The sequence below is a fragment of the Podarcis cretensis genome, assembly GCF_951804945.1.
Source record: "Podarcis cretensis genome assembly, chromosome: 18".
Lineage (NCBI taxonomy): Eukaryota > Metazoa > Chordata > Lepidosauria > Squamata > Lacertidae > Podarcis > Podarcis cretensis.
Genome location: NC_137188.1, coordinates 9727254 through 9868823, shown reverse-complemented (window position 1 = coordinate 9868823; position 141570 = coordinate 9727254). Strand labels below are relative to the sequence as shown.

Below are 141570 nucleotides of genomic sequence, written 5' to 3'. Positions count from 1 at the left end.
CGGCAATCGGATTGCAGATGCCAACTTGGAAGGCTTTTGTTTCTGCTTGGGGGGGGGACACCTCCCACCTAACTTTTCAAACTACTTGCCTTGCATCTCACCCTCAGCTGTAAGGCACACACCTGAGTACAGTGGTACCTTGGGTTAACTACTTAATTTGTTCCGGAGGTCCGTTCTTAACCTGAAACTGTTCTTAACCTGAAGCACCATCTTAGCTAATGGGGCCTCCTGCTGCTGCTGTTCCGCCGAAGCACAATTTCTGTTCTCATCCTGAAGCAAAGTTCTTAACCTGAAGCACTATTTCTGGGTTAGCAGAGTCTGTAACCTGAAATGTATGTAACCCGAGGTACCACTGTACTGCCTTCTGTTATTTTGCTGGGGGTTCAACTGCCTTCTTTGCCTCTGGGCCAGGAAGAAAAGCAACATGTGTCAACACCTGGCTGCTGAACAGATGTGCATCAGGCCTGGGGGGCAAGACAAGTGTTTTTAACAGACCCGAAGGTGGTCTGAGAGCTTTCGTGGTGCATATCTTTTATGCGGTCAAACACGTTTTTGAAAAACTTGGGGGGAAATCTGAAAAATTTGATTGCCCAGTGATGGAAGTGTTTCCCCAACCACCCATGAGAGAAGCGCCATTGCCTCCACACACTCATTCTGTCACCTAGCATTCACAAGTTTCTTCCTTTCCATATTAATTGCATGTATATGCCACCTTTATCTTCCAAGGATATTATTAGAAGAAATCGCCAACGATTTCTGAGGTATCCTGACATGAGACTTGTCGGCTACACGTTTTGCCCTTTAATGTGAATTCCCCAAGACAGTGGAATGCTCCCAAATTCAACGGTTGTGAGCGATTTTGTATCGCCTCTAGGTTTTAGACCTTCAAATCTGTTGGGGAAAGGGCTGCTTGTGTCGAATTTAGCCATTGTTGCTTCTCTTTTGGTTCACTCCTACAGAGCCACATAGAAAACTAATCCACCATCCTGCTGGAGCGGCAAAGTACGATGAGCTCTCCAAACCCAAGATCTACACGTTTGACAAACGCGATCCACTCCAGGTTTCCAAGGCGGCTCTCCAATACGTTCCTTCTCCTCGCATTCTCGAAATTAGCCGCCCAGTGAGGATAAGAGGCAAAGTGGCTTGAGTTATGTAAATGCTACTGTTCCTCGATTTCAAATTAAAGGATCCCAGACCTCTCGGACCTGGAAAAGAAGCCATGATGTATTTCGTTTCTTATTTGGTTGTGGGACCTTTGGCCTGTTGCGTCTCTGGCCTGCAGGGAACAGGTTTCAACAAAGGATGAGCTGTCGTGGCTCTGAATTAATGCATCTTGTGACAGAAGAGCTGCCCCACTTGCCCTCCAATACCAGCTGTGAGATTTTATAGTAGCATATAATTTTGCCTCGTTTGCCCCAGGTTTCCATACTCCTCTTGTCATTTGGCACTTCTGTTGGTGTCTGGCCATGTCTGTTGGGACCAGGCAGTGGAATACAGGGCAAAGCCCTCCTCGCCTGCACATGTGTACACCTTGTGGTCAAGTTCATTGGGGAGCAAGAAGCAGTACAGCCCTTCTAGCCTCCACCACAGTTCCATCATTTAAGTACACTGCGCCTCTTGGGCTTGCTGATCGGAAGGTTGGCGGTTTGAATCCCCGTGACGGGGTGAGCTTCCGTTGCTCTGTCCCAGCTCCTGCCAACCTAGCAGTTCGAAAGCACACCAGTGCAAGTAGATAAATAGGTACTGCTGCGGAGGGAAGCTAAATGGCATTTCCATGCGCTCTGGTTTTCGTCACGGTGCCCTGTTATGCCAGAAGTGGTTTAGTCCTACTGCGAACATGACCCAGAAAGCTGTCTGTGGACAAACGCCAGCTCCCTCGGCCTGAAAGCGATGAGTGCCGCAACCCCATAGTTGCCCTTGACTGGATTTAACCGTCCAGGGTCCTTTACCTTTTCCTTACATAATAACACCGTCAGGTCAGATCCTGGCTTTGGTCTGTGCATCTCCCTAGATCTGCCTCCATGTCATAAGAACATGGGCAAGTATACGTAGGCAACTAAGAAAAATCTGAAGTCTGGCCCAGAACCTGTTTCAAAAGTGGCCACTGGACCTTGGAATCTAAATCCTCCATGGTGCATTACAAATCCTCCCTCTCTGATCGATTCTCGTCCTGCCCAAAGTGAATCCAGCAAACAGTTTCCACCCGATCAGATGTATTTTTGAGAATTTGGAAATCTGATTCACCCATTTCTCCTTCAGCCTCATTTCTCTAGGCTAAATGTATCTGGTTCTTTAAGGAACTCCCCTTGCTATGGTTTACTTCATACAGATGTTTTGTTGCTGTCCTCTCTCCTCTTGAGAGCCGTCTCTTACTTGAGTCACAGCCGTATGGATTCCACCGCTAAGCACCGTGCTCGAGCTGTTGAGAAGCGATACACATCTATGTTTACTTATTATTTATTCTGTTTGCTTTGGGTTGTATCCAACTAAGTTATGCATGGGGTAAACTCACTGAAAATAATGCAATCTTTTAGCAGGAGGTAATACTAACTTACAGTTCAAACCTCTAACAATTTCTCTTTTAGTAGTGGCCAGGCTCATTACAACCAAAGGCACTGGGTGAATTTGGAAGGTGTTTTTCTTTGGCAAACCAGTACGAGAAAATTATGGTCACAAAATAGCACTTGTGGGGGGTGGAAATTGAATTAACAAAGTAAAATCGGCAAAAAGTTTGAAGCTTAAAGACGCTTTTGCAACTGGTACAGCTTTGTTATGGGCATGGCTAAAAGTGAAGAAAGGGATACTCACACAGTATAAAGCTTTTTGGTTAATATAAACTGTATAAACTTCTCATTGTCTGGGATAGGAACTTTCTGTGGTTTGGGGATGTTATTCTGGATGTGTTGTCTAAAGTCCCATCTTCTGGGTCAGGGTGGTATACTTTATGTGTGTATGATGTTGATAGATGTTGTGATCTAATTTTTAAAAGAAATTAACGGACCTAAGTTAGTGATGCTTATTATTTGTAATGGGTCTACTCAGAATGGGGCCAACACATCCTATAACCTTGTGTCTCCAGCATCTGGTTTTTGATGGTTCACATTTGACGTACAAAAGCCGTTACTGGATTTTACGTGCGTGTATCTTTCCAAGGGGACGCGGGTGGCGCTGTGGTTAAACCACAGAACCTAGGACTTGCCGATCAGAAGGTCGGCGGTTCAAATCCCCACGACGGGGTGAGCTCCCGTCGCTCTGTCCCTGCTCCTGCCAACCTAGTAGTTCGAAAGCACGTCAAAGTGCAAGTAGATCAATAGGTACCAATGCAGCAGGAAGGTAAACACCGTTTCCGTGCGCTGCTCTGGTTCGCCAGAAGCAGCTTAGTCCTGCTGGCCACATGGCCCGGAAGCTGTACGCCGGCTCCCTCTGCCAATAAAGCGAGATGAGCGCCGCAACCCCAGAGTCGGCCACGACTGGACCTAATGGTCAGGGGTCCCTTTACCCTTTTATCTTTCCAAGCTGTCAATATGCTTCCTGAATGATGGGGCTCAATGCCAAACGCAAGGGTATCTTGCAGACAAGGTACAGATATGAAGTGCTTCTGAGCATGTGTAAAGTACCATCTTCTCACTCACAAAAACGACCGCATCGGTTTCCAAATGACTTGGATTAGACAGAAGAGGTCTGAACTCCCGTCTTTTGTTTTAATGAAATGAGAACTGCCTATCACTGCCTCGGACACCTCTCTTATTTCTATTTCCACATTACAGTGGTGCCCCACAAGACGAATGCCTCGCAAGACAGAAAACCCGCTAGACGAAACGGTTTTCCGTTTTGGAGGTGCTTCGCAAAACGAATTTCCTATGGGCTTGCTTCACAAGACGAAAATATCTTGCGAGTTCCTGCGGGGGTTTTTTCCTCCCCCCCCTTTTTTCTAATCCGCTAAGCCGATAAGCCGCTAAAAGCCGCTAATAGCGCTAATCCGCTAAGCCGTCAATGGGCTTGCTTCGCAAGACGAAAAAACCGCTAGACGAAGAGACTCGCAGAACGGATTCTTTTCGTCTTGCGAGGCACCACTGTATTTGGCTTCGCCTCTCACCTTTTACTTTCCCCTCATCTCTTAGAACTCTAGCACTTCATCATATTTTTTTTAATTTTTTTTTTAAATGATATTTATTAAGATTTTCCATAAAATCTTTTTCCCAATAACATCTTTTCAGGACTTCCCCTCCCCTCCCCCTCCTGTATTCCAATTCTTACAAATAAACAAAAAAGAATTTCAACAAGTTCTTATCCCAAATTTAAACTTATTATCATTGACTCAATTTTAAAAATATTTTCCCATCCCCTAAAATCGACCTGTTCCCTTCCGCGAATTCCCCCCTTTAATATACAATACAGATTACAATAGAAGAAAAATTAAAAAAAATAATTTTACGCCCTTTGGATTCCAAATTTCCCTCCCCCCTTTCCCGGTTGCGTTCCCAATGTTCCTCGACGTCTGATGTCTTCCTGGAGTTCCCACATCTCTCTAAACCATAGTCCTTTCCCAGTCATCTTTAGTTTCGAATGTTCAATCTTGGAAGGAGTCTGTCTCAAAAAAGGCCCATTTCTTCCATCCAGATTTTTATATCTAGGAGTGAAAGCTCCAATTTTATTCCTTTAAACCTGTCAAATCTGGATGTCCCAAATGTTCCCACTTCCAACTTTGTCCAGTTCTTAATATTTTTGTTGTTCTTGTTGATCTCACTCCTCCTTTTTTTTTTTTCCCCCTGCTCTCCTGCACAAATGTTCCAATTCCAAAAGCTTCTAATTCCTCTGCAGAGGCTTGTTATTCAAGAACAAAACATTACGTCAAGTCCTTTTCATTCTTCAATAGATAAATCTATTGTCTCCTTTAGTGCGTAGACCTCTGTAGACAAAATAGTGTTCCATTTCTGCAGTTTCCCAGGAGATAGAAAGTTCTGGTCAAATTCCACGCCAACAATACTTGTAATGTCCCTCGGCTCCTCTAGGTGGTTTGCAATAACTAAATTCCCTTCCAGATCACGTCCACCAGTCAAAATAACTTGTTATTCCTTGTTTGTAACAATTTGTATCCAATTTATAACAAATGTAACTGGCAAAGTCCTCGTAACAAAGATCTCTATTTTATTCTTCCGCTTTGACAGCTCTTTGACAGCTGTCAAAACCTCTATTTCTCTTCTCCCGGCGCTCTCACAAATTGCTCCCAGGGTTCCGGGGGGGGGGTTGCTTTTTAATCAATTCAATTCCACCTTTCTCCTCCAGCTCAGTCTTATGATTTTCCCTCGCGAAGTTAATAACTTTGTCAAAATAGGGTTGCACTCGATCTTAGTTGTCAAATCCTTTGCTTTAACTCTTCTACAACAGGGGGGGGGCTGACTTCCTTTTTGCGCCTCCCCCGCTCGCTCCGAATTTTTTTTAAAAAAATTATCCCCCTTTTTAGTCCAGGTTCCGATTACTCACGGGTTATTCTTTTAAGTCCAGATTTTCAATAGAAGAAGTCAGCGCTCTCCGTCGAATGGCATGCGGCTTCGCTCGGCAGGGGAAGCGAAGGACTCAAAGCACCACCCCCCCCCCGTCACCCGCTCCGCAGCCTTTAAAAAGGCTCCTTCGCGGGTCGGGGGGGCGCAAAAGGTGCCAGCCGAGTCACCATGTCCATGGGTTTCAGCGCCCATGGTTTTTGAGGGTCCCCGCGTCGCCGATGCGGTAGGACCCAGCCCCTGCCGAGCAGGCTCCCTCCGGAGCTCGGAGGGAGTCCGCCATTCGGTGATGGCGCCAACCCGGAAGTCCCTAGCTCTTCATCATAATGGTTCTATTCCAAGTTATCCATCCATTTCAAAAGGTCTACTCTGCATAGGACTAGTATTTGACAAAACCCGATGTTCCAGGACATAGTCTGAAGTCACCGGAGGAAATTTTGCTGGAGTCTAGCAAGTCCACACAAGAGACCGATTGCCTGCCCTCAGTTCTACGATGGAAGAATCTGCCATTCTTCTCTGGTAGGAACTTGATCTTCTTTCCATCTCTGGGCCAATCACATCCGCGCAGTCTTTTCTGCTCCCTTGGGATTTCGGCACCTGAGTTCTGTATCATGTAAAGAAGTATCTTTTATCTCTCGACCCCTTCAAAAAGCCACGCCTGTGGTCCAATCCAGTCTTTATTACGGTCCAGAGACCCAACAAATCGTTACAAAATTCACACAGCCCACCTCCAGGTTAAACAAGCATTTTGTTCCAAAGATAGGGATCATTGGTTCTTGCAACCACTGATAAAAACTTTGCCATTGAAAGAGCCAGCTGTGTTTAAAAGGCCGTCATGGCATCATGTGGCAGAGAGTCCCACAGGCGTATCAGTAAGAGCTGCACCTGTCGGCTTCTCTCAGTTTAAGTGGTTAATCAGCAAGAGTCCAAATTGGACGGATGAGTTGCCAGTTTGAAACCAGAAAGCTTAGTCCTGGTTGGGGGGATCTGTTCATTTTTTAGTCTGCTTTGGAGTGAGCAAGAGGCTGTCTCTGCCCTAGACATTTAAAGCAGCAACATTTCCCCTTCTGCCCCATCTCGCCTTTTACCTCTGCCTCCCCACTTTTCTCACATTCTCACTTTTCCCCTCCCACCCCAAGTTTTACCTCACTTCTCATATTTACCCCTTTCTCCCCATATTCACCCCTTCATTTCCATTTTCACCCTCCCTTGCATTTTCCCTCAGCTTCCCCACTTTCCCCCCTCTCCCCCCACGTTTTACCTCAGTTCTCCCCACATCCACCCCCTTCGCTTCCCCTTCCACCCTCCCTTGCATTTTACCTCCGTCTCCCCACTTTTCCCTCTCATCCCCACTTTCCCCCTCTCTCCCCCCCATTTTACCTCAGTCCTCCCCACATCCACCCCTTTGCTTCCCCTTTCACCCCACCTCACATTTCACCTCAGCCTCCCCACTTTTTCTCCACTCCCCGACATTTTACCTCAGTTCTCCCCATATTTACCTTCATTTCCCCTTCCACCCCACCTCGCATTTTCCCTCAGCTTCCCCACTTTCCCCCCCTCTCCCCCCACGTTTTACCTCACTTCTCCCCACATCCACCCCCTTCGCTTCCCCTTCCACCCCACCTCGCATTTCACCTCAGCTTCCCCACTTCCCCCCCTCTCTCCCCCCCATTTTACCTCAGCCCCCCACATCCAAGCCCCCTTGGCTTCCCCTTTCACCTCAGCCTCCCCACTTTCCCCTCACATCCCCACTTTCCCCCCTCTCTCCCCCACGTTTTACCTCAGTTCTCCCCATATTTACCCCTTTCCTTCCCCTTCCGCCCCACCTCGCATTTCCCCTCACATCCCCACTTTCCCCCCTCTCTCCCCCCCATTTTACCTCAGTCCTCCCCACATCCACCCCTTTGCTTCCCCTTTCACCCCACCTCGCATTTCACCTCAGCCTCCCCACTTTTTCTCCACTCCCCGACATTTTACCTCAGTTCTCCCCATATTTACCTTCATTTCCCCTTCCACCCCACCTCGCATTTTCCCTCATCTTCCCCACTTTCCCCCCCTCTCCCCCCACGTTTTACCTCACTTCTCCCCACATCCACCCCCTTCGCTTCCCCTTCCACCCCACCTCGCATTTCACCTCACATCCCCACTTTCCCCCTCTCTCCCCCCACGTTTTACCTCAGTTCTCCCCATATTTACCCCTTTGCTTTCCCTTCCACCCCACCTCGCATTTCCCCTCACATCCCCACTTTCCCCCTCTCCCCCCCACGTTTTACCTCAGTTCTCCCCATATTTACCCCTTTGCTTTCCCTTCCGCCCCACCTCGCATTTCCCCTCACATCCCCCTTTCCCCCCTCTCTCCCCCCCGTTTTACCTCACTTCTCCCCACATCCACCCCCTTCGCTTCCCCTTCCACCCCACCTCGCATTTTCCCTCAGCTTCCCCACTTCCCCCCCTCTCCCCCCCATTTTACCTCAGTTCTCCCCATATTTACTTTCATTTCCCCTTCCACCCCACCTCGCATTTTCCCTCAGCTTCCCCACTTCCCCCCTCTCCCCCCACGTTTTACCTCACTTCTCCCCACATCCACCCCCTTCGCTTCCCCTTCCACCCCACCTCGCATTTCACCTCAGCTTCCCCACTTTCCCCCCCTCTCCCCCCCATTTTACCTCCGTTCTCCCCATATTTACCCCTACATTTCCCTTTTCACCCCACCTCGCATTTCACCCACTTGTCTCTCATCCCCACTCCCCCCCCCATTTTACCTCAGTCCCCCCCACCCCCACCCCCTTAACTTCCCCTTTCCCCTCCCCCTTTCCCCTCACCTGCCTTCTCCCTCCCCTGCCTCGCACCTTCCCCCCTCCCCCCTCCCTCCCCCCCACCCCAGAATCTACCCCCCTCCTCCCCCCTCCCCTCTTGCCTCCTCCCCCCTCCCCCTTCCATCTCCTTCGCGTAGGAGCCAATCAGCGGGCGGCTCCACATCCGGGGCTCTTCCCCCCCCCCTCGGCCGTTCGCACTCTCGGCTATGGCGGAGGTGAGTGTGTGTTTGAGTGTCAAGCGCGGGGGGGGGGCGAGGGAAAAGTCGGGTCTCTCCTCCACCCCCCTCCCCACCCCGAAAAGGGAGAGGGGGGCGCCGAGGTGGGGGGTGGGGTGGGCATTGCATTTGTTTTTTTTGGGGGGGGGCTGCTTAAGGGAGAAGTGGTGGGGTGTGTGTGTGTGGTTTTTTTTTGGGGGGGGGGTCTTCTTCCAGGTAGGCAGGTGAAGCCCTGCCTCTTATTTTTTTTTGGGGGGGTTGACTTTTGAGGGGGGGTCAGCACAGGGTTTAATGGGGTGCAGGGGCGAGGATGGAGCACTTGTGACTTTTCTGGGGCTGGATTTGGCAGCTGGAGTTTTTTTTTGGGGGGGTGGTGGTGGGTCGGCTGGGGGTCCAACCCACACTTTTAGGGGCCCCAACCCACACTTTTAGGGGGCCCAGGAGTGTCGACGTGACAAGTTTGGGGCTCCCAGGGGGTCTTTCTGGGGCGCTGCAACGATTTGGGGGTGCAGCCCCCGGCTATGAGAAATCAGGAATGTTTTTTTTTGGGGGGGGGGTCTCAGTAAACACTTTGGGGTGCCGGAATGGGGGGCTTTTCTTGGGGGGGGCAACAAAAACTTCAGGGTTTTGCTAGTTGTGAAGCGGCTGGACTTTTTGGTGGGGGTTTGGTTTCGGGGTGCTGTTGGGCCGGGGGTACTTTTATGGGGGGCAGCGATGGCTTAGGGGGCAGCTGACGGCTATGGAGACAATTTGGGGTCTCTGGAGAAGCCTAGCAAAGATTTCGGGGTTCAGGCTAGTTGTGAAGCGGCTGGACTTTTTGGTGGGGGGTTCGGTTTTGGGGTGCTGTTGGGCCGGGGGTACTTTTATGGGGGGCAGCGATGGCTTAGGGGGCAGCTGATGGCTATGGAGACAATTTGGGGTCTCTGGAGAAGCCTAGCAAAGATTTCGGGGTTCAGGCTAGTTGTGAAGCGGCTGGACTTTTTGGTGGGGGGTTCAGTTTTGGGGTGCTGTTGCGCCGGGGGTACTTTTATGGGGGCAGCGATGGCTTAGGGGGCAGCTGACGGCTACGGAGACAATTCGGGTTTTGGGGAGAAGCCTAGCAAAGATTTAGGGGTTCAGAGAAGTGTGTTTTTATGAGTGGTGCCTGCGGAACTTTGCATTGGATTTTTTGGGGGGGTTTAAGTAGTGGCAGCTGGAATTTTGTGGGGTGCATGCAGCTTATACCTGCAAGGACTTGGGTTTGCAGAGGAGTTTTTTGGGGGGGCAGTCTGCTAGGCCACAGGGGAGGTTGCTGGTGGAGACGGTGCAATTTTGGGGGTTGCGTAGAGCAAGCTTTTGGGGTTGCACAGGAGAGCAATGAAAACAGCTGGGGCTCTGGAGGGAACATATTTGGGGTGTTTCGGCGCCAGCTGAGACTTCGAGGGTCGCACTGCAGCACTTGTGGGGTCAAGTTCTTGCGACTTGAGAGGAGTTTCAAGGGGTGTGGCTGGACCCGAGGTTCAGAGTTCGAATTGCCATGCTTTTTTTTTGGGGGGGGGAGGATGAGGAACTAATGGGAACGACCCTGATAAAAGCCATACAAAGGAGGGGTGCAATTAAGAGTCTATCTGGCAGTGGATTCTGGAAGAGGCATGATTGACTTTTTATAGAAAAGGGCAAATTTGGGAGTGTCGGTGGTAGAGAATATTTTGCTGCTTTGGGGGCTGGAGGGTGGTGCAATTGGGGGGGGCAGAAAGCGATTGGTGTGGGAAGTGGTAGAGGCATACCTGAGGCTAAGGAGGCAGCAGGCAACATCCCAAGAGTGATTTAAAAGGTAAAGGGACCCCTGACCATTAGGTCCAGACTCTGGGGTTGTGGCGCTCATCCCGCTTTATTGGCCGAGGGAGCCGGCGTACAGCTTCCGGGTCATGTGGCCAGCAGGACTAAGCTGCATCTGGCGAACCAGAGCAGCTCACGGAAACGCCGCAGTGGTACCTATTTATCTACTTGCACTTTTTGATGTGCTTTCGAACTGCTAGGTGGGCAGGAGCAGGGACCGAGCAACGGGAGCTCACCCCATCATTGCGGGGATTCGAACCACCGACCTTCTGATCGGCAAGCCCCAGGCTCTGTGGTTTAACCCACAGCGCCACCCGCGTCCCTCAAGAGTGATTTAAGGCCCGTTAAATGTGCATATATATCACATCCCACCCCAAAAAACACCCCAAAGTGACTTATCGAGCAAGGTGCAAGAGATGAAAATGAAACAAATGTTGTGATGGCTGGTGACACTTGGGGCCAGAACCCTAATGCAACTAGGTCTGCGAAGAATTAAGGGTGGTGTTAAACTGTAGGTGCTTTCGAAGGGTCTAGCCAAATTTGTTTGGGACCCCTTGCTGGAAGCTGCTACTGGTGGGTCATGTTTGTGGGGCCTGCCTTGAGGGTTGCAGGGGTTTGTGGGGAGTAAAGGTGGAGGCTGAGATCGTATGGGAATGACTGAGAAGCGACGATTAGAAAATGGTAGAGGAATTCCTTTTTGTTTTGTTTGGTAAGGGTCTCACCAGAAACAGAAAATTGGTGATAATGGAGGAAGTCAGATGGGCAGCATGTAAATATTATTATTATTGTTTCGTACAATCACGTTGGATTGTGAGTGTTTCACTTAAAAGTTGCCTTCGTTGGCTTCCACGCCCTATACATTTGCTCTCTGTGATAAGTTTTTTGGGGGTGTGCAGAACGCAGATGTAAACAAGGAGGTTGCGTCGGTTCTTGAAAATGGACTCTGCCCATGCTTCTGATTTGGTGCCGAATCACACCACTGGTGCCATGGTCTTCCCCTGGGAAACACGGACACACAAGTGTTTGGTCCTCTAAAGCAGGGGCAGCCAATACAATACCTTCCAGAAGTTGTGGGGACTACAGATCTCATCGTCCTCTGTTAGTGCAGCAGTGGACCAGGATGCTGGGAGCTGTAAAAGGTAAAGGGACCCCTGACCATTAGGTCCAGTCGTGGCCAACTCTGGGGTTGCGGCGCTCATCTCGCTTTACTGGCCGACGGAGCCGGCATACAGCTTCCAGGTCATGTGGCCAGCATGACTAAGCCGCTTCTGGCGAACCAGAGCAGCGCACGGAAACGCCGTTTCCGTGCGCTGCTCTGGTTCGCCAGAAGCGGCTTAGTCATGCTGGCCACATGACCCAGAAGTTGTCTGCGGACAAATGCCAGCTTCCTCGGCCTATAGAGCAAGATGAGTGCCGCAACCCCAGAGTCGGCCACAACTGGACCTAATGGTCAGGGGTCCCTTTACCTTTACTATTGGCCACTTGTGAACAAACGAAGATGCCCAGGTGCCAGGATGGCCGGAGGCCTGACGTCTCCACCACCTGGAGGTGCATGCCTGGGAGATCCTTGGATCTGGACCGTTTCCACACAATCGTATCCCACCCTGTAGAATTTCTATCCGTTATATTTCACCTGCACAATCAGAATGAATTTCGGGAGCAAAATGGAAAAATACAACTTTTGCCCAGCCCCACAAATGGCAACTAGGCGTCCCGTTTTGTAACCCTGGTTTAAGGGACGCGGGTGGCGCTGTGGGTTAAACCACAGAGCCTAGGACTTGCCGATCAGAAGGTTGGCGGTTCGAATCCCCGCGACGGGGTGAGCTCCCGTTGCTTTGTCCCTGCTCCTGCCAACCTAGCAGTTCGAAAGCACGTCAAAGTGCAAGTAGATAAATAGGTACCGCTCCGGCGGGAAGGTAAACAGCGTTTCCGTGCGCTGCTCTGGTTCGCCAGAAGCGGCATAGTCCTGCTGGCCACATGACCCGGAAGCTGTACGCCAGCTCCCTCGGCCAGTAAAGCGAGATGAGCGCCGCAACCCCAGAGTCGGCCACGACTGGACCTAATGGTCAGGGTTCCCTTTACCTTTAACTCAGGTTTAAGGAGCCATTTGGCGCCTAGCTTATATATGAGTTTCTAACACTGCTTTTAACCGTGAAGTTCGGCTCACTCGGGAAGGGAGCCTGAGCTCAGGGTATCTGACCCCAGACTCCTCTGAAATCTGCCACCACCGCTGACAAGCACTGAATGATCACCCAAGTTAAGAGATTGTCCCCAGAACCTTGTCTGAATCACGGTTCGTTATTTTTAATCACAATTTAAAATCGTAAGTTCCCCGGGTGGGTTACAGCCATTTAAACACAATATTAGTTTTGAAAGCGCAGTATTAAGAACTGCTCCAGCACCTCGGAAGTTACAGAAATCAGATGTGCCCTAAAAAAATGTGCATGCAAAGTGTCCAAAGTCAGGGTATTAATTATTAGTCGCTTTCCCTCCCCCATAAATTTACGAAGAAGGGGAGATGGGCTGTAACTGGTAGCATTTTGGTGGGATTTCCCCCCTCGCTGGTGATTCTGCAATGGAACCCCTGGAATCTCGACTTCTGTTGAAAAATGAAAGCAGGGATATATTAGTAACGGATCATTGGAAAATATCGCACGTTAGCTTGCAGATACTTAATGGGCTTAGGATTTTATTTATGTTAAGTGATGAATTACCGTATTTTTTGCTCTATAAGACTCACTTTTTCCCTCCTAAAAGGTAAGGGGAAATGTGTGTGCGTCTTATGGAGCGAATGCAGGCTGCGCAGCTATCCCAGAAGCCAGAACAGCAAGAGGGATTGCTGCTTTCGCTGCACAGGGATCCCTCTTGCTGTTCTGGCTTCTGAGATTCAGAATATTTTTTTCCTTGTTTTCCTCCTCCAAAAACTAGGTGCGTCTTGTGGTCTGGTGCATCTTATAGAGCAAAAAAATACAGTAATATGTTTAATTCCATAAGGTGAAGATCTAAGGATATTAATGTTGAAGTTAAATTTCATAAAAATTGGGATTTGGAAAACCATTAAAAGGACATGCAATGAAATTCAACCAAGGGGAAGCGAGGAAGTCACTTAACAAAGTTAATAACTGTAATTTTCAATAAGGCTATGATTTATGTTTGTCTGTTTTATGTGTTTGTTTATAATATTGTGAAAACTAATAAAAAAAATTTTTTTGGGGGGGGGGGAAAGGAAAATATCGCACGATGGAGGAAATTTTCTGCAAGGAAGAGTTTTTACAGGATTTCCCGTATTCAGGTTTGGTGCACGTCTAGTTTGGAGCCCCCACCAGCACTTTCCAAATAAAAAGGGGGGGGGGGTAACGTCAATAAATAAATAAAATAGCTGCAAAGAAACCCCAGCCCCTGCTCTGAGAAGAGGAGAGCCTCTCATGGAAACTCTCAGGTCGAAACTCTTCCCATTCTTGGCAATCCATTGGATTCTTTCCGCAAGCAGACAGGGTGTTCTCTGGTGAGAATACACCGCCGGCCACTAATGAGACACTAGGGACTGGCGCATTGCAGCACACATTGAGTGCCTGCCTTTAAGTTGGGAGGCAGCCTCCTTTGCAAAGTTTTCCTGGTAGGCAGGGAGCTTATATTCCCATGGTTGCCTTGTAAAATCCAGCGCTCCGTCTCTGCATAAGCTCTCTCTGCGCCCTGCGACATGCCCACTCTGGGCTGGGCAGCTTTCAATGCCCTTCTGCAGCAAGGTGACTGTTTCCTTTGTGCGCATCTTAAAACCGCTTGGGCCCGTTGACTACAGTGGTACCTCAGGTGACAGACGCTTCAGTTTACAGACTCCGCTAACCCAGAAATAGTACCTCGGGTTAAGAACTTTGCTTCAGGATAAGAACAGAAATTGTGCTCCGGCGGCAGCAGGAGGCCCCATTAGCTAAAGTGGTTAAGGTTAAGAACAGTTTCAGGTTAAGAACAGACCTCCGGAACGAATTAAGTACTTAACCCGAGGTACCACTGTATTGTGAAGGAACGGTGGAGGATTAAGACTGGGGCAGGGAAGGTGGCTGCCAACTGCTGCCAACCTAGCAGTTCGAAAGCACGTCAAAGTGCAAGTAGATCAATAGGTACCGCTCCGGCGGGAAGGTAAATGGCGTTTCCGTGCACTGCTCTGGTTCGTCAGAAGCGGCTTAGTCATGCTGGCCACATGAACCGGAAGCTGTCTGCGGACAAACGCCGGCTCCCACGGCCTATAGAGCGAGATGAGCGTGCAACCCCGGAGTTGGCCACGACTGGACCTAATGGTCAGGGGTCCCTTTACCTTTACTAGGGAAGATGGCAGAGAACTGGATGGTTGGAGGGAGGGGGGCAAAAGGAAGGAGAAAATGAGGAAGGGTTACAACCCCGACGGCTGTTTTCTTATGGCACGGCCGGACGCAGCGAGTGCCTAAGTGTCAGCCACTGGGAATTGAAAGTTGCCATTCCACCTTTGTGTGTTCTCCTGTTGCCTTCCTTACCACGAAAGGCTGGTTTTCTTTGGGCATGTGGTGTTAAAGGGGCTTTAATTTCATCCCGTCAATTCAATTTATTTATATACAGCTTTTTCTCCCAGTATGGGACCCCGGGCAGTTCATGGCATAAATTGAAACAGCTGAAAACACAGCAGTTGATAGGAGCATGACACACACACACACAAAGTTTGTGAGGAGGGAAAGCGGTCCATGAACTTAGAATAGTTCCCTACTCCTGGTTTCATAGAAAAAGCAGGGTCTTGAATTCTAGAAAGGCACCGATAAATACTAAACCTGTGTCCTGCTTTTCTTTTTTTAAGGCCTCAGTTGGGAGGCAGAGTCCACGGATTGTGTCCTACCCTGCGCGGAACTTATTTCCTGGGAGACCCAGCCTTCATACCACGGCAGGTACGGAGATCTTGAATCTACTTAGCGCCCCAGGTGCTGCAGGACTTCTGCCTTTCCCCCCTCCTCCGTCACTTGGCTTTCACCTCTGCGGGGAGGTGGGTCACTGAGCATCTGCCCTGTATTCATCCACCTTGTCCCTGGTTTCCATTGGCTCTGAACCAGGGTGAGGACCTTGTCGGGCTCCCAACTCCCTGTCTGTTCAGAAAAGGCTTTCCCCTTTCCTGAAATGGAGGAATGCAAGAGATGGAAGAATGTCTCTTATAATAATAATAATTTATTGTTTATACCCCGCCCATCTGGCTGGGTTTCCCCAGCCACTCTGGGCGGCTTCCAACAAAACATTAAACTACAATAACCTATTAAACATTAAAAGCTTCCCTAAACAGGGTTGCCTTCAGATGTCTTCTAAAAGTTTGGTAGTTGTTTTTCTCTTTGACATCTGATGGGAGGGCGTTCCACAGGGCGGGCGCCACCACCGAGAAGGCCCTCTGCCTGGTTCCCTGTAACTTGGCTTCTCGCAGCGAGGGAACCACCAGAAGGCCCTTGGCACTGGACCTCAGTGTCCAGGCAGAACGATGGAGGTGGAGACGCTCCTTCAGGTATATTGGACCGAGGCCGTTTAGGGCTTTCAAGGTCAGCACCAACACTTTGAATTGTGCTCGGAAACGTACTGGGAGCCAATGCAGGTCTTTCAGGACCGGTGTTATATGGTCTCGGCGGCCGCTCCCAGTCACCAGTCTAGCTGCCGCATTCTGGATTATAGTGGTGCCCCGCAAGACGAATGCCTCGCAAGACGGAAAACCCGCTAGACGAAAGGGTTTTCCGTTTTGGAGGTGCTTCGCAAAACGAATTTCCTATGGGCTTGCTTCGCAAGACGAAAATGACTTGCGAGTTCCTGCGGGTTTTTTTCCCTCCCCCCCCCTTTTTCTAAGCCGCTTAACAGCTGATCCGCTAAGCCGCTGATCCGCTAAGCCGCTAATGGGCTTGCTTCGCAAGACGAAAAAACCGCAAGATGAAGAGACTCGCGGAACGGATTCTTTTCGTCTTGCGAGGCACCACTGTAGTTGTAGTTTCCGGGTCACCTTCAAAGGTAGCCCGTTTACAATTCCTCCCGAGACAGGGGAAATTCCTCCTCTTAGATTAGGGACTGTGTTAGACATGCGCCAGGTGCGTTCTTCAGCTGACACGGGTCCAACTGAAAACACGTGGAGATCTCTGGTTGCCGGGTTAGCAACTGACGTCTCCGCCTGGCTGGCCCCTCCGGCGTTTTTTAGCAGATCACCAGAAGAACTTTTTTATTGCATTTATCTCCCCACCCTTTTCTCCAAGGAGTAGATGGCTCACTCCCCGCTCCTCAGTTAATCTGTACAACGACCCTGTGAGGTAGGTTAGGAGGCTGTGAACTGACTCCAGGGTCACCCAGTGAGCTCCATGATGGAGAGCGCATTTGAACCCAGATCTCCCAGGTACTAGTCTAACCACCATACTCTACAGGCTTCCTAGAGTCCTTCTACTAGGGGGCACTTCTATAAATTACCGCATTTTTCGCTCTATAGGATGCACCGGACCATAGGACACACCTTGTTTTAGAGGGGGAGAACAAGAAAAAAAAAATTCTCCCCCTCTCTGCTCAGTGCCCCTTCAGTGAAGCAGCAGGAGATACGGAGCCCCTTCCATTTCTCCTCCTGCTTGGCTGAAGGGGCACTGCGCAGCTCTCCCTCTCTGCTGAAGCCGGGAGAGTCTTGCTCTCCTGGCTTCAGCGAAAGGAAGCTGAAGCCTGTGGAGCACAGCGGGAACTCGTGGCGGCTATCCCTGAAGCCTGGAGAGCGAGAGGGGTCGGTGCGCACTGACCCCTCTCGCTCTCCAGGCTTCAGCGAAAGCAACGCGAAGCCTCCGGAGCGCGGAGGGAGCGCTCCCTCTGCGCTTTGGAGGTTTCGCGTTGCTATCGCTGAAGCCAAGGAGCCTGCATTCGCTCTATAGGACGCACACACATTTCCCCTTCATTTTTGGAGGGGGAAAAGTGCGTCGTATAGAGCGAAAAATACGGTAAGTAGGTAAACAAGTATGAGGAAAGCAAAATGTTGCTTAGAGAAGGATCTGAAATATCTTCCTTGAAGATTGAATTTGTTTTATTTTGGGTTTTATTTAAAGTTGTGTTGCAAGCTGCTTTAAGGATTCCCCCTCTCTAAATAAAAAGCCTTCATTTCATATAAATGAAATGAAGAAGAAGAGATTTCATTTTCGGGGGGAGACGCCTAGACATTCCATTGTGGCAAACATAAAAGTTCAAGGTGGCATTTGACAATTAGCTTATATTATCTGAGTTTCTAACACAGCCCTTTGGTAAGAGATGGATTGGTACCCTAGCGGTGGTGTTGGTATCAGAGCCTTTTCTGTGGTGGCTCCACGCCTTGCAGAATCACCTCCCCCAAGAAAGATGCCCAACATCAGACTGTTGTTTTGATCTATGTTTAGATTGACTCGACTAACTCCCTCCTTTTAAGATTTTTTTTCAACCTTTGCTATATTTTGCTGCATATTTCAACCATTGCTATACAGTCGTACCTTGGAAGTCGAACGGAATCCATTCCGGAAGTCCGCCCTACTTCTAAAACGTTCGGAAACCAAAGCACGGCGTGTGATTGGCTGCAGGAAGCTCCTACAGCCAATTTGAAGCCGCGCCGGACATTCGGCTTCCAAAAACCGGAACACTTACTTCTGGGTTTCGTTCGTTGGGGAGCCAATTTGTTCAGGAGCCAAGGCGTTTGAGATCCAAGGCACGACTGCATATGCACGGCTGCAAATTTGCTGCTGTATTTTGCTGCAAATTTTCCTTGCCATGGCGGCTACGCCGAAGGGCCGTTTTGCAAAAGCAACACCCGCTTTTTTAATCAATAAAACAGCCAGGCAGGAGATTTACCTCCCAGCCCTGGTGCTATGTCGCCGCTCGTGTGAGGAGCGTTCTTCGAAATGAAGCTGCTTAATTGTTCCAACCGTTGCTCCATGCAGTGGTGTCTATGGGCTCAGGTGACCACCGCTTCAACCTGGCTGAGATCCTTTCCCAGAACTACGGGGTGCGGGAAGAGACTGAGGAAGATCAGCGGCAGGAACACACACAGGGGAAAGCGAAGCCTTTGGAGGAGCTAGAGAAGACATTCAATGCCTCCCAGGTAAGGCGCTTTGTGGTTGTTTTTCTCCTCTCTCTTTTGAATAGATTGTATTAAAGTTTGGAAGAAGAAATACAGTAGTACCTCTGGTTGCGAACGGGATCCGTTCCGGAGCCCCGTTCGCAACCTGAGCACAACGCAACCCGCGTCTGCGCGGGTCACAATTCGCCGCTTCTGTGCATGCGCATTACGTCATTTTGAGCATCTGCGCATGCACAAGCGGCGAAACCCGGGAGTAACCCATTCCATTACTTCCGGGTCGCCGCGGGACGTATCCTGAAAGAACATAACCTGAACCGAACGTAACAAGAGGTATAATAATAATAATAATAATAATAATAATAATAATAATTTATTATTTGTACTCCGCCCATCTGGCTGGGTCTCCCCAGCCACTCTGGGCGGCTTCCATAAAAACCAAAAATACACTAAAATATCACAGATTAAAAACTTCCCTGAACAGGGCTGCCTTAAGATGTCTTCTGAATGTCAGGTAGTTATTTATTGCTTTGACATCTGATGGGAGGGCGTTCCACAGGGCTGGCGCAACGACCGAGAAGGCCCTCTGCCTGGTTCCCTGTAGCTTTGCTTCTCGCAATGAGGGAACCGCCAGAAGGCCCTCGGCACTGGACCTCAGCGTCCGGGCAGAACGATGGAGGTGGAGACGCTCCTTCAGGTATGACTGTACAAAGGTTATCGTCAAATATACCGTATTATTTGTTCTATAAGACTCACTTTTTCCTTCCTAAAAAGTAAGGGGGAATGTGTGTGCGTCTTATGGAGCGAATGCAGGCTGCGCAGCTATCCCAGAAGCCAGAACAGCAAGAGGGATCGCTGCTTTCACTGCACAGCGATCCCTCTTGCTGTTCTGGCTTCTGAGATTCAGAATATTTTTTTTCTTGTTTTCCTCCTCCAAAAACTAGGTGTGTCTTGTGGTCTGGTGCGTCTTATAGAGCAAAAAACACGGTATTTTTATCGAAAGGCTAATCTAAATAAAAACACAAGCCCAAAAAAAAAAAAAGAGTGATAGAGGTGGAATCTAGACGCGTACAAAAAACATGATGAAGATGCTTTTTAAAAAAAACGCTTAGAAAAATACAGTACAGTGGTGCCTCGCAAGACGAAACTAATCCATTCCGTGAGGCTCTTCGGAAAGCGGTTTTTTCGTCTTGCGAAGCAAGCCCATTGATGGCTTAGCGGATTAGCGCTATTAGCGGGTTTAGCGGCTTTTAGCGATCAGCTGGTAAGCAGCTTAGTGGCTTAGGAAAAGGGGGAAAAAACCCGCAGGAACTCGCAAGACATTTTCATCTTGCGAAGCAAGCCCATAGTGAAATTCGTTTTGCGAAGCGCCTCCAAAACGGAAAACCCTTTCGTCTAGCGGGTTTTCAGTCTTGCGAGGCATTCGTCTTGCGGGGCACCACTGTATATTGAATTTGCCATTAAGCTCGCAATTGCGTGTCCCATTTGTGTAATGCACGTAAAGCACGCTTAAAACATTCTCTTTGCAGCTGAGTCCAGAGAGGGATAGGAAAAAAAAGGATGAAGGAAAAGGGGGGGAAGAGAAAGAAAGAGGAAAGGTGGGGAGGGAAGCAGAAGAAAAATAACTTCCAATTCCGATCCACTTCCGGGGCAAGACTGGTGCTATGTGGTGTTATTCCAAAAAAGGTTATTTATGTATGCTACTACTGTGGCCCGTGTTTCGTTAGCCCAGAAACATAAAATGAGCGAGGTCCCGACTAAAGAAGAATGGCAACTTAAGTTGACGGAATATGCACAACTTGCAGACTTAACATGTAGACTAAGAGAACAAAAAGGACATACATTTAGAAAAAATTGGGAAATGTTTATTGAATATATGGGAAATAGCTGTGTACAGCTGGAAATGCCTGAAGCATTAAGATAAATTGAACAGTGTAGACAGGTTTTGATGGATGCAGTAATGGAATACAGAGTGGTGTAGTTTTACTAAATATGCAGGGATTTATGACATGTAAATGTGGGACGTGGGTGGTGCTGTGGGTTAAACCACAGAGCCTAGGGCTTGCCGATCAGAAGGTTGGCGGTTCGAATCCCCGCAATGACGGGGTGAGCTCCCGTTGCTCGGTCCCTGCTCCTGCCAACCTAGCAGTTTGAAAGCATGTCAAGTGCAAGTAGATAAATAGGTACCACTCTGGCGGGAAGATAAACGGCGTTTCTGTGCTCTGCTCTGGTTCGCCAGAAGCGGCTTAGTCATGCTGGCCACATGACCCGGAAGCTGGATGCCAGCTCCCTCGGCCAATAAAACGAGATGAGCGCCGCAACCCCAGAGTCGGCCACAACTGGACCTAATGGTCAGGGGTCCCTTTACCATTTCTGATATGTAAAATGAACCATGGAAAGAGAAGAAGGGGAGTCATTGATATCTTAAGGATGTAAATTTAAGAAAAAATTTGCAGTGGTACCTCGGGTTACATACGCTTCATGTTACATACGCTTCAGGTTACACACTCCGCTAACCCAGAAATAGTGCTTCAGGTTAAGAACTTTGCTTCAGGATAAGTACAGAAATCGGGCTCCGGCGGCAGCGGACGCCCCATTAACTAAAGTGGTGCTTCAGGTTAAGAACAGTTTCAGGTTAAGAACAGACCTCTGGAACGAATTAAGTACTTAACCCGAGGTACCACTGTATATGACACAGCTGGGTGGGTCCAGCGGCCTCACTGCTTCAAGGCAGCTTCCTATCTCCCTGTAGTTTACCATGACATGCTGGCTGGTTCAGCTGCCAAGTCTGCGCCCTTAGTGCTCTGCCCGGCCAGCGTAGCTCCGGGGGTGGGGTAGGGGGCACCTTCCCTTCCTGACGAAGTTCTCCTGCCGTTCAGAACTCTGAAATGCCGTTTGAGGAATTGCTTGCACTCTACGGCTACGAGGCCTCTGACCCCATCTCCGAGCAGGACAGCGAGAGCAACGATGCCTCGCCCAACCTTCCAGACATGACCCTGGATAAGGTAAGTCCCATTTTCCCTGCCAACCGCCTTTCCCTGCTCCTAGTCCTCATGAGGGTCACCTTTAAGGGGGAGAAGCACAGCGACAGAAACCGAGATATGATAATGGCACCTTAAACCTAGGTTGTGGGCGCAACAAGGTGCGCTTTTTAAATAACAAGAATTTGTTGTTGTTGTTGTTTAGTCGTGTCCGACTCTTTGTGACCCCCTGGACCAGAGAACACCAGGCCCTCCTGTCTTCCACTGCCCCCCGCAGATTGGTCAAACTCATGCTGGTAGCTTTGAGAACACTGTCCCACCATCTCGTCCTCTGCCATCCCCTTCTCCTTGTGCCCTCCATCTTTCCCAACATCAGGGTCTTTTCCAGGGAGTCTTCTCTTCTCATGAGGTGGCCAAAGTATTGGAGCCTCAGCTTCAGGATCTGTCCTTCCAGTGAGCACTCAGGGCTGATTTCCTTCAGAATGGAGAGGTTTGATCTTCTTGCAGTCCATGGGACTCTCAAGAGTCTCCTCCAGCACCAGAATTCAAAAGCATCCATTCTTTGGCGATCAGCCTTCTTCATGGTCCAGCTCTCACTTCCATACATCACTGCTGGGAAAACCATAGCTTTAACTATACGGACCTTTGTCAACAAGGATTGTCCTAATACATATACTTTCTTTGTTCTTTAGTCATTTAGTCGTGTCTGCCTCTTCGTGACCCCCTGGACCAAAGCACGCCAGGCACTCCTGTCTTCCACTGCCTCCCGCAGTTTGGTCAAACTCATATCCGTAGCTTCGAGAACACTGTTCCACCATCTCGTCCTCTGTCGTCCCCTTCTCCTTGTGCCCTCCATCTTTCCCAACATCAGGGTCTTTTCCAAGGAGTCTTCTGTTCTCATACGAAGCTGAAAATGAACGAACTGTAGCTAAAATATTGTGTTCGTTTTTTCACACGGTCTAGTGCTTCTCCTGCCGAACCCCCTAATATTCTTAAGAGGGTCTCTTCTCCGGTCTTCAGAGAGTAGCTGGAAGTGGGGAGGCAGAAAAAGGTCCTCCCTTCCTTCCACTCTGCAGTTTTAATCTAATATCTTAGGCCCAGAGTTCGGAAACGGATCGCACTAATGAAATTCCCTGTTGCATATTGCGCCTAGAACAATGGGAGTTTAGAACACTGGAGAAGCACAAGGACCGATAAGCCCTTTGAGGTGCCCCCTCCCCTTTATAGAAAGGGTGTGGGGTAACTCCCCAATGAGGAAAGTGTGTGGTGTTTTCGACTTTTTTAGCTTAGGAAAAAGGCAAGTTTAAGAGGTGGCACGGTATTTATTACAGTGGACCCTCGGGTTACAGTGGTGCCCCGCAAGACGAACGCCTCGCTAGACGAAAGGGTTTTCCGTTTTGGAGGCGCTTCGCAAGACGAATTTCCCTATGGGCTTGCTTCGCAAGACGAAAATGTCTTGTGAGTTCCTGCGGGGTTTTTTCCCTTTCCCCCCCCCTTTTCCTAAGCCCTAAGCCGCTTATCAGCTGATCCGCTAAAAGCCGCTAAACCGCTAATAGCGCTAATCCGCTAAGCTGTCAACGGGCTTGCTTTGCAAGACGAAAAAAACGCTATACGAAGAGCCTCACGGAACGGATTAATTTCGTCTTGTGAGGCACCACTGTATGTTACCTTTGGGTTACGTAACTTTTGGGTTGCGAACGCAGCAAGCCCGGTAGTGTATACTTCCAGGTTTCGCTGCATGCGCAGAAGCATGCTTCACACGCGCGCAGAAGTGGCGCCTCATGTTGCAGGCTTTTCGGGGTACATAAGGGACGCGGGTGGCGCTGTGGGTTAAACCACAGAGCCTAGGACTTGCCGATCAGAAGGTTGGCTGTTCGAATCCCCGCAATAACGGGGTGAGCTCCTGTTGCTCGGTCCCTGCTCCTGCCAGCCTAGCAGTTCGAAAGCACCTCAAAGTGCAAGTAGATAAATAGGTACCATTCCGGCGGGAAGGTAAACGGTGTTTCCGTGCGCTGCTCTGGTTCGCCAGAAGCGGCTTAGCCCTGCTGGCCACATGACCCGGAAGCTGGACGCCGGCTCCCTCGGCTAATAAAGCGAGATGAGCACCACAACCCCAGAGTCGGCCACGACTGGACCTAATGGTCAGGGGTCCCTTTACCTTTAAGGACCCCCGGAACGAATTAAGTTCGTATCCGGAGGTGTCCACTGTATCATTATCACCATCATCATTGTTATTTATTAAAGATCTGTACTCCCCTTCCTCTGAAGATCGCAGGGCAGTTTGCGATTTATAGAATCAAGGGGAGAAAAGTTTTTCTCGGGAAGCTGTGGACGTCCAGCGCAGCCGAGTGTTGGAAGGCAGATAAAAGAAAGCCCTTTTTCACACAGCACACTGTTAAACTATGGAACTCCCTGCCACAAGACGCAGTCAACTTGGATGGCTTTAAAAGAAGATTAGACAGATTCATGGAGGAGGAGAATCCAATGGCCGTGTTCTCTCTCTAAAAGTGGGAAGTTGTTGCGTAAGCCACCGAGTTGGGGAATTCTGATTTCTAAAGCCATTTAGGGGCTTGAAGGCGAATATTAAAGCAAGGCTTCCATCATATAATAATGGTGTGTTTGTGTGTGCGTTTAAGAAAAACCTGGGTTAAAGCTGACCGAAATTCCAGAGGTAGCATTCTTATCAATTTACGATGGGGTGGAAGGTTCACAGGCTCACAAATTTTCTTGACAGCTGCACAAATTATGATAGCTAGGAAGAGGAAGGGGCAAGCAGGATATAAAATGGAAAAATGGTATGAAGAGGTGTGGGTTATAGCTCTTAATGATAAATTAACATGTGCCATTGGGACGCGGGTGGTGCCGTGGGTTAAACCACAGAGCCTAGGACTTGCCGATCAGAAGGTCGGCGGTTCGAATCCCCGCAGTGACAGGGTGAGCTCCCGTTGCTCGGTCCCTGCTCCTGCCAACCTAGCAGTTCGAAAGCACGTCAAAGTGCAAGTAGATAAATAGGTACCGCTCTGACGGGAAGGTAAACGGCGTTTCCGTGCTCTGCTCTGGTTTGCCAGAAGCGGCTTAGTCATGCTGGCCACACGACCCGGAAGCTGTACGCCGGCTCCCTTGGCCAGTAAAGCGAGATGAGCGCCGCAACCCCAGAGTCGGCCACGACTGGACCTAATGGTCATGGGTCCCTTTACTTTAACATGTGCCATTAAGGTAAGGCAGGGAATACGCAGGAGAAATGATTTGGAGGAGATGTGGAAGGTGTATGTAGAATTTGTACTTTTAAAATGGAAAGGGGTCAAACCATCGGAAGAGAGGTTGGATAGTTACAATGGAATGGTCTTGGTGGTGGGGTGCACATTTTTATTCTTATTTTTTAATGAGTATTACTTTGTCAAAATAAAATAATTTAAAAACAACAACACCCTTCCTTCATTCCTTCTGGCCAGGAGCAGATAGCGAAGGACCTGCTTTCTGGGGAAGAGGAAGAGGAGACACAGTCTTCGGCCGACGACCTGACCCCTTCCGTCACCTCCCACGACGCCTCAGACCTTTTCCCCAACCAGATGGGATGTAAGTTTTCTCTGTGTAGATGCCTCGGGAAAAAGGGAGCAAAGGCATAGTCGTATTTAACACACACGCAAAGGAAAGGCCAGCGGGGATCCTTTCCCTGCTTTTGCTTCTCTCGACTGGATGCTGAGGTCCAGCTCCGAGGGCCTTCTGGCGGTTCCCTCATTACTTTTAAAAGATAATTGAAGGCGGCCCTGTTTAAGGAAGTTTTTAATGTTTGATGCTGTATTGTTTTTAATATTCAGTTGGAAGCCACGTAGAGTGGCTTGAGAAACCCAGCCAGATGGGCGGGGTACAAATAATAAATTATAATAATAATAAATAAATAAGGATAAAAACGTGCACCCCACAACCGAGACCGTTGCATTGTACAGTGGTGCCCCGCAAGACGAATGCCTCGCAAGACGGAAAACCCGCTAGACGAAAGAGTTTTCCGTTTTGGAGGTGCTTCGCAAAACGAATTTCCTATGGGCTTGCTTCGCAAGACGAAAATGTATTGCGAGTTCCTGCGGGGTTTTTTTCCCTTTCCCCCCCTTTTTCTAAGCCGCTAAGCCGCTTATCTGCTTATCTAAGCCACTAAAAGCCGCTAATAGCGCTAATCCGCTAAGCCATCAATGGGCTTGCTTCGCAAGACGAAAAAACCGCTAGACAAAGAGAATCGCGGAACGGATTCTTTTCGTCTTGCGAGGCACCACTGTAAATAAATTATTATTATTATTAATTTAATTGCTGGCTCTTTCCTAACAGGTTTTGTTTCTATTTCTTTGTATTTTACAACGACGCTTTGAAACTCTGGGGGAGCCACCTCAAATCCTAACTTGGGAGAAAGTCAGGATATAAACACAAGAAGTAATAGTAATAATAATAATAATAATAATAATAATAATAATAGGAAAAAGGCAGCATATAAACACATGAAATGACAGCAGCAGCAACAAGACTGGCAGCTAGCCATCAAGCTAAGTGGAAATGCCACATTCAGGGGCAGTCTGCACCCAAATTCCTTCCTTTATCCGTTTGTTATAGTTACCGTGTTTTTCGCTCTATAAGACTCACCAGACCACAAGACGCACCTAGTTTTTGGAGGAGGAAAACAAGAAAAAAAATATTCTGAATCTCAGAAGCCAGAACAGCACGAGGGATCTCTGCGCAGCGAAAACAGCAATCCCTCTTGCTGTTCTGGCTTCTGGGATAGCTGCGCAGCCTGCATTCGCTCCATAAGACGCACACACATTCCCCCTTACTTTTTAGGAGGGCGAAAGTGAGTCTTATAGAGCAAAAAATATGGTACAGTGGTGCCTCGCAAGACGAAAATAATCCGTTGCGCAGTCTCTTCGTCTAGCGGTTTTTTCGTCTTGCGAAGCATCCCTATTAGCGGCTCGGAAAAAGGGGGGGGGAGGGGAAAAACTCGCAAGACTCGCAAGCCCATAGGGAAATTCGTCTTGCGAAGCGCCTCGAAAAACGGAAAACCCTTTCGTCTAGCGGGTTTTTCGTCTTGCGAGGCATTCGTCTTGCGGGGCACCAATGTATATCCCACCTTTTTACCTCCCAAGGAATTCAAGGGGCCAGACGTGGTTCTCCCCCTCCTCACTTAATCCCCACAACAGCCCTGTGAGATAGGCTTATGCTGAGAGGCAGGGACCAGCCCATCATTGCTAACCCAGTGAGCTTCATGTGGCTGGGAGGGGATTTGAGCTCCTGTCTCTCCCAGGTACTCCTCTCTGTTTAATCTCCACGACGATTCTGCAAGGAGGACTGGGCTGAGAGCCCCCCTGGGTCCCCCAGTGAGCTTCATGTGTCCGAGTGCAGTGGATTTGAACCCTAGTCTCTCTCAGGCCGAGTTCACCTTGCCAGCTCTCTGCCTGCGGGCTTCTAGTAAACCCCTGTGGCAAAGAGGACAGTGGAATTGAAGGGCCTCTGGCCTGCTGCGGACACAGGGCCCCTCTCGCGCGCTCCTTACGCCTTCCAGTCATTGAGCTTGTCTCTTCACCTTCCTCCCTTTCCGGAAAAAAAGCAAACTTCCTGGCTGATGGAGGCAAAGGCCGCTGCTCCTCCCCGTGTGCCTCCTTCTCGGCCGAGGACTCGGAAGAAGACGCCATCCTTGCCAACGAATGCAAGAAGGTAGGCCTTCGCGTCTGGTGGTGGGTGCTCGCCGTCCCCCACCGGGACAGGTGGGAAACAGGGAGGGGGCCCTGGCTAAGAGGAATTCTAAGAGAAGCTTCTTTCACCTATTACAGTATTTGGCCAGTATTGAAACATTCAGGAGTGCTGTTAGCCAATTGCCCATTGTTGTTATTATTTAGTCGCTTAGTCGTGTCCGCCTCTTCGTGACCCCCTGGACCAGAGCACGCCAGGCACTCCTGTCTTCCACTGCCTCCCGCAGTTTGGTCAAACTCATGCTGGTAGCTTCGAGAACACTGTCCTACCATCTCGTCCTCTGTCATCCCCTTCTCCTTGTGCCCTCCATCTTTCCCAACATCAGGGTCTTTTCCAGGGAGTTTTCTCTTCTCATGAGGGGGCCAAAGTCCTGGAGCCTCGGCTTCAGGATCTGTCCTTCCAGTGAGCACTCAGGGCTGATTTCCTTCAGAATGGAGAGGTTTGATCTTCTTGCAGTCCATGGGACTCTCGAGAGTCTCCTCCAGCACCAGAATTCAAAAGCAGCAATTCTTCGGCGATCAGCCTTCTTGATGGTCCAGCTCTCACTTCCATACATCACTACTGGGAAAACCATAGCTTTAACTATATGGACCTTTGTTGGCAAGGTGATGTCTCTGCTTTTTAAGATGCTGTCTAGATTTGTCATTCTTTTCTCCCAAGAAAATGCCCATTAGGCTCTGTCTGCTTTGGGGGCAGACGTTTTCACAGCTCGGTTAGGTTTTGCAGATCTGCTGAATCTTCATTGATATGGGCAGCTGCCCCTTTTCCCATCTTCAACAGACTTTTCCACCAGGCAACTTGGAAGCTGAAAGGTTGATCACAGTAGGACCAGGTTTTTCAGGGCAGGTCTTTGATCCCTTGCTGGCTTACAATTGTACTTACAACACTTCCCGGAAACTTTGCCCATCTTGGTTTTCCCAAGGTTTGCGGTTGGACCTCACTCGCGGCATTCACCGTTTTCTTCCGTTCCTTCAGGAAGGGATAAATAAGCAGTCAGGAAAATGGTTGGGAGATCACCCCTGTTCCGGGCAAGGAACAGAAGAGTTGTCTCGCCTATTGTCCTCTATGTGGGGCTACATTTGAAGGTGACCCGGAAACTACAACTAATCCAGAATGCAGCAGTTAGACTGGTGACTGGGAGCAGCCGCCAAAACCATATAACACCGGTCCTGAAAGACCTACATTGGCTCCCAGGTCATTTCCGAACACAATTCAAAGTGTCAGTGCTGACCTTTAACGCCCTCAACGGCCTCGGCCCAGTATCCCTGAAGAGTGTCTCCACCCCCATCGTCCCGGACACTGAGGTCCAGCTCTGAGGGCCTTCTGGCGGTTCCCTCGCTGCGAGAAGTGAGGTTACAGGGAACCAGGCAGAGGGCCTTCTTCGTAGTGGCGCCATCCCATCAGATGTCAAGGAAAGAAACAACTACTGTATCTGACTTTTAGAAGACATCTGAAAGGCAGCCCTGTTTAGGGGAGTTTTTAATGTTTGATATTTTATCATGTTTTTAATATTCTGTTGGGAGACACCCAGGGTGGCTGGGGAAACCCAGCCAGATGGGCAGGGTATAAATAATAAAATGTTGTTGTTGTTGTTGTTGTTGTTGTTGTTGTTGTTATCTATATCTAGATAGATAGATATGGGACGTAGGTGGCACTATGGGTTAAACCACAGAGCCTAGGACTTGCCGATCGGAAGGTCAGCAGTTCGAATCCCTGTGACAGGGTGAGCTCCCGTTGCTCGGTCCCTGCTCCTACCAACCTAACAGTTCGAAAGCACGTCAAAGTGCAAGTAGATAAATAGGTACCGCTCCGGCGGGAAGGTAAACGGCGTTTCTGTGCGCTGCTCTGGTTCGCCAGAAGTGGCTTAGTCCTGCTGGCCACATGACCCGGAAGCTGTATGCTGGCTCCCTCGGCCAGTAAAGCAAGATGACCGCCGCAACCCCAGAGTCGGCCGTGACTGGACCTAATGGTCAGGGGTCCCTTTACCTTTACCTAGATAGATAGATAGATAGATAGATAGATAGATAGATAGATATGGAAGAGGTTCTCCCCTTCCAGCTTACCTCCCAGAAGCAGGAGAGGCGAGGAAAGATTAGCACACTACTGACAATTGAATGATCCTGCTGTTGTTATTTGTTATTATCTTGCTCACAGGAGATCATGGTGGGTCCTCAATACCAGGCAGCTGTTCCCCTCCTCCACCTGAACAGGCATGGCGAAAAAGGTAGGCAAACTTCATCCATTGGGCCCTGACATGCTCCGGACTTTATCTTCATCCCAGCCAGCATTGTGTGTGTGTGTGTGTGTTCCAAGCTCACCAGGGGAGAGTAGAATTTGGCTCCTTAGGAAATGCCAGCGTCCTCTTTCTAAGAGAAGGAACTTTTATATATATAAAAACATCCTTCGCATTTGATTCCTTGCCTGGTCGCCACTGGTGAGCAGGGACTCCGTGTGGGCGAGCGGGCTCGGTGGAGGAGGCATGCGCCTTTCCATTCCTTCTGTCGCCACAACCCACTTGGTTCTGGGGTCGCTTTGGAGGGGAGGGTGTCCGCCCCACAGTCTGTGTCACTCAGCCTCCAGTCGGTTTAGGTAAAGGTAAAGGGACCCCTGACCATTAGGTCCAGTTGCTCATCTTGCTTTATTGTACAGCTTCCGGATCATGTGGCCAGCAGGACTAAGCCGCTTCTGGCGAACCAGAGCAGCGCACGGAAACACTGTTTACCTTCCCGCCAGAGCAGTACCTATTTATCTACTTGCACTTTGGACGTGCTTTCGAACTGCTAGGTGGGGAGGAGCCGGGACCGAGCAACGGGAGCTCACCCCGTCATTGCGGGGGTTCGAACCGCCGACCTTCTGATCGGCAAGCCCTGGGCTCTGTGGTTTAACCCACAGCACCACCCACGCCCCACGCCTGCCGGATTAGTGGAAGGTAAAAGTATTTGCTCAGGGTTGTCGATCTCAGACCCGCCCTTCGATGTTTCCTCTCTCCCAGTCTACGAAAACGACGACCAGCTTCTTTGGGACCCAAACATCCTCCCCGAGAGGGAAGTGGAAGAGTTCCTTTACCGAGCCATAAAGAGAAGGTGGGACGAAGTCTCGAACGCCAGTCTTGCAGAGGGGGACACGGTCAAGGACAATGAGCAAGTGAGTTCAGTGTTCATTCCCAAACAGCGCGTGAGATGGCAGTGTGCCGTGAGATACAAATCCATCTTTAAAGCTCTTGTGAGCCCCAGCCCTTGCCGTCGCAGAAGAGTCTGCCTGCCGCCTCTCTGCCTGAGTCTACTCCGTTCTTTCCTCCGCTTAGGCCCCATCTGCACTCTATATTTTTAAAGCCGTTTCATGCCACTTTAAACAGTCACGTCTTTCCCCAAAGTATCCTGTAAAGCAGTGTTTCTCAAACTTGGGCCCCCAGCTGTCGTTGGACAATTAATTAACAACAGTAATGGTTTTATTATTTATAGCAATTAAAGGTAAAGGGACCCCTGACCATTAGCTCCAGTCGTGACCGACTCTGGGGTTGCGGCGCTCATCTCTCTTTATTGGCCGAGGGAGCCGGCGTACAGCTTCCGGGTCATGTGGCCAGCATGACTAAGCTGCTTCTGGAGAACCAGAGCAGCGCACAGAAACGCCGTTCACCTTCCCGCCAGAGCGGTACCTATTTATCTACTTGCACTTTGACGTGCTTTCAAACTGCTAGGTTGGCAGGAGCAGGGACCAAGCAATGGGAGCTCACCCCGTTGCATTCGAACCGCCGACCTTCTGATCGGCAAGTCTTAGGCTCTGTGGTTTAACCCACAGCGCCACCTGTGTCCCTTTTATAGCAATTACAGCAATACAAACACAAAACCATACCATAAAACCATTAACAAGTTAGCAACAGGTTATCTATTAACTGTTTGGAAGGATGTGATCTTAATCTCCTGCATAGGCCTGGTGGAACAGAAACGTTTTCGGCAAGCATTTTAAAAATTGTCACAGAAGGTTCCTTCTGGAACTCTAGTGGCAGGGTGTTCCACAGGACCGGGCTGAAGTTCCCCACTTCTCTTAGACATGCTTCTCTTTGCTCCATAGGCGCTGTACGAACTGGTGAAGTGCAACTTCAACGCCGAAGAGGCGCTACGGAGACTCCGGTTCAACGTGAAGGTCATTCGAGGTGAGAGATTCCGGGGGATAGGGAATAATCCCCCTCCCCAGCCCTGTTGACTTTTCCAAGTGAAACAGTATCAACACACACTCTCCAAGGAGCTTAGTGGAGGTGGGGGCGGGGAGAACTCCATAGCTGTCAACTTACAGATTTGAAAATAAGGGACCAGCAGCCTCGAAAATAAGGGATCAGCAGCCAAAATAAGGCATTTCCCAAGCACAGGTATGTTCAACTTCTGAGCCCCTCTGAGCCAAAGGCAGAAAGCCCAGCCAGCAGCCAAACGAAGCCTCAAGCGGTGGTTCCCACAGCGCAGCAACCCGGCAAAGGGGATGCAGCAAGGGAAACCACCGTCACCTCTCCGCTGGGAAGCGCTGAGCAAAGGCGAGTCCCCAGGCAAGGCGGCCGATTTGATTGGCACAAGGCATGTAAGCTCCATTCCCCAGTCGTTCTTAGACTCCTTATTGGGTGAGCAACGCAGCCAAGCAACACAGTTGGAGCCTCCCTCCTCCCTGGCCGGCAGCGAGGGAGGGGGGGAGGGAGAGGAGCTGCTTCCTTTGAAAGCCGGGAAATTTAAGGGACATCATCAATAAGGGACAACAGCAGGACACGGCGCTGGGATAAGGGACTTTCCCACCAAATAAGGGACAGTTGACAGCTATGGAGAACTCTTCAGTCACAAAGAGAAACATCTATTGGAGAAGTTCTGCAAACTTTCAGCAGGCGTCTCTCACAAATAATTCCCCCCGTTGCTTCCGCTACAGATGAGCTCTGTGCCTGGAGCGAAGAGGAATGCAGGAATTTCGAACACGGGTTCCGAGTCCACGGAAAGAACTTCCACCTTATCCAAGCAAATAAGGTAGTTGGCCGTCGTGTGTATGTCGCCCAGGACAGCAGGTCTCCCTTTAATCACATGTGAAGCCCGGGAAAAGAGGAATAACCCTTTTAAATGCCCATAGAGCTGGAGGAGGAGGTCTGGGAGACGGACACAGTTTGCAACTACTGCTTCTAGCTCGATGTGCTTTTCAAGGCTCGGAGCAATTGTACTGGGTCTCGCACCCAGAGCCCTTGGAAAATAAAGTGTGCATGTATGTGTGTACAGTCGTACCTCGGAAGTCTAACGGAATCTGTTCCGGAAGTCCATTCGACTTCCAAAGCGCTGTGGAAGACCCGTCGGACATTTGGGTTCCAAAAAACGTTCGCAAACCGGAACACTCATTCTGGGTTCAGTCGTTCGGGAGCCAAAACATCCATTCGGGATCCAAGGTATTACTTACTGTACAGTGGTACCTCGGGTTGAGTACTTAATTCGTTCCGGAGGTCCGTACTTAACCTGAAACTGTTCTTAACCTGAAGCACCACTTTAGCTAATGGGGCCTCCCGCTGCTGCCACGCCGCCGGAGCACGATTTCTGTTCTCATCCTGAAGCAAAGTTCTTAACCCGAGGTACTATTTCTGGGTTAGCAGAGTCTGTAACCTGAAGCGTATGTAACCCGAGGGACCACTGTATGAGCTTTCTCTATTTCTGTCTCTAGGAGAAGGGAGGGGGTGGGTGGGGTCTCAAGACCTCAGGTGGGCTGGAATGTCTTTTATTCTTTTGCAATTTTGCTTAATTAAGAAGACTGCATTCAGCTTCCAAGGTTCAGCTCAGCAGAAACTTGGGTCTCAAGTTTGGGCACCAAAATCGCAGGGGCTGGGATGCGCCTGATCTGGCAACCCTATGGGTGTCTTCTGTGACACCCACCCACCCCAAAGTCAGGTGGGCCCATGGGCCTAAAAATATTGGTAACCTGTGTGCTACAGAAATGTAAAGTGTTATTCTTTTGTGTTGGAGAGAACCCTTTGCACGCTGATTATTAATCTCTCAGGCCTCCTGCCCCTCCCCCCCCCTTGAAAAAAATGTTTTGTAAGCCTCGTGCTTCCTGGAGGATTCTGGGACGTGTGCTCTGTTCACACAAGCCATATTTGCCATATTTCAAAAAGTAAAAAAAAAAAAACCAGGACCCCCCAAAGTTGGTGAGGTTTTTTTTTTCCCCACCAAAAAAATCCGCGATTTCTCTTTTTTTTTAATGAATATTTATTAGCATTTTCAATAACAACACAAAAACAAAAGTAAACAAAAAATACAAAAATACAAATGTACAAAACTTAAAAACAATTAAAAACACATAAAATTTCAATTGCTTATTTTCTTTTAACTTGCTTCTCAGACCTCCTCACACCTCCCCTTCTTGTATTCCAATTCAAATTATTAGCTCAGCAAATCCTTTTGACTTATTTCTCAACTTTAACTTGATAATTTATTTTAACATGTTATTATTCTTTTTTTCTTTCATCCATTTCCTCAATTTATTTTTACAAACCTTTTACAAAATAATAATAATAATAATAAAATCCGCGATTTCTCAGTTTACTTGCCAAAGATCCAGGACAAACCGCCTCCTTCTGGGAATTGCCCCTGGACGTCACTTCCGCCTTCGAAATCCCGGACGTATGGCAATCCCTACACAAATGTCGCTCCTGAGAGGTGTTCCAGAAGCCGTGACTTGTCCTAACCTTTTCCCTCTCCTCCCTTTTCCCCGCAGGTCCGCACCCGGTCGGTAGGCGAATGTGTGGAGTACTATTACATGTGGAAGAAATCGGAGCGCTATGACTACTTTACGCAGCAGACGCGGTTTGGAAGGAAGAAGTATGTTCCCCATCCACCACCCGGGAGTATCGTGGGAGCTGGGTGGAGCGCTGGGGCCTGTGTCCACAACACCGGGTGAATCGCAGGCCCGGGGGCTTGAGTTGGAGCAGGGGAGCTGGCAGCGGCGTAGCGTGGGTTGTCAGCACCCGGGGCAAGGCAAGTAATTTGCACCCCTAACCCCTAACCTGCCGCCGCTGCCAGCTTCTTCTTGCTGCTGCCTGGGCTGGGGTATTTACGGTAAGGTAGCCACGGCGGCGGCAGGTGCGTGTCAGGTGATCTGAGGCGAGTTGCCGCTGCCGCTGCCGCCCAAACAACGCCGCTTGCCCGGAGGAGGAGGGCGGAGAGGCGAGGAAAATGCAACATGGCCCAGCAACTGCAGTAGCAGCAGCGGCGACGGGGCTGTGAGGAGGGGCTGCCTGGCTCACCCTCCGTGGCCCTCATGCGCGGGGACCGCGGCGAGCGCTGAGAGCCGCTGCCTGCTGGACGCCTTCAGCCCAGACGCGCGCACAGCTCGTCGGTTCCACGAGACATGGGGCTCTGCTACAGCCTGTGCCCGAGGCTCTTCAGCGACTCCGGAGGCAGCGAACGCGCCCCCCCAGATGTTGCACCCGGTGCGGCCGGCCCCCCCCTGCACCCCCCATGCTATGCCACTGGGAGCTGGAACAAAGAAACAGAGGGAGCTGAAGGCCAGGAAACAAGAGAGGGGAAGATGGGGGGAGAGGAACACTAGGAAGCAGAAGGAAGGGAAAGGAAGCAGGAGGGAGAGTGAGATTTGGAAGTGGGAGAGGAAAACTGGCAGGTGCCTAGATTTAATCTGGAAGCATTTAAGGTTTAGCAGGAGGAGCGACACACACACCCTGGACAACTGGGACGCAGGTGGTTCTGTGGTCTAAACCACTGAGCCTCTTGGGCTTTCCGATCAGAAGGTCGGCGGTTCGAATCCCCGTGACGGGGTGAGCTCCCATTGCTCTGTCCCAGCTCTCGCCAACCTAGCAGTTCGAAAACATACCAGTGCAAGTAGATAAAGAGGTACTGCTGCGGCGGGAAGGTAAACGGTGTTTCTGTGCGCTCTGAAGTTGATCCCGGTGAGGGTTTGCCAAGCATGCCTTCCTCTTAGCACGTTTCTCCCTTGCGTCCTGAGTTCGAGCATCTTCAAAGCCCATGACACCTTTGGTAAAGGCTGTTCTCCAGCTGGAGCACTCACAGTGCACTGTTTCCCAGTTGTCGGTGTTTATACCACGTTTTTAAAGATTTGCCTTGAGAGAGTCTTTCAACCTCTTTTGTTGACCACCAGCATTACGCTTTCCATTTTTAAGTTCGGGGTAGAGTAGTTGCTTTGGAAGACGATAATCAGGCATCCGCACAACATGACCAGTCCAACGAAGTTGATGTTGAAGAATCATCGCTTCGACATGGGTGATCTTTGCTTCTTCCTGTGCCACACATGCTACACGGTCGTGGGCTGCTCCCCACTCTGCAGGAGGGCACCCCCCGCCCAATATTACCTTTCTTAAAAAAAAAACAAAAAAGAGTGACTAGGATTTGCAGAACCTGATATAGAATGTAAAACATGCAGGCGCTATTCTCAGAGTGTGTTTGTTTGTTTGTTACCGCTTGTAATTCCAAATGTGTAGGCCTGAAAATAGGGACGCGGGTGGTGCTGTGGGTTAAACCACAGAGCCTAGGGCTTGCCAATCAGAAGGTTGGCAGTTCGAATCCCCGCAATGACGGGGTGAGCTCCCGTTGCTCGGTCCCTGCTCCTGCCAACCTAGCAGTTTGAAAGCGTGTCAAGGTGCAAGTAGATAAATAGGCACCGCTCCGACGGGAAGGTGAACAGCGTTTCCGTGCGCTGCTCTGGTTCGCCAGAAGCGGCTTAGTCCTGCTGGCCACATGACCTGCTGGCCACAAGCTGTACGCTGGCTCCCTCGGCCAGTAAAGCGAGATGAGCGCCACAACCCCAGAGTCGGCCACGACTGGACCTAATGGTCAGTGGTCCCTTTACCTTTACCTTTAGGCCTGAAAATGTGGGGCATGGATGCCCCTTGATAACCACTCCACCCCCACCCACCCCCCCATAATCGGTTAATGCAGAGAGGGACATCATAATCTACAAATGTGTTTTGTTTTGCTTGCCTCCAACCTGTAGGGATTATGTGGATAATTTTTTGGATGGTGGCGAAGTAGAAAGTGCCAGTCGTTCGCGAGGTTCCCCACCCATCCCATCATCCACTGGATGCCTTGACTCTCGTTTCAACCCAGATCACCTGGCAATCGAAAGCACAGGTAGGCTGGTCGGAATTCCCCTTGTTAGGCTTTCAAAACTCCCGAGTCCTGGAAAAGCACATTTATTTGTCATTTACTACAACTTACGCTGCTGCTTAATTTCATTAGTCTAAGCAGTGTACAGGGGTGCGGGTGGCGCTGTGAGTTAAACCACAGAGCCTAGGACTTGCCGATCAGAAGGTCGGTGGTTCAAATCCCTGCAACGGGGTGAGCTCCCGTTGCTCGGTCCCTGCTCCTGCCAACCTAGCAGTTCGAAAGCACATCAAAGTGCAAGTAGATAAATAGGTACCGCTCTGGCGGGAAGGTAAACGGCGTTTCCGTGCGCTGCTCTGGTTCGCCAGAAGCGGCTTAGTCCTGCTGGCCACATGACCCGGAAGCTGTACGCCGGCTCTCTTGGCCAATAAGGCGAGATGAGTGCCACAACCCCAGAGTTGGCCACGACTGGACCTAATGGTCAGGGTCCCGGAACGGAACCCGGTCACAAAACAAGGTACTACTGTTTCGTGAAATTGTAACGCTGTCATCACCCTATAGTGATGGACATGTTGGATTTTTCAGCTTTCAGATTCCAAAAATGAGGGGGGTGAAAATGTTCTAACATGACTGGGAATTCAAAAGATATTTTGGTTCAATTAGTATAAATCCGTTTTCTCCCGAAATTGCAACCTTGCTATGAGGGAGGGCATTCCCAAGCTGGGGCACCGCCACCAAAAAGGCCCTGTCTTGGTGACTCCCATTTTTAGAGTGTACAGTAGTTGAAATCAAGTACCGTATTTTTTGCTCTCTAAGACTCACTTTTTCCCTCCTAAAAAGTAAGGGGAAATGTGTGTGCGTCTTATGGGGCGAATGCAGGCTGCGCAGCTATCCCAGAAGCCAGAACAGCAAGAGGGATTGCTGCTTTCACTGCGCAGCGATCCCTCTTGTTCTGGCTTCTGAGATTCAGAATATATTTTTTCTTGTTTTCCTCCACCAAAAACTAGGTGCGTCTTGTGGTCTGGTGCATCTTATAGAGCGAAAAATAAGAGAAAAATACGGTACTTAACCCGAGGTACCACTGTGGCAACCTTGCTGGGGGGGCGGAGGGCATTCCCCAGCTGGGGCACCACCACCGAAAAGGCCCTGTCTTGGTGACTCCCGTTTTTAGAGTGTGCAGTAGTTGAAATCAAGTACCTGTGGTGTGTGAACCAGGCTTTTGCGTGTCTCCCCCCCTGCACAGAACCTTTGAGCATCGAGAGCGCAGCGTGCAGTTTGGGCAGCACGAGTGAGTCGGGCCACGGCTACGAGTACAGCACCCCTTCGGAAACAAACTGTTCCTTCGACCCCGCCGAGGAAGCCGCCACCGGCAGCCGTGCCCCCGCTTTCCTGCAGCACCCGCCGAACCCCCCTGAATCCGGCTTCTACCAGGTGGCCGCAGCCGGCAAACAGGAGCCACTGCGGTGCTCGGGGAACGCCCTTGCCGTGGACTTCGCCCTCCCCAGGAACGTCGCGGAGGGGCTGCCTTTAATTTCCGGCCACGTGGGACTGGACAGGGATCCAGAGACGTTGGTGGCCCCCGCTCAAGTGTCCTTATCGGTCCCAGATTTCAGCCTCCTCGGCATTGGAGATGTAAATAGCTTCCTGGCAGCTGCCTGCCCAGCTCCCAGGGGTCACTCGGAGTCCTTGTCTCAGTGACTGCAGCCTGCGTAGGGGTCCGCTGATGGACGAAAGCTGACTCTGGCAAGACTGGCTGGAATTGCCCTTTGGGGAGGGGGCACGGAGACGGGTCAGCCTATCGTCACCCTTCCCCCGCACACTCCCCCGGGGCCACGAGTGCCGGTCAAGAGCCGTCCGGTCCTCGCTTTTCCAAATCGCAGGGGGCGGAAGGGGCGCCCACTGCTCTTCCTGCCCCTGTGCTCGACGTCCCTCTGGCGAAACCAAACGCCTCCGTCGTACTCTCTCGCACAGCTTTGCAAACGAGAGAGAGAGAGAAAGCCGATGGAGGGGAACCTGTGACCCCCATGGGGCCGTTGTAGATGGGGGGCAAAGCCATGCAGGGGGCAGACAAAGTCTTCCTCCGCAACAACCCAGCCCTGGGCAAGCTGGATTTCCAGCATCGCCAGCCGAGAAAAAAACCCCGGCGCAATGCGGGAGGCCGCAGAGATAGAAAGGGTTGCCAGGAGCACTTTTAGAGAAGGATATGTATCAGTGGGGCGGAAAGCTTTCACGCACGGCGCGAGCGGACGTGGAACACAACTGGTCCCGAAGGTCCAGAGCAAGCTCATTTGGGCACTTTCCTTCAGTTGTGGCGGCACCTCTGTTTAGTTTCGTTTTCCGTAGCAGCAGGGGACGTTCCTTTTTGCCAAACCTTGCGGCCGCATCCTGGTTTGCCATAGGGTGGGTGGAATCGCCACCCTGCTCCCGCTTTCATCCCTACGCAAGCACACTGCCCCAGGCCTTTTTTTAAGGCACCCTCTTATCGGGACCAGCCTTCTGGGCAGAAGGAGAAACTTCATCTCCTCCAGCAGCAGCCTGCATTGCGAAGACGGTAATCCGCACGTCGCAGCCTTCCGAAGATGCATCAGCTTCTGGGTGACGGGTTGGGGAGGACGTGGAGGGGCAGAACGGAAGAAGGCTCCCTGGTCCTGTTGCCAAAACTGCACAGCTCTCAGGCGGGGTGTGGGGCGCGGGGCGGGGCGCTCCAGGGGTTGACGTTCGCCGTGGCAGTCCGGCTTCCCAAAGCCAGCAAGAATCTGCGCGTCTGCTTTTGCCGGAAGAGAGGCAGTCGGGTGACGGCAGGAGCACAGGGTTGGAGTGCCAAACTGAGACTCCGGGTAGGGAGGTATACGTGCGTTCTGTGCGTGAGAGAGAGCATGAAAAGCAGGTGTCCCGTCCTGTTCCCCCAACCTTGCCCAGTTCGGCCAGCTGGCAAAATACTACGAGGACGATGGGGGCGGACTCCGTGCCATTCAAACCTCCTTGTCTCCCTCTTCTTCCATTTTTCTCAACCTCAGCCATGGGGAAGCTTTTTTCCTGTTGCTGGTAATACGGTATATCCCTTTCCCCTCATCATTTTCATTTTGTGGTGCAGGGCGATGGTGGTTTGTGGCAGCATTCATACCCTTAACCTAATTTCGCCCTGAGCATCGGTCATCCACCCAGACATTCACTCTTTCTTGGTCATGCAACTAGGGGCTTTTCTTCCAAACTGCGGGAGCTGATAAGGTGGGGAGACAACCTCCTGAACCTCTCTCCTGTGTCTGTCTCCCTGCATAAATCTTGGTTCCCCACCCCACACACCACCCCGCATTTCCACGAAGGCAGTTTCCAGGTGGCAGCCATGGGTTGCAGGCTCTAATAATCGCTTCGTTGGCCTCGTGTGATGCTAGTGGCAGCAATCGTGGTTAGCGAAATAGCCTCCTGTTGCACGGTTCGTTCAAAAGTCGGGAGAGTCTTGCACAAGTGTCGTGCCGGCTCTGATCAGGGAGGCAGGCGGCAGATTAAGAGAGCTAGAGAGGGCTCATTTATTACTAAATGTGGGGCTCCTGGTCGCGGACCCAGCAAACGGGACACATTGTGTTGTTGCACCAGCTCAAGTGAGACTCAAATGTGCATCCTACTTTGAAAATTCACAGCACTTGGCGAAGACGCAGCTGCTGGAAAACTCCAATAAGTGAGTTGTGCAACGGGTATCTAATACCACCCTGCACTCGCAAGTCGTCCCGGGCCGCCGCTATTCCATCGGCTGCCCCGTGGCCGTCTTGACTACGAGGCGTCAATGAGGCGTCAACCAGTGGCTTGAACACCAGCCGTGCTGCTCTGGTTTGCAGTTTTCCTTTGGTGTAGCATTTTGCAGCTGAAGTAGGGCCACGCATTCCGTCGGGCCTTAAGTCTTCTGCTTCCTCTTCCCTCTCTGCCCACCTACCCCCACTTTTGCTTCCTTCAGTTCACGCCAGTCCAATCTGGACCTTCCCCCAGACAAGCCCATTCACAGCTCTCAGGGGTCCAGTTTTCTTCCTAGGAGTGCTCTGGATACAAGCCAGAGGTGCTGCTGCTGTAGGGTTGCATAATTTCCTTTGCACGGGTCGGGAATGAGCCTTCAACTCAAATCTCCCCCACTCAAATCTCTTGGCATTCCCCTATAGACCGTAGAGAAGACCTTAGGAAAACAGTCGCGTCTCCATCCCTGGGGTGAAAACGCAGTGGTACCTGGTCTGCTTCCTCAAGTCACCCAGGTGTGAGCTGGGCATCCTTTCCTCAGCCAGCTGCCTCTAAAAGTCCCAGAACTTACGGCTGTTCCATTGACTATACTGGTGGTCAGACGAAACGGGAACGGAGAGATCTCCGGTTCCTGGAACTTTTAAGAAAATGGGTTTGCGTGTGTCCACTGCGTTGCACCCAGGGATATGTTTCCCCACCCCATTTGCCCAAGCAGCCTCTGTAAAAAAGGGTGGAAGTGAAATTCGACCCACATAGATGCCCATGAAGCACCCTCACCTGTTCATAATATCCCTTTTTTATTATTTATTTAAGGGATCCTTTCTTGCAACATTTAGGAGACTTTCTCTCCACCGACTCTCTGCCATCTTGTTACCTATCTCCTATTTCATTTCTCTCCCTTCTCTCTCCCACCCCCCCTAATTTCATATTTTAATATGTCTAATTTATAAATGTATTCTTTCCCACCACCCCTCTCCCCGCAGAAAAATGTTTGTTTACAGGTTGTGGGGAAGCGGGATATATATAGATATATATAGATATATATATGCCGCAGAAACTTGTGTGTGTCTTGGGGTGACGGGGTGTTCCACGAAAGGGAGAGACAGACCAACAGCTTTTCTCTCCTCTTTCCCTTCCTTCCGCCTCTCAGGGAGGGGAAGGGATGTCGTGAACGAAGCGTGATTCCGATGATACACCACGCCCCGGGCGCGCCATTGACACGTTCTGGTGAGAAGCGCGAAGGGTCTCTCCACTGTGAAGTGAAAACTGCCTTGAATACCCTTCATTTATTTATTTAATTATAAAGCCTATGTTGGAGGAAACGACAACAGGGGAAAAAAAAACAGACGAAAGAGTCGAGTTTTTATTTACTTTTTTCTCCTCCCGCAGATAATGCCCGCAGCAGTTGCTTTCTGCTGAGAGCCAGTGTGGTGTAGTGGTTAGGAGCGGTGGACTCGTAATCTGGTGAACCAGGTTCGCTTCCCCGCTCCTCCACCTGCAGCTGCTGAGTGAGCTTGGGCCAGTCACACTTCTCTGAAGTCTCTCAGCCCCACTCACCTCAGAGTGTTTGTTGTGGGGGAGGAAGGGAAAGGAGAATGTGAGCCGCTTTGAGACTCCTTCGGGTAGTGATAAAGCGGGATATCAAATCCAAACTCCTCTTCTTCTTTCGCTCTGGAATTCTAACAGCAAAAAAGTAATAGTGCCACTGTATTCTGCTCTGGCCAGACCTCACCTGGAGTACTGTGTCCAGTTCTGGGCACCACAGTTCAAGAAGGACACGGACAAACTGGAACATGTCCAGAGGAGGGCAACCAAAATGGTCAAAGGCCTGGAAACGATGCCTTATAAGGAACAGCTAAGGGAGCTGGGCATGTTTAGCCTGGAGAAGAGGAGGTTAAGGGGTGATATGATAGCCGTGTTCAAATATATAAAAGGATGTCACATAGAGGAGGGAGAAAGGTTGTTTTCTGCTGCTCCAGAGAAGCGGACACGGAGCAATGGCTCCAAACTACAAGAAAGAAGATTCCACCTAAACATTAGGAAGAACTTCCTGACAGTAAGAGCTGTTTGACAGTGGAATTTGCTGCCAAGGAGTGTGGTGGAGTCTCCTTCTTTGGAGGTCTTTAAGCAGAGGCTTGACAACCATATGTCAGGAGTGCTCTGATGGTGTTTCCTGCTTGGCAGGGGGTTGGACTCGATGGCCCTTGTGGTCTCTTCCAACTCTATGATTCTATGAAAACCTCTGCGGTTTTGAGAGGTTCGGTCAGCTCCCTCGATTCAACGACGGCATCCAAAACGCAGGCGAGCTCCTGCTCCTCAATCCCAGGAACTGTCATGCAAAGTTTGGCCAGGAGATCGGAAGGGGCCATGGGGCAAAATTTGGTTAGGTTTGGTGCAGTCTTGAAACGCTCCCATCTGCTATCTTGATTCAAAATGGTATCTGGCTGTATCCAAACGTAGGGGGGGGGGAGCCTTTTGATCCTTCGGTATACCACCTTGGAACCTTGGGTTACGGTGTCTTAGTGGCTGAATGTGGCCCTCCAAAACTCTCTGGCCCTTGGTACTCTCCCCTGATGCCACTCCCCTTTTGCCAGGACACACCCCTTTCCACGGGCCACGCCCCTCGCCTGCCCTGCCCCTTCCTCAAGTGTTTTTTCGTGTCTTGCTGGAAATGTGACTCCAAAAACTGATCATTCTTCCTCCTCACCTTGGTGAAGGATGCGGAGGATGGTTTATTTGTAGAAGGTGGCCTTCTGTGCAAAGGTAAAATTTGCATCACTCTGCTCTCCATTGGCCCTCGGGAAGCTGCCCAGAATGTGAATCCGGCCCCCAACCCAGAAAAACTTCGCACCCACTACATGAGATGCTGCTCTGTCCGTAAACTTATTCATTACTCCAAAGAGTAAGGGGCAATGGTCACATCCCAACCTTGCCAATACAGTGGTACCTCGTGTTACATACGCTTCAGGTTACATACGCTTCAGGTTACAGACTCCGCTACCCCAGAAATAGTACCTCGGGTTAAGAACTTTGCTTCAGGATGAGAACAGAAATCGTGCTGCGGCGGCACGGCAACAGCAGGAGGCCCCATTAGCTAAAGTGGTGCTTCAGGTTAAGAACAGTTTCAGGTTAAGAACGGACCTCCGGAACGAATTAAGTACTTAACCCGAGGTGCCACTGTATCATAATTGTGAGTTCAGCAGAGTGCCATCCCTTTGCAGCTTAAAAAGGGAAGCTTGGATAAGCCTTTTGGTTTAAATAATCCAGGATGCTTTAAGGCAGACTGAATTCGCCTGGTATTTCCCCCCTTTTCTCCCTCTTTAAACAACAACAACTTCTTATTTATACCCTGCCCATCTGGCTGGGTTTCCCCAGCCACTCTGGGTGGCTCCCAACAGAACACTAAAAACACAATAAAAGATCAAACATTAAACACTTCCCTAAACAGGGCTGTTTTCAGATGCCTTCTAAAAGTCAGATAGTTGTTTATTTCCTTGATATCTTGAAGGGAGGGCATTCCACAGGGCGGGCGCCACCACCGAGAAGGCCCTCTGCCTGGTTCCCTGTAACCTCACTTCTCACAGGGAGGGAACCGCCAGAAGGCCCTCGGAGCTGGACCTCAGTGTCCGGGCTGAACGACGGGGGTGGAGACGCTCCTTCAGGTATACTGGGCTGAAGCTGTTTAGGGCTCTCAAGATCGGCACCAGCACTTTGAATTGTGCTCAGAAACGTACTGGGAGCCAAGGTCTTTCAGGACCGGTGTTATGTGGTCTCAGTGGCTGCTTCCAGTCCCCAGTCTGGCTGCTGCATTCTGGATTAGTTGTAGTTTCTGGGTCACCTTCAAAGGCAGCCCCACGTAAAGCGCATGGCAGTAGACCAAGCTGGAGATAACCAGAGCATGGACCATGTCACTACACAAACCGTCTCATGAAAGGTGAAAATAACAAGTTACTCACTCGGAGTACTTGTTGGAAGAGTAACACACAACAGGCAACTTTGTTCAGGCAGGCTTAAAATGGTAATTTGGTTACAAAGTTGTGCTTAAAGGTAAAGGGACCCCTGACCATTAGGTCCAATAGTGACCAACTCTGGGGTTGCGGCACTCATCTCGCTTTACTGGCCAAGGGAGCCGGCGTCCAGCTTCCGGGTCACGTGGCCAGCAGGACTAAGCCGCTTCTGGTGAACCAGAGCAGCGCACGGAAAAACTGTTTACCTTCCCGCCGGAGCGGTACCTATTTATCTACTTGCACTTTGACGTGTTTTCGAACTGTTAGGTTGGCAGGAGCAGGGACCGAGCAACGGGAGCTCACCCTGTTGTGGGGATTCAAACCGCCGACCTTCTGATCGGCAAGTCCTAGGCTCTGTGGTTTAACCCACAGCACCACCCGCGTCCCTTCCTGGCGGTCGTAGAGTTATGCAAATGCAAATAAGTTCTCATTTGCATCGAATTATGCTTTGCTGCTTCTCCAACCTCTCGAGGGGGACCTCGCGGGCATCCTTTTGGCACCCAATCTGAGCAGGCCTCTTTCTGGAGCCGTGAGGGGTTTCTCTAGAAGGGAAAATGGGGAGGGGAGCAGGGCATCATCATTTTCCGTGCGTATTTTGACACCGGCAAACCCCTCCAAGCTGTTCCTCTGTTGCATTATTTGAAGGCTGTCGTCACCGGGAACAGGGAGATCTCTGAGTCTGTCACACGTACGAGTCTTCCCCTCTCTCTCCCCCCACCCCTCAATTCCACTAGTTTCTGGGGGGGCTCCAATGCCCTCGGAAGCTCCTGAAGGAGAGCAGAAGACCGCAAGACCACCTGAAAATAAATAAGCCAAACCATGTGTCTACCAGTAACGAAACAGGAGAAATTTCCCACTGGTACGTATTTAATAATAATAATAATAAATTATTATTATTATTATTATTATTATTATTATTAATACCCTGCCCATCTGGCTGGGCTTCCCCAGCCACTCTGGGCAGCTTCCAAAAAAAATACTAAAATACTTGAATTAATCAAACATTAAAAGCTTCCCTAAACAGGGCTGCCTTCAGATGTCTTCTAAAAGTCTGGTAGTTGTTGTTCTCTTTGACATCTGGTGGGAGGGTGTTCCACAGGGAGGGTGCCACTACCGAGAAGGCCCTTTGCCTGGTTCCCTGTAACTTCGCTTCTCTCAGTGAGGGAATTGCCAGAAGGCCCTTGGTGCTGGACCTCAGTGTCCAGGTAGAACGGTGGGGGTGGAGATGCTCCTTCAGATATACTGGACTGAGGCCATTTAGGGCTTTAAAGGTCAGCACCAACACTTTGAATTGTGCTCGGAAACATACTGGGAGCCAATGCAGATCTCTCAGGACCGGTGTTATGTGATCTCGGTGGCTGCTCCCAGTCCCCAGTCTAGCTGCCGCGTTCTGGATTAGTTGTAGTTTCCGGGTCACCTTCAAAGGTAGCCCCACGTACAGTGCATTGCAGAAGGCCCCAAGACCACCTGGAAATAAATAAGCCAAACCAGGCATCTCCCAGTAACGAAACAGGAGAAATTTCCCACTGGTACGTATTTATTACAATTATATCCTGCCTTCCCTCTGAGGAGCTCAAAATGTGGTTCCCTCTTGTACAAACCCCTCTCACACATTTTCTGCTTCACCCAGAGACGTTTTGCCGGCCAGAGAGGGCTGGCCGGCAAAAAGAGGACGAGCCTCCTCTGTGCTGGCCCTAAATAGGGCAGACCCGGCCGGGATTCCCCTGTTCTCGCGGGGGCTGAAACCAGCCCCCGCTCATGTGGGGGTGGGCGTGAAGCCCGCAACCCCACCTCCTGGGCAGGCCGGAAGTGGCTTTCCCAAGCACCTCAGCCTAGACCATTTATGAAGCAGCAGAAAATCCCCCCTTGAAATTCTGGAAAAAATTCTACCAAACTGGCCAGCAGAGCGGTTCATAAATGACTCCGGTCAAAAAGGCCAACACGGAATGTTCACAAATATTCACAGGTGAGGGACGCTGAAGTTGCGCGAGACGTTCATGGGGGGCGGGGTTCAGAAACCCTCGCTGATTTGTTTCACCCAGAGACATTAGCTTCTTCCCACACACCTGTCACAGGTCAGCAATTACACGGTCAAAGACAGAATTGGCAAAAACATGATCGCCACAGACTAGCTTGCTTGCTTACTCCAAGGCCACCTCAGCTCCTGGCGCCCGCCACCCTCTGGCCAGCCCCAGAGGCGCCATTCGCACAGGGAGCTTGCAGCCGGGGCTGCTGCAACCAACAGCTATGCAAGCCTTTGGGAGACAGAGACGCCAGAGGGCATTAGAGGAAGGAAAGAGGGACAGAGGCCAGTGCATAGCTGTCAATCGTCCCTTATTTGGCAGGAAAGTCCCTTATCCCAGTGCCGTGTCCCGCTGCTGTCCCTTATTGACCCTTAAATTTCCCGGGTTTCAAAGGACGCAGCTCCTCTCCCTCCCTCCTTGCCGGCCAGGGAGGAGGGAGGCTCCAACTGTGTTGCTTGGCTGCGTTGCTCACTCAATAAGGAGTCTAAGGACGACTGGGGGGGTGGAGCTTGCATGCCTTGTGCCAATCAAATCGCCTTTGCTCAGTGCTTCCCAGCGGAGGGGTGACAGTGGTTTTCCTTGCTGCATCCCCTTTGCCGGGTTGCTGCGCTGTGGGAACCACCGCTTGAGGCATCGTTTGGCTGCTGGCTGGGCTTTCTGCCTTTGCCTCGGAGGGGCTCAGAAGTTGAACATACCTGTGTTTGGAAAACCCCTTATTTTGGCTGCTGATCCCTTATTTTCGAGGCTGCTGGTCCCTTATTTTCAAATCTGTAAGTTGACAGCTATGGGCCAGTGTTGCCTGCAGCAGCCCTGACCTTCCTTCAAGGCACCCTAGGTTGCCATGGCACACTGGTCAAAAACCACGGTCCGAAGGAAAAGTGGGACATTCCAGGGTCAAATCAGAAAGTGGGACGCCCCTGGAAGATAGGAACACTTGGAGGGTCTGTAAAGTTGGCACGAGTTTTACATTAATGGCACCTGGACCATCCTCTTGAATCTCCTACCCTAAGATGTGCAAGTGCTTGCTTAAACACTTTTTAAAGGTAAAGGGACCCCTGACCATTAGGTCCAGTTGTGACCGATTCTGGGGTTTTGGCGCTCATCTCGCTTTATTGGCCGAGGGAGCCGGCGTACAGCTTCCGGGTCATGTGGCCAGCAGGACTAAGCCGCTTCTGGCGAACCAGAGCAGTGCACGGAAACGCCGTTTACCTTCCCGCCGCAGCGGTACCTATTTATCTACTTGCACTTTGACGTGCTTTCGAACTGCTACGTTGGCAGGAGCAGGGACCGAGCAACGGGAGCTCACCTCATCGCGGGGATTTGAGCCACCGACCTTCTGATCGGCAAGTCCTAGGCTCTGTGGTTTAACCCACAGTGCCGCCCGCATCCCTAAACGCTTTTTAAAACCACTCAAATCTAAAGCTGCCTTCGTGCCTCTCAATGGAAGGTGTGTAGGGGGAATCTCTGCCGGTGCGGTGTCAGAAGGAGATGCTAAGGTTAAGTGCAGCGTAGGATTCCATTTTGAGTCTCTATAAGTCCATCCAGGTCTGCGTTGTCAGTGAATCATTTGCAGATATAATTAAGGCAACACGAACAAAAAAACATCTGCGCAGAAAGGGAAGAAAAACACCCCTCTCTCAGGTAAAGTTCTGGCTACTGTAAGTCAGCACTAAGTGGAAAATACAGTGGTACCTCAGGTTACAGACGCTTCAGGTTACAGGCACTTCAGGTTACAGACTCCGCTAACCCAGAAATAGTACCTCAGGTTAAGAACTTTGCTTCAGGATGAGAACAGAGTTTTTAAAGTTTTTAAATCCGAGGTACCACTGTATATCCTGCTTTCTTCGGTACCCTGAACAGATTCCTAAAAGGTCCCGCCTGAGCTGTACATTTCAAGCCATATCAAGCCACTTTAAGGTAAAATGTTAAAAAGGTAAAGGACCCCTGGACGGTTACGTCCAGTCAAAGGCGACTATGGGGTTGCGGCGCACATCTCGCTTTCAGGCCGAGGGAGCCAGTGTTTGTCCACAGACAGCTTTCTGGATCATGTGGCCGGCAGGACTAAACTGCTTCTGGCGCAACGGGACACAGTGACAGAAACCAGAGCACATGGAAATGCTGTTTACCTTCCCGCTGGAGCGGTACCTATTTATCTACTTGCACTTTGACGTGCTTTCGAACTTCTAGGTTGGCAGGAGCAGGGACCGAGCAACGGGAGCTCACCCCGTCGTGGGGATTCGAACTGCTGACCTTCTGATCAGCAAGTCCTAGGCTCTGTGGTTTAACCCACAGTGCCACCCGCGTCCCTTTATAGCATCAAAACACACTATTAAAAACAATTTAAAAGAACTTGCACCAGCTTGCAGACTTAACTTATAGAATAAGAGAACAATAAGAACATAACGTTTAGAGAACATTGGGAAACGTTTACTGAATACATGGGGGGAAACTGTGTACACTTGAAAACGTTGGCAGCGTTCAACAATGTGGATAAGTTTTGATGGATGTAATAATGGAATACTGGATGATTTAGTTTTTGTAAAATATGCAGGGATTTATGATATGTAAAATGAACTGTGGAAAGAGAAGAAGGGAAGTCAAGGATATTTTAAGGATGATGAGTAATGGAATGCAATTTATATCGCAAGCAAAGGTTGCATCTCCCCCGAATTAAATCAGCGGTGTGTATTTGTATAGAGAGGTGGGAAGATGGAGAGTCAGGCACGGTCTGCTTTGTGACAACCACTCACCAAATAACTTTGCACGCAAATGGCACTGTGGGTTAAACCACAGAGCCTAGGACTTGCCAATCAGAAGGTCAGCAGTTCGAATCCCCGTGATGGGGTGAGCTCCCGTTGCTCAGTCCCTGCTCCTGCCCACCTAGCAGTTCGAAAGCACGTCAAAGTGCAAGTAGATAAATAGATACCGCTCCAGCGGAAAGGTAAACGGCGTTTCCGTGCGCTGCTCTGGTTCGCCAGAAGCGGCTTAGTCCTGCTGGCCACATGACCTGGAAGCTGTATGCTGCCTCCCTCGGCCAATAAAGTGAGATGAACGCCGCAACCCCAGAGTCGGTCACAACTGGACCTAATGGTCAGAGGTCCCTTTACCTTTACTTATGATTCTATGCAGAGACATCGCCTTGCCAACAAAAGTCTGTATAGTTAAAGCTATGGTTTTCCCAGTAGTGATGTATGGAAGTGAGAGCTGGTCCATCAAGAAGGCTGATTGCCGAAGAATGGATGCTTTTGAATTCTGGTGCTGGAGGAGACTCTTGAGAGTCCCATGGACTGCAAGAAGATCAAACCTCTCCATTCTGAAGGAAATCAGCCCTGAGTGCTCACTGGAAGGACAGATCGTGAAACTGAGGCTCCAAGACTTTGGCCACCTTAGGAGAAGAGTAGACTCCCTGGAAAAGACCCTGATGTTGGGAAAGATGGAGGGCGCAAGGAGAAGGGGACGACGGAGGACGAGATGGTGGGACGGTGTTCTCGAAGCTACCAGGATGAGTTTGACCAAACTGCGGGAGGCAGTGGAAGACAGGAGGGCCTGGCGTGCTCTGGTCCAGGGGGTCACGAAGAGTCGGACACGACTAAACGACTAAACAACAAAAAATGATTCTATGATTTTACATAGTAAGGAAGAGAGGAACTTTGTGGGGGGGCTCCTCCCCCTCCTCCCCTCTGATTGGCCCGGAGCCGCAGACCACGCCCCTTCAGCATGCATCTTACAAAAGCACCTTTCCGAATGCGATCCATTCACCTGTCGCCTTCATCTCGGGATGCGATGCTGCGGGAGGGGGGCGAAAAGAAAACCACCGGCAAACCCTAAATGGGAGCAAAACCTTATTTTTCTTGCTCAGTCTGAGCGGGGGCTGGGTTTCGTTTAACCCGGGACCAGTTTTAGATGCTCAGAAAAGGTGTAACAGGTGCAGAATTTATTCCCACCGCCCCGGGGCCGCTGAATTTTTTGCGGAGAGGGTTTTTAGCGTCCTCCTTTGACCCGGGAACTAAGCGCGATCTGTTCTTTCGTTTCGTGGGGAAAGGCGATCTCTCCTGCGGCAGGGCTCGCGGCTCACAGGTAACAGCTCCCCACCCCCTGAAAAATCTCGTGATTTGGAAGAAAAAGAGGAGCCAACAGCCCAACGCAACAGGCTGGAAGTTGGAAGGTGTTGAAAGCGGGCGCAAGAGCGCACTGGCGGCTGTGCCAGAAAGCATACGAAACGGTGAGCTGTTCTGTGCGTAAAGTTGGTTTCTTAGCGATGCTTATCCGTCATTTTGCAAGGTGTGGCGATTATCTGGGGCGGGCGGCGGTTCTGAAACCTGATTTCCAGCGCAGTTGTTAAGAGGAAGTCCTCCACGCGGCGTGTGGTTAGCTTGCGGAACTCCCTGCCACAGGGCCACCACTTTGGATGGCATTAAAAGAGGATGGGGCCGATTCGTGGTGGATCAAATCTATGCTTCCAGGTGCCATAAGAAAGCTGCAGAGATAGCGCAGGATAGTGCGCACCCCGGAAATGATCTCTTTCAACTTCTGCCTTCTGGAAGAAGGTACAGGGTTATAAAGACTAGGACTAGCCGCCTGAGAAACATCATTTTGGTAGCCCAATTCTGCACACCTTCCAGTTTGTCAATATCATTCTTAAATTGGGGTGCCCAGAACTGGGCACAGTATTCCAGGCGTGGTCTGATTCAAAGTAGATTAAATCAGGACTGTGACTTTCCTTGGCTGGGACACTGTACTTCTGTGGATGCAGCCTAGAATAGCTTTAGCCTTTTTTACTGCTGCATAGGAGTATAGCATCTAGATCAAGGGAAGTAATAGTGCCACTGTATTCTGCTGTGGTCAGACCTCACCTGGAGCACTGTGTCCAGTTCTGGGCACCACAGTTCAAGAAGGACACGGACAAACTGGAACGTGTCCAGAGGAGGGCAACCAAAATGGTCAAAGGCCTGGAAACGATGCCTTATGAGGAACGGTTAAGGGAGCTGGGCATGTTTAGCCTGGAGAAGAGGAGGTTAAGGGGTGATATGATAGCCATGTTCAAATATATAAAAGGATGTCACATAGAGGAGGGAGAAAGGTTGTTTTCTGCTGCTCCAGAGAAGCGGACACGGAGCAATGGCTCCAAACTACAAGAAAGAAGATTCCACCTAAACATTAGGAAGAACTTCCTGACAGTAAGAGCTGTTTGACAGTGGAATTTGCTGCCAAGGAGTGTGGTGGAGTCTCCTTCTTTGGAGGTCTTTAAGCAGAGGCTTGACAACCATATGTCAGGAGTGCTCAGATGGTGTTTCCTGCTTGGCAGGGGGTTGGACTCGATGGCCCCTGTGGTCTCTTCCAACTCTATGATTCTATGATTCTATGATCACACTGTTGACTTGCGCCAAGCTTGCGGTCTTTTAAGAGCCCTCGATCCTTTTCAGTGGTCAGAGCCGGGATGGATCGAACCACCCAAAAGGAGGCCATGGCTGATTGGCTCCAATAATAAACCTTTCATAAATAAAGGTTGTTGGTGTATTCCACCACCGCGTTTGGTGGCGCTGTGGATTAAACCACAGAGCCTAGGACTTGCTGATCAGAAGGTCGGCAGTTCGAATCCCCGCAACGGCGTGAGGTCCCTGCTCCTGCCAACCTAGCAGTTGGAAAGCACATCAAAGTGCAAGTAGATAAATAGGTACCGCTCCGGCGGGAAGGTAAACGGTGTTTCCGTGCGCTGCTCTGGTTTGCCAGAAGCGGCTTAGTCCTGCTGGTCACATGACCCGGAAGCTGTACGCCGGCTCCCTCGGCCAATAAAGCAAGATGAGCGCCACAACCCCAGAGTCGGCCACGACTGGACCTAATGGTCAGGGGTCCCTTTAGCTTTACCTACTGCATTTGGTTAGCCCCAAAATGGGAAACGAGCGAGGTCCCAACCAAAGAAGAGTAGCAACTTAAGTTGACGGAATATGTGCAGCTTGCAGACTTAACATATGGAATAAGAGAACAAGAAGAAAATGTGTTTAGAGAAGATTGGAAAACGTTTAATGAATATATGGGAAATGACTGTGTACAGCTGAAAACGCTGTTAAGATAAATTCAATACAGTGGTACCTCAGGTTAAGTACTTTATTCGTTCCGGAGGTCTGTACGTAACCTGAAACTGTTCTTAACCTGAAGCACCACTTTAGCTAATGGGGCCGCCCGCTGCTGCTGCCGCGCCACCGGAGCACGATTTCTGTTCTCATCCTGAAGCAAAGTTCTTAACCCGAGGTACTATTTCTGGGTTAGTGGAGTCTGTAACCTGAAGCGTATGTAACCCGAGGTACCACTGTAGTGTAAATGAGCTTTGATGGATGTAATAATGGAATACTGAATGGTATGGTTTCTGTAAAATACGCAGGGATTTGTGATATGGAAAAATGAACAATGGAAAACAAAGAAGGGAAGTCATTGGTATCTAAAGGATGTAAAAATGAGTACAGTGGACGCTCGGGTTGCGAACGTGATTGTGGGATGCACATTCGCAAACCCGCAGCTTTGCACCTGCGCATGTGCAGGTTGCAATTTGGCGCTTCTGCGCATGTGCGACCACCGAAACCCGGAAGTAACCTGTTTCAGTACTTCCGGGTTTCGGCAGTCCGTAACCCGAAAAAACGCAACCTGAACCCGAGGTATGACTGTACTTTAAATTGTGAAACAGAAAAATTATTTGGAGACAATAATAAACCTCTCCCATGCTTCCACTTTCCCATTTCGAAGCAACTTTAGCCTGTGCCAACAGGCAACAACAACAAAAGTGCAGCTGAGACCCATAGGTCCCTACATCTCAGGGGGTTGGGGCTAAATGACCTTTGGGGGTCCCTTCCATCTCTCTATGATTCTACAAGATGTTCTTGTTAATCCCTCCATTGCCATCTCTCCAAAGCTGGTGGGACCTTCAGGATGCAGCTGATTCTGATTTTCCTCACCTCTGTCTCCTGCTCAGGTAAGAACAGAGATGCAGAAGCAGTTTTGTTTTGTCTGTTTTTAATTTAGAGCATTTATGAACCGGATGATTTTTAAAAAGGAAAACCGCTGAGAGCTGTGCAAGATGAAAACAACAAGGCAATGCCATGGAAACGAAAGCAGAACGTGAAGTTCTAGTCCAGGGGTCAGCAACCTTTTTCAGCACTGTCCCTCAGACCTGTGGGGGGGGGGGGGATGAGCAAATTGCTATGCCCCACAAATAACTCAGAGGTGCTATGCCCCACAAATAATCCAGAGACCCTCCCTGCCCACAGTCTGTCTGGCCAGAGTGGTGCATGCTCTGGTTATCTCCTGCTTGGACTACTGCAATGCGCTCTACGTGGGGCTATCTTTGAAGGTGACCCAGAAATGACAACTTAATCCAGAATGAGGCAGCTAGACTGGCGACTGGGAGTGGCCACTGGGACTATATAACACCGGTCCTGAAAGACCTCCATTGGCTCCCAGGATGTTTCCGAGCACCATTCAAAGTTTTGGTGCTGACCTTTAAAGCCCTAAACGGCCTCAGTCCAGTATACCTGAAGGAGCGTCTCCATCCCCATCGTTCTGCCCAGACACCTGGGTCCATCTCCTGAGGGCCTTCTGGCGGTTCCCTCGCTGCGAGAAGCCAAGTTACAGGGAACCAGGCAGAGGGCCTTCTCGGTGGTGGCGCCCTCCCTGTGGGACGTTCTCCCACCAGATGTCAAAGAGAAAAATAACTACCAAACTTTTAGAAGACATCTGAAGGCAGCCCTGTTTAGGGAAGCTTTTAATGTTTAATAGGTTTTTGTATTTTAGTGTTCTGTTGGAAGCCGCCCAGAGTGGCTGGGGAAACCCAACCAGATAGGTGGGGTATAAATAATAAATTATTATTATTATTATTTTAAATAAAAGGGCACATTCTACTCATGTAAAAACACCAGGCAGGCCCCACAAATAACCCAGAGATGCATTTTAAATAAAAGGACACATTCTACTCATGTAAAAACACCAGGCAGGCCCCACAAATAACCCAGAGATGCATTTTAAATAAAAGGACACATTCCACTCATGTAAAAACACGCTGATTCCCAGACCGTCCGTGGGCCGGATTGAGAAGGCGATTGGGCTGGATCCGGCCCCCGGGCCTTAGATTGCCTACCCATGCTTTAGTATAAACATGTTGGAAATTGGGATTCTGGGATGCAGGATAAAATAAGGTCTGTTTTTATGGGTCAAGGAAAGCTTGGGCAAAAGGACATGGCTTTGCAAGAGGTCTGAAGCAACAGAATCGTAGAATTGCCCCAGTTCAGCAGGACCCTGAGGGTCATCTAGTCCAATCCGCTGGAATGTAGGAATCTCAGCTGAAGCATCCATGACAGATGGCTATCCAACCTCTGTTTAAAAACCTGCAATGAAGGGAGTCTGTTCCACAGCCAAACAGCTCTTTGTTGAGCCAGTGTGGTGTAGTGGTTAAGAGCGGGAGTCTCGTAATCTGGGGAACCGGGTTCGAGTCTCCGCTCCTCCACATGCAGCTGCTGGGTGACCTTGTCACACTTCTTTGAAGTCTCTCAGCCCCACTCACCTCACAGAGTGTTTGTTGTGGGGGAGGAAGGGAAAGGAGAATGTTAGCCGCTTGGGACTCCTTAAAGGGAGTGAAAGGCGGGATATCAAATCCAAACTCTTCTTCTTCTTCTCTTACCCGTCACATAGTTTAGTCAGAAATTCCTTTCCTGTCATTCAGATCCGTTGGTTCAGGTGCTCTCCTCGGGAGCAGCAGCAGAAAGCAAGCTTGCTCCATCTTCCATGGAGACAATGCAACTGTATGCTTGCATCTTCATATAAAAGGTAAAGGACCCCTGGACGGTTAAGTCCAGTCAAAGGTGACTATGGGGTTGCGGCGCTCATCTCTCTTTCAGGCCGAGGGAGCCGGCGTTTGCCCGCAGACAGCTTTCCAGGTCATGTGGCCAGCAGGACTAAACCGCTTCTGGCACAACAGGACACTGTGATGGAAACCAGAGCGCACAGAATGCCATTCATCTTCCTGCCGAAGTGGTACCTATTTATCTACTTGCACTGGCATGCTTTGGAACTACTAATGGAACGGGAGCTCACTCCATCGCAGCAATTCGAACCACCAATCTTCTGATTGGCAAGCTCAAGAGGCTCAGTGGTTTAGACCACAGCGCCTGTTAGGATATTGATGTTCCATTCCACCTTAAAAGGAACAGACATGATTGCTTTATGTCACGTGCCTGTTTACTCTCCACCACAGCTTGCTGGGAACCTCCATTTGTGTATAGCCTTTGTTTATGCTTCCTGCTGCTTGGACGTGAAGGGGAGCAGACATGTTTGTCCTGATGCTGAGTCAAATGCCTGTAAAGGGACGCGGGTGGCGCTGTGGGTTAAACCCCAGAGCCTAGGGCTTGCCTCAGAAGGTCGGCGGTTCGAATCCCTGCAATGACGGGGTGAGCTCCCGTTGCTCAGTTCCAGCTCCTGCCAACCTAGCAGTTCAAAAGCACGTCAAAGTGCAAGTAGATAAATAGGTACCACTCCGGCGGGAAGGTAAATGGCGTTTCCGTGCACTGCTCTGGTTCGCCAGAAGCGGCTTAGTCATGCTGGCCACATGGCCCAGAAGCTGTACGGCGGCTCCCTCGGCCAATAAAGCAAGATGAGCGCCACAACCCCAGAGTCGGCCACGACTGGACCTAATGGTCAGGGGTGCCTTTACCTTTAAATATGCTTTACATAGCCTCTCTTTGCCCTTCCGTTCGCCCGGCTGCCGGCCGGTGGGCTGGAGCCAGCTGGGGGCCTGTCAATTGCCCCCCTGTCCTTGGACACATCCTAACAGCGCCACCCACATCCCCAACCTAGCAGTTAGAAAGCATGCCAGTGCAAGTAGATAAATAGGCACCTCTGAAGCGGGACATCATGCTGCAGTTTGTGTGGCTGCTGACAGGTGGCACTGTTTACCAGGCCAGAATGCAAATTAACATCATTTAAATAGAGGCTGAAAGTCAGCCTGTGGTTTAACAGCAATTATTTCAAGCCAATGTCCTCGCTCTTGTTTGGCACAGCCTTCGCCAACTGGCACCCTCCGGTCATTGTTGGACTATGATTCCCGTCAGTGCCAGCCCGGGAGTTGTAGTCTGACAACATTGCCAACAGGTTGGCAAAGGCTTTTGTTGTTTAGTCATTTAGTCGTGTCTGCCTCTTTGTGACCCCCTGGACCAGAGCACTCCAGTCTTCCACTGACTCCCGCAGCTTGGTCAGACTCATGCTGGTAGCTTCGAGAACACTGTCCCACCATCTCCTCCTCCGTCGTTCCCTTCTCCTTGTGCCCTCCATCTTTCCCAGCATCAGGGTCTTTTCCAGGGAGTCTTCTCTTCTCATGAGGTGGCCAAAGTATTGGAGCCTCAGCTTCAGGATCTGTCCTTCCAGTGAGCACTCAGGGCTGATTTCCTTTGGAATGGATCGGTTTGATCTTCTTGCAGCCCATGGGACTCTCAAGAGTCTCCTCCAGCACCAGAATTCAAAAGCATCCATTCTTCGGCCATCAGCCTTCTTTACGGTCCAGTTCTCACTTCCAAAAGTCTGCATTGCAAATCTTCCTGCTCATTTTGCAAGCGAAACCGCGGGAGGAGGGGAAATTGAGTTTTGCTTTGATTGAATTTTCCCTGGGTGATTACAACACCCCCCCATGTGCCATCCATCTCGCCTTTGCTTCCTTTGGGACCATGTTCCCCCCCCCAAAGCAGCCCCGATGGCTGAGAAAGCCAGTGTCCGTCCCCCCCAACTCAGATCCTGGAGGGTGAAAATTGCTTTCAGCCGGAAGGCTCTGTCCCGCACCACAGGGGAGGCGCAAACAGGTCTCCGAGAAAAGAGCCTTCACAGTAGTGGCATCACCTCAGACCTGTCTCCTCCCCCCCCCCCCCCTCCTCCCAGCCTTTGTTGACAGCTTTGGAAAGGTTATTTTTTGCTCGGGCCATGTAAAACGATACGCTTTTGCCCACTTAGTCGGGCGCAGATGTGGGGCTGCTGGGGAGGGCGGCCCCCACTGCCACCACTCTCCAGACCCCATCCCTGTCCAAGGCACGCTCCTTCCGTGTTGCGTACACCTCTGTTTTGCTTCCTGAAAGCCAGGGGAACATTGTGTCCATGGTTGCAAATTAATGGAGAGCAGCCAGCAATCTCTCCAGATCTTTGGGGAGAACGGCCTCCGTCAGACTCCATCTCCAGAGAGGAAAGGGGCTTTCTGAGTGATTTTCCGGGAGCAAGCAGGTGTGTGTGTGTGTGTGTAGAGATTAATCAGTGGCAAAATCTGCCACAATGGGGATGGAAAGGCCTGCAATTCAATACCTAGTAAACAGATTGGATCAAAACTTTTGCTTCGTCTGTACAACACTCCCCCTGGGCAGGTACGGGGGAGAATTTGGTTTGGGTTGCAGCTTTTAACATGAGCTGAGGAAAATCGGCCTTCCAGTTCTTGAACCGGAAACACAGCTCTCCTTTGAAATCCGCACTTCTCTGAAATATAATTATTAATGATAATTGTTGTTTAGTCGTCTCCGCCTCTTCGTGACCCCCTGGACCAGAGCACGCCAGGCCCTCCTGTCTTCCACTGCCTCCCACAGTTTGGTCAAACTCATGTTGGTAGCTTCGAGAACACTGTCCAGCCACCTCGTCCTCTGTCGTCCCCTTCTCCTTGTGCCCTCCATCTTTCCCAGCATCAGGGTCGTTTCCAGGGAGTCTTCTCTTCTCATGAGGTGGCCAAAGTCTTGGAGCCTCAGCTTGAGGATCTGTCCTTCCAGTGAGCACTCAGGGCTGATTTCCTTCCGAATGGAGAGGTTTGATCTTCTTGCAGTCCATGGGACTCTCAAGAGTCTCCTCTAGCACCAGAATTCAAAAGCATCCATTCTTGAGCGATCAGCCTTCTTTATGGTCCAGCTCTCACTTCCATACATCACTACTGGGGAAACCATAAAGGTAAAGGTAAAGGTACCCCTGCCCGTACGGGCCAGTCTTGACAGACTCTGGGGTTGTGCGCCCATCTCACTTAAGAGGCCAGGGGCCAGCGCTGTCCGGAGACACTTCCGGGTCATGTGGCCAGCGTGACATCGCTGCTCTGGCGAGCCAGAGCCGCACACAGAAACGCCGTTTACCTTCCCGCTGGTAAGCGGTCCCTATTTATCTACTTGCACCCGGAGGTGCTTTCGAACTGCTAGGTTGGCAGGCGCTGGGACCGAGCAGCGGGAGCGCACCCCGCCGCAGGGATTCGAACCGCCGACCTTTTGATCGGCAAGTCCTAGGCGCTGAGGCTTTAACCCACAGCGCCACCTGCGTCCCCTCTAGCACCAGAATTCAAAAGCATCCATTCTTTGGTGATCGGCCTTCTTTATGGTCCAGCTCTCACTTCCATACATCACTACTGGGGAAACCATAGCTTTAACTATACGGACCTTTGTTGGCAAGGTGATTTCTCTGCTTTTTGACACACTTGCTCCTTTAGAGGGAGTGCAGCCCCTGAGAATTGTTCATCGGGGATTGAAGAGTTGGAACACCTGCTGAATTTGGCAGAGCGTTCCAAAATACAGGACTGGTGGTGCTAAATGCTGTTTCTTGCTGCAGTCAAATGAGCTCCGCCAACTCAGGCAACCTCATCTAGAACAGTGGTTCCCAATTGGTGGTCTGCGGACCCCAAGGGGGTTTGTGGCACCATTCGCATAACTAAAACTACCATAGATATATCATGGTTTTCAAAAGTAGGGAGTCTGTGGCTTGGCTTTTGAAACACAGGGGGGGTCGTTGCACTGGATGTGGTCTTGCATATGCCCTTAGGGGACGCGGGTGGTGCTGTGGGTTAAACCACAGAGCCTAGGACTTGCCGATCAGAAGGTCGGCGGTTCGAATCCCCGCAATGACGGGGTGAGCTCCCGTTGCTCGGTCCCTGCTCCTGCCAACCTAGCAGTTCAAAAGCACAGCAAAGTACAAGTAGATAAATAGGTACCGCTCCGGAGGGAAGGTAAACGGCGTTTCCGTGCGCTGCTCTGGTTTGCCAGAAGTGGCTTAGTCCTGCTGACCACATGACCTGGAAGCTGGACGCCGGCTCCCTCGGCCAGTAAAGCGAGATGAGCAACCCCAGAGTCGGCCACGACTGGACCTAATGGTCAGGGGTCCCTTTACCTTTACCTATATGCCCTTAGCAGAATCAGAGCTCCCCGCACAAATACCCTTTAAAGTGCCCGCGAAGGGCCTCACTCGCAGATCCAGCTTTCGCCCTGGCGACGGCTCGTTCTCCAGACGCACACACTTTGTGGCATGAAATTGTTTGGCAGCAAGCAGATCAGGCTTCCAAGCCTGTTGCTCACGCTCTTACCTCTGGAAGCAGCGGCCTTTGACGCTCCAACTTCCATCGCCGGGTGCTCTTGAGTCTCTCCCCCCCAGCCCCAGCGCCCCCTTGCTAATCCTTCCATCTGTTCCCTATGCCGACACAAAGCACAGAATCACTTCCCACCCCTCTCCAGTTTATTATTAATCACCGTTTCCGGAAGAAAAACACTCCCAGGTTAATTTGCGGTCATTATCCCATTAATCTGGATGGCTAGCTAGGGAGCGAGGCCTTTGTGATGCCTAGGATCACAGAATTTGTCGAACCAAAGCCCAATCGCCTGCTTGTTTGCGGGTGGGGGAATTTATTTGCTTGTCCTGTGAAATATACTCAGAGTCGAGTGTGGATTTCATGCTCTTTATTCAGCTCATAGTAGCAAGGAATGGAAGTTCCCCCAGAATGTCTGCTTTATATACGTTATTTACGCAATGGGCCCCACGTGATTGGCTAATTCCGGGATTCACCTGTAGGCCAATCAGGTTGGGGATTCACTTCCACCTGGAGCTGGATTGGGTGGCTGCTGCGGACTAATCAGACTGCTGCATTCTGGACCCTATTGTTCTAGGACCAATCAGACTGCTGCCTTTTGGATTCTATTGTTCTAGGACCAATCAGACTGCTGCATTCTGGATCCTATTGTTCTAGGAGCAATCAGACTGCTGCATTCTGGATCCTATTGTTCTAGGACCAATCAGACTGCTGCATTCTGGATCCTATTGTTCTAGGACCAGTCAGACTGCTGCATTCTGGATCCTATTGTTCTAGGACCAATCAGACTGCTGCATTCTGGATCCTATTGTTCTAGGACCAATCAGATTGCTGCATTCTGGATCCTATTGTTCTAGGACCAATCAGACTGCTGCATTCTGGATCCTATTGTTCTAGGACCAATCAGACTGCTGCATTCTGAATCCTATTGTTCTAGGACCAATCAGACTGCTGCATTCTGGATCCTATTGTTCTAGGACCAATCAGACTGCTGCATTCTGGATCCTATTGTTTTAGGACCAATCAGATTGCTGCATTCTGGATCCTATTGTTCTAGGACCAATCAGACTGCTGCATTCTGAATCCTATTGTTCTAGGACCAGTCAGACTGCTGCATTTTGGATCCTATTCAACTCAGTACATAACATCCCGCAAAAGGAAACTGAGGCCCAAAGGAATGGCGTGCTCTGGATTATCCAAAGTACTCTCCCTTCTTTGAAACCCCAGCCACCCACCTGACAATTTAGTACTGAACTGTGCAGCAGAGAGCGTCCGGCATGGATTGGCTGAACTGCTGTGACTGCGTGGAGTATAATAATAATAATAATAATAATAATAATAATAATAATGGATAATTTATTTATACCCTGCCCATCTGACTGGGTTTCCCCAACCACTCTGGGCAGCTCCCAACAGAATATTAATAATAACAACAAAAAAGCGACAAAACATTAGACATTAAAAACTTCCCTAAAGAGGGCTGCCTTCAGGTGTCTTCTGAATGTCATAATAATAATAATAATAATAATAATAATAATAATAATAATAATTTGTACCCCGCCCATCTGGCTGAGTCTCCCCAGCCACTCTGGGCGGCTTCCATAGAAACCAAAAATACACTAAAATATCACATGTTAAAAACTTCCCTGAACAGGGCTGCCTTAAGATGTCTTCTGAATGTCAGGTAGTTGTTTATCGCTTTGACATCTGCTGGAAGGGCGTTCCACAGGGCGGGCGCCACTTCTGAGAAGGCCCTCTGCCTGGTCCCTTTAGCTTTGCTTCTCGCAATGAGGGAACCACCAGAAGGCCCTCGGAGCTGGACCTCAGCGTCCGGGCAGAATGATGGGGGTGGAGACGCTCCTTCAGGTATACTGGACCGAGTTGTTTCTTTCCTTGACATCTGATGGAAGGGCGTTCCATGGGGCGGGTGCCACCACCGAGAAGGCCCTCTGCCTGGTTCCGTGTAACCTCACTTCTCGCAGGGAGGGAGCCTCCAGAAGGCCCTCGGAGCTGGACCTCAGAACGATGGGGGTGGAGACGCTCCTTCAGGTATACTGGACCGAGGCCGTTTAGGGCTTTCAAGGTCAGCACCAACACTTTGAAATGAATGATTTGGATGCTACCAGGTGTGTGTGTGTGTGGGGGGGAAGTATAAGTTTCTATATTTCGTTTCTCTCCTTGTATTTCTCAGGACTGGCTCCAAGGACCCTGAAGCTTGAATACTGTGTCAGCTTCTGGGCTAAAAACATCACATGCTACTGGAACCCGTTGCTGGATATGGGTCCCGAAACTACATACAGGCTCCACGTCACAGAGTAAGTCCCTTGCCTGCCTCTGGGATTGCAGAGATATAGGACCACACAGTGTCGTACAATCAGCACGTTGGAATATTATTGTTATCATTGCTTGAGGTGGTTGACAATTTTGTCTACCTGGGTTCCACTGTAACCAGCAATCTCTCCTTCAATGCTTAGCTAGACAAGCAGGTGGCGTTGTGGTCTAAACCACTGAGCTCCTGGGCTTGCCGATCAGAAGGTCGGCGGTTCGAATCCCCGCAGTGACGGGGTGAGCTCCCATTGCTCTGTCCCAGCTCTTGCCAACCTGGCAGTTCGAAAGCACACCAGAGTGAGTAGATAAATAGGTACCACTGCAGCGGGAAGGTAAACAGCGTTTCCATGCGCTCTGGTTTCCGTTATGCGCCAAAAGCGGTTTAGTCCTGCTGGCCACATGACCCAGAAAGCTGTCTGAGGAGAAACGCCGGCTCCCTTGGCCTGAAAGAGAGATGAGCGCCGCAACCCCATAGTCGCCTTTGGCTGGACTTAACCGTCCAGGGGTCCTTGACCTTGACCTTGGCAAGGCAACTGCAGCAATGTTGGCATCCAATACCTTGGGAGACAATGGCGTGCACCTCTGAGCGTGAAGTCAAAACACTGCATGATCAGCCCCAAAGTGACCTCCCTGCAGTGCAAACCAGGGCAGTGTGTCTGGAGGCAGAACGTCCATGGCTCCACATGTGGTGGAACTGTCAAAAGATTAGACAATTTTGGGAAACGATTTACAATGAATTCATCAACATTTTCAAATGTTCCTTCCCTAAAAAAGCCGAAGCCTTCCTGCTAGGGATTATGGGTAATGAAATCCCAAAAAAGTTTAGGGACATCGTCATGTACGCTACAGTAGCCGCCAGAATTTTAATCAAAAGGTTGGAAGGGAGAAACCAAACCATCCAAAGCAGTCTGAAAATAAAATTAAGTGCGTATTTAAGGACTCGGAACAGAATGGGAAGATCGGAGGTGATGTTACCGTATTTTTTGCTCTATAAGACTCACTTTTTCCCTCCTAAAAAGTAAGGGGAAGTGTGTGTGCGTCTTATGGAGCAAATGCAGGCTGCGCAGCTATCCCAGAAGCCAGAACAGCAAGAGGGATTGCTGCTTTCACTGCGCAGAGATCCCTCTTGCTGTTCTGGCTTCTGCGATTCAGAATATATTTTTTCTTCCTTCCAGTAGCACCTTAAAGACCAACTAAGTTAGTTCTAGGTATGAGCTTTCGTGTGCATGCACACGAAAGCTCATACCTAGAACTAACTTAGTTGGTCTTTAAGGTGCTACTGGAAGGAATTTTTTTATTTTGTTTTGACTATGGCAGACCAACACGGCTACCTATCTGCAACATATTTTTTCTTGTTTTCCTCCTCCAAAAACTAGGTGCGTCTTGTGGTCTGGTGCGTCTTATGGAGTGAAAAATACGGTGAATTGAATTTCAGAATGGTGTACAAAACAAGTATCAACCAAAGAACAAACGAATGTTTATTTTTATTTTGATAAGAACTTTTATCGATCCTTTCTGTTGTACATTTTTCAAAACTAATAAAACAAAATGTTCTGGGGCCTCCAGCTCTCATCAGCTCCAACCAGTTTGGATAAGGGATGGTGTTCCTGTTTCTGTAGTCCAGCAAAATATCTGGCAAGCTACAGGATTCCCCATGCTGGGAGTTTTCTTACCCTAGGCTCTACCTACAGAGCAGCTTGGAGCCACCATTTTTTAATTTCCCACAATCCCCTGAAGCAACTCTGCAGATAGGGCATTCTGGGAAATTTCTAAAGGAGGGCTCCAAGGCTCACTGGTTCTCCACCCCTGCCCCTTGAACCCACAGCTGCTAAGAAGTCCTCCCACCTGTTTATTTTTTCCAGAGAAGCTGGCCGCTGTCAAATGGATTTTGGCCACACGAGAAGCTGTGCCGCCACCCAGGGAGACAGCGCGTGTGGCGTCCCGGTGGAGAACCTCTTTGCTTTCTACAAAATAAAGCTAACTGCCGAGAGTCGAGGCATCCAAGTGAGCGCTCCGGAAATGTGCATTCATGGAATGAGCATAGGTAAGCAAGGAAAGTCCCCTCTCCACAACAACCCTGCTGTAGCCTTTTTAGAGGTTTATTTTTTAGAGAGTTTATTCTGCTCTCCGGATAGCAGAAGGCACTTGCGTGGTCAGTTCACAGCAAGTCCAAAGAAATGAGCCAACAGTGTGACGCGGCAGCTAAAAAAGCCAATGCAATTCTGGGCAGCATCAATAGGAGTATTGCATCTAGATCAAGGGAAGTAATAGTGCCACTGTATTCTGCTCTGGTCAGACCTCACCTGGAGTACTGTGTCCAGTTCTGGGCACCACAGTTCAAGAAGGACATGGACAAACTGGAACGTGTCCAGAGGAGGGCAACCAAAATGGTCAAAGGCCTGGAAACGATGCCTTATGAGGAACGGCTAAGGGAGCTGGGCATGTTTAGCCTGGAGAAGAGGAGGTTAAGGGGTGATATGATAGCCATGTTCAAATATATAAAAGGATGTCACATAGAGGAGGGAGAAAGGTTGTTTTCTGCTGCTCCAGAGAAGCGGACACGGAGCAATGGATCCAAACTACAAGAAAGAAGATTCCACCTAAACATTAGGAAGAACTTCCTGACAGTAAGAGCTGTTTGACAGTGGAATTTGCTGCCAAGGAGTGTGGTGGAGTCTCCTTCTTTGGAGGTCTTTAAGCAGAGGCTTGACAACCATATGTCAGGAGTGCTCTGAGGGTGTTTCCTGCTTGGCAGGGGGTTGGACTCGATGGTCCTTGTGGTCTCTTCCAACTCTAGGATTCTATGATTCTATGATTCTATGAAATGAGAGATTCCATGCAGTATATATATCCTCCAGACACCCTCTCCCCCCTTCCCCAGGAATCCAGCCACGTAAGCTTATACATGTAAGTTGACATCACAGATGTTCCTGCTCCTGTACTCTTGACCATAAAAGGGTGTTCCTGTCCCTGTATTCCTTATCTTGGGGTAAGAAGGTCACCAACTCTAAGAGCACTCTTGGCGCCGTTCCCGGGGGGCTGACAAGGTCTGTGTGTCAGTGTGGTCAGGATGTAAGGTAAGACCCAATGTGTCATGCCTGCTCCACTTTGGAACTGACAAGGCCATTCATTAGGCGTCACGGACTGATAAAGGAGAGAGCTCTGTTTATACAGATGGGTTCCTGTTATACATTTGCTCAAGAGCTCAAGTTAATGGTTTTTAGCTAATGCACCCTTGGAGAAGGGAGAATGGGGTTTAGGGGCCCATTTCAGACTGAATGCACAGTCAGATTTTAGATTTGGGAAACCCATTCCTTCAGTGCGAGGTAGGCTAGGCTGAAAAAGAGAGAAAGGGTGTGTCCCCGGTGTCTTCCATCACCCACTGAGCTTCATGGTTGTGTAGGATATTCAAACCCGGATCTGCCCAGTCATTGCCTGACCGATACACCCTACTGCTTTGAGCAGAACAAGCTGGCTAGATGGCAAAAGAAGTGGATCCCTCTCCTTTGATCCACTGGCTGTTCGGGGTTGCAGGGCAGGGTGTGGAAGACCCCTTTGCTAATTCTGCAACCGGATTCTAGCAGGGAGTCTGCCTCCATTGCCTGAGAGCCACCCAATCAGCATGGAAGGGGAGCTTTTCAGCCACTGAGAAGACTTGTCTTCTCGCCTTTCATGCTGACTGGAGCCAATCAGAGCGAAAGGAGGTGGGTCAGTTTCTAAAGTTTATAGTCTTAAGTACTAGGCCATTTGATTGATTTATTTTAAGTCCTCACAAACCCTCATCAGCACTGTAATAATAATAATAATAATAATAATAATTTTTATTTATACCCCGCCCTCCCCAGCCAAGGCCAGCCTCAGGGCAGCTAACAAGCAATAATAAAAACAAGTTGAATGAATACAACTTAAAAACAAGATTAAAATACAACAATTAAAATATTGAAACATTAAAATATTAAAATGCAGCCTCATCACAGGAGGAGAAAGGAAAAAGAAAAAAGAAAGAGAGGGAGGGAATCAAATTGGCTCCAAGCCAAAGGCAAGGCGGAACAACTCTGTCTTACAGGCCCTGCGGAAAGAGATCAGATCCTGCAGGGCCCTGGTCTCATGAGGCAGAGCGTTCCACCAGGCAGGAGCCAGTGTTGAAAAGGCCCTGGCTCTGGTTGAAGCTAATCTAACTTCCTTAGGGCCCGGGACCTCTAGGGTGTTGCTATTTATGGACCTTGAGGCTCTCCGTGGGGCATACCGGGAGAAGCAGTCCCGTAGGTACAAGGGTCCTAGGCCGTGCTAATTTCTCCTGACAAATCTCTGGGAGCTATTTGCCCTAATATTCACATTTTGGCTATGCAATTTCACATGATATAATGCATTTTGCATGCCATTTTCACGAATGCATGCATTGATAGGGACACTTTACCTTATCAAGTGCTTTTTTTGTCTGTACGCATTACTTTGTTGGAGGGCCGCATTGCAAAATTCAGACATGTACCAATTTCAGAGGATGGCTGTGATTTGGCAAATCAGGTAGATCAGCTTAGTTTATGAACAACGTGTAAATAGAACACTTCAAACCTGGAAGTAGGTGTTCTGGTTTGTGAACTTTGCCTTGGAAGCAGAACATGTTCCGCTTCCTGTTGAGTGTGTTCCGTTTGTAAATTGAGTCCCCTGCTGCTAACCAGCTGTTGAGTCTGTCAGCTGTTGAGTCCTGAGCACCCACACAACACAGAGGTGATTTTTGGAGCTTTTGTTTTCGTTATTTTTTTGTGGCTTTTGTGTGTGGCTTTTCCGTTTTTTTGACTGTGACTTGTTCTTCGTTTTATGGGACTGACTTGTGACTGCGGCTTGTGACTTGTTCTTCGTTTTTGTGACTGTGGCATGTAACTTGGTTCTTGTGACTGGTTTTTGTGACTGTGTGGAACCCAGTTCAGCTACTGATTGATTGATTGATTGTGTAACTGCAGAAATGGATAAAAGCCCCCCATCCAAACAATGACTATCATCATTTTTTTTATATAAATATTTATTAGAGTTTCCAAATTAATACAAAAAAGAAAGAAAAAAGAAGGAAAAAAATACACAAAAAGTAACAAAAATACAAAGATACAAAATTTAAAAACAGTTAAAACAAATATAGTTTCCATTACTTATTTCCATTAACTTGTTTCCCAGACCTCTCACCTCCCCCTTTTGTATTCCAGTTCAAATTCTTAACTCAGCAAATCCTTATTATAACTTATTATAACTTATTGCTCAACCTTTACATTACAGCTGGTAACCACTTAATTTCTGTCCAACATCCCTCTAATGTCCATTACAAACAATGACTATCATCAGTGCACGTAAGAGAGAGAAAAATAATTTTAATTTTATCCTCTACAATACTGTCTTGTTTATTTTATAGTACAGTACATTGTTCATTGCTTTCATTTTATGGAGCAATGGTCTTGTTAGATAGTAAAAATTCATGTTCAATTGCTGTTTTGGGGGTTGCTTTTAAAAGTCTGGAACTGATTATTCCGTTTTGCATTGCTTTCTATGCCTTGGTCTTAGAACGGTTTGGTTTTGGAACAGACTTCCGGAACGGATTAAGTTTGGGAAGCAAGGTACCCCTGTATTATCATTATTGCACAAGTATGAGATTATTGTAGAATCCAAGAAGGTTGTATAATCTTCAAAGGGGGCATTGCTGCGAATATCAGGACGGGACCCCTGCCCTTCTGGGTTTGACACCGCACCGTTGGATACAGATACCAACTTTCTCTTCCCACCCCACATCTAGTGAAACTGAGCGCACCTGAGCTTAGCTTCGCCGAGGCAAACCAGTCGCGGTGCTTCTACCTGGAATGGAACATCCCCGGCGATGAGGTGTTGTCTGTGTTGGAGACTGAGTATGAGATCCAGTTCCGTGACGTGGCAGAGACCTCCTGGGTGCAGGTGAGCTAGCAGGATCCTCTCCCCGGTGGCTTCTGTGGCGGAGATCTGTTGCAACGTATTTGTGTAGCGCCCTGTGCCTTGACGTTTGACAGAAAGACAGGTCCCTGCCCCAAGGGGGCTTGCAAATTGTACTATTAACTCATGGTCTGTGTGTGTGGTTTGGGAGCTGCACGGCCAGGGGGGAAAACAATGCTGTCCAGGGTTGTAAAGACTGCGGAGAGAATAATTGGGGGCACTCTTCCCACCTTGGATCAAATCTACGCTTCCAGGTGCCATAAGAAAGCGGCAGAGATAGCGCAGGATAGTGCGCACCCCAGAAATGATCTCTTTCAGCTTCTGCCTTCTGGAAGAAGGAACAGGGTTATAAAGACTAGGACTAGCCGCCTGAGAAACAGTTTCTATCCAAATGCGATTTGGTTTTAAACGCAGGGTAAGGGACACAGGTGGCGCTGTGGGTTAAACCACAGAGCCTAGGACTTGCCGATCAGAAGGTCGGCGGTTCGAATTCCCGTGACGGGGTGAGCTCCCGTTGCTCAGTCCCTGCTCCTGCCAACCTAGCAGTTCGAAAGCACGTCAAAGTGCAAGTAGATAAATAGGTACCGCTCCGGCGGGAAAGTAAACGGTGTTTCCGTGCGCTGCTCTGGTTCGCCAGAAGCAGCTTAGTTCTGCTGGCCACGTGACCCGGAAGCTGTACGCCGGCTCCCTCGGCCAATAAAGTGAGATGAGCGCCGCAACCCCAGAGTCGGCCACGACTGGACCTAATGGTCAGGGGTCCCTTTACCTTTTTAAGGTAGTCTCTATGGGAGTATATTTAATTATGGGGTATCATAGTTTTAAGGGGGCCCACTAGGCTGGGATAGCTGAGATAGCAGGCTTGTTGGTTTCTGAATGTCTGGTGTAGATTTTCAATTTCCTTGATCTGTATAGGACAATGACAATAAAGATTATTGTATCGTATCGCAAATCTGACTATATCCCATGCACAGTCAAATCACACGGCCCTCTAAGAATCCTGAGAACTGCAGTTTATTGAGGGTTCTGGGAATCGTAGCTCTATGAGAGGCAAAGTACGGTTCCCAGGGCGGTGAATGTGCTTTAAATGAATAGTGTATACACAGCCCGGGAAACATCAGAGGAAGATAATAAGAATAATAAGTTATTATTTATATCCCGCCCCATCCAGCTGGGCTTCCCCAGCCACACTGGGGGGCTCCCAACAAGATTAAAAACAGAATAAAACGTCAAATATTAAAAACTTCCCTAAACAGGGCTGCCGTCAGAAGGACAAGGGAATGGGTTTTAGGGTGCATGCTCTAGTTATCTCCCGCTTGGACTACTGCAACGCGCTCTATGTGGGGCTGCCTTTGAAGGTGACCCAGAAAGAACAACAAATCCAGAATGCAGCAGCTAGACTGGGGACTGGGAGCAGCAACCAAGATCATATAACACCAGTCCTGAGTCTTAAGTTCCAGTTTTCTTCTTTTTTTAAAAAAAGTCCTCATTAAACCTCATCAGCATTGTAGTACTAATTTATCCAGACAAATCTTTAAAAGCCGTTTGCCCTAATATTCACATTTTGGCTACGCAATTTCACATAATATACAGTGGTACCTCAGGTTACATACGCTTCAGGTTACAGACTCCGCTAACCCAGAAATGGTGCTTCAGGTTAAGAACTTTGCTTCAGGATGGGAACAGAAATCGTGCAGCGGTGGCACAGCAGCAGCAGGAGGCCCCATTAGCTAAAGTGGTGCTTCAGGTTAAGAACAGTTTCAGGTTAAGAACGGACCTCCGGAACGAATTAAGTACTTAACCCAAAGTACCACTGTAATGCATTTTGCATGTCATTTTCATGAATGCGTTTATGGGCACACTTTACCTTATCAAGTGCTTTTTTTTTTTGTATGCATTAGTTTGTTGGAGGGCCGCATTGCAAAATCCAGACATGTACCAATTTCAAAGGATGGCTGAGATTTGGCAAATCAGGTAGATCTGCCTTTACTTACCAACCAAATAAGAGTACCGTATTTTTCGCTCTATAAGACGCACCAGACCACAAGACGCACCTAGTTTTTGGAGGAGGAAAACAAGAAAAAAATATTCTGAATCTCAGAAGCCAGAACAGCAAGAGGGATTGCTGCACGGTGAAAGCAGCAATCCCTCTTGCTGTTCTGGCTTCTGTGATAGCTGCGCAGCCTGCATTCGCTCCATAAGACGCATACACATTTCCCCTTACTTTTTAGGAGGGAAAAAGGGAGTCGTATAGAGCAAAAAATATGGTATTTCATCCGCCTCGATATGCAGTGGCTGCTCAGTTTTTTAAAAAAAACCGAAGTGTTAAAGCGTGCTCCCTACTCCCCAATATTTCTCCTCCCACAAAGGTCAATTTTACATTGTCTGAAAATGCCCCCGGCTTCGCAAACATCTGCCACGTCGCCCCCTTCACCAACTACTCTGTCCGAGTGAGGGCAAAATATCTCCATGAAGTTTCCTTCGCCATCAGTGGCGGGCGTCCGTTCTGGAGTGACTGGAGCTGTGAGAGATTTGTGAGGACCCTGCAGGAAGGTAAGGTGATCTCTGCTATGCTTAGTATATCCAGTATACCTGAAGGAGCGTCTCCACCCCCATCGTTCTGCCCGGACACTGCGGTCCAGCTCCGAGGGCCTTCTGGTGGTTCCCTCATTGCGAGAAGCCAAGTTACAGGGAACCAGGCAGAGGGCCTTCTCGGTAGTGGCACCCGCCCTGTGGAACGCCTTCCCACCAGATGTCAAAGAGATAAACAACTACCAGACTTTTAGAAGACATCTGAAGGCAGCCCTGTTCAGGGAAGTTTTTAATATGTGACATTTTAGTGTATTTTTCATCTTTGTTGGAAGCCGCCCAGAGTGGCTGGGGAGACTCAGCCAGATGGGCGGGGTACAAATGATAAATTATTATTATTATTATTAGAGGCGACACCGCATCGCAGGAGGTTGGTCTAGATGGCCCTGGGATACCCTCCCAGCTCTACTGTTAAGGTTCCAAGGGGTTGCTCTGAAGCAAGCAGGCAAATTATTATTACTATTATTATTATTATTATTATTATTATTATTATTTATTTATACCCCGCCCATCTGGCTGAGTTTCCCCAGCCACTCTGGGCGGCTGCCAATCAAGTGTTAAAAACAATACAGCCTTAAATATTAAAAACTTCCCTGAACAGGGCTGCCTTCAGATGTCTTTTAAAGAGAAGATAACTGCTTATTTCCTTCACATCTGAAGAGAGGGCGTTCCTCAGGGCGGGTGCCACTACCGAGAAGGCCCTCTGTCTGGTTCCCTGTAACCTCACTTCTCGCAATGAGGGAACCGCCAGAAGGCCCTCGGCGCTGGACCTCAGTGTCCGGGCTGAACGATGGGGGTGGAGATGCTCCTTCAGGGATACAGGACCGAGGCCGTTTAGGGCTTTAATGCCTCCCTGCTCAGCTGTGAAGCCTTGCTTTTGATGCCAAAATAAACTTTATCTGTCCAGAGCGCCACTCTCCCGTGTCTTGCTCATTCACTGGCAGAATCCGTGAGTGGGCGGTCCTTAAACCTTCCCCAGCAGAGTAGTTTCTTGACACCCAGTCTGCGCCTCCCCCCTCGGCGCAGAAGCTTAATGCGCAAGGAGGGCGTGGGTAACGGAGGACCTCTCTCCTCCCCGCTTTGCCCAGGCCAGATGTCCTGGCACTGCCTCATCTCCTCCGAGCCCTGAAGCTCCTCTCTGCTGGAGGCGTGGTTACTCTCCTCCGCTGAGGAGGAGCTGCTTCCCACGATCTTTGGGGGGTTCTCTATAATCCAGCCAGCTTTTCCCCTCTCCCCCCTGAGCCGATGGCAGTTCCCTGACATCTACAATTCTATGACTCTACGACACAGGCACTCAGATGCTCGCAAGAATGGGAGGGTCAACTGTGCCTCTAATTCAGGCATAGGCCAACTCGGCCCTCCAGATGTTTTGGGACTACAACTCCCATCATCCCTGACCACTGGTCCTGTTAGCTAGGGAGGATGGGAGTTGTAGTCCCAAAACATCTGGATGGCCGGGGTTGCCTATGCCTGCTCTAATTTCATAATGCCGTGTATCTCTTGTATCTCTTTCTGCCTCCTGCGTTCTCTTGGCATGAGAAGAGTTTGCAGGATCTAGCCAATGGCCTCTGTAGTCCAGCATCCTGTTCTGGCTAACCCACAAACAGGATTCGAACACAGCTCTCCCATCCTGCGGCTCCCAGTGACTGGTATTTGGAAGAACTGCTGACTCCAACTTGGGAGACAGAGCCTCTGGCCTTTTCCTCCGTTAATTTGTCTAATCTTCTTTCAAAGTCATCCCAGTTTGGTGGCCAAAATCACGGCCTCCCAGGGGTGGCGGTGGAGCGAATTCTGTAGTTTACACTGGGTGAATAAAGTGCTTTCTCTGATCTAATAATAATATAATTTTATTTATATCCCGCCCTCCCCAGCCAAAGCTGGGCTCAGAGTGGCTAACAACAGTAAAATAATACAGTGGTGCCCCGCAAGACGAATGCCTCGCAAGACGAAAAACTCGCTAGACAAAAGAGTTTTCCGTTTTTTGAGTTGTTCCGCAAGACGAATTTCCCTATGGGCTTGTTTCGCAAGACGAAATATCTTGCGAGTTCTTGCGAGTTTGTTTCCTTTTTCTTAAAGCCGCTAAGCCGCTAATAGCCGTGCTTCGCAAGACGAAAAAAACGCAAGACGAAGAGACTCGCGGAACGGATTAATTTCGTCTTGCGAGGCACCACTGTACAGCATTCTGAAATCAATTCATTACTGTATTTTTTGCTCTGTAAGACTCACTTTTCCCCTCCTAAAAAGTAAGGGGAAATGTGTGTGCGTCTTATGGAACGACTGCAGGCTGCGCAGCTATCCCAGAAGCCAGAACAGCAAGAGGGATTGCTGCTTTCACTGCGCAGCGATCCCTCTTGCTGTTCTGGCTTCTGAGATTCAGAATATTATTTTTATTGTTTTCCTCCTCCAAAAACTAGGTGCATCTTGTAGTCTGGTGCGTCTTATAGAGTGAAAAAATACGGTATATCCCGCCCTCCCCAGCCTAAGCCGGGCTCAGAGCGGCTCACCACATTAAAATAATACAGCATTCTAAAATCAATTCGTTATAAAATCAGTTCAAATCAAATTAATGGCAACCATTGGGCTAGAGTTCTGTGAGGATTACCAAAGGAGGGGGTCAGGCTGGGACTTGGCCAAAGGCCTGGTGGAAGAGCTCCGTCTTGCAGGCCCTGCGGAAAGATGTCAAGCCCCACAGGGCCCAGGTCTCTTCTGGCAGAGCGTTCCACCAGATCGGAGCCACAGCCGAAAAGGCCCTGGCTCTGGTTGAGGCCAGCCTAACCTCCCTGTGGCCTGGGACCTTCAGGATGTTTTTGTTTGAAGACTGTAAGGTCCTCTGTGGGGCATACCAGGAGAGGCGGTCCCGTAGGTACGAGGGTCCTGGGCCTGTACTGAATCTCGGCGTTTTGTTTCTGCTGCAGTTCCGTCGACAGGGCCAGCTCTTTGGAGAAAGTTAGGACACTCCGATGGCTATGGAAACAGAGTGGTCGTCCTCATGTGGAAGGTAGGGAGCGATACCCAATGCACCGACACCGTGGAGTGAAAGGGTCCTGGAATGTGCAGGCGGCACGGTGCCAAATTCATTGTCTGAGCGCAAGCCTGTTGCTGGACGGGTGAAAGATTCGCCGCACAAAGACAGCGTCTTGAGGTCCCGAAGGGCCGCATTTGGGGTATATGATGTAAAGTAAAGGTAAAGGGACCCCTGACCATTAGGTCCAGTTGTGGCCGACTCTGGGGTTGCGGCGCTCATCTTGCTTTACTGGCCGCCGGCGTACAGCTTCCGGGTCATGTGGCCAGCAGGACTAAGCCACTTCTGGCGAAACCAGAGCAGCGCACGGAAACGCTGTTTACCTTCCCGCCAGAGTGGTACCTATTTATCTACTTGCACTTTTGACGTGCTTTCGAACTGCTAGGTTGGCAGGAGCAGGGACCGAGCAACGGGAGCTCACCCCATCATTGCGGGGATTCGAACCACTGGCCTTCTGATCAGCAAGCCCTAGACTCTGTGGTTTAACCCACAGCGCCTAGCAGTTCGAAAACACACCAGGGCAAGTAGATAAATAGGTACTGCTGCGACGGGAAGGTAAACGGAATGGCCAGGCTACCCAGAAAAGGCAATCAGATAAGGCATTACAGTATCAGGCATCCTGGCAGACAGGAGAGAAGCAACACACTCAAATTTCTGCTGGAGACCACCTCTTTCTGTGCTGTATGCATGATGTTTTGTGGGATGGTCTTGAGCTACAGGGGAGGCAGTTTCAAGAGTCTATATAAGAGCTTGCACACCAATGTTCTGGGTTCCTCCTCCCTCCTGCGTGTGGTAAGTGGAGACCCTGTTGCAACAGTTTAATAAAGATCAGGCTTACGAGCTGCTTTGCTTCTCAATATTCTCTGGTTGGCCTCTGTTATTTTCTCCTACCAATAGAGAACCTACATAAGGACTCAATAATAATAATAATAATAATAATAATAATAATAATAATGTTTGTTTGTTTGTTTGTTTATTATTTATACCCTGCTTCCCCAGCCACTCTGGGTGGCTTACAACAACATATTAAAGTACAGTAATGCATCAAACGATAAAATCTTCCCTAAACAGGGCTGCCTTCAGATGTCTTCTAAAAGTCTGGTAGTTGTTGTTCTCTTTGACATCTGGTGGGAGGGCATTCCACAGGGCGGGCACCACCACCGAGAAGGCCCTCTGCCTGGTTCCCTGTACCTTGGCTTCTCGCAGGGAGGGAACCGCCAGAAGGCCTTCGGCACTGGACCTTAGTGTCCGGGCAGAATGATGGAGGTGGAGACGTTCCTTCAGGGATACTGGGCCGAGGCCGTTTAGGGCTTTCAAGGTCAGCACCAACACTTTGAATTGTGCTTGGAAACGTACTGGGAGGCAATGTAGGTCTTTCTTGGATTCCACAAAAGGGAAAAAGGAGCAGTTTCTTTTCTTATAACAGTTGCAAACATTTCCTTTTGCTTCCTCCTTTCAGCCCTTGACCACAAAGGAGGCAAACGGCGAGATTCTGGGATACAGCCTTCACTCACAAAAGAGAGGGGAGCCCGCGATGCTGCAATGCTTCACTCCAGACCTGCAGTGCAGCCTCCTCCTCCCGGCCGGAGAGGAATTCACATTCCTTGTGGTGGCCACCAACATGGTGGGCATGTCTCCTCCGACCAAACTCGTGGTCCCGCCATCCGGCGGTCAAGAAGGTGAAGTAGGAGGGTGGGGAACAGCAAATGCCATTTTTAGGTAAAGGGACCCCTGACCATTAGGTTCAGTCGTGGCCGACTCTGGGGTTGCGGCGCTCATCTCGCTTTACTGGCCGAGGGAGCCGGCGTACAGCTTCCCGGTCATGTGGCCAGCAGGACTAAGCCGCTTCTGGCGAACCAGAGCAGCGCACGGAAACGCCGTTTACCTTCCCGCTGGAGTGGTACCTAGTTATCTACTTGCACTTTGACGTGCTTTCAAACTGCTAGGTTGGCAGGAAATGCCATTTTTATCTTTGTTCAATAGGCTGGATTCTACTCACATTCGCACAGCAAGAGCTTTGGTCAAGCAAGCAAGACTTCAAGGACACATTCCTTAGGCCCAGGCTATCAGAAGGACCGCATTCTCCCATCGGGGAGTGGGTGGCGCTGTGGTCTAAACCCCCCATCCTCCTGGGCTTGCTGTTCAGAAGGTTGGCGGTTCGAATCCCCGCAATGGAGTAACCTCCTGTCGCTCTCTCCCAACTCCTGCCAACCTAGCAGTTCGAAAGCACGCCGGTGCAAGTAGATAAATAGGTACCACTGCAGCAGGAAGCTAAACAGCGTTTCCGTGCACTCTGGTTTCCGTCACATGTCCCGTTGCGCCAGAAGCAGTTTAGTCCTGCTGGCCAAACGACCCGGAAAGCTGTCTGCGGACAAACACTGGCTTCCTCGGCCCGAAAGCGAGATGAGCGCCGCAACCCCATAGTCGCCTTTGACTGGACTTAACCATCCAGGGGTCCTTTGTCTTTTGCTTTACACTCATCTCAGACTCATCTGTCTTCTACCGGCTAGTGTAGACACTGTGGTCTAAGCCACTGAGCCCCTTGGGCTTGCTGATCAGAAGGTTCGCGGTTCAAATGCCCATGACGGGGTGAGCTCCCATTGCTCTGTCCCAGCTCCTGCCAACCTAGCAGTTCGAAAGCACGTCAAAGTGCAAGTAGATAAATAGGTACCACTGCGGCGGGAAGCTAAACGGCTTTTCCGTGCACTCTGGTTTCCATCATGGTGTCCCGTTGCGCCAGAAGCTGTTTAGTCCTGCCAGCCACACGACCCGGAAAGCTGTCTGCGGACAAACACTGGCTTCCTCGGCCCGAAAGCGAGATGAGTGCCGCAACCCCATAGTCGCCTTTGACTGGACTTAACCGTCCAGGGGTCCTTTACCTTATCCTCTTGTACAAACCTGCACAGGCCCTGAGACTTTTGGGGGGGAAGCTCTGTTCCATGGCACGCTTGGGGGTGGGGAATGAGGGAGAAGGCCTTCTCAGCTGTTGCTCCCAAACTTCGGATCTTCTGACCAAACAGGCGTTTTGGAGTGTTGGTGAGCATTCCGTGACGTTCTTCTTTTTTTTGGTCCTAGCTCTCCTGTCCGCGCTGCCCGTCCTGGTGTCTCCGGCAGGGGACCACAGCCTCCTCTTACGCTGGCCCCTCCCAAGCAACCCAGTGACAGTCTACATTTTCGAATGGGGTCAACTACCTGCAAAAGAGGGCAGAGATATATCCTGGTGTTATCAGCCAGCGAGCGTTGGCCATGCGCTCATTACAGGTGAGTCAACCGTGTGATGCAACAGCAAAGAAGCTAATGCGGTTCTTGGTTGCGTCAGCAGAATTCTGGTGATGGGGGGAGCAGGGAAACCCAACAGTTTTGCGCTAATTTCTCTCTTATGGAATCTCTTTATTCATCTCCAGAAACAATCGTGCCAGGAAAGCTCTACGAACTAAAAGTTTTCGCTCTCATAGATGGCAAGATCTGGGCTTCGGATTCAACCAGTGCTTACTCCAAACAGATTGGTAGGAGGGGCCAGAAAGTATTCCATTATTCCACCCATCGAAACTTATTTGTTGTTGTTGTTTAGTCATTTAGTCATGTCCGCCTCTTCGTGACCCCCTGGACCAGAGCACGCCAGGGCCTCCTGTCTTCCACTGCCTCCTGCAGTTTGGTCAAACTCATGTTTGTAGCTTCGAGAACACTGTCCCACCATCTCGTCCTCCGTCGTCCCCTTCTCCTTGCGCCCTCCATCTTTCCCAGCATCAGGGTCTTTTCCAGGGAGTCTTCTCTTCTCATGAGGTGGCCAAAGTACTGGAGCCTCAGCTTCAGGATCTGTCCTTCCAGTGAGCACTCAGGGCTGATTTCCTTCAGAATGGAGAGGTTTGATCTTCTTGCAGTCCATGGGACTCTCAAGAGTCTCCTCCAGCACCAGAATTCAAAAGCATCCATTCTTCGGCCATCAGCCTTCTTTATGGTCCAGCTCTCACTTCCATACATCACTACTGGGAAAACCAGAGCTTTAACTATACATGAGGAGAGATACTCACCGCCAAATCACATATCATGTCTGTGGCCACAGCATGAACCACAAAAGTCATACATCCACTGTTTTGTTCAGAATATTTTTTTCCTTGTTTTCCTCCTCTAAATACAAGGTGCATCTTATGGTCAGGTGCGGCTTATGGGGCGAAAAATACGGTAAATGCAGAGTTCGATTTGTGTGTCTATAAACGGATACTCATATTTCGCCCTCTCCCCCCTTTCCCTCCTTCTTCACTCTTTCTTCAGCTCCACTCCGTGCTCCGACTCTATATCCCGTCCGAGTCTGGAAGTCCCGGGTCGAGTTGCAGTGGGAGATTCTCCCTTTGGAGGAACGCGGCGGGGTGATACGAAACTACACCGTCTTCTACAAAAAAGAGGGTGACGACGAGCATAGTAAGGGTGTGCTTTGTTCTGTTCTGACAGGGAACACGCCCCCCCCCCATTGCAAAAAATGTTTCTGTGGTTGCTTTAACATTTTTTTAAAAGACACACCAAGTTTCTAGACTTTAAGGCATGGGTAGGCAAACTAAGGCCCGGGGACCGGATCCGGCCCAATTGCCTTCTCAATCTGGCCTGTGGACGGTCTGGGAATCAGCATATATTTACATGAGTAGAATGTGCCCTTTTACAGTGGTGCCTCGCAAGACGAAATTAATTCGTTCCGCAAGTTTTTTCTTCTTGCGAGTTTTTCGTCTTGCGAAGCACGGTTTCCCATAGGAATGCATTGAAAATCAATTAATGCGTTCCTATGGAGGCAGGTGGCGCTGTGGGTTAAAGCCTCAGCGCCTAGGACTTGCCGATCGAAAGGTCGGCGGTTTGAATCCCTGCGGCGGGGTGCGCTCCCGCTGCTCGGTCCCAGCGCCTGCCAACCTAGCAGTTCGAAAGCACCTCCAGGTGCAAGTAGATAAATAGGTAAACGGCGTTTCCGTGTGCGGCTCTGGCTCGACAGAGCAGCGATGTCACGCTGGCCACGTGACCCGGAAGTGTCTCCGGACAGCGCTGGCCCCCGGCCTCTTAAGTGAGATGGGCGCACCAACCCCAGAGTCTGTCAAGACTGGCCCGTACGGGCAGGGGTACCTTTACCTTTACCTTTATGGAGACCGCTTGCCAGGCTGGCGGTGCGGAGAAGGGCTTTTCTCCCCACCGCAAGCCTTCAGGACAGGTACGGGAACAGAGGGGAAGGCGCGCAGCGCTTCTCCTCTGTTCCCGGGGCTTGCGGTGGGAGGAGGGTTTTTCCTCCCCACGCCAACATTCAGAACAGCATTCTGAAAGTTGGCGGTGGGAAGGAAAACCCTCCTCCCACCGCAAGTCTTCAGGACAGCCATCCGAAGACTGGCGCGGGGAGAAGGTCTCTCCGCCACACCGCCAGCCTTCGGAGGAGGTCCGAGGACAGTGGGGAAGACGCGCTGCGCTTCCCCGCTGTCCCGGAGATTTCCCTATGGACTTTCATCTTGTGAAGCAAGCCCATAGGGAAATTCGTTTTGCGAAGCGCCTCCAAAACGGAAAACCCTTTCGTCTAGCGGGTTTTCCGTCTTGCGAGGCGTTCGTCTTGCGGGGCACCACTGTATTTAAAATGCATCTCTGGGTTATTTGTGGGGCATAGGAATTCGTTCATATTTTTTTTTTCAAAATACAGTGGTACCTCAGGTTACAGACTCCGTTAACCCAGAAATAGTGCTTCAGGTTAAGAACTTTGCTTCAGGATGAGAACAGAAATCGTGCTCTTGCGGCACGGCGGCAGCAGGAGGCCCCATTAGCTAAAGTGGTGCTTCAAGTTAAGAACAGTTCAGGTTAAGTACAGACCTCCGGAACGAATTAAGTACTTAACCTGAGATACCACTGTATAGTCTGGCCCCCCACAAGGTCTGAGGGACAGTGGACCGGCCCCCTGCTGAAAAAGTTTGCTGACCCCTGCCTTAAGGAGGTGAAAGGCATGTTTCAATGGGTCAAAGTAACTCTGGCAAAGATCTCAGGTGCTAGATGAGGGCCTAAGTTGCACCTGCAGAAATCTCAGCTCCTTGAGAAACTTTGTTGTATATTTTTAACACTGCCCCCCCCACAAGCAGAACAAAACCAAAGCGTTCCAAAACCAAGGCACGCTTTCCCATAGAAAGCAATGCAAAATGGATTAATCCGTCCCAGACTTTTAAAAACAACCCCTAAAACAGCAATTTGACATGAATTTTACTATCTAACGAGACCACTGATCCATAAAATGAAAGCAACAATCAATGTACAGTGGTACCTCGGGTTACATACACTTCAGGTTACAGACTCCCCTAACCCAGAAATATTACCTCGGGTTAAGAACTTTGCTTCAGGATGAGAACAGAAAGCGCGTGGCAGCAGCAGGAGGTCCCATTAGCTAAAGTGGTGCTTCAGGTTAAGAACAGTTTCAGGTTAAGAACAGACCTCCAGAACAAATTAAGTACTTAACCCGAGGTACCACTGTACTGCACTATAAAATAAATAAGACGGTGTTGTAGATGACAAAAATTAAAATTATTTTTTTTCCTTATCTGCACTGATGATAGTCATTGTTTGGATGGGGGCCTTTTATCCATTTCCACAGTCGCGCAGTCAATCCATCAGTAGCTGAACTGGGTTCCACACAGTCACAAAAACCAATGAACCGACAAAGCCACAAACACACAAAATAAATAGCAAAAACAAAAGTGCCAAACTTAATCCGTTCCAGAAGTCTGTTTGACTTCCGAAATGTTCGGAAACCAAGGCACGGCTTCTGATTGGTTCAGGCGCCCCGGAAACAATAGCCGACAGCTGCGTCAGACGTTCGGCTTCCGAAAAACGTTCAGAAACCAGAACACTTACTTCTGGGTTTGCAGCGTTTGGGAACCAAGGCGTTTGAGTCCCAAGGCGTTTGAGAACCAAGGTACCACTGTACTCAGGGTGACCAACCCAATGTCCTAATGGGAATCAGGATCCAAGCACAACGCCACTCTCCCCTCTTGGCGTTTCTTGCAACTGGTCTTCAAAAGCACCGCAGCCTCCTCTGACTATGGCTGGTAGCCATTTTGTAGCCTTCTTCTTGCTTCAGGGACAGCCCCTCTGTCTTGTTTTCCAGCGGCGGTCGTTCTGGACAGCTCCGTACACGGCTACCTCATTGAAGGCCTGGCTCCTAGCTCCGCCGTGACGGTCTTCATCGCCGTCGCCAACGATGGAGGGAGCACAAACGGAACAGTTCTGACCATACATACCAAGGACTCCGGTGAGGGAACATGCTGGGGTTTCCTGGGGTTGCATTTTCGCTCCGTCCCTGCGTCCGAAGTGTTGACACCTTTCCCATTCAGCCCCATGACTGCGCCAATAATAATAATAATAATAATTTATTATTTATTATTTATACCCCGCCCATCTGGCTGAGTTTCCCCAGCCACTCTGGGCGGCTCCCAATCAAGTGTTAAAAACAATACAGCGTTAAATATTAAAAACTTCCCTAAACAGGGCTGCCTTCAGATGTCTTTTAAAAAGAAGATAGCTGCTTATTTCCTTTACATCTGAAGGGAGGGCGTTCCACAGGGCGGGCGCCACCACCGAGAAGGCCCTCTGTCTGGTTCCCTGTAACCTCACTTCTCGCAATGAGGGAATTGCCAGAAGGTCCTCGGAGCTGAACCTCAGTGTCTGGGCTGGACGATGGGTGTGGAGTATATACTGGGCCATTTAGGGCTTTAAAGGTCAGCACTTTGAATTGTGCTCAGAGACATACTGGGAGCCAATGCAGATCTCTCAGGACCGGTGTTATGTGATCCCGGCGGCTGCTCCCAGTCACCAGTCTAGCTGCCGCGTTCTGGATTAATTGCACTTTCCGGGTCACCTTCAAAGGTAGCCCCACGTAGAGCGCGTTGCAGTAGTCCAAGCAGGAGATAATAGGATCCTCTTCCGCCAGGCAGTAGGAAGCTGCATTCTGGAAGCTGCCAGACCATTGGAGTAGCGTGACGACACCCTTACAATTTATTATATGGCAAGATAAGATACGGAGAAGCAACAGGAGCGCTCGAGATCCAGCAACTTTTTGTACTGATCCATAAAACTATCCAAGCAGCTCGTTTACTGGATGCCCCCTCTAAAAGAGGCAGCCGTGGGGTTATTTTCATACAAGCCCATGTTTTACCCCCATTTACTTGCTCATTGGGTCTCGGGTGGCACTGTGGGTTAAACCACAGAGCTTAGGGCTTGCCGATCAGAAGGTCGGCGGTTCGAATCCCCGTGACGGGGTGAGCTCTCATTGCTCGGTCTCTGCTCCTGCCCACCTAGCAGTTCGAAAGCACATCAAAGTGCAAGTAGATAAATAGGTACCGCTGTGGCGGGAAGGTAAACGGCGTTTCCATGCTCTGCTCTGGTTTGCCAGAAGCGGCTTAGTCCTGCTGGCCACATGACCCGGAAGCTGTACGCCGGCTCCCTCGGCCAGTAAAGCGAGATGAGCGCCACAACCCCAGAGTCGGTCACGACTGGACCTAACAGTCAGGGGTCCCTTTACCTTTACCTTTTACTTGCTCATTACAGTTGCTCTACACTGAACCAGTCAATTTATTTGTTTCTTTGTTTTATTTGTGTTTCTGATACATTTCAACAGAAGGGGAAACCAAAAGTAATAAAAACTAAGGGGGGGGGGAAGAGTTACATGTTACATATTCTATTACATTCAGAAATACACTCCAAGGACTCAGCTACATTAGTAAAAAAAACAAGTGTTTTGAATGCATTGCAAACATGCAACACTAGATGGTGCAGTGGAGCAGAAAACTTTTATGTACTGTTTTACATAGTGGTTCCCAACCCCTTCTATGAAATGGACAATACTGTGGCTGTATCCCTGTGGATGGCAGGAAGGGGTGGCGTTGGTTTTGTGATAGGCATTTTGAGGTCTTAGATATATGGCAAGGTTCATAACCACACGTACATAGATCAGCACAGGAAGACCCACCTGAAGCCATTTTTATTCCTAAACTGAGCAAATGTTTTCTCTGCAAGGTCAAAGTGGGAAATCTCCCATTGTCTCTTTCCTCACAAATCCTGTCTTAAGGGTATGTCTGTGTTTGAATAGGGTGTGAGCCTGTGACCTGGCCCAGGAAATAAGTATTTATCACTACAAAAGACTGGCCGGGCTCCCCAGGCAATCCAATCAAGTAACCAGCCAGACAGGAGATAAACAACAACAGGAGAAAAACAACATTCAAATTTCTGTTGTAGACCGCCTTTTCTGTGATGTAGGTGTGATGTATCTGGGGGGTGGTCTTAGGTTACACCCCTTCTGTGATGTATGTGTGATGTTTCTGGGGGTGGTCTTGATCTACAGGGTGGCAATTTCAAAAGTCTTTATAAGGCCTTGCACACCATTTTTCTGGGTCCCTCCTCTCTCCTGTGGGTGAGGGGAGCACCCTGTTGCAACAGATCAATAAAGGCCAAGCCTACAGGCTGCTGTTTTGCTCCAAGTTATCCTGGTTGGTTTCTTTGTTTTCGTCCAAGGAAGCCCTCAGATTTTTTCCGTTAACAGTTTCTCTTTGCTGAATGCCTCGGCCTCCGAGATCTGAAGCTCCCTCTTTCTCCCTCTGCTTTCTCTGCAGATTACGGCGAAACCGAAATTCTCTCCTCCGTTCTATCCGTGGGGTTCCTCATCGTCCTCCTTGCTGGGTCGCTGGCCTGCCTCTGGAAGCATCGGTTGTGTGTATCCACAAAGCATGGCTTTCCCCATCCCTCTAGCCCCAACCTGTCGTTTGCTAGGGCTCCCAACTTTTCCTTCTCTCTCTCTTTTAAAAATAACAACCTCAAGGAACCATTTTGCCGCTTGGGGCTACTTGACTCAAGAAAACACCCTGAGCCCCTTTCTACACCTGTGGGAAAGTCTCTCCCTTCTGGACTACGGCTCCAGCCGTTGTAGCCATCTCATACTACAACTCCCGCCAGCCTCAAGCCCCCATGGCTGTTTCAAACTACAGCTCCCATCAGCACCAGCCAGCATGCAGACGGGCTGGTGAGCATTGTCGTCCAAAAGTACAATGGTGCCCCGCAAGACGAATGCCTCGCAAGACAGAAAACCCGCTAGACGAAAGGGTTTTCCGTTTTGGAGGTGCTTTGCAAAACGAATTTCCTATGGGCTTGCTTCGCAAGACGAAAATGTCTTGTGAGTTCCTACGGTTTTTTTTTCCTTCCCCCCCCCTTTTTCTAAGCCGCTAAGCCGCTTATCAGCTGATCCGCTAAGCCGCTTAACAGCTGATCCGCTAAGCCGCTAAGCTGCTTAACAGCTGATCCGCTAAGCCCCTAAGCCGCTAATAGCGCTAATCCGCTAATCCGCTAATGGGCTTGCTTCGCAAGACGAAAAAACCGCAAGACTCGCGGAACGGATTCTTTTCGTCTTGCGAGGCACCACTGTATCTGGAGAGAAGCAGGTTGGCAGAGGCTGGCATGCCCCGTGCCAGGGCTCAGTGGGGCTTCCTCAGAAGCACATTTCGGAAGCCTGGGGCCACCACCGAGGCAGCCCTGTCCACACACACACACACACACCTCACCTTGCTTGTTTAGGGAAGCTTTTAATGTTTGATGCATTAATGTATTTTAATATTTTGTTGGAAGCTGCCCAGAGTGGCTGGGGAAGCCCAGCCAGATGGGCGAGGTATAAATTATAATAATAATAATTATTATTATTATTATACGAGACTCATTCGGCGAAGGAGACACTTTGAAACTGGACCAAAACCTTCTGCCTGCTAGGATGCAATTTTGTTGCTTGGGCTAAACAAGGAGAGAGACGACTGGTGCTTCAGAAACTAGATTTTGCTGAAAGACGAGAATTACAGTATATTAAGATAAATTATTAGGATGAAAACAAAGCTGGAAAGGATTTGCTGAAACATCTAACTGAACTAGAATACAAAAAAGGGAGGTGTGAGGAGGTCAAGGAAATAAGTAAAGGAAAGAAAGCTATGTAAAGGTCTGATCTGTTGTTGTTTTTTAATTGTTTGTTTGTATTTCTTATGTATTTTTTATTTTTATTTTTTATTGTTTCTCTTTGTAATCTTTAAAATTTGAATAAATATTATTTTTTTAAAAAAACAAAAAAACCCAGAAACTAGATTTTGCTTTCCTTTTTAATTTTCCGAACTTGTTACAGTTGAAGTCCCTTTTTTTTTTTTTTTGGTCTCCTCCCTCCACTCTTTTAACTAAAGTCTCTGGATTTTTCAGGCTTCGGAAGTATCTGTGGCCACCGATTCCCGACCCGGCAAAAAGCAACCTTGCTACATGGGCACCGCAAAAAATGTGTCTGGTGAGTAATAATAAATAATAACAATTTTTTATTTATACCCCGCCCTCCCCGGCCAGAACTGGGCTCAGGGCGGCTAACACCAAAAAAATGACAATAAAACGTAACAGAAGAAAGGAAAAAAAAACAGTTAATTAAAATATGAGTTAAAATACGGGTTGAAATGCAATTTAAAATGCAGCCTCGTTTTAGTAGTAGCCCATAAATCAAAGCCATAAGGGGAGAAAAACATAAAGGCCAGGCGTAACAGCTCCGTCTTGCAGGCCCTGTGGAAAGATGTCAAGTCCCGCAGGGCCCTGGTCTCTTGTGACAGAGCGTTCCACCAAGTCGGGGCCAGAGCTGAAAAGGCCCTGGCCCTAGCTGAGACCAATCTAACCACCTTGCGACTCGGGACCTCCAAAGTGTTATTGGTGGGCATACCAGGATAGTGTTGTTTGGGTGGGTGGCTTGGATTGGCACAAAAGGGATTTCTCCACACACACACCCTGGGCAGTTAAAATCGCCTTCAAACACAGCCTGTCTGTGACCTAAGAGCAGTTCAGCCAATCGCTGAGCAGGGGCATTAGAAAAGCATTGCAGCCCAATTAGAACATGGAACCGATGGCATTAAGGACTCGGCCAATGGGATCATTGGCCAGCACAGTGCTTCTGTGACCTAAGGGCAGTTCAACCAATCACTGAGCAGAGGCTGTAACCATCGCTGGACCCAGAGAACTACAATATGGGCACGACACCAGTCCAACCAGAGAGACAGAATTTTTAAAGGATACCCCTTAAAGCCCCTTCTTGTCCTGAAGGAGCGTCTCCACCCCCATCGTTCTGCCCGGACGCTGAGATCCAGCGCCGAGGGCCTTCTGGCGGTTCCCTCCCTGCAAGAAGCAAAGCTACAGGGAACCAGGCAAAGGGCCTTCTCAGTGTTGGCGCCCGCCCTGTGGAACGCCCTCCCTTCAGATGTCAAAGCGATAAACAACTACCTGACATTCAGAAGACATCTGAAGGCAGCCCTGTTCAGGGAAGTTTTTTATGTGTGACATCTTAGTGTATTTTTGGTCTCTGTGGAAGCCGCCCAGAGTGGCTGGGGAAACCCAACCAGATGGGCAGGGTACAAATAATAAATTATTCTTCTTATTATTATTTAGGATTTCTCTCCTTGTCGCCCCGAGAAATGGAGTCGAGATTATCTCACCTTGACCATCACCGACCTCCTGAGAGTCCTCCCCTCCCAGTCGGAGGAGATGGGGAGGAAGGCGTTTTTGGGGAACCAGTGGCTGGTGGATGTTCCCGGGCCTTTGCAGAAATCAGCCCCCATGACCAGAAATGGGAGCCCCTCCTGGGTAAGCGGGGGGCAGCCCCAGAAGAACATGTCCACCTGGAGCCGAGTGGACTACTCCAGAGTCATCGTGGTCCAGAAGAACCATGGTCCAAGTGGACCTCAAAGAAGTCCTCACCATTTGCAGTGCTCCACCAAGAGCCAGGATACTGAAAACTCTGCTCTCGGATCAAAGTCTGGCCAAGGGGTCTGGTTGCAGAATTTCACCTATGAGGCTCTGCTAGATGCTGGGCCAGGCAACAGGGCGTTCGGGTCCGTGGGTGAGTTTCCACTCCTGGTGAGTCTGGTGGAGGGAATTCTCCACCCAACTGAAAGCCCGCAAGGGACTCCAAGGAAGAAACCCTAGCTTATCTCGCAAGGATCATTGCAAGACGTCCGATACGAGCTTTCTCGCTGCTCAGCTTTATTATCGTAAAACTAACCTGCTGGGAAAGGTGTACGGCAAGGCTGTATATTGTCTCCCTGCTTATTTAACTTATATGCAGAATTCATCATGCGAAAGGCTGGGCTGGATGAATCCCAAGCCGGAATTAAGATTGCTGGAAGAAATATCAACAACCTCAGATATGCAGATGACACAACCTTGATGGCAGAAAGTGAGGAGGAATTAAAGAACCTTTTATTGAGGGTGAAAGAGGAGAGCGCAAAATATCGTCTGAAGCTCAACATCAAAAAAAACTAAGATCATGGCCACTGGTCCCATCACCTCCTGGCAAATAGAAAGGGAAGAAATGGAGGCAGTGAGAGATTTTACTTTCTTGGGCTCCATGATCACTGCAGATGGTGACAGCAGCCACGAAATTAAAAGACGCCTGCTTCTTGGGAGAAGGGCAATGACAGGCCTAGACAGCATCTTGAGAAGTAGAGACATCACCTTGCCAACAAAGGTCCGTATAGTAAAAGCTATGGTTTTCCCAGTAGCGATGTATGGAAGTGAAAGCTGGACCATAAAGAAGGCTGATCGCCGAAGAATTGATGCTTTTGAATTATGGTGCTGGAGGAGACTCTTGAGAGTCCCATGGACTGCAAGAAGATCAAACCTCTCCATTCTGAAGGAAATCAGCCCTGAGTGCTCACTGGAAGGACAGATCCTGAAGCTGAGGTTCCAAGACTTTGGCCACCTCATGAGAAGAGAAGACTCTCTGGAAAATACCTTGATGTTGGGAAAGATTGAGGGCACAAGGAGAAGGGGACGACAGAGGACGAGATGGTGGGACAGTGTTCTCGAAGAGGCCAAGATGAGTTTGACCAAACTGTGTGAGGCAGTGGAAGACAGGAGTGCCTGGCGTGCTCTGGTCCAGGGGGTCACCAAGAGGCGGACACGACTAAACGACTAAACAACAACAACAACATCATTATGGAAGAAACATCTTGAAATAGTAAGATTTGACCATGGAACCAGTGATCTGGTGCGAGTGGCTGGGCTCTCCATCAAAGCCGTAGAGATCTCTGGATTTCCGATAGGACCCGTCCCGCTCTTCTGCGTTATACATTTAAAGGCGTGTGATACTGCACAAAAGAGCCACAGCTTCCCCAAAAGAATTCTGGGAGCCGTAGTTTGTTAAGGCTTGTTCCCTCACAGTGCTACGTTTTCCAGATTGGTTTATGAATCAGTCCCTCTTCCCAGAGAACTCTGGGAATTGTAGTTCCGGGAGGGGAATAGCACCTGGAACAAACTACATTTCTCAGCACCCGGAACAAACTACATTCCCCATTATTCTTTGACTGTTTAAAGACGGCTTGAAATGTATAGTGCAGCTTAGGACCTTATGGATTAAATCTTTGCTCCTTCTTGCAGAATTCCAAATCGTCTACCCCAATATTACATTCAAATGACAATAATAATAATGCAACTAATACAACTCCTTGCAGGGACGTGGGTGGCGCTGTGGGTCAAACCACAGAGCCTAGGACTTGCCAATCAGAAGGTCGGCGGTTTGAATCCCCGAGACGGGGTGAGCTCCCGTTGCTCAGTCCCTGCTCCTGCCAACCTAGCAGTTAGAAAGCACATCAAAGTGCAAGTAGATAAATAGGTACCGCTCCGGCGGGAAGGTAAACGGTGTTTCCGTGCGCTGCTCTGGTTCGCCAGGAGCGGCTTAGACCTTCTGGCCACAGGACCCGGAAGCTGTACGCCGGCTCCCTTGGCCAATAAAGCGAGATGAGCGCCGCACTCCCAGAGTCAGTCACGACTGAACCTAATGGTCAGGGGTCCATTTACCTTACCTTTACAACTCCTTGCAATGCAGGAATCCCAGCTAAACAATCCCAGACCATCCGACTTCTTCTGAAAAATCTCCAACGAAGGAGAGTCCATTTGCCCGGCGACACACTTTGTACCATTAGAAAATTCTTCCTGATGTCTAGAGAGGGAGAGAAGGAAGAACGAGGAGGAAAGTTTTGGGAAGGAAAGTTTTGCTCGGAAGTGAGGTTTCTTAGAAGAGGCGAGAAGGCAAAAGGAGAGCTTAAGGAGAACATCTGTAGACAAAAGAATGAGTCACGCTGCCGAAGGGGAAGAAAAGAAAATATTTAACTGTTCCTGAGAGATGGGCAACTGCTCCTGGCCTTGTATTGAAAAGGGCAAGGCCAATGGAACCGTAGGGGCTGTGTTGTGTGTAGGGGGGCAGATCCTGAAAGGTTTCGCTGCTTCATTATTTTGGAGACAATAAGGCTGAAGAGAGTAGGATTCTGAGTTGGAGAGAAGCAAGAAAAAAAGGGGTATTCAAATCCATTGTTCTGCCAAGGAGAGTCGTGGGAGATGCTATGGATCAGAGCCTTGGGGTGGCGGGGAGACTTACCGTATTTTTCGCTGTATAAGACACACCTTTTCCCTTCTAAAAAGTAAGGGGAAATGTGTGTGCGTCTTATGGAGCGAATGCAGGCTGCGTGGCTAAGCCAGAAGCCAGAACAGGGAGATGGAGTGTTGTGCAATGCTCTGTCTCGCTGTTCTAGCTTCTGGCTTAGCTGCGCAAAGCTAGACCAGCTATCCCAGCGGCTATCCCAGAAGCCAGATCCCTCTTGCTGTTCTGGCTTCTGGGATTCAGAATTTATTTTTTCTTGTTTCCTCCCCCCCCCAAACTAGGTGCGTCTTGTGGTCTGGTGCGTCTTATAGAGCGAAAAATACGGTAACTCATAGGAAGGGACACAGAGGGAAGTTTGTTGTGGAGTGGGAGGTGGGAGATGAGAACTCAAGGAGAGTTTGGCTGCAGGATCAGGCACAAGGAATGGCTCAACGCAGGATCCTGCAAGCTGCAGAATTTGTCCGTGCGAGGTTTTGCACAGCACGCTGGAATCCCGAAGGAGATCGGTTCGCTTGCTTGTCTGCTGCGCTTTGAAAATAAAGATAAAAGATGAAAACACTCCGCCTGCGTCGTTTGAGAACATTCCCACCGTCATCCCCAAGTAGGGATTGCTTCTGAGTACAGTGGTACCTTGGTTCTCAAACTGAATCCATTCCGGGAGTCCGTTCCAAAACCAAAGTGTTCCAAAACCAAGGCGAGCTTTCCCATAGGACGTAATGCGAAACGGATCAATCTGTTCCAGACTTTTAAAAACAATCCCTAAAACAGCAATTGAACATGAGTTTTACTATCTAACAAGACCATCGATCCATAAAATGAAAACACTAATCAATGCACTGTTACCATAAAATAAATAAGACAGTATTGTAGATGATAAAAATTACAGTATTTTTCGCCCTATAGGACGCACTTTTTCCCTTCCAAAAATGAAGGGGAAATGTGTGTGCGTCCTATGGGGCGAAGGCAGGCTTTCGCTGAAGCCTGGAGGGCGAGAGGCGTCGGTGCGCACCGACCCCTCTCGCTCTCCAGGCTTCAGGAAGCTATCCGCAAGCCTTGGGAGCCCGCGGGCGTGCCCACCGGGCTCGCAAGGCTTGCGGGTGGCAGCCTGCAGCGCGAAGCATGGGGCGCACTCCGGAGCACACCCCGGGCTTCGGGCAGATATCGGGCAGCCCCACAAGCTCGGGGGACAGCGGGGAGGCGGAGCGCCGCCATCCCGTTATTCCCCGACCTGGTTTGGAGGCTGGCGATGGGGAGAAGCAAGCAAGCTTCTCCCCACCGCCAGCCCCACAAGCTCGGGGGACAGCGGGGCAAGCTGCTGCCCCACGGAGGCTAGGGAGGCTGTCCCTGAAGGCAGAAGAGGGAGACGGAGCGCTCCATCTGCCTCTTCTAGCTTGGGGATGGCTGTGCAAAGCCTCTGCTTGGTGCATCCTAAAAACTAGGTGCGTCCTATGGGCCGGTGCGTCCTATGGGGCGAAAAATACGGTATTTCTTTCTTACGTGCACTGGTGATAGTCATTGTTTGAATGGGAGCTTTTATTCATTACCGCAGCCGCACAATCAATCCATCAGTAGCTGAACTGCGTTCCACACCGTCACAAAAACAAATGAACCGGAAAAGCCTCAAAAACAAAAACGGAAAAAGGAATAGCAAAAACAAAAGCGCCAAACTTAATCCGTTCCGGAGGTCCGTTTGACTTCTGAAATGTTCAGAAACCAAGGCGCAGCTTCTGATTGGCGCAGGCCAACCAGGAAACAATAGCTGACAGCCGCAGCAGACGTTCGGCTTCCGAAAAACGTTCAAAAACTGGAACACTTACTTCCAGGTTTTTGGCGTTGGGTAACCAAGGCGTTCGAGAACCAAGGTACCACCGTAATCTCATCCAAGGTAGCTTGATTGGCTATAGAAGCCGGGGAGTCCTTATACTGGACTGGTTAATCCAGTCTCAAGCTCTGCCTAACACTCAGCTTCATAGGATACGATCCACCGCTTCCTATGTTATTATGAGAAACTAAAAAGTCTGCAAACCTTTACACGCTGCGATTTCCCTTCTGCTGTTGCAATTGTACTTTTTTAACTCTAGGGGGTGCCCTTGCACTGTTCCATCTCCCTTGTTCTTCCAGTTGCGGAAAGTTGTTTCATAGAGCTGGTCTGGATTTTTGGTTTTTTTAAACAAAAATGTGGTTCAGGTCTCTCTCCATACACACACACACACACACACACAATTTAAAACAACGTGTCCCTTTTATAAATAAAAAATAAATAAAACAGCATGCTAAGAAATATAAACTTTCCAAGTCATATCAATAGATAAATAGATAAATAGATAAATAGATAAATAGATAAATAGATAGATAAATAGATAAATAGATAGATAAATAGATAGATAAATAGATAAATAGATAAATAGATAAATAGATAAACAGATAAACAGATAACTAGATAAATAGATAGATGATAGATAGTAGATAGATGATAGATAGATAGATAGATGATAGATATAGATAGATAGATAGATAGATAGATAGATAGATAGATAGATAGATAGATGATAGATAATTTATTACGGTCAAAGACCAGCTCACAAACTTATATCAATTTTCTTCTCACTGCTGATAGAATTGCAGAGTTGCAAGGTCATTTATCTAGTAAGTGGCTTGGGATGTTACTCCTACTCAGAGTAAACCTATTGGGAATTCTGGGCATGGTTCACCGGGATCTATTTGGGGGTTTTTTAGCGGGTCTCTCCCACCGGGCAGAAGTCCAGTTGGCTGCAACTCACGAGGTTTGTGTTTCACATAGTGAGTTGAAACATTGAAAGGTGTTTAAGATTGAATCAGATCCTTAAGATTGAATCTGAATCGCTGCCTCTCAGCCTAACCTACCTCACAGGTAGGGCCGGATTTCGGTTTGATGCGGCCCTAAGCTCCTGAAGGTAATGGGGCCCTTTCTATGTCCAGCTGTCCTTTGTCCACAACAAATTGCAGCTTTTTTGTGTTGAATATATGCTAGATGGTCATTGATGGACCTCATGGGTAAAGGTAAAGGGACCCCTGACCATTAGGTCCAGTCGTGGCCGACTCTGGGGTTGTGGCACTCATCTCGCTTTATTGGCCGAGGGAGCCGGCGTACAGCTTCCGGGTCATGTGGCCAGCAGGACTAAGCCACATCTGGTGAACCAGAGCAGCGCACGGAAACGCCGTTTACCTTCCCGCCGGAGCGGTACCTATTTATCTACTTGCACTTTGATGTGCTTTCAAACTGCTAGGTTGGCAGGAGCAGGGACCGAGCAATGGGAGCTCACCCCATTGCGGGGATTCGAACCGCTGACCTTCTGATCGGCAAGTCCTAGGCTCTGTGGTTTAACCCAAAGCTCCACCCGCGTCCCTGGACCTCATAGGTATCTCAAGCCATTTGCCCATGTTGCTCTGCAACCAGTCCATGCAGAATGTAGGCACCCTATATATAAAGGTAAAGGTAAAGGTACCCCTGCCCGTACGGGCCAGTCTTGACAGACTCTGGGGTTGTGCGCCCATCTCACTTAAGAGGCCAGGGGCCAGCGCTGTCCGGAGACACTTCCGGGTCACGTGGCCAGCGTGACATCGCTGCTCTGGCCAGAGCCAGAGCCAGAGCCAGAGCCGCACACGGAAACGCCGTTTACCTTCCCGCTGGTAAGCGGTCCCTATTTATCTACTTGCACCCGGAGGTGCTTTCGAACTGCTAGGTTGGCAGGCGCTGGGACCGAGCAGCGGGAGCGCACCCCGCCGCAGGGATTCGAACCGCCGACCTTTCGATCGGCAAGTCTAGGCGCTGAGGCTTTAACCCACAGCGCCACCTGCGTCCCACCCTATATATAGAAAGGAGCAAAGCAGGGATATTTTAGGGAGCAGGCTAGCAGGCGGGGCCCATTGCTTACATCTTAGGAGCCTACACAACACAAAACACTGTTGCAGAAATGGCAAAACTTACCGGGAAAATAAGAAATCCAAGACAACAAACTTTCTATAAAAGAATGGAAATGGTTTATTGAATATTTACAAAATAAACTGTAAACAGATAAGAACATTGGTAGGATTACTGTAATAAGCTGCAGTTTCACAAGAGTATATATTTAAAGGAGATGAATGAATGAGTAAATTAAGTTAATTTGGAATATGCAGAAGATATAAAAAAACTTAAGGAGGGGGAAGGAAGTTGAGTTTTGAAATGTTAAAATGATTGCATAATTATTGAAATGTATGAAACTGAAAATCATCAATAAAATAATAAGTTTTAAAAATATAAACATTAAAATAAACTTCCTTATGCAGGAAGATGGCTCAGGGGTCAGATAACTCCATACCCTCCAACGTTTCTCCAAGGAAAATAGGGATGTCCTAAGAAAAAGTGGAGAAGGGACGCAGGTGGCGCTGTGGGTTAAAGCCTCAGCGCCTAGGACTTGCCGATCGAAAGGTCGGCGGTTCGAATCCCTGCGGCGGGGTGCGCTCCCGCTGCTCGGTCCCAGCGCCTGCCAACCTAGCAGTTCGAAAGCACCTCCGGGTGCAAGTAGATAAATAGGGACCGCTTACCAGCGGGAAGGTAAACGGCGTTTCCGTGTGCGGCTCTGGCTCGCCAGAGCAGCGATGTCACGCTGGCCACGTGACCTGGAAGTGTCTCCGGACAGCGCTGGCCCCTGGCCTCTTAAGTGAGATGGGCGCACAACCCCAGAGTCTGTCAAGACTGGCCCGTACGGGCAGGGGTACCTTTACCTTTACCTTTTTAAGAAAAAGTGGGTGTGGGTGGCACTGTGGGTTAAACCACAGAGCCTAGGACTTGCCGATTGGAAGGTCGGTGGGTCAAATCCCGGGGTGAGCTCCCGTTGCTCGGTCCCTGCTCCTGCCAACCTAGCAGTTCGAAATCACGTCAAAGTGCAAGTAGATAAATAGGCACTGCTCCGGCGGGAAGGTAAACGGCATTTCCGTGCTCTGGTTCGCCAGAAGCGGCTTAGTCATTCTGGCCACATGTACGCCTCAGCCAGTAAAGCGAGATGAGCGCCACAACCCCAGAGTCGGCCACGACTGGACATAATGGTCAGGAGTCCCTTTACCTTTACCTTTATAATAATAATAATAATAATAATAATAATAATAATAATAATAATTTTTTATTTGTACCCCGCCCATCTGGCTGGGTTTCCCCAGCCACTCTGGGCGGCTTCCATAGAAACCAAAAATACACTAAAATATCACAGATTAAAAACTTCCCTGAACAGAAAAAGTGGGACATTCTGGGATCGAAACCGGGACGGCTTCTCAAAATCAGGGACGTCCCTGGAAAATAGGGACTCTAGGAGGGTCTGCAATAAATAAATAAATGCAACAGTTATACAGCAAGGATTAGTGAGCTTCCTTTACAGGACAAACCATACTATCTCTTGCAAAATAAGAAAGTTCAGCAAACCGCACTCGTGTTTGTTTGCCCTGGGAAAACAGGTAGGAAGCCCAGCCCATCTTGAGCTAAAAAGAATTGCTTCCTTGCTCCAGAAAGCAGTCGTTCTGCACAAAAATAGGGTTTGCTGCTGGGTGCTTCGGCAGCGGAACAAACTGCAAACAGATCTGGGCAGCTGCCTTGCTTTTCTTCGGCACCCATTAAATCTGATTCAGATATTTAATTTCTGCAGCTGGTGGTGGGCCAGAGGATCAACAAAAAGCACTTGAACCCCTCTCTACCTAGCACCATTTTGGGAAGAACGGGAAACTGGTATTTGAGTCGCAGCCGAAGGTCATCTAGGTCAACCCTCGGCAATGCAGGAATATTTTTTTGCCCGACCTAGGGCTCGAACTCACCACCTTGAGATTAGAATAATAATAATTTATTATTTATACCCCGCCCCTCTGGCTGAGTTTCCCCAGCCACTCTGGGCGGCTTCCAATCAAGTGTTAAAAATAATACAGCATTACATATTAAAAACTTCCCTGAACAGGGCTGCCTTCAGATATCTTTTAAAAAGAAGATAGCTGCTTATTTCCTTCACATCTGAAGGGAGGGCGTTCCACAGGGAGGGCGCCACCACCGAGAAGGCCCTCTGCCTGGTTCCCTGTAACTTGGCTTCTCGCAGGGAGGGAACCGCCAGAAGGCCCTCGGAGCTGGACCTCAGTGTCCAGGCAGAACGATGGGGGTGGAGACGCTCCTTCAGGTATACAGGACGGAGGCTGTTTAGGGCTTTCAAGGTCAACACCAACACTTTGAATTGTGCTCGGAAACGTACTGGGAGCCAATGCAGATCTCTCAGGACCGGTGTTATGTGGTCCTGGCAGCCACTCCCAGTCACCAGTCTAGCTGCCGCATTCTGGATTAATTGCAGTTACCAGGTCACCTTCAAAGGTAGCCCCATGTAGAGCGCATTGCAGTAGTCCAAGCAGGAGATAACTAGAGCATGCACCACTCTGGCAAGACAGTCCGCGGGCAGCCTGCGTACCAGATGGAGCTGGTAGACAGCCGCCCTGGACAGAGAATTAACCAGATTGAGAGTCTCGTGCTCTTACCAACTGGAAATGGACTTGTGGGCCAAGTTGGGACACATCATAGGTGCCAACGCCCTGGCGCCCACAAAATTCCCTGTGAACGGACCAGGCACCCACAGATTTTGGTGCACACGGCATGGCAATCATGGGCCCAGGCACCCAGAGTCGCAGGGCCAAGTTGGCGCACCTGGGACACACACACACACACACAACTGTGGGCCAAAATCAGCTGGATAGCTCAGTTGGCTAGAGCAGGGGTAGGCAACCTAAGGCCCGGGGGCCAGATGCGGCCCAGTCGCCTTGTCAATCTGGCCAGCAGACATTCCAGGAATCAGCGTGTGTTGTTTTTTTTAATGACTATTTATTAGCATTTTTAAAAACAAGACAAAAACAAAAATAGACAAAAGGTAACAAAAATACAAAAATCCAAAACTTACAATTAAAAACACATAAAATTTCAATTACTTATTTTCATTTAACTTGTTTCTCAGACCTCCTCACACCTCCCCTTCTTGTATTCCAATTTAAATTATTAGCTCAGCAAATCCTTATTGCTTATTTCTCAACTTTAACTTAATAATTTATTTTAGCATGTTGTTATTTCACTTTTCCTCTTTTCTTCCATATTCTCAATTTATTTTTGCAAACCTTATTTTCATTTAATTTAAACCATTTTAAAAACCAATTTTAGGTTATCCAAACTTAAACATCAATATTTATACATCATCACTCATTCTTAAACATTTTTCCTAAAGTCGACCAAAATTTCCCTTCCACGGCTTTCCCCATTTTCATACAAATAGCAAAACAAAAATAAAAACAGAACAAATTATAATTATATACCCTTTGGATTCCCAAACTCCACCCACCCCCTTCCCGGTTTCAGTCCCCGAATCAGCGTGTTTTTACATGGGTAGAATGTGTCCTTTTATTTAAAATGAATCTCTGGGTTATTTGTGGGGCATAGGAATTCATTCATTACAGTGGTACCTCAGGTTAAGTACTTAATTCGTTCCGGAGGTCCGTTCTTAACCTGAAACTGTTCTTAACCTGAAGCACCACTTTAGCTAATGGGGCCTCCCGCTGCTGCCGCGCCGCCAGAGCACGATTTCTTTTCTCATCCTGAAGCAAAGTTCTTAACCCGAGGTACTATTTCTGGGTTAGTGGAGTCTGTAACCTGAAGCATCTGTAACCTGAGGTACCACTGCATTTTTTTCCAAAATATAGTCCGGCCCCCCACAAGGTCTGAGGGACAGTGGACCGGCCCACGGCTGAAAAAGGTTGCTCTATGATTCTATGAGTCTATGGGACACGGGGGGGGGGAGCACTGTGGGTTAAACCACAGAGCCTAGGACTTGCCGATCAGAAGGTCGGCGGTTCGAATCCCCGCAATGAGGTGAGCTCCCGTTGCTCGGTCCCTGCTCCTGCCAACCTAGCAGTTTGAAAGCACGTCAAAGTGCAAGTAGATAAATAGGTACCACTCCGGCGGGAAGGTAAACGGCATTTCCGGGCGCTGCTCATGGCTTCATCATGCTGGCCACATGACCCGGAAGCTGTACGCCAGCTCCCTCGGCCAGTAAAGCGAGATGAGCGCTGCAACCCCAGATTCGGTCACGACTGGACCTATTGGTCAGGAGCCCCTTTACCTTTACAATTCTATTCTCTTAAATTATGTTCTGAAAATATAATTTATCTGCCCTGGCCTGTAGTTCTGGCTAACTCACAGGATCCATTGGGTTTTCCTGTTGTATTTTTAATGTTGTGAACCGCCCAAGTGATCTTCAAAGGCACTCTGCCCATGCTCAAAGGCAAACTGTCCGTTTCAGTGGCTCCGTCATGCTGGACCGGAAAGACACTCTGTACATGCCTCAAAGCACATTGCACCCGCAGTGAAGATTCGTCGGCTTCCCCTTGTGGAAATCATGGCAAGGCGCTCTGCACATGCCCCAAAGCACATTGCGCTCACACTGATGATTCGACAGCTGCCCCTTGCGGGAATCATGGAAAGGCGCTCTGCACATCCCTCAAAGCACTGCGCTCTGCACATGCTCCAACGCGCTTTGCGCCCACGCTGACGATTCGGTGGCTTTATGGTAAGGCGCTCTGCACATGCCCCAAAGCGCGTTGCTCTCCCATTGATGATTCGACGGCTGCCCCTTGCGGGAAGCATGGAAAGGCACTCTGCACATGCTCGGAGCCACGACAACCGGGCGAGAGGCAAGGGAGGAGATCGGGCTCCGGAGGGAGGGCTGAGTCCCAGCAGCCCGGCCCCTCGGCTTCCCGCCCGCCCCTGGGCAGCGCCGGCTCCGCCTTCTGGCTTCCTCCCGACTCCTTAACTCCCAGGGTTGCGGCCAGCGGACGCGGATCTTCCGCGGGTCTTTCTCCGGCGATGTGAGAAGCGTCGCTTGCGCCGCCTGCGCCGGAGCGCATCCCCCGCGGCCGCGGAACGATGGAGCGCGCAACCAGGCTGTTCCTGGCGCTGGATGTCCTTTGCCTCGTGGTTGGTAAGGAAAACTCGCCCCCCCCTTCCAAAAAAACACACCACACACTACTAGCCCCCCCACTTCGCTGTCCTCTGTTCTGTCTGCGTTTGGACCTCTTCCCCAAATTTATCCGTCCCTTTACGCACCTGGAAATGGGGAAAGGGGGCATCTCCTTGGACCCCACCCCCCCTCAAAGTTGCCCATCTAAGACTTAAGCAGCCTGGCCAAAGTCGCCTCCATCTCCCCCCCCCCCCAAAAAAAAATATTCACCAACGAGGAAAGGGGGGTGCGCCCCATTTTCGCCCAGCTAAACTAACCAGGACACCCGCAAAAATTGTGAATAACAGGCGTGGCTTTTGCAAATTCCTCCCCCCCCAAAAAAAAAAACATTTTATGGGGAGGGTCTTCTAGGAATTGCTCCTAAGTCCGCTCTCCCCCAACTGCTTTTGCTGAACGGCTCCCCACCCCCGGAAAAAAAAAAAATCTAGGATATTTGCCTAACTTGAGACACTCTGGGTTTTAAATGGGGAGGGGGGCTCTGAGCAACTTCCTTTTTCCCCGGGACCCCCACCCTATAGAAACACATGTGGGCAGTCTGTTACTCAAGCATGTCTGTGCCTTTAAAAAAAAATAATTACCCCCCCCCCAAAAAAAATTCAAATCCCCAGCAAGGAATGATGAAATCCATTATACAGTCAACCTCTTGGCTTTTTTGGGGGGGGGCACATAACCCACACACCCCATATTTTCCTAATTTGGTCTCCTTTTGTTGCAAGTTCTAAGTCATCTTCTCATTTGTTACCGCAGAAGGGGGGGGTGGAATGGCCCTGAGGTTTTATTGATACCATCTGGGGGGGGGTGGAGAAGGGGGTGTGTGAAGGACCACTCCCTGCCCCCCCCCCCCAGTGCAAAGAAACGTTGGCTTGGTTCGCATGCCAGCTCATCTGAATTCCTCCTTTTGATTCCTCTGTGACGGGTCGCCACCCCCCCCCAAAAAAAACCCACGACGGAGGGAAGATTCGAACCCAGCGCCGCTGTAGAAATCAGCCTAGACTGAATGACTCCACAATTCTGCGATTCTGAGGTTTTGATCGGTCTCTTGTTTCAAGAAATGCTCTTCCCGCTGTCTGTCGACCTACGGTCTTAATTCCGCGATTTGTAACGACAACCCTAAAAGGGGGACCAGGGAGCCGTTTTCTAATGCTGCCGTTTTTTTCTGGGGGTGGGCGCTGAGGCTGACGATGGAATGGGTGGCTGGAAGGCAATCTGGATTCAAATCGGTTTGACCCACTGCCCTTCCGCTCTTTGCTCAGAATTATAATATCCTTCCTGCCAACTGAATGGTCCTTAGGGCAGGTTATGATAAAGGCAATGGTAAAGGGACCCCTGACCATTAGGTCCAGTCGTGGCCGACTGGGGGTTGCAGCGCTCATCTCGCTTTACTGACCGAGGGAGCTGGCGTCCAGCTTCCGGGTCATGTGGCCAGCAGGATTGAGCCGCTTCTGGCGAACCAGAGCAGCGCACGGAAACGCCGTTTACCTTCCTGCCGGAGTGGTACCTATTTATCTACTTGCACTTTGATGTGCTTTCGAACTGCTAGGTTGGCAGGAGCAGGGACCGAGCAACGGGAGCTCACCCCGTCATTGCGGGGATTCGAACCGCTGACCTTCTGATTGGCAAGTCCTAGGCTCTGTGGTTTAACCCACAGCGCCACCCGCGTCCCTTCAGGTTATGATAATTTGCAGTAAAACTCACATATATAAGACCCCAGAACCACTCGGTCCACCAGCCTTTAAGCTCCCCTGGCCGGTGGTGTGCTGCAGTCTTGGTGCAAGTGGGAAGAGATTAAATCAAGATTCTAGTCCTCATCGTTTCCAAACAGAGGTCTGGTTTGCATCGGAGCCTGCCTTCTGTCAAGTCAGGCCGTTGATCAATCTAGCCTGGCGCTTCCAACCCTGACCGGCAGCAGCACACCAGAGTTTTTCATAAAAAAAACTGTAAAGGGACCATGTGGGTCATCTAGCCCAACCCGGAATCTTTTTGCTCCGCGTGGGGCTCGAACCCACATCCCTGCGATTCGGCGTCTCGTGCTCTGCCGACTGAGCTGGTCTTGCTAGCTAGGGACAATGGGAGCTGTGATCCAGCAACAGTTTGGGAGGCGTTGCTTTAAAAGGGAAAGCAAGGTTTTAGTCCTCATGTTGGCTGATTTAAAGAGGAACTTGGTAAGCGCCCTCTTATCGAGACAGGCCCTGACCGGCAGCATGCACAGATCTTTGTGCAAGGAGTGCGCTGCTTGCTTTCTGCAGCTGGCTTTCCCCCCAGGGCCTTTCAGCGGGTTGGGATAGATGACCGCATGGGGTCCCTTTACTATTCTAGGGCAGGGCACTGGGTGAAGGGGAAGAGGTGGGGGACGTGAGCCCGGCCTGGCCAGCAACATTGCAGTCTGCTCCCTGCCCTCTGGCCAGGAAGGGGGTCAGGTTTGTCTTCACTTTGAGATTCCTGGAGGTGATTTTTTGGCTGCTGGCGGTGGCCAAACCGCCCTGCCCTTCACTTCCGTATTTGCCTGTCAAGGTTCATTAGCAGACCTTTAAACCGATGTAGAACAAGAGCCGTGGAGCAAATGAGAAGCCCAGAACGAGCTCTGCTGGATCAGTCGTTGGACTGGTCATGTTGTGTGGATGCCTGACTAAAAATAATAATCATAATTTATTATTTATACCCAGCCCATCTGGCTGGGCTTCCCCAGCCACTCTGGGCGGCTTCCAACAAAATATTAAAATACAGTAATGCATCAAACATTAAGAGCTTCCCTAAACAGGGCTGCCTTCAGATGTCTTCTAAAAGTCTGGTAGTTGTTGTTCTCTTTGACATCTGGTGGGAGGGCATTCCACAGGGTGGGTGCCACCACCGAGAAGGCCCTCTGCCTGGTTCCCTGTAACTGGGCTTCTCCCAGGGAGGGAACCGCCAGAAGGCCCTCGGAGCTGGATCCCGGTGTCCGGGCAGAACAATGGGGGTGGAGACGCTCCTTCAGTGATACAGGACCGAGGCCGTTTAGGGCTTTAAAGGTCAGCACCAACACTTTGAATTGTGCTCGGAAACGTAACTTGCCGTCTTCCAAAGCAGCTACTCTATTCCGAACTTAAAAATAGAAAGCGCAATGCTGGTGGTCAACAAAAGAGGTTCAAAGACTCTCTCAAAGCATATCTAAAAACAATGTAGTACAGTGGATGCTCGGGTTGTGAACGTGATCCGTGCGGGAGGCACGTTCGCAACCTGCAATGATCGCAACCCGCAGCGCTGTGTCTGCGCATGCACAGGTTGTGATTTGGTCTTCTGCGCATGCGCAAAGCGCGACTGCCGAAACCCGGAAGTAACCCAGTGCTTCTGGGTTTTGGCGCGTCCGTAACCAGAAAAAATGCAACCTGAAGCGAGGTATTACTGTATAAACACCGACAACTGGGAAACACTGGCCTGTGCGCGCTCCAGTTGGAGAACAGCCTTTCCCAAAGGTGTCGTGAGCTTTGAAGACACTCGAACTCAGGACCAAAGGGAGAAACGCGCTAAGAGGAAGGCACGCTTGGCAAACAGTCACTGGGATCAACTCCCGCCTGGAAACCTATGTCCCCACTGTGGAAGGACGTGTGGATCCAGAATTGGCCTCCACAGTCACTTACGGACTCACTGTTAAAACCGTGTTTATGAAAGACCATCTTACTCGGCTACAAGGGATCGCCAAAGGGGAAGAAGAATCGTCGTCGAGTTGGACGGGACCCTGGGGGTCATCCAGTCCAACCCCTTGCAATATCGGAATCTCGGCTAAAGCATCCCCGATAGATGGCCATCCAATCTCTGCTGGAAAACCTCCAAGGAAGGAGAGTTTTGCAGCACCCAACAAGATGCCTTTAGAAAAGCCGCAATCAGGATTCGAACACAACTCTCCCTTCCCGGAATTTCTGGCAAGTGGCGCTCAGAAGCATTGCTGCCTCTGACCCTGGAGGCAGACCATAGTCACCCTGGCTAGTTGCCATCGATAGCCCTCTCCTACCCACAGTTTGTCCAGTCCTATTTTGAAGCCAAGCCATTGTAGTCTCCAGTGGCGGTGAGTTCCATAGTTTAACTATGCATCGTCTCCCATTCCCAGCAAGGTTCATGAATTTGAACCCAGGACTGAAGCGAATTGATTGTTCGTCTGGGACTCCAGATTTTGCAGGTGAATCATTCAGAAGGAAATCAGCCCTGAGTGCTCACTGGGAGGACAGATCCTGAAGCTGAGGCTCCAAGACTTTGGCCACTTCAGGAGAAGAGAAGACTCCCTGGAAAAGACCCTGATGTTGGGAAAGATGGAGGGCGCAAGGAGAAGGGGATGACAGAGGACGAGATGGTGGGACAGTGTTCTCGAAGAGACCAGCATGAGTTTGACCAAACTGCGGGAGGCAGTGGAAGACAGGAGTGCCTGGCGTGCTCTGGTCCAGGGGGTCACGAAGAGTCGGACACTACTAAACGACTAAACAACAAATCAGAAGGGGCTGTCAATGAGCTTTATTCCAGATATACAGATGAATTGGTTCTTAGGAGAGAGATGGAGACTTGACCAAAGCCATTCTGTAGCAGTATTTGAATGCAGGGCTCTTCCGCCTCCATTAGAATACAGTGGTACCTCTAGATGCGAACGGGATCTGTTCCGGAGCCCCGTTCGCATCTAGAAGCAAACAACCAGCGACGGCTCATCTGCGCACGCGCACGTCGCTTTTCACTGTTTCTGCGCATGCGCGCAACGTCATTTTGAGCCTCTGTGCATGCACAAGCGGCGAAACCCGGAAGTAACACGCTCCGTTACTTCCGGGTTGCCACAGAGCGCAACTCGGAACGCGCTCGTCCCGAAGCACATTCAACCCGAGGTATGACTGTGATAGAGTCCTAGAGTTATAAAGTTGAAAAGGTACCCTGAGAGTCTCTACTCCAACCCCCTGCGAGGTAGGGATCTTTTGCCCAATGTGGGACTCAGACTCACGACCCACGATGGAGAGTCTCAAATTAATGTGGAACAGTTTTTTATTATTATTATTATTATTATTATTATTATTTATTTATTTATTTATTTATTTATTTTAAATGCACATTATACTATAGAATACAGAAGGAGATGAGGAGCGGTTCTAGTGGCAGGGAGTTCCCCTGCCTCGCCTCGCCTCGCCCTGCTATTCTGCAGACCTCTTTTTTTCCCTTTTTTCTTTTTCGTCACCACAAGGCCCCCTCCCTCTTCGCCCAAGCGTGCAGAAATTGCTCCCTTATTTTCCCCCAAAGGCCCTCTTTTGCTCTCAAAATGACAGGCCCTCAACCACTTCGGTTTGCCATGAGAAGGAAATGATGATAGGGGCCAGTTGCAGAGAGAGAGAGAGACGACCTTCGGCCCTGTGGGAAGATGGCAATCAGCTCCTGAGTACTTTTGCCCTGGGGGGGGGGGAATCGGTACTTGTTTACTGCCATTTTTTAAAAAAATAAAATGCAAACCCAAAGGCTCCTTCTCGAAAGGTGGCGGTTATCAAATGTCAACTTTCCGTGTCCTTAAGATGCCTGGCTGCAGAAATCATCCAAATATTGCTTATTCCCCCCCAAAAAATTGTGTGTCATGGGGAAACTTGGCACACCGAGAAACCAAGTTATTCTATCCTTTTATCCAACCCATTGAGAGATTTGTGTTCCTTAACTTTTTGGGGAGTCAAGCCTGTATTTTATTAAAGAAATTTGGGAGGAAAAGGAAGGCAAAGCAGATTAGCTAAGCAGGAACCGTGCGATTAAATACATATCCCTACGAAATGTAACTGCATACCAGGGAACGCTGAGAAGAGCCTGGCAACTGGATCAGGCCAGTGGTCTGTCTAGTCTTGCGGTCGATAACCAGTGGGATTTCTGCTGAGCAGGATCTGAGTGCGAGAGAGCCAACTGTGATTTCCAGCAACTTGCATTCGGAAGCGTCGCAGTGCTCCACTGGGAAAGCTGTCATGGTCAGTGGCCTCCTCCTCCTCGAATATGCCCAATCCTCTATCAAAAACCACCTGAATTCGCGGCCACTCCCTGTGGCAAGGAGTTCCGTAGTTCAACTACATGCAGCTTTTATCTTGCCCTGAATCTCCCAGCATTCCGCTTTGCTGGATATCTGCAACTCGTGAGTTCCTCTCTCTCCATGTCGTTTATCATTTAATACACTTCTATCCTGTTGATCTTCACCTCAGAGCAGCTTTTTTCCTACTGTAAGAAAGCTTTTAAATGTTTGATGCATTATTGTATTTTAATATTTTGTTGGAAGCCGCCCAGAGTGGCTGGGGAAGCCCAGCCAGATGGGTGGGATATAAATTGTTGTTGTTGAGTCGTTTAGTCGTGTCCGCCTCTTCGTGACCCCCTGGACCAGAGCACGCCAGGCCCTCCTCTCTTCCACTGCCTCCCGCAGTTTGGTCAAACTCATGCTGGTCGCTTCGAGAACACTGTCCCACCATCTCGTCCTCCGTCGTCCCCTTCTCCTTGTGCCCTCCATCTTTCCCAACATCAGGATCTTTTCCAGGGAGTCTTCTCTTCTCATGAGGTGGCCAAAGTCTTGGAGCCTCAGCTTCAGGATCTGTCCTTCCAGTGAGCACTCAGGGCTGATTTCCTTCAGAATGGAGAGGTTTGATCTTCTTGCAGTCCATGGGACTCTCAAGAGTCTCCTCCAGCACCAGAATTCAAAAGCATCAATTCTTCGGCGATGGTCCAGCCTTCTTTATGGTCCAGCTCTCACTTCCATACATCACTACTGGGAAAACCATAGCTTTAAATATATGGACCTTTGTTGGGAAGGTGATGTGAAGTATCTGCTTTTTAAGATGCTGTCTAGGTTTGTCATTGCTTTTCTCCCAAGAAGCAGGTGTCTTTTAATTTCGTGGCTGCAGTCACCATCTGCCGTGATCATGGAGCCCAAGAAAGTAAAATCTCTCACTTCCTCCATTTCTTCCCCTTCTATTTGCCAGGAGGTGACTGGGGTTAGATTCCCCCATATAGTTTTTTCCTGAGTGGCTGCCTAAGGAAGCATATCTCTACCCCCACTGTCCAGCCTGGACACTGAGGTCAAGCTCCGAGGGCCTTCTGGCAGTTTCCTCCCTGTGAGAAGTGAGATTACAGGGAACCAGGCACAGGGCCTTCTTGGTGGTGGCGCCCGCCTTGTAGAACGTCCTCCCATCAGATGTCAAAGAGATAAACAACTACCTGACATTTACAAGACATCTGACAGCAGCCCTGTTTAGGGAAGTTTTAAATGTTTGATGTTAAATCGTGTTTTTAATACAGTGGTACCTCAGGTTACAGACGCTTCAAGTTACAGACTCTGCTAACCCAGAAATAGTACCTCGGGTAAAGAGCTTTGCTTCAGGATGAGAACAGAAATCACACGGCAGTGGTGCGGTGGCAGAGGGAGGCCCCATTAACTAAAGTGGTGCTTCAGGTTAAGAACAGTTTCAGGTTAAGAACGGACCTCCAGAACAAATTAAGTTCTTAACGCGAGGTACTGCTGTATTCTGTTGGGGCCGCCCAGAGTGGCTGGGGAAACCCAGCCAGATGGGTGGGGTATGAATAAATTATTATTATTATTATTATTATTATTATTATTATTATTATTGCCAATGTTGTCTGTGGTTCTTTCCTTCTGGGAGAAGGCGGCGCAAGGAGCTATTGGACAGTATCTGTGTAGTGGAATGCTAAGTCCTGAATTGTTTTTAATGACTGATGTTCCAATGTATTTTTAATCTTTTGTTGGAAGCCGCCCAGAGTGGCTGGGGAAACCCAGCCAGATGGGCGGGGTTTAAATAACAAATTTAGTATTATTATTATTATTATTATTTGTTTTGGGGAGGAGCTAAGGAAGCGGGCAGGTCAACGGAAGCTCCTGCCTTAGCTGGATTTGCTTAGCCAGGAAGGCTTTGCTTTGTTTAAAAACCACCCATGCAGAAATAAAGCGATTCCATAAGCTGAACCCTCCCACTGCTTTTTGCATTGACATGTATGGACCTTTCTCCCTTTGACAACTGCTGTTCTTTCAAAGTGATCATGCAGAGTCCGGCCTGCTCTTTAGGGTTGTCGTGTAAAGTAAAGGTAAAGGGACCCCTGACCATTAGGTCCAGTCGTGGCCGACTCTGGGGTTGCAGCGCTCATCTTGCTTTATTGGCCGAGGGAGCCGGCGTACAGCTTCCGGGTCATGTGGCCAGCAGGACTGAGCCGCTTCTGGCGAACCAGAGCAGCGCACGGAAACGCCGTTTGCCTTCCCGCCGGAGCAGTACCTATTGATCTACTTGCACTTTGACGGGCTTTCAAACTGCTAGGTTGTCGTGACGAAGATGGAAAAGGAGAATCATCATAAAAGCCTCCGCAACCAAAATCCTTGGGAAGACAGGGAGAGGCAAATGCCACGAACAGGGAACAGGAACGAGCCGATCGCTTTAAGGAAGTATTTTTAATTGCCGGCTAAAAGATACTCCTGATTCCACCGGCAAAGCGTTTGTTCGGTTTTTTTAAAGTGTAAACACCCGTAAAGGTTGGAGACGCATTCTTACAAGCCTTTTTGAAGATGTCTGCCCCTTCTCCTAAGCCGCTGCAAAATATGCTGCAAATGTGAGGAAGGATAGACAGTTAGATAAAAAAATTGTGCATTTGATGATTTAACAAAATTCATATGATTCTCTAAGGAAGGGGTACCCAAACCCTTTTCAAAGAGGGACAGATTTGAAGTGAACATGCGTGAGGGCCAACCAAAGACGTTGTTGAGCTTCTTTAAGGATTTTACTCCAGGACAAGTGGGACGCGGGTGGCGCTGTGGGTTAAACCACAGAGCCTAGGACTTGCCGATCAGAAGGTCGGCGGTTCGAATCCCCGCGACGGGGTGAGCTCCCGTTGCTCGGTCCCTGCTCCTGTCCACCTAGCAGTTCGAAAGCACGTCAAAGTGCAAGTAGATCAATAGATACCGCTTCGGCGGGAAGGTAAATGGTGTTTCCATGCGCTGCTCTGGTTCGCCAGAAGCAGCTTAGTCCTGCTGGCCACATGACCTGGAAGCTGTACGCCGGCTCCCTCGGCCAATAAAGCGAGATGAGCGCCACAACCCCAGAATCGTCCGTGACTGGACCTATTGGTCAGGGGTCCCTTTACCTTTACCTTTACCCCAGGACATACACTGCCAGATTAAATCGACCGGTGGGACGGATTAGGCCACTGAAACAGACTTTGGACATGCGTGCTCTACGGCGAGGGAGCAACTATCCAAGGAAGAAAGGCTACAGAATTGGGGGCATAGCTGTCAACTCTTCCCTATTTTAAAGGGAAATTCCCTTATTCCGAATAGGATTAAGAAAAGGGGAAAGTTGACAGCTATGATATGGGGGCGCTTTTTCATTTAGAGAAAAGTAGAGCGAGAGGCGACATGATAGAAGGCTGCAAAATTACTGTATTTTTCCCTCTATAAGATGCACCAGGCCACAAGACGCACCTAGTTTTTGGAGGAGGAAAACAAGAAAAAAAATATTCTGAATCTCAGAAGCCAGAACAGCAAGAGGGATCGCTGCGCAGTGAAAGCAGCAATCCCTCTTGCTGTTCTGGCTTCTGGGATAGCTGCGCAGCCTGCATTCGCTCCATAAGACGCACACACATTTCCCCTTACTTTTTAGGAAAAAGTGAGTCTTATAGAGCAAAAAATACGGTATATGCAGCAACGGAGGAAGGGTTTTCCTGCAACTCGTGAGCACCCAGAGAAGCCGAATGTCGGGAGATTTGGGACAGATAAAAGGCAGAACTTCTTCGTGACGCGGGTAGTTTGAACAGTGGAACTCCCTGCTACAGGAGGCCCGCCAACTTCAAAAGAGGATGGGACCAATTCGCTGTGCTCTGCCTCCACCGATGAAGACGTTTCTGAATACCAGTTGCGGGAAACTGCAAGGAGGGAGAGCAGTGGCGTAGCACGGTTTGCTGTGTCCCGGGGCACGCAATGGCGCTACATCAGCCCGGGCCTCGCTGCCGAAGCGCCCTCCCTCGCACTGTGAGCCCAGCCAGCCAATTCAGCTCTCGGATCATCTCTTGCAAAGCAGCTCGTGTCTGGCAGGGTGGCGTGAGGAGCCAAGTGTCACACGGAAAATGTGCCCGGGGCCCGGCAACCCGCCCTCCACGCTATGCCCCTAGGGGAGTGTGTGCTTTTGCGCTCGGAACCCACTTTCAGGTTTCTCGCCTGTGCTGCAAGAACAGGAGTTTGGGCCAGCTGGGCCTGATCCTGCAGGGACCTCCTGAGAGAAGAGGCTGACTCAGAAGTCTCTGGAACGAGCTGCCGGATCAAAAGATCCGGATTCGAGAGAGAGCTCTGCCCGTCCGCCGACTCTTGTTCTCTCTGCATCGGGGTGTGGTTTGCTCCCTGAGAAGGCTTGGCGTGGGCCGCCTTTGAAACTCGCTTGCGGCTTTGGCGAGAACTTTGGCTGGGCAGGTATGGAATGCAGAAAATCCACCTGGATTGAGTAACTTTCTCTTCGGCTGTTTTATCTTGAGCCTAGCCCAAGCGCTTTTGCTTTTTGCATGCACCGCACTCTGATTATCCTTAAAATTCTATAAGGAAGGCTCAAGCAGTATGTGGACCGAGAACTCCCAGAAGTGCAAGCTGGATTTAGAAGAGGCAGAGGAACCAGAGACCAAATTGCAAACATGCGCTGGATTATGGAGAAAGCTAGAGAGTTCCAGAAAGACATCTACTTCTGCTTCATTGACTATGCAAAAGCCTTGGACTGTGTCGACCACAGCAAACTATGGCAAGTTCTTAAAGAAATGGGAGTGCCTGATCACCTCATCTGTCTCCTGAGAAATCTCTGTGTGGGACAAGAAGCTACAGTCAGAACTGGAAATGGAACAACTGATGGGTTCAAAATTGGGAAAGGAGTACGGCAAGGCTGTATATTGTCTCCCTGCTTATTTAACTTATATGCAGAATTCATCGTGCGAAAGGCTGAGCTGGATGAATCCCTAGCCGGAATTAAGATTGCTGGAAGAAATATCAACAACTTCAGATATGCAGATGACACAACCTTGATGGCAGAAAGTGATGAGAAATTAAAGAACCTTTTATTAAGGGTGAAAGAGCAGAGTGCAAAATATGGTCTGAAGCTCAACATCAAAAAAATGAAGATCATGGCCACTGGTCCCATTACCCCCTGGCAAATAGAAGGGGAAGAAATGGAGGCAGTGAGAGACTTTACTTTCTTGGGCTCCATGATCACTGCAGATGGTGACTGCAGTCACAAAATTAAAAGACGCCCGCTTCTTGGGAGAAAAGCAATGACAAACCTAGGCAGCATCTTAAAAAGTAGAGACATCACCTTGCCAACAAAGGTCCGTATAGTAAAAGCTATGGTTTTCCCAGTAGTGATGTATGGAAGTGAGAGCTGGACCATCAAGAAGGCTGATCGCCGAAGAATGGATGCTTTTGAATTGTGGTGCTGGAGGAGACTCTTGAGAGTCCCATGGACTGCAAGAAGATCAAACCTATCCATTCTTAAGGAAATCAGCCCTGAGTGCTCACTGGAAGGACAGATCCTGAAGCTGAGGCTCCAGTATTTTGGCCACCTCAGGAGAAGAGAAGACTCCCTGGAAAAGACGAGGTGGTGGGACAGTGTTCTCGAAGCTACCAGCATGAGTTTGACCAAACTGCGGGAGGCAGTGGAAGACAGGAGTGCCTGGCGTGCTCTGGTCCAGGGGGTCATGAAGAGTCGGACACGACTAAACAACAACAATAAAATTTTTATTAAGTTTTCTAAATTTCATTACATATCAAAAATAAAGAAAATACAACCCATAACTTTTTTTATTTCTTTTTTTATTCAAAATTATAACAAGACATATTATCCAAAAACATATCATCCTTGTGTGTGTCCCCCCCATTTCCCCCCCCCCCGACTTCCCTCAGTTCCAGTCTTTGGTTTCTCTAAGAATGCTGTTTTCTGCATGTTACAAAGTTGTATAGATCCTCAAACTATTTAGCTGATTATTATCAATAAAAAGTTTGTGAATGTTTATTCAAAACCTGCCAAGGAGTCCAGTTCGCTTTGTTGCGTCTTCAGATACTTTGTAAAGGGTTCCCGTTCATCCTTAAAGTCACAGTTATCCTTGTCCCGTAGCTTATATGTCAGTTTTGCCAGTTCTGCATAGTCCATCAATTTTTCTTGCCATGATTCTTTAGTTGGGGTTTCTTCGGTCTTCCATCCTTGTGCTATTAAAACTCTCACGGCCGTTGTCGCATACATGAAGATGTTTTTCAACTTTTTGGGCAGGTCTTTCCCTACAATCCCCAACAAAACTGCCTCAGGTTTTTAAACAAATGTTAAATGGAACATTTTCTTCGATTCGTTGTATATCATTTCCCAAAACTTAAAGCATTGCTTAAATAAACCATCAACTTCCTTCCCTCCCTCTGACAGACTTCCACACACCATTACCAATTTCTTCACATACCTATATCCCCCTTTTTTTTACCCTATGTCAATATTTTAGCAATCACCTTCTATGTAAATCAGTTCCTTAAATTCCCATAACCAAACTGTAATGGTTCTAGGGGTTGCTTGTGCGTAAGCTGGTGCAAACACCTGGCTGGGTTGCCTGAGTGAACTTTTTCTGTCCGGACAGCCACTCACCCGTGGCTGTCTCAATCGCTGGCAGAATCCGTCAGTGGGCGTTTTTTGAACTTCTTCCAGCAAAGAAGCTCTTTGACGCCTAGTCTCCGCCTACTCTCCCCGCTGGTCTCCGGCAAGGAGTCATGGGACCGCCTCGCCGCTTCCCCCATCTGCCCCCCTTCTCCACTGGTGCTACGCTGATTCTCTTCCCCAGAAGATGGGCTGCCTCTCCCAATCCCGGGACGCTCTCTGGAATCCCTCTGGATTTTGCTCTCTCCCTCCGGCCCTGATGGCAGTTCCCTGACACAAACATTTCAACTCAAACCTACAAGCGTTTTCAACTATTTACAATTTTCTTTCGTATAAAGTAAAAATTTGCCCCAGTCTTTTTGGAACAGTTCATCACGTCAGTTCCAAATCTTTCCCGTCAGCTTAGCCAACTCTGCATATTCAACCATCTTTCCTTGCCAATCTTCTAAGGTGGGGAGTTTTTGCTGCTTCCATTTCTGGGCCAGGAGTATTCTTGCAGCCATTGTGGCATACATCAATAAATTTACATCTTTTGCTTGAATTTCTTGAATTAACCCCAACAAAAAAGCTTCTGGTTTTTTACTAAAATTATACTTAAATACCTTTTTCAATTCATTATATATACAGTATTTTTTGCTCTATAAGACTCACTTTTTCCCTCCTAAAAAGTAAGGGGAAATGTGTGTGTGCATCTTATGGAGCGAATGCAGGCTGCGCAGCTATCCCAGAAGCCAGAACAGCAAGAGGGATTGCTGCTTTCGCTGCACAGCGATCCCTCTTGCTGTTCTGGCTTCTGAGATTCAGAATATTTTTTTTCTTGTTTTCCTCCTCCAAAAACTCGGTGCGTCTTGTGGTCTGGTGCGTCTTATAGAGCGAAAAATACAGTAATATCCCAGAAGGTTTTGACCTTAGAGCAAGTCCACCACATATGCATAAAATTCCCCTCCTCCTTACATTTGCAGCAGGTAGGTGGCGCTGTGGGTTAAAGCCTCAGCGCCTAGGACTTGCCGATCGAAAGGTCGGCGGTTCGAATCCCTGCGGCGGGGTGCGCTCCTGCTGCTCGGTCCCAGCGCCTGCCAACCTAGCAGTTCGAAAGCACCTCCGGGTGCAAGTAGATAAATAGGGACCGCTTACCAGCGGGAAGGTAAACGGCGTTTCCGTGTGCGGCTCTGGCTCGCCAGAGCAGCGATGTCACGCTGGCCACGTGACCCGGAAGTGTCTCCGGACAGCGCTGGCCCCTGGCCTCTTAAGTGAGATGGGCGCACAACCCCAGAGTCTGGCAAGACTGGCCCGTACGGGCAGGGGTACCTTTACCTTTACCTTATCCTGGTTCTAGTTCTCCCCGTCTTGATCCCAACAGCGTTTCGACCAACCTTCCTGCAATGCTGTCTTTGCTTTGATTATATTTACCTGGTTTGGTTAATACAGTGGTGCCTCGCAAGACGAAAAGAATCCGTTCCGCGATTCTCTTCGTCTAGCGGTTTTTTCGTCTTGCGAAGCAAGCCCATTGACGGCTTAGCGGATTAGCGCTATTAGCGGTTTAGCAGTTTTTATCTGCTTTTAGCGGCTTATCAGCTTAGCGGATAAGCGGCTTAGAAAAGGGGGGGAAAGGGGGGGGAACCCGCAGGAACTCGCAAGACCATAGGAAATTCGTTTTGCGAAGCACCTCCAAAACAGAAAACCCTTTCGTCTAGTGGGTTTTCCATCTTGCGAGGCATTCGTCTTGCGGGGCACCATTGTATATCTAACAGAGGTCTCTGAAGGAGACCACCTCCACGCCCATATTACAGGTGGGGAAAGTTGAGGCCAACCTGCTGGCCTCGGAGACAGGGGGCAAATTGTGAGGCTGTGCTCTTTCGGACGGCGGCATCACTGGGAGGAAACTTCCCCCGGGCTGGATTACTGCAATGCGCTCTTTGTGGGGCTGCCCTTGAAGACGACTCAGAAACTCAATTTGGGTACAAAATGCAGCGGCTGGTTCCATTCAGACCCCTTTGGGTGTTGAGATTGGCAGAGGGAGGCCCTCTTGGTAGTTCCTCCACCCTCAGATGCTCAGGGGGTGGCCGCGTGTGTGCGCGCGACGGTCTTATCGGTGGCAGCCCCTAATCTGTGGGTCTTTCTCCCCACAGAAGTGCATCAAGACACCTTCATTTTTCAGCTTTTGGGAAAATATGGAGACGCACCTTTGACACTTTTTCAGACCCATTTTATTTTTCTGGCTGTTAAGCTGCTCTACCAGTGGTGTCCAAACCTTCAAAGAGGGCCAGATTTGAGGAAGTGGAGGGCCGTGAGGGCCGACGAAAGTCGTTGGGGGTTTTTTTAGGAAATAAACTGCCACAGGGCCGAATTAAACCTACTGGCGGGCCGGATTAGACTCCCAAAATGAACTTTGGATGTGCCTGCTTTCAACTGCTTTCAACATGGTGCTTTGATCATCGTAACGTTCATTGGGGTCGAAGGGTTGATAATAAATAAACAAATGAGCCTCCTTATACAGGAGTAGTATATCTCCGAACGTCAGGTGCTGTCATCTAAGAAGACCTCCTTCATGTCTGGCTGGCAAATTTGACTAGAGGCTCCGGTGGAGAATGGCAGATTTCGCTGCTATCCAACGCCTCGAAAGACTCCATCAACGGCGTCTCCGGAAATTTTTACACATCACTTGGGAAGACAGGCGAACTAATGCCAGTGTACTGGAAGAAGGCAAAGATCACCAGTGTGGAAGCGATGATTCTTCAACATCAACTTTGTTGGACCGGTCATGTTGTACGGATGCCTGATGATCGTCTTCCACAGCAACTCCTCTATTCTGAACTTGAAAACGGAAAGCATAATCCTGGTGGTCAACAAAACAGGGATCAACTCCCGCCCGGAAACCAATGTCCACACTGTGGATCCAGAATTGGCCTCCACAGTCACTTACGGACTCACTGTTAAAACTGTGTTTATGGAAGACAATCTTACTCGGCTACCAGGGATCGCCAAAGAAGAAAAGAGCTATCCGGACACACCCGGAAAAGCCAGCTTTTTATGCCGTTTCCTCCAAATTAAGAAGCTTTCACTCGCGAAATCAAGCTCCCTCTGTGCTTTTTAAGGAAGCAGAAACGACCTCCCTGCAATTTTAATCTACCACCCGTCCTGTATTTTAAACCTCCCGTCTCCCCCCCCCCCCCGTTTCCCATTTCCTCCTTCTCCCCCCTCCGCCCCCGTTTAACCCATTTACGTCCTATTTTTATATTATACCTCCCCCATCGCACCGTAAAGTCTTTCCCGTGCCGACGTGGTTTTATTTTAGGTGTGTTTGCTTTTAGCTCTCCCGAGACAATCGGATGACCCTCCTTGCCCCGGCGAGAGCAAAGAGGACTTCTCCCAAAATAGTTACCTACTCCTCCATAATCTTTTTTTTTTTTTATAAAGCGCCTCTTAAGAAAAGCACAAAAAGGTTTAATTTGGAGTTTCTGCAGCTCCTCCTACCCCTAAATCTGGTTTAACCACAGGTGGGCATTGCTGGCGTCAAGGCCCAAGTGGCGATTCGGACGTATTCTTTACCATTGCATTTTTTTTCCTCTGGGAATAGAACAGTCTAAACGTGCCTCTAAAATTAGGATTCCTCGTTGCACCTGCATCCTCCAGCCATATATAGATATATGCTTCCTTAGGCAGCCACTCACACAAAAACTATATAGGGGAATCTAACCCCAATCATCTCCTGGCAAATAGAAGGGGAGGAAATAGAGGCAGTGAGAGATTTCACACAACCTTGATGGCGGAAAGAGAGGAGGAATTAAAGAACCTTTTAATGAGGGTGAAAGAGGAGAGTGCAAAATAAGGTCTGAAGCGTGAGACGGAAGCATCCAAAATAAATAGAAACTGCTAACTTCTATTGCGAAGATCATGGCCACTGGTCCCATCACCTCCTGGCAAATAGAAGGGGAAGAAATGGAGGCAGTGAGAGACTTTACTTTCTTGGGCTCCATGATCACTGCAGATGGTGACAGCAGCCACGAAATTAAAAGACGCCTGCTTCTTGGGAGAAAAGCAATGACAAACCTAGACAGCATCTTGAAAAGCAGAGACATCACCTTGCCAACAAAGGTCCGTATAGTTAAAGCTATGGTTTCCCCAGTAGTGATGTATGGAAGTGAGAGCTGGACCACAAAGAAGGCTGATCGCCGAAGAATGGATGCTTTTGAATTGTGGTGCTGGAGGAGACTCTTGAGACTCCCATGGACTGCAAGAAGATCAAACCTCTCCGTTCTGAAGAAAATCAGCCCTGAGTGCTCACTGGAAGGACAGATCCTGAAGCTGAGGCTCCAATACTCTGGCCACCTCATGAGAAGAGAAGACTCCCTGGAAAAGACCCTGATGTTGGGAAAGATGGAGGGCGCAAGGAGAAGGGGACGACAGAGGATGAGATGGTGGGAGAGTGTTCTCGAAGAGACCAGCATGAGTTTGACCAAACTGTAGGAGGCAGTGGAAGACAGGAGGGCCTGGCGTGCTCTGGTCCAGGGGGTCACGAAGAGGCGGACACGATGAAACGACTCAACAACAACAACAACAAAACCCCAGTCAAGTGATCTGTAAACATAAGCTTTAACTTTTGTGACTGGGGTTAGATTTCCCCATACAGTGGTAACTCGGGTTACATACGCTTCAGGTTACATACGCTTCAGGTTACAGACTCTGCTAACCCAGAAATAGTGCTTCAGGTTAAGAACTTTGCTTCAGGATGAGAACAGAAATCGTGCTCTGGCGGCGCGGCGGCACCAGGAGGCCCCATTAGCTAAAGTGGTGCTTCAGGTTAAGAACAGTTTCAGGTTAAGAACAGACCTCCAGAATGAATTAAGTACTTAACCTGAGGTACCACTGTATAGTTTTTGCATGAGCGAGGAAGGATATGAATATCATTTGTGGCCAGTTTTCCAGCGGTTTCGGGGTCAGGCAACATAGAATCATAGAACCGGAAAAGGACTTCCAGGGTCACACAGAGCAATGGTTCCAAACTACAAGAAAGAAGATTCCACCTAAACATTAGGAAGAACTTCCTGGCAGTAAGAGCTGTTTGACAGTGGAATTTGCTGCCAAGGAGTGTGGTGGAGTCTCCTTCTTTGGAGGTCTTGAAGCAGAGGCTTGACAACCATATGTCAGGAGTGCTCTGAGGGTGTTTCCTGCTTGGCAGGGGGTTGGACTCGATGGCCCTTGTGGTCTCTCCCAACTCTATGATTCTATGATTCTATGAACCCCCTGGAATGCAGGAATATTTTGCCCAATGTGAGATTCGAACCCACAACCCAATTAAGAGCCTCATGAGTTACCTCATTTATGGCCCACCTGTTTCTCCAAGGAGCTCTAGGGGGCAGGTAAGTGGTTCTCCCACTCCTCCCTCCACCCCGACGACAACCCTGCGAGGCTGGGGGCACTCTGTGCGTGCTCAGAGACCCACAGCCGTGAGATTCAGGCTCTAGCCCTGATTCGGCGAGGTGGCCCTGAAATTTTTGGATTTGTTGGTTTGTGCTTTCTTCCTCCGCAGGCGGAAAGTGGAAACCGAGAGCAGTTGGCGATCCTTCCACCCCCTTTCCCCTCATGCTTAGAACCGGTTAGGCGAGTTGCCTTGCAGGCAGTCAGTGCCTTTGCAGAAGAGTTGGGCGAGCCCTAATAAAAGGGGGCGGGGGAGAGGCTTGTTGACATTGGGAGTGTCCTGCCCCTCCGGGTTCTGTGCCCGAGCTCAAAACAGTGTCACACTTTTAATCCAGGAGCTCTGGGCTCAGGGGGCCCCTCTAGTGGCCCGGGCAAGGCCCTGTCTCGCTCCCCATCATCCAGGATTAAAACACTTGCCGGTTTTTCTTTTCTTTCTCTCTCTCTCTCTTTCTTTCTTATTCTCTTTCTCTCTCTCTCTTTCTTTCTATCTCTTTTTTCTTTTTTCTTTCTCTTCCTCTCTGTTTCTCTTTCTCTCTTTCTCTCTTTCTTCCTCTCTCTCTCTCTCTCTTTCTTTCTTTCTCTCTCTCTTTTTCTTTCTCTCTTTTGCTTCCTTCCTTCCTTCCTTCCTTCCTTTCTTTCTTTCTTTCTTTCTTTCTTTCTTTCTTTCTTTCTTTGTCTCTTACTTTCTTTCTCTTTCTCTCTCTCTCTTTCTTCCTCTCTCTCTCTCTTTCCTTCCTTCTTTCTCTCTTTCTGTCTCTCTTTCTTTCTCTTTCTCTTTCTCTCTCTTTCTCTTTCTTTCTCTCTCTCTTTCTTTCTCTCTATCTCTTTTTTCTTTTTTTCTTTCTCTTTTTCTCTCTTTCTCTTTCTCTCTTTCTCTCTCCTGAAAATCTCACAACAGTGGTACCTCGGGATGCGAACGGGATCCATTCCGGAACCCCGTTTGCATACTGAACATAAGGCAAGACGCGACAGCACATTTGCGCATGCGCGGGTCACGTTTTGCCGCTTCCGCGCATGGCGTCATTTTGACCGTCTGCGCATGCGCGAGCGGCGAAACCTGGAAGTAACATGCTCTGTTACTTCCAGGTTGCCACGGAGCGCAACTCGGAACGCGCTCGTATTTATCCCGAGGTATGACGGTAATGTAGGGACGCAGGTGGCGCTGTGGGTTAAAGCCTCAGCGCCTAGGGCTTGCCGATCGAAAGGTCGGCGGTTCGAATCCCTGCGGCGGGGTGCGCTCCCGCTGCTCGGTCCCAGCGCCTGCCAACCTAGCAGTTCGAAAGCACCTCCGGGTGCAAGTAGATAAATAGGGACCGCTTACCAGCGGGAAGGTAAACGGCGTTTCCGTGTGCGGCTCTGGCTCGCCAGAGCAGCCATGTCACGCTGGCCACGTGACCCGGAAGTGTCTCCGGACAGCGCTGGCCCCTGGCCTCTTAAGTGAGATGGGCGCACAACCCCAGAGTCTGTCAAGACTGGCCCGTATGGGCAGGGGTACCTTTACCTTTTTATGACGGTAATAAACTTGCACAGTTTGATTTCCTGCCTCCTCACAGTCTTTTTCTTCTCCGCACTTCCAGCCTCCCTGCCGTTCATCATCCTGACACTGGTGAACTCCCCCTACAAGAGGGGCTTCTATTGCGAAGACCCCTCCATCCGCTATCCCTACAAGGCAGACACCATCACCCACGGAGCAATGGCCGGCGTGACGATTCCGTGCACCGTTCTCATCGTAAGGAAAGCGGTGGTTACGATAGCGGCGGGGCGGCTCTCGCACTCGGATCCTTACAACAGCCCTGTGAGGCTGAGGACCCCCAAAATCCTTCTGCGAGCGTCTTCTTTAAAAGGAAATTAAAATATATTTTGTCAAAGCGATAAACAACTACCTGACATTCAGAAGACATCTTAAGGCAGCTCTGTTCAGGGAAGTTTTTAACGTGTGATATTTTACTGTATTTTTGGTTTCTATGGAAGCTGCCCAGAGTGGCTGGGGAGGCCCAGCCAGATGGGCAGGGTATAAATAATAAATTATTATTATTATTATTATTATTATTATTATTATTATTATTATACCCCGCCGATCTGGCTGGGTATCCCCAGCCACTCTGGGCGGCTTCCAACAGAATATTAAAATACAATAACCTATTAGACATTAAAAGCTTCCCTAAACAGGGCTGCCTTCAGATGTCTTCTCAAAGTCTGATATTAGTTGTTCTCTTTGACATCTGGTGGGGAGGTGTTCCACAGGGAGGGCGCCACCACCGAGAAGGCCCTCTGCCTGGTTCCCTGTAACTTGACTTCTCGCAGCGAGGGAACCGCCAGAAGGCCCTCGGCACTGGACCTCAGTGTCCGGGCAGAATGATGGGGGTGGAGACGCTCCTTCAGGTATACTGGACCGAGGCCATTTTGGGCTTTAAAGGTCAACACCAACACTTTGAATTGTGCTCGGAAATGTACTGGGAGCCAATGTAGGGCTTTCAGGACCGGTGTTATGTGGCCTCGGCGGCAGCTCCCAGTCCCCAGTCTACCTGCAGCATTCTGGATTAGTTGCAGTTTCCGGGTCACCTTCAAAGGCAGCCCCACGTAGAGCGCATGGTAGTAGTCCAAGCGGGAGATAACCTGAGCATGCACCACTCTGGCCAGACAGTCTGGTTTTCAAATCAAAGTTTTACAGTCACATACCCAACATACAATATAGAAACAAGATTCCACAGAATCTCCCCTCGCCTTTGTTTAATAATAATAATAATAATAATAATAATAATAATAATAATTTATTATTTATACCCCACCCATCTGGCTGGGTTTCCCCAGCCACTCTGGGCGGCTTCCAACAAACTTATTAAAATACAGTAGCCTGTTAAATCATTTCCTCCTGCACCTTTTATAATAATCCAGATCTTTTTACATCTCCATCATGTCCAAAATTCACCATTAAATTACAAGTGTTATTCTGATCCTGCTAACGATTTTAACCGCTTATAACGGTTCTTAAGATAAGTTATAAACCTTCCCCATTCCTTATTAAAGTTTTGGTTTTCCTGATTTCTGATTTTTCCGGTCATTTTTGCCAGTCCGGTATAATCCAGGCTTCCTCAGCCTCGCCCCCCCCAATGTTTTGAGACTACAATTCCCATCATCCCTTGCCACTGGTCCTGCTGGCTAGGGATCATGGGAGTTGTAGGCCAAAAACATCTGTGCAGCTGTGGTCGCATACATAAATCATATTTCTGCTCCCTTGGGATTTCGACACCTAGAATTCCTAAAAGGAAGGTTTCAGGGTTTTTTAAAGAAAAGGTTATTTTAAACATTTTTTTCAACTCGTTATATATCATTTCCCAAAATTCTTTTACTACCTTACATTTCCACCACATATGCCTTCTTTTTCCTTACATTCCTGCATACATTTGACCCTGTTTTATACATTTTTGCTTATTTACTGGGAGTTAAATACCAACAGGACATCATTTTCATGGGTTTTTTTCAGTGTGTAACATGCTGTAAATTTAAAATCCCAATTCCATAACTTCTCCCATGCTGTAAGTTGAATGCTATACCCAAAATCTCTCGCCCAGTGTATCATTACTGATTTAGCCTGTTCATCTTTTGTATACCATTCTAGTATTGATTTGTACATTCTCGAGAGTAATTTTGTTTTATACTCTAACAGCTCTTTTTCAAATACGGAGGTTTCATTTATATAAAAAAAACTTACTTTCATTCCGTGAGCTTCACTGAAAGCTGAATCCAATCGTAGTCAAACTCAGAGCCTGGCCCATTGAAGTCAACGGACATGACTAATTTAGGCACTCAGCTAAATTAGTAAAAAAACAAAACGAAACAGCTACAGATAGGTAGCCGTGTTGGTCTGCCATTGTCAAAACAAAATAAAAAAATTCCTTCCAGTAGCACCTTAAAGACCAACTAAGTTAGTTCTTGGTATGAGCTTTCGTGTGCATGCTGAAGAAGTGTGCATGCACACGAAAGCTCATACCAAGAACTAACTTAGTTGCTCTTTAAGGTGCTACTAAAACGAAACAGCGTTTCAAATGCGTTATAAACATGCAACACCAGATGGCACCAGAGAGCAAAAAAAAAATTCTGTGCGATTTTCCATAGCGATTTCCCCCCCTTCTGTTAAAACGATTTAATTTCTTACTTATTTATAGCGTTTCCACCCCCCTGTGTGTAGATCCACCCTGGGTCCATTAATCCCATTGAAAGGAAGGCACATGACTAATTTAGGTCCATTAATCAATCTCTCTCTCTCAATAGCTCAGTTGGTAGAGCATGAGGCTTTATCTTGGGGCTGTGAATTCGAATCCCACTTGGGGTAAAAAAAATAACTGCACTGCCGGGGATTGAACTAGATGACCCTCAGGGTCCCAACTCTACACTTTTATGATTCCTATATATATATATATATATCCATTTGTAGATTTCTGCCGGTGAGGCATACCTCGTCTACACTGAGCGCCTGTACTCTCGATCCAAGTTCAACAATTACCTGGCCGCCCTATACAAGGTGGTGGGGACCTTCTTGTTTGGTGGCGCCATCAGCCAATCGCTGACAGACCTGGCGAAGTACATGATTGGGCGACTGCGGCCCAACTTCCTGGCGGTCTGCAATCCCGATTGGTCGAAAGTCAACTGCTCGGTTTATGTCCAGCTGGAAGACATCTGTCAGGGCAATGCCAAAGACATCACGGAGTCTAGGTAAGGGTGGAAGGGGTGGGCTGGGCAGGCGGACTCGATATCTTGGCAGCTGCTCCAGAGCGGGCAATGCCAGGCTGAGTGGAGCGGTCAGTTCCCCCCCCCAAATGCTTTTTATTGCATTTGAACACCAACACCAACCAACCAACAGCATCTTAAAAAGTAGAGACATCACCTTGCCAACAAAGGTCTGTATAGTCAAAGCTCTGGTTTTCCAGCTCTCACTTCCATACATCACTCCTGGGAAAACCATCGCTTTAACTATACGGGCCTTTGTTAGCAAGGTGATGTCTCTGCTCTTTAAGATGCTGTCCAGGTTTGTCATTGCTTTTCTCCCAAGAAGCAGGCGTCTTTTAATTTCGTTGCTGCTGTCACCATCTGCATTGATCATGGAGCCCAAGAAAGTAAAATCTCTCACTGCCTCCATTTCTTCCCCTTCTATTTGCCAGGAGGTGATGGGACCAGTGGCCATGATCTTCGCAATAGAAGTTATCAGTTTCTATTTATTTTGGATGCTTCCGTCTCACGCTTTCTTCAGAGCCTTTGAACACCATAGTGGAGCCTGAGCCGCTTAATCTTTAGGGTTGCAGGTTCGAAAGACCCCAGCATTGCAGGGGGTCAGACTAAATGACCCTCGGGATCCCTTCCACCAGGCAGTGCCAGACCCCTTCACTCCAACGACGCCACTACATTAGTCAAAAAACGTTTTGAATGCGTTAACAAACGTGCAACACCAGATGGCGCAATAGAGCAGAAAACTTTTCTGTGCGATTTTACATAGTGTTTTTTCCCCACCTTTTGTTATGATGATTTGATTTCTGACTTATTTATAGTGGGGGTTTTCGTGCGTGTAGATCCATCCCAAGAACAGTTGCCTGCCAAGTACTTTTAGAACCCGAAGATGTGTTTATTTATTTATTATTATTTGTAATCTCTCTCTTTTTTCCTCCTAGGTTATCCTTCTATTCCGGACACTCCTCATTTGGAATGTACTGCATGATGTTTCTAGCGGTAAGTGTTTTTTTTGTTTCCCGATCGTTGGAAACTTTGCCCGGTGACAGAAGGCTTGCTTTGAACCCAGAAGGTGCTGGGTTCGATTCTTACCATCTCCAGATGAAACAGGGGAGTTTGGGTTAAGACATAATCATCATCATTTATTATTTATATCCTGCCCATCTGGCTAGGTTTCCCCAGCCACCCTGGGCAGCTCCCAACAGAATAATAATAATAATAATAATAATAATAATAATAATAATAATGTGATAAAACATCAACCATTAAAAACTTCCCTAAACAGGGCTGCCTTCAGATGTCTTCTAAAAGTCAGATAGCTGCTTATTTCCTTGACATCTGGTGGGAGGGCGTTCCACAGGGCGGGTGCCACCACCGAGAAGTCCCTCTGCCTGGTTCCCTGTAACCTCGCTTCTTGCAGGGAGGGAACTGCCAGAAGGCCCTCGGAGATGGACCCTGGTGTCCGGGATGGACGATGGGGGTGGAGACGCTCCTTCAGGTCTACTGGGCCGAGGCAGTGACTGTCCCAAGATCACCCAGTGAGCTTCATAGTCTCCCCAGGTCAGAGTGCAACCCTCAAACCGTTATGCCACCCTGGTTCTGAATGCTAACATAAAAGAACATGTAAACTCTATATGCTGGCACTAAAGGTATAATAATAATAATTTATTATTTATACCCCGCCCATCTGGTTGGGTTTCCCCAGCCACTCTGGGCGGCTTCCAACAAAATATTAAAATACAGTAATGCATCAAACATTAAAAGATTCCCTAAACAGGGCTGCCTTCAGATGTCTTCTAAAAGACTGGCAGTTGTTTTTGACATCTGGTGGGAGGGTGTTCCACAGGGCGGGTGCCACCACCGAGAAGGCCCTCTGCCTGGTTCCCTGTAACTTGGCTTCTCACAGGGAGGGAACCGCCAGAAGGCCCTCAGTGCTGGACCTCAGTGTCCGGGCTGAACGATGGGGATGGAGACGCTCCTTCAGGTATACTGGACCGAGGCTGTTTAGGGCTTTAAAGGTCAACACCAACACTTTGAATTGTGCTCGGAAACGTACTGGGAGCCAACGGAGGTCTTTCAAGAAGAAAGGCAGCCGACCCTTTCTGAAGGTCAGAAATCTGCTCCGCAGCCAATCCCTCCCCTCTCTCTCTTTCCAGCTCTACGTCCAAGCACGCCTGGTTGGTCGATGGGCACGCCTCGTTCGCCCTACCATCCAGTTCTTCCTCATCTCCTTCGCCATCTTCGTGGGTTACACCCGGGTCTCGGACTATAAACATCACTGGAGCGACGTGTTGTTGGGGCTCCTGCAAGGAATGCTGATCGCTATCCTCATCGTAAGTCTCTGTCGGGGGGCGGGGCTGAGGTGGGAAGGGGGCATAGCCCATTGGGGGCCCCCCCCAGGGCCCTGCCAGGCTGGGGGTGCATAGAACCGAGTTCGAATCCCGGTCAGGTGCTGTCCTGCCTCCCCCCACCCTCTCCCTAACACGCAGCTCCTAAATTAGTCCCCTTGCGGTTCTGTTCCTGCTTCTGATTGGCTGGAATGCCTGCAAACATTCCGTGATGTCACTGTTCGTGGTCTTCATTTCATAAGATATATACAGTGGTACCTCTGGTTAAGTACTTAATTTGTTCCGGAGGTCTGTACTTAACCTGAAACTGTTCTTAACCTGAAGCACCACTTTAGCTAATGGGGCCTCCTGCTGCTGCCGCACCACCGGAGCACGATTTCTGTTCTCATCCTGAAGCAAAGTTCTTAACCTGAAGCACTATTTCTGGGTTAGCGGAGTGTTTAACCTGAAGCGTATGTAACCTGAAGCGTATGTAACCCGAGGTACCACTGTATATTGTTTGATTGTAAAAAGAAACAAAACAAAACACACACAGAAAACCTCAAAGTTGTTTAAAGAAAGGTAAAACGAGGAAACATGCAAAAATACTGAAACGAATTAAAATGACCTCGGCTTTCTAAACATTGCCAGAGTCAGGGGCAGTTTATATTAGCAGGCGGTGGAACAAGTCCAGCAAAGGCAACCAGCTGCTTGATGTCTATAGGCAGGGAGTTGCAAAGTCGAGTTCTTACAAACACGGAACAGGGGTTATAGCAGCACGTTTAAAGGTAAAGGGACCCCTGACCATTAGGTCCAGTCGTGGCCGACTCTGGGGTTGCGGCGCTCATCTCGCTTTACTGGCCGAGGGAGCCAGTGTACAGCTTCTGGGTCATGTGGCCAGCAGGACTAAGCCGCTCTGGCGAACCAGAGCAGCGCATGGAAACGCCGTTTCCCTTCCCGCCGGAGTGGCACCTATTTATCTACTTGCGCTTTGACGTGCTTTCAAACTGCTAGGTTGGCAGGAGCAGGGACCGAGCAACGGGAGCTCACCCCGTCATTGCGGGGATTCGAACCGCCGACCTTCTGATCGGCAAGTCCTAGGCTCTGTGGTTTAACTCACAGTGCCACCCACGTGGCACCAATTAAGCAGGGCCAATTCCACCAAACAGAGCGATTTAAGTGGGTTCCTGCAGGGCAAGGCGATCTCGCAGGTAAACTGGTCCCAAGTTGGGTATGTGTATGTGTTTTATATTGTAACACCTTGAGCTCAGCCCAGTCGCAGAAGAGCAACCATTGCAGACCTCTGAGCACCGCGGTCCTATGCTGACAACCAGCATTTTAGCCTGTGTGGCAATACTCCCTGCTTCTGAATGCGCCCCCTGCTGGTGGGACGGATTCCCCCAGGGGTTTCACTGCCTCCTTTCGGTCCCTTTTCGCTATCGTCCCCTCAATATTTGCCGCCCAAGGCAGCCGCCTAGCTCTGCCTCTTGCGAGGGCCGGCGCTGGGATTTATCCTGCAAACGCGGTGCTTAATTGAGGTTGAATCCTGGCAAGAGAGAAGTACTGTTTTGGGGGGACAGGGGGCAGGCAGGTGTGGGGGACTCCCTGGTCCTGGATGGGGTAATTGTGCCCCTGAAGGACCAGGTGCGCAGCCTGGGAGTCATTCTGGACTCACAGGTGTCCATGGAGGCGCAGGTCTATTCTGTATCCAGGGCAGCTGTTTACCAGCTCCATCTGGTACGCAGGATGAGACCCTCCCTGCCCGCGGACTGTCTCGCCAGAGTGGTGCATGCTCTAGTTATCTCCCGCTTGGACTACTGCAATGCGCTCTACGTGGGGCTACCTTTGAAGGTGACCCGGAAACTACAACTAATCCAGAATGCGGCAGCCAGACTGGTGACTGGGAGCAGCCGCCGAGACCATATAACACCGGTCTTGAAAGACCTACATTGGCTCCCAGTACGTTTCCGAGCACAAATCAATGTGTTGGTGCTGACCTTTAAAGCCCTAAACGGCCGCGGCCCAGTATACCTGAAGGAGCGTCTCCACCCCCATCGTTCTGCCCGGACGCTGAGGTCCAGCGCCGAGGGCCTTCTGGTGGTTCCCTCATTGCGAGAAGCAAAGCTACAGGGAACCAGGCAGAGGGCCTTCTCGGTGGTGGCGCCCGCCCTGTGGAACGCCCTCCCACCAGATGTCAAAGAGATAAACAACTACCTGACGTTCAGAAGACATCTGAAGGCAGCCCTGTTCAGGGAAGTTTTTAATGTGTGACATCTTAGTGTATTTTTGGTCTTTGTGGAAGCCGCCCAGAGTGGCTGGGGAAACTCAGCCAGATGGGCGGGGTACAAATAATAAATTATTATTATTATTATTATTATTATTATTATTATTATTAATTTCCTGCCTCTCCAGGTCCGCTATGTCTCTGACTTCTTCAAGCACCGCCCCCCGGTCCTATGCGTCGAAGACCCCGCTCACAAGCCCAACGTGCCCCTCAGCGAGCCGGATCGGAACCATTACACCTACGAGGACGCGGCCTGAACTTTTGCCTGAAGTTGTGTCTCTTTTTCTGGGGGGCAGAAAAACTCGCTTCCGCCGCTTGTCCGAAATCGCCTTCCTCCTTTCCGAAAAGCCTTTTGCTTTTGAACGTTTGCGGCGATGGAGATCATTGGCCGGATATTTCCCCCTCGGTCCATTTTTTTTTTTTTTTTTTTTTACCATTTGCCGGGAGGCAGCGATACCCGTTATAACTGCACGATGTATTTTGCACCTCTAAGATTGCCGCACGCCCCCCCCCCCCCAAAAAAAAGAAAAAAAGAATCTGGGAAAGGCAGGAAACGGACTCTGAACTTCTTGCAGAAGTTGCCTTTTTGGAGTTCTTTTATCGCAGGAATCCCGGGATCGTGGTTGCGTTGTGGTTGCCACCGTCCCCTCTGCGAATTGTCCACGCTCTTCTGCCGTTAACAGGAGCCTGACCTGCAGATTTTTAGCGGGGTGGGTGGTTGGTTCCCCATGCTATGCAAAAGTTCGACAGCAGACCTGAGCAGCCGTTTAAAAAGCGCAGGCGTCAGAAGGTGCTTAAATTCTCTCCCTCCTGGTAAGTTGGCAACCCAAACATCCTGGCAGCAAGAGCGATAGGCTCCACGCTGGCAAAAAAACAACACAATTCCCTTAAGGCTCGCCTCCTCACTACCTGCACACAGGGTGTTTTTGGCACAGAGTTTCTGAGTAACCGGATCGGGGCCCATTATAGGGGAGGGGGGCAAAAGGTTGGTGGGCTGGCATGCAAGCAGGTTAAGAGGGAACAAGTTGACAACAGGTAAAAGGGGAACAGGAATAGGTGGTCCGTGATGGCTTGGCCAAACGGCAAATTCCAAGCCCTTGTTTTCCGCTGCCCAACAAAATAAGAGGAGAATTCAATAAAGCAGAGAAAAATCTTGCAGAGATCCTGAGTTGTTGTTGTTTAGTCGTTTAGTCGTGTCCGCCTCTTCGTGACCCCCTGGACCAGAGCACGCCAGGCCCTCCTGTCTTCCACTGCCTGCCACAGTTTGGTCAAACTCATGCTGGGAACGGAGAAAGCTGCTGTATGGTGAGCCAGACCCTTGGTCTATCTTCCTCAATACTGCCTACAATGGGCGGCAGAAACCATTCAAGGTTTCCGCAGGCTCTCAGACCTTCTTGTGGCCTTCCTGGGGACACCTGATTGACTAAACCACATGATAGTCTAGACAGGGCATTGGTCTGATCTTCCTTGTTGTCGTTGTTGTTCTTTAGTTGTTTAGTTGTGTCCGCCTCTTCGTGACCCCCTGGACCAGAGCACTCCAGGCACTCCTGTCTTCCACTGCCTCCCGCAGTTTGGTCAAACTCATGCTGGTAGCTTCAAGAACACTGTCCCACCATCTCGTCCTCTGTCGTCCCCTTCTCCTTGCGCCCTCCATCTTTCCCAGGATCAGGGTCTTTTCCAGGGAGTCTTCTCTTCTCATGAGGTGGCCAAAGTCTTGGAGCCTCAGCTTCAGGATCTGTCCTTCCAGTGAGCACTCAGGGCTGATTTCCTTCAGAATGGAGAGGTTTGATCTTCTTGCAGTCCATGGGACTCTCAAGAGTCTCATAGAATCATAGAAGAGTTGGAAGAGACCACAAGGGCCATCGAGTCCAACCCCCTGCCAAGCAGGAAACACCATCAGAGCACTCCTGACATCTGGTTGTCAAGCCTCTGATTCAAGACCTCCAAAGAAGGAGACTCCACCACACTCCTTGGCAGCAAATTCCACTGTCAAACAGCTCTTACTGTCAGGAAGTTCTTCCTAATGTTTAGGTGGAATCTTCTTTCTTGTAGTTTGGAGCCATTGCTTCGTGTCCGCTTCTCTGGAGCAGCAGAAAACAACCTTTCTCCCTCCTCTATGTGACATCCTTTTATATATTTGAACATGGCTATCATATCACCCCTTAACCTCCTCTTCTCCAGGCTAAACATGCCCAGCTCCCTTAGCCGTTCCTCATAAGGCATCGTTTTCAGGCCTTTGACCATTTTGGTTGCCCTCCTCTGGACACGTTCCAGTTTGTCAGTGTCCTTCTTGAACTGTGGTGCCCAGAACTGGACACAGTACTCCAGGTGAGGTCTGACCAGAGCAGAATAGACCGACTCTTCGTGACCCCCTGGAGCAGAGCACGCCAGGCACTCCTGTCTTCCCGCTGTTTGGTCAAACTCGTGCTGGTAGCTTCAAGAACACTGTCCCACCATCTCATCCTCTGTCGTCCCCTTCTCCTTGTGTCCTCCATCTTTCCCAACATCAGGGTCTTTTCCAGGGAGTCTTCTCTTCTCCTGAGGTGGCCAAAGTCTTGGAGCCTCAGCTTCAGGATCTGTCCTTCCAGTCAGCACTCAGGGCTGATTTCCTTCAGAATGGAGAGGTTTGATCTTCTTGCAGTCCATGGGACTCTCAAGAGTCTCCTCCAGCACCACAATTCAAAAGCATCACATTTTATAAGCGTGTGGCTATAAATGCCAAGCCCAGAAAGCTGCCTCTCAGTAATTACTAAAACACAGTGGTTGTATTCTGCCTTGGCAGTCAGAAGGGGCAACGCTTCTGAATGCCCCCGGAGGGGAGAGTTGCTTTTGGGTTCGAATCCTGATTGTGGGTTTTTCCTCCTGAGGCATCTGCGAGAATAGGATTTAGGACTAGATGGGCCACTGGTCTGATACCAGCAGGCTGTTCTTATGTTCTCATGGAACCTCCAAGCGCAGAGCCAGTCTACCCAGATTCCTGTGTTCTCAGGGGTATTCGGGCACTGCAAAGACAGGGTGCTGGACTAGGTGGGGCTCTTCTTAGGTAAAGGGACCTCTGACCATTAGGTCCAGTCGCGGACGACTCTGGGGTTGCGGCGCTCATCTCGCTTTACTGGCCAAGGGAGCCGACGTGCAGCTTCCGGGTCATGTGGCCAGCAGGACTAGGCCGCTTCTGGCGAACCAGAGCAGCGCACAGAAACGCCGTTTACTTCCCGCCTGAGTGGTACCTATTTATCTACTTGCACTTTGACGTGCTTTTGAACTGCTAGGTTGGCAGGAGCAGGGTTAAGTACTTAATTCGTTCCAGAGGTCCGTTCTTAACCTGAAGCTGTTCTTAACCTGAAGCACCACTTTAGCTAAAGGGGCCTCCCGCTGCACCGACGGAGCACGATTTCTGTTCTCATCCTGAAGCAAAGTTCTTAACCTGAAGCACTATTTCTGGGTTAGCGGAGTCTGTAACCTGAAGCGTATTTAACCTGAAGCGTATGTAACCCGAGGTACCACTGTATACAAACACAATCAGCAGCAAACGGAGCAGTCAAAATGCTACCAAATGTGGAATATTTGTGAGCGGTCGCTTCTGTCCCAGAGCTTCTTGTTTCTTCTTCAACATCTCTTTCCAAATTCTCCCGTGTTTTTTTTTAAAAGATCCACGTCACCCTTAAGAAATGGCTGATTCCGGGCCTTTTGCCGGTGGCCTGGAGGGAAAACCCATGCATTATTTCCCCTCGATGGCTTTATAACAACCGCTCCATTAACAGAAATGTTTTGGTCATGACTTATTCCTAAAGAGCGGCGGATAATGGCACTGGGACGTGAATTCCTGTGGGTTTCAGGCAGCGGAGATTTTAAACCCCTGGCATTGGTGCAGACACTCGTCAGATGAGGGATCAGGCAAGTTTGGCTGAAACGAACTTTTGAGTTGATTGGGGCTCCCAAAGGTCATCCAGCCCAACCCCGTAATTCAAATTCTCAAGTCAGCCCGAATTGTCAGCAATTTTCTCCCAAGCCTCAGCCCCGGATGCAGAGTGGCAGCTGCCTAAGCCTATCTGTGTGGCCCGTGGGACTTCCCCCAAGCCACGCCCTCTCCCATAGGCCACGCCCTCTCCCACAGGCCACACCCACCTTTTGTGATTGTCTGCCCTGGGTCCTCCCCTCTCGCTTGCCTGGGTATAAGGATAGAGCTGGCTGTGTCCCTGTGCCTTTCCCATGGCTGGAATGTCGCCTGATTGGCAGGGGTTAAAATTTGCATCTATTGCTCCGCCCACTTTTGCCACAAGCCCCACCCACACAACAGGGTGCGGCCCCCAGAAGGCTTTGAGGAGCTGGAGGTGACGCACACGATTTTCTCTCCCTCACCCCAATTTATTGCCTGCAACAAACCTGTGAGGTAATAGGTAAAGGTAAAGGGACCCCTGACCATTAGGTCCAGTCGTGACCGACTCTGGGGTTGCGGCACTCATCTCGCTTTATTGACCGAGGGAGCCGGCGTACAGCTTCCGGGTCATGTGGCCAGCAGGACTAAGCCGCTTCTGGCGAACCAGAGCAGTGCATGGAAACGCCGTTTACCTTCCCACCGGAGTGGTACCTATTTATCTACTTGCACTTTGACGTGCTTTTGAACTGCTAGGTTGGCAGGAGCAGGGACCGAGCAACGGGAGCTCACCCCGTTGTCGGGATTTGAACCACCAACCTTCTGATCAGCAAGCCCTAGGCTCTGTGGTTTAACCCACAGCGCCACCCGAGTCCCTCTTGCGAGGTAATAGTAATAACAAAATATCCCTTTTTAGAAGACCTACGGTGTGTTCAAAATGCCCCAGTACAGTGGTCCCTTGGTTCTCAAACGTCTTGGAACTCAAACAACTTGGAACCCAAACAGTGGAAACCCGGAAGTAAGTGTTCCAGTTTGCGAACTTTTTTTGGAAGCCGAACGTGCTCCGCTTTGAGTGTTACACTGAGGTCTGTCTGTCTTTGCTAATTATTTTGCGTTTCTGTTTTGGCAGCCCTTTTTCGTTTCGTTTTTGTGACTGTGTGGAACCCAGTTCAGCTACTGATTGATTGATTGTGTGACTGCAGTACAGTGTTTATTGCTTTCATTTTATGGATCAATGGTCTCGTTCGATAGTAAAATTCATGTTCAATTGCTGTTTTAGGGGTTGTTTTTAAAAGCTTGGAACGGATCAATCCGTTTTGCATTGCTTCCTATGGGAAAGCGCGCCTCGGTTTTGGAACACTTTGGTTTTGGAACGGACTTCCGGAACGGATTAAGTTTGAAAACCAAGGTACCACTGTACAGTGGTACCTCTGGTTAAGTACTTAATTCGTTCCAGAGGTCCGTTCTTAACCTGAAACTGTTCTTAACCTGAAGCACCACTTTAGCTTATGGGGCCTCCTGCTGCCGCCGCGCGGCCGGAGCACGATTTCTGTTCTCATCCTGAAGCAAAGTTCTTAACCTGAAGCACTATTTCTGGGTTAGCGGAGTGTGTAACCTGAAGCGTATGTAACCCGAGGTACCACTGTATATGAACACAGCACAAGGAACCACCCGCTATTCCCAACAAGGACAGTAGAGGGCAGTATGACCACTGCTAACATAGCTCCATAAGAGAAGACAGATGGGGGATATTATCTACCTAGAGAGAATTCCTGCTGTCTCTTGCTCTTTAAGACTCAAATGGAGGGTGCCAGCTCCTATTTAGATGGAGGGGGCAAAGTTGTTCATCCCTGGAGCCCCGTCCCTTAACCAGGAACCTGTCAGCTGGCAGGCGAGGGTGGGTCAAGAAAGTCCCAGGTCCCATCTGTGTCCAGAAATTGTCACAGGCAAATTTCTAATCAAAGAGGTGCATTGCTAAGGCAGCCCTGTAGACGTCTACTCGGGAGTAAGGCCCACCAGGTGCAATGGGGCTTCCTGCCAGGATCTGGCCAGGTAAAAAAACGGCAGCGTGTGTTTTACTTGGGACTACCAATTTCTGTCAGAAGTGGGCTGGGTAGCCGAAATCTCCCAGATTGCAGGGTTGTTGGGTTTTTTTGTTTTGCTTTTTTTTTTTTTCAAAAAAAGAGATTACATTATAACTGTAAAATCAAAAGCGCAAATGAGAAAGAGCAGCGTCCAAATTGCAAGAAACATGGCAGCGAGACGAAGGTTGCGTTTTCCAAAATAAAAACACTACAACCCAGCAGCAATATAAAACCAGCAAAATGCATGTGTTAATTAGGTTTTCGCTGTTTGCTGGGGGAAAGAGAATTTTGTGCATATCTGGAATTGACATGGAAAGAATGAAGTGTCAGGGGTAAAGGGACTCCTGACCGTTAGGTCCGGTCGCAGACGACTCTGGGGTTGCGGCGCTCGTCTCGCTTTACTGGCCGAGGGAGCCGGCATACAGCTTCTGGGTCATGTGGCCAGCAGGACTAAGCCGCTTCTGGCGAACCAGAGCAGCGCACGGAAACGCCGTTTAACTACCCGCTGGAGTGGTACCTATTTATCTACTTGCACTTTGACGTGCTTTTGAACTGCTAGGTTGGCAGGAGCAGGGACCGAGCAACGGGAGCTCACCTCATTGTGCTGATTCGAACCGACCTTCCGATTGGCAAGTCCTAGGCTCTGTGGTTTAACCCACAGCGCCACCTGCGTCCCCTTGCCTTAAAGGTAAAGAGTAAAGGGACCCCTGACCATTAGGTCCAGTCGTGGATGACTCTGGGGTTGCAGCGCCCATCTCGCTTTACTGGCCGAGGGAGCCGGCGTACAGCTTCTGGGTCATGTGGCCAGCATGACTAAGCCGCTTCTGGCGAACCAGAGCAGCGCATGGAAACGCCGTTTACCTTCCCGCCAGAGCGGTACCTATTGATCTACTTGTACTTTGACGTGCTTTTGAACTGCTAGGTTGGCAGGAGCAGGGACCGAGCAACGGGAGCTCACCCCATCACGGGGATTCGAACCGCCGACCTTCTGATCGGCAAGCCCTAGGCTCTGTGGTTTACACCACAGCGCCACCCGCGTCCCTTACCCTTAGAAAGGCACAATTTCTGGGTTATTTTTTCTGCCAACAGCCAGAGTTTTCTGAGGTTTAAGTCTTGCAGCATATTCCACATCTTAGCCAAGGATGTTCTCAGCATTCCTGGCAGATGTGCCTTAAATCGAAAAGCCTCTGTTTGGTCGCCCTGCAAGTTCCAGAGGGCAGCTTTCAGGGTTTTGTGCTTGTACAGTGGTACCTCGGGTTAAGTACTTAATTCGTTCTGGAGGTCTGTACTTAACCTGAAACTGTTCTTAACCTGAAGCACCACTTTAGCTAATGGGGCCTCCTGCTGCTGCCGCAGCGCCTGAGCACGATTTCTGTTCTCATCCTGAAGCAAAGTTCTTAACCTGAAGCACTATTTCTGGGTTAGCGGAGTGTGTAACCTGAAGCGTATGTAACCTGAAGCGTATGTAACCCGAGGTACCACTGCACTTGACAGAAGCAGATACTTGTCTTTCCCTCCAGTGTCGCCTAGTGGTTAGAGTGCTGGACTAAGATCTGGGTTCAAATCGCCCACTTGGGCATTTCCCCCCCCCAACCTCCAGAGCTTCTCCTCCCCATAACATGCACACTTTTCTTTGTCTCCCCATTTATTTTCTTCATGGTAATCCACGATCGCAATGCAACACTACAAATCCTCCAATGGGAGCTGCGTGACGACAGCATTACATTTCTATGCATATAGGAAGATATCTGTTTTGCCACCAAGAGGAGGCCATGATGGCACTTCTGCCGATGACAGCCATTGCAATGAACGGGGAGGGTGCCCCACCGTAGTGAACGGAGCGCTGCCCCACCAGTCTCGGCAGCAAAGTACAGTGGTACCTCAGGTTAAGTACTTAATTCGTTCTGGAGGCCGTTCTTAACCTGAAACTGTTCTTAACCTGAAGCACCACTTTAGCTAATGGGGCCTCCCGCTGCCGCAGCACAGCTGGAGCACGATTTCTGTTCTCATCCTGAAGCAAAGTTCTTAACCTGAAACACTATTTCTGGGTTAGCGGGGTATGTAACCTGAGGCGTATGTAACCCAAGGTACCACTGTAAAGCATGAAAATATAGGCTGTAAAACCTTTAAAAGATGCCCTTTCGCATGAGTTCCCTTAAAAAACTTCTTTCCAAACTCTGTCTTCTGCCACACGTCTGGTAAGTTAAAAAATGGTTTACTTACCAACTTCCCAAAGGTCAGAGTGCTGTGCTTCAGAAAGTTGCACAGGCAGTAAACCTAGTTCAGTTCCAAAGTGGTGAAAGTTCCTAAATTATTGGTACTGGAACTCAAGAATGGCTTGTGAAAGCCATGCGGCCGAGCTGAAGCGACCAGCTCAAACTTCTTCACATGCTGAGCTTCTCCGGTAGACTGGGGGGGGGGTGTGAACAATCAGCTTGCTTACCCATTTCCTCGGGGGGGGGGGGGGGGGAGTGACCTAAGCTAAGCCTGGCATGACAGCTTACTCTATGGTATTAACCCTTTGCTGTGTTAATTAGATTTAAACACGCTGCGGGTTATCCCACAATATCTCTGCATCTAAGCATACCACACAGGTGCATTTTTGGGAAGGAGGGAGAGAGAAAACATTGTAGCAGAACAATGTAGCAGAACAAAACCAAACTAGCTCCAAAGGAACCCTCCCTCTCCCCAAATAAATAAAAAATAAAATTCAGCTTGGTCTGAATTTTGGTTGGGAAGTATTTGCCGGCATGCCTGGAAAGTATCATAAACGGATTTGCCACCTGGTTCTGAGTATTTGGAGAGCCGTTATCAGAAAGGGGTCTTCTGGTCCGATTTAGTGCTGAGTGGACGCCAGGAGATGAATTTTGCTCAGTTGAGATGGCTTCCTGTTCAGGTTACCTGCCAGCCACGCCCATTTCCAGGAGACACTATTTCAACCCTCTAATTTTCTTTTTATCCTTACCGAGATCAACAGCAGTTTATAATAATATAATAATAATTTATTATTTATACCCCGCCCATCTGGCTGAGCTTCCCCTGTCACTCTTGGCGGCTCCCAATCAAGTGTTAAAAACAGTACAGCCTTAAATATTCAAAATTTCCCTAAACAGGGCTGCCTTCAGATGTCTTTTAAAGAGAAGATAGCTGCTTATTTCCTTCACATCTGAAGGGAGGGCGTTCCACAGGGCGGGTGCCACTACCAAGAAGGCCCTCTGTCTGGTTCCCTGTAACCTCACTTCTCGCAGGGAGGGAACCGCCAGAAGGCCCTCGGCGCTGGATCTCAGCGTCCGGGCAGAACGATGGGGGTGGAGACGCTCCTTCAGGTATACAGGACCAAGGCCATTTAGGGCTTTAAAGGTCAGCGCCAACATGTTGAATTGTGCTCGGAAACGTACTGGGAGCCAATGCAGATCTCTCAGGACCAGTGTTATGTGGTTCCGGCGGCCACTCCCAGTCCCCAGTCTGGCTGCCCCATTCTGGATTAATTGCAGTTTCCGGGTCACCTTCAAATGTAGCCCCATGTAGAGCGCATTGCAGTAGTCCAAGCGGGAGATAACCAGAGCATGCACCACTCTGGCAAGACAGTCCGCAGGCAGGTAGGGTCTCAGCCTGCGTACCAGATGGAGCTGGGAGACAGCCGCACTGGACACAGAATTAACTTTTGCCTCTATGGACAGCTGTGAGTCCAAAATGACTCCCAGGCTGCACACCTGGTCCTTCAGGGGCACAGTTACCCCATTCAGGACCAGGGAATCCCCCACACCTGCCTGCCCCCTGTCCCCCAAAAACAGTACTTCTGTCTTGTCAGGATTCAACCTCAATCTGTTAGCCGCCACCCATCCATTCATGCACATCAAACATGCTCATTGGTCTTTTTTGGGGGGAGGGGAGTCCTTCCCCTCTCATTTCCCAATTTTCTACTTCTGCAAGCCTTGGGTTGCCCCCTGCCAAAAAAAAAAACAACACCCTTCCAGTTCTGTAAGGAAGTCACCCAGCGCTGGAATTTGCAAGATCAGAGAGATGGCTCTATCTTTCCATTTCCAGCTTTTGCAAAAGCGGGAGATGGCGAAGGGGAGAGTCGGTAATCAAATCCCTTCGATTTCTCGTCAAACCTTCTCGGTTGGCAGGTTTAAAACCCAGGCCAGACCTAAAATGGAATGGCCTTGCCTCGCCCCCTCCCAGATTTCCCATTTAAATGACAAGACCTCCGTTTTAATTTTAATCCACACACACACACACACACCCCTTTTAAATCCGGCTCACACCAAAACTCATCCATGCTCATGGAAGCAGATTTGAAAAGATTGGTTCTGACACATGGCAGGGAGGGCGGCTGGGTGAGGGGGGGGGAGGCTAGACAGATTTTCCTTATCCCTGGGTTCTGGGGGGGGGGGCGGTCTGGCGTGCAGAGAGCCTGCATGTTTCCCAGTGGGAGTCAAATGCAACACAGGCCATAGCTGACTTCTCAAGAGGGTGGGAAGAGGGTTGGGAGTTTGGGGGGGGGGCTGCTGTTTTGAGCAAATGCAAAAAAAACAACCACACACACAACAACACAAGAAGTGACCTACATCTGTTCTCAGAGATGTGGGGAGGAGGGATGTTGTCGGAGGGAGGGGGATAGGATTGCAGGGGAGAAACCCCTGCAGGAATCTCTCTCTCTCTCTACTCTATATATATCTATCTACCTACACACACATATACATACACATTCTCTCTCTCTCTCTCTCTCTCTCTCTCTCTCTCGTAGCTCTGCTTCTTCCTCTTCCTCTTCCTCTTCTTCTTCCTCCTCCTCCTCCTCCCTCTTCCTCTTCTTCCTCTTCCTCCTCCTCCTCTTCTTCTTCTTCTTCTTCTTCTTCTTCCTCCTCCTCCTCCTCCTCTTCAGCGATCCCTCGTAGCCGAATAAGATTGTCTTCCATAAACACAGTTTTAAAAGTGAGTCCGTAAGTGACTGTGGAGGCCAGTTCTGGACCCACATGTCCTTCCACAGTGGGGACAGAGGTTTCTGGGCAAGAGTTGATCCCTCTTAGCGCGTTTCTCTGTCTCGTCCTGAGTTCGAGTGTCTTCAAAGCCCACGACACCTTTGGTAAATGCTGTTCTCCAACTGGAGCGTTCGCAGACCAGTGTTTCCCAGTTGTCGGTGTTTATACTACATTTTTAAAGATTTGCCTTGAGAGAGTCTTTAAACCTCTTTTGTTGACCACCAGCTTTCCATTTTTAATGGGAATAGAATAGTTGCTTTGGAAGATATCAGGCATCTGCACAACGTGACCAGTCCAACAAAGTTGATGTTGAAGAATCATTGCTGGAGATCGTTGCTTCTTCCAGTACACTGGCATTAGTTTGCTCCTCTTTTCAGGTGATGTGTAAAAATTTTCAGAGACACCGTTGATGGAATTTTACAAGGAGTTGGAGATGGTGTTTATAAGTGGTCCATGTTTCAGAACTATACAGTAAGGTTGGCATTACAGTGGAACCTCGGGTTAAGAACTAAATTCGTTCTGGAGGTCCGTTCTTAACCTGAAATTGTTCTTAACCTGAGGTACCATTTTAGATAATGGGGCCTCCCACTGCCACCACACGATTTCTGTTCTCATCCTGAAGCAAAGTTCTTAACCCGAGGTACTATTCCTGGGTTAGCGGAGTCTGTAACCTGAAGCGTCTGTAACCCGAGGTACCACTGTACAATGTAAACAAGCATTTTGGTTTGCCTGCCAAGGTCCCGGTCCTCAAACATTCTCCTACCTGGGCAGTTATCTTTCCACAAGGGCCGATGACATGGATGCCAAAATCCAGCACCGCCAGAGCTCTGCGAGTGCAGCTTTTCCCCAGAGTTGTTTGAGGACCGGGACAGAGAAGTCATTGGAAAGAATCGCAGCAGAACAGGGAGGAGGAAAAACTTTATGCAGCGCAGAGTTGAACTGTGGAACTCTCTGCCACAGGAATGACGGCCACCAGCTTTGGAAGAAGATTGGACAAATTGGTGATGGCTCGTCCAACATGCTGGTGGCTTTCCAGAGGGGTTAGACCAGGTACACACTGACTTTTTGGCCTTTCAGATGTTGTTGGATTCCAGTTCCCACCAGCCTCCTCACCCTCACCCCGTTCCAGCCAGCATGCCCAATAGTCACAGCGGTGATGAGAGCCATCTTTCAAGAGCATCTGGGAGTTGCAGCTTGAAATGGGACAAATTATTATTATTATTATTATTATTATTATTATTATTATTTCATCTCCGCCAAGCTAAGCAGTTGGCTCCTTACCTCTCCCGCCCTGACCTAGCCACTGTGATCCATGCGACGGTCACCTCCAGACTGGATTATTGTAACTCGCTCTACGTGGGGCTGCCCTTGAGACTGACCCAGAAACTCCAGCGGGTGCAGAATGCTGCAGCGAGACTCCTTACGGTGTCCTCGCTGCGAGATCACATTCACCCGGTGCTATACCAGCTGCACTGGCTCCCAGTGGGGTACAGGATCAGGTTTAAGGTGCTGGTTTTAACCTTTAAAGCCCTATACGGCCTAGGACCCTCGTACCTACGGGACTGCCTCTCCTGGTATGTGCCACAGAGGAACTTACGATCTTCAAATAAAAACATCCTGAAGGTCCCAGGCCACAGGGAGGTTAGGCTGGCCTCAACCAGAGCCAGGGCTTTTTCGGCTGTGGCTCCGATCTGGTGGAACGCTCTGCCACAAGAGACTAGGGCCCTGCGGGACTTGACATCTTTCCGCAAGGCCTGCAAGACAGAGCTGTTCCACCAGGCCTTTGGCCAGGGCACAGCCTGACTCCCCACTTTGGCAATCTTCACAGAACTTTAGCTTAATGGTTGCCATCAATTTGATTTTAATTATTTTTTATAATGAAATGATTTTAGAATGTTGCATTATTTTACTGTTGTTAGCCGCCCTGAGCGCGGCTTCGGCTGGGGAGGGCGGGACATAAATAAATTTTATTATTATTATTATTATTATTATTATTATTATTATTTGTAGACTGCCCTTTAGCCAAGATTCTCAGGGCGGTTCACAACATAAAATTACAATGTAAAAAACCCCACATGATAAAAATAAGAGCAAAACCAATAATCCCCACTCCCATGGGGGGAACCCAAGATTTGCAAAAGTAGAAAATTGGGATTTAAAAAGAAAAACATGGGAGGGAAGAGGTCTAACAAAACAGCTACAAGGAGTTGAGCAGAACCTCCAGTTGCAGGAGCAGTCTACCTCGGAATACCAGCTTTTCAGAGGCAAATGGGGCTGATGTCAAATTTCTGGGGTTTTTCAGAAGCATTCTGCTGACTGATGGATATAGCCTAGAAGGGTGAAAGAGGAGAGCGCAAAATATGGTTTGAAGCTCAACATCAAAAAACCTAAGATCATGGCCACTGGGCCCATCACCTCCTGGCAAATAGAAGGGGAAGAAATGGAGGCAATGAGAGATTTTACTTTCTTGGGCTCCATGATCACTGCATATGGTGACAGCAGCCACGAAATTAAGAGACACCTGGCTTGAGAGCAGTACATGTGAAAAGGATCTAGGAGTCTTGGTTGACCACAAACTTGACATGAGCCAACAGTGTGACGCGGCAGCTAAAAAAGCCAATGCTATTCTGGGCTGCATCAATAGGAGTATAGCATCTAGATCAAGGGAAGTAATAGTGCCACTGTATTCTGCTCTGGTCAGACCTCACCTGGAGTACTGTGTCCAGTTCTGGGCACCACAGTTCAAGAAGGACACTGACAAACTGGAACGTGTCCAGAGGAGGGCAACCAAAATGGTCAAAGGCCTGGAAACGATGCCTTATGAGGAACGGCTAAGGGAGCTGGGCATGTTTAGCCTGGAGAAGAGGAGGTTAAGGGGTGATATGATAGCCATGTTCAAATAGATAAAAGGATGTCACATAGAGGAGGGAGAAAGGTTGTTTTCTGCTGCTCCAGAGAAGCGGACACGGAGCAATGGATCCAAACTACAAGAAAGATTCCACCTAAACATTAGGAAGAACTTCCTGACAGTAAGAGCTGTTTGACAGTGGAATTTGCTGCCAAGGAGTGTGGTGGAGTCTCCTTCTTTGGAGGTCTTCAAGCAGAGGCTTGACAACCATATGTCAGGAGTGCTCTGATGGTGTTTCCTGTTGGCAGGGGGTTGGACTCGATGGCCCTTGTGGTCTCTTCCAACTCTATGATTCTATGATTCTATGAAGAGATGCCTGCTTCTTGGGAGAAAAGCAATGATAAACCTGGACAGCATCTTGAGAAGTAGAGACATCACCTTGCCAACAAAGGTCTGTATAGTTCAAGCTCTGGTTTTCCCAGTAGTGATGTATGGAAGTGAGAGCTGGACCATAAAGAAGGCTGATCGCCGAAGAATTGGTGCTTTTGAATTCTGGTGCTGGAGGAGACTATTGAGAGTCCCATGGACTGCAAGAAGATCAAACCTCTCCATTCTGAAGGAAATCAGCCCTGAGTGCTCCCTGGAAGGACAGATCCTGAAGCTGAGGCTCCAAGACTTTGGCCACCTCGTGAGAAGAGAAGACTCCCTGGAAAAGACCCTGATGTTGGGAAAGATGGAGGGCACAAGGAGAAGGGGACGACGGAGGACGAGATGGTGGGACAGTGTTCTCAAAGCTACGAACATGAGTTTGACCAAACTGCGGGAGGCAGTGGAAGACAGGAGTGCCTGGAGTGCTCTGGTCCAGGGGGTCACAAAGAGGCGGACACAACTAAACAACTAAAGAACAACAACGACAACAAGGAAGATCAGACCAATGCCCTGTCTCGACTAGCATGTGGTTCAGTCAATCAGGTGTCCCCAGGAAGGCCACAAGAAGGTCTGAGAGCCTGCGGAAACCTTGAATGGTTTCTGCCGCCCAGTGTAGGCAGTATTGAGGAAGATAGACCAAGGGTCTGGCTCACCATACAGCAGCTTTCTCCGTTCCTATGAAAGCCGGGGAATGGTGTGAATTGCCCCCTCTGTTTTTATTCCGCTGGACTCTGACGGGGCAGAGACCTTGCTACTTAAATCAGTTTGATTCCCTCCCCCCCTTCTTTTTCCTTTCTCCTCCTGTGAAGAGGCTGCATCCTAATGTTTTCATATTGTATCTTAATCTTTTAAATTGTATGTTAATCAATTTGTTTTTATTATTGGTTGTTAGCCGCCCTGGGGAGGGCGGGGTATAAATAAAAAATTATTATTATTATTATTATTATTATTATTATTATTAAGTTGGTCTGTGAAACAACCAGCAGTTAAAGTATGGAGGTAAAACTAAATGTTCTGCGCTGTGTTGGTGAATATGTCCCATAATAAGCCACAGCAGCTGTCCTTATGTTCTTCCTGATGTTGAATCTCCCTATGACGACCTGCAAAAACCAGGCGCGACTTCAACAGGTGAGGCGTTTCCTGCGAGGACAACAAAGCTTGAAACGGCAGAGAGCTTTACCTCTTGAATTCCTGCCTTTGGTTAGAGTTTTTTTAAAGGCACGGGGAGGGGTTCTTGTTGTTTAGTCATTTAGTCGTGTCTGACTCTTCATGACCCCCTGGACCAGAGCATGCCAGGCCCTCCTGTCTTCCACTGCCTCCCGCAGTTTGGTCAAACTCATGCTGGTAGCTTCAAGAACACTGTCCAACCATCTCGTCCTCTGTCGTCCCCTTCTCCTTGCGCCCTCCATCTTTCCCAACATCAGGGTCTTTTCCAGGGCGTCTTCCTCTTCTCATGAGGTGGCCAAAGTCTTGGAGCCTCAGCTTCAGGATCTGTCCTTCCAGTGAGCACTCAGGGTTGATTCCCTTCAGAACGGAGAGGTTTGATCTTCTTGCAGTCCATGGGACTCTCAAGAGTCTCCTCCAGCACCAGAATTCAAAAGCATCCATTCTCCGGCGATCAGCCTTCTTTATGGTCCAGCTCTCACTTCCATACATCACTACTGGGAAAACCATGGCTTGAACTATACGGACCTTTGTTGGCAAGGTGATGTCTCTGCTTTTTAAGATGCTGTCCAGGTTTGCCATCCCAAGGAGCAGGCGTCTTTTAATTTCGTGGCTGCTGTCACCATCTGCAGTGATCATGGAGCCCAATCACAACCTCCCCTCCCTCTCTGTTCACTTCCTTTAATGGGTTAACAGCATCGCCCCCCCCCCTTCTTCAGAGCTGTAATCCTTTTGAGGGTTAGCTTTTTCCCTCCCTCCCAGTCCTTTAACGGTTAAGGTTAATCTCTCCTCTCCCTGCTCTCCAGACCTTTTAAGGATTATTTCCCCCCCCCCGCCCCCACCCAGACCTTTGAAGGTTCAACCAATTCCCCCCCCCATTGATATCCCACCCCCTTAGCACTGCAAGGTTTTAAAGGACTAAGTCCATTACCATTCTGCCAGCGCTCCAGGGCTGTAAGGGTTAATCCAACCCCACCCCAGTTCAGACCTTAATCCATTTTTTTTCTGAATTTTCTTAATACGTGGTGGGTGGGTGTTTTTTTAAAAAGACTAATTGTACCGCTCTTGTCCTGTCAAGGGTTAACCCAGTTTGCAAACACAGGAAAATCAACCCACCCCCTCCAGGCCTTCAAGGGTTAAACAACACCCTCTTC

The 141570-nt window shown here is 49.4% G+C and overlaps 4 protein-coding genes across 5 annotated transcripts in view; all 4 read left to right on the top strand.

Annotated features, from left to right (window-relative positions):
- Positions 1–1216, top strand: part of SPMAP2 (sperm microtubule associated protein 2) — a 10027-nt gene extending 8811 nt beyond the window's left edge. Inside the window, exon 7 of the mRNA XM_079961007.1 lies at positions 960–1216. Within this exon, the coding sequence (XP_079817133.1) occupies positions 960–1147 (188 nt within the window). The 3' untranslated portion in view covers positions 1148–1216. The remainder of the gene's footprint in view (positions 1–959) is intronic.
- A 7246-nt stretch (positions 1217–8462) lies between these two features.
- Positions 8463–40567, top strand: MIER2 (MIER family member 2). Of its 2 annotated transcripts, none has more exons than XM_079960696.1 (13): positions 8463–8532; positions 15173–15260; positions 18270–18430; positions 21286–21411; positions 24846–24963; positions 26975–27081; positions 29272–29341; positions 30110–30261; positions 31189–31270; positions 32023–32117; positions 33844–33947; positions 36094–36230; positions 37447–40567. In XM_079960696.1, the coding sequence occupies exons 1-13, from the start codon at positions 8524–8526 to the stop codon at positions 37899–37901; spliced, it is 1704 nt and encodes a 567-aa protein (XP_079816822.1). In that variant the 5' UTR covers positions 8463–8523; the 3' UTR covers positions 37902–40567. The 2 variants fall into 2 exon arrangements, with proteins under 2 accessions (XP_079816822.1, XP_079816821.1); XM_079960695.1 differs by having other exon boundaries at positions 8465–8532; positions 24840–24963.
- Positions 40568–52878: 12311 nt separating this feature from the next.
- Positions 52879–86910, top strand: LOC307207356 (granulocyte colony-stimulating factor receptor-like; the record flags this gene model as incomplete). Its single annotated transcript, XM_079961123.1, has 14 exons — positions 52879–52921; positions 61488–61611; positions 63487–63668; positions 67404–67558; positions 69940–70123; positions 73075–73157; positions 74641–74860; positions 76257–76442; positions 76586–76687; positions 77454–77600; positions 80293–80436; positions 82793–82889; positions 84408–84489; positions 85626–86910. 14 exons carry the CDS (start codon positions 52879–52881, stop codon positions 86160–86162), a joined length of 2286 nt encoding a protein of 761 aa, XP_079817249.1. The 3' UTR covers positions 86163–86910.
- Positions 86911–97455: 10545 nt separating this feature from the next.
- Positions 97456–125548, top strand: PLPP2 (phospholipid phosphatase 2). Its single transcript, XM_079960912.1, has 6 exons — positions 97456–97619; positions 117280–117431; positions 120138–120415; positions 121366–121423; positions 122581–122757; positions 125164–125548. Exons 1-6 carry the CDS (start codon positions 97565–97567, stop codon positions 125290–125292), a joined length of 849 nt encoding a protein of 282 aa, XP_079817038.1. The 5' UTR covers positions 97456–97564; the 3' UTR covers positions 125293–125548.
- Positions 125549–141570: the final 16022 nt, after the last annotated feature.

Bases quoted from the DNA above. Each gene is read 5' to 3' on its own strand.
- PLPP2 (XM_079960912.1), top strand. From the start codon at position 97,565: ATGGAGCGCGCAACCAGGCTGTTCCTGGCGCTGGATGTCCTTTGCCTC. The intron at 120,416-121,365 runs GTAAGGGTGGAA...TTTTCCTCCTAG, and splicing joins AAAGACATCACGGAGTCTAG to GTTATCCTTCTATTCCGGAC. The intron at 122,758-125,163 runs GTAAGTCTCTGT...CTGCCTCTCCAG, and splicing joins TGCTGATCGCTATCCTCATC to GTCCGCTATGTCTCTGACTT.
- MIER2 (XM_079960695.1), top strand. The intron at 31,271-32,022 runs GTGAGAGATTCC...CTTCCGCTACAG, and splicing joins CAACGTGAAGGTCATTCGAG to ATGAGCTCTGTGCCTGGAGC. The intron at 36,231-37,446 runs GTAGGCTGGTCG...CCCCCTGCACAG, and splicing joins CCTGGCAATCGAAAGCACAG to AACCTTTGAGCATCGAGAGC.